Source organism: Rhinolophus sinicus, linkage group LG05 (genome assembly GCF_036562045.2).
Source record: "Rhinolophus sinicus isolate RSC01 linkage group LG05, ASM3656204v1, whole genome shotgun sequence".
Classification (NCBI taxonomy): Eukaryota; Metazoa; Chordata; class Mammalia; order Chiroptera; family Rhinolophidae; genus Rhinolophus; species Rhinolophus sinicus.
The window spans coordinates 23,040,531-23,184,709 of NC_133755.1; the positions used below are offsets into that span (position 1 = coordinate 23,040,531).

Here is a 144,179-nt window from a genome sequence, read left to right on the forward strand (position 1 = left end):
ATATGAGAGGTGAGAATAAGGCCTGTCTAAAATTTATGTTGGAAAGAAGGCATCCTACCCATCGGTTTTTTAGCTGTGCCCTCTTCCCAATTAGCTCAACTGCCCATCGTGCCACTATTTCTGTTTCTAATATGCATGATAACGTCAAACCTTGTGAGAGTAAGGTCAAATAAAAATCTATTATCAGGTAAAAAATATTAGTTAATGTCAAAGCAGCCATTATTTGATAGTCAGCTGAGAGTAATCCTGAGATATAGCCACTGAATATAGCATCACAAAGAGATTGGTTTGAGGAAGTTTGGGAGCCAGGATGCAGGGTAAACAGGTCTTCCATTATGTCACTATGTTTTGCATTTTTGTTTTATTAGCTAGACGGTCCCTTCTCCCTTTTCACAGCTGGCCATTCACCCGCCCACCCCCATTCATAAATGTTACTATGTTAGGAGCCCTAGTGAGATCATTTAAATACTATAGAGTATTACTTTTATTCTGAGGTCAAATTATTTGGACATGCTTCCGGTGTCTTAATAAATTATATCCACGAACTTCAGTGAAAACAGACATTTCCATGCAACATTTTATTTTACAATTCTTTGCTTCCACATTGTTTGGTATTGCCTTCCTATTTTCACACTGAGTCTGTTTTCTATTCCTCATTCCCTGCCTTTTGTTGAATTTTTATTAACTCTGTTGTGTGGGTGTTATCAGTTCCTTTGGCTATACTTTCCGGGTTTACGAATAAATAATCTCTAGTTTCGGATATGGCTAGAAAGGCTGTTACACGTGAACTGGAAAGCAGAATGGATGCTGTGTTGTCTCTTTCTTTGGAAAGCTTTCAGGATATAGGACAGACAGCACCGGGTTAATCACAGGAATGGATCAGCATTCTTGCAAGTGCTGAGCCTGCGTTCATTTTCATAATAATTTTCTATTTGGTGGTTCCATATATATTTTATTGATACTTTTAAACACAACCATTTCTTGGAGAGGAAGTGAATTCAACAAATAGTTGTTGATTTCTTACTTCACGTCAGGCCTTATGTATGGGAAGTACTGTAGTTCCATAGAAACAGCAAAGGTCCATCCTTTACGTCCCTGACACAGTCTAGAAAAATTCACAGTAGCGACATGCATGTGACAATTTCACAATTCACGAAACGCTGACTTTGATTGTCTCATGTGATCCTCATAACACTAGGAGTAACAAGGGTGGGTATTTCACAGAGCAGGAAAATGGCTTAAATAGGTGTTGTGAGTTTCTCAAGATAATGTCTAATGAGGGGCAGACTTAGGGCAATCAGCAGAAAGAACTTTCCTTTAAAATGATTCCACAAAAGATAGTAGTAGTCCTTAAATTCCAATAACAATGTGTGACTAAAGACATTTGCTTTATCACACAAATTAATATTTGTGTCTTTCTGATTATAGCAATGTCCATCATCCATCCTTCCCCACCCTCCCCCACCAAAAAAAAAAAAAAAAAAAAAAGATACAGAGAAAAGAATTTCTGTAAAGGCAAGATATTTGACATTCTCCATAACATATTATTGTTTCTCAGTCTTATCCCAGAGGGACAGTGAAATCTAAGAAACACTAATTTATATGTCAGACCAGTAGTACAGTCCAACAAAAGATCAATTTGAATGGACATATATTTATTGATTTTTATTTTTAAAGAGACACCAGTAGAATAAAAACCATTTCATAAATGAAACAGTAAACAGTAATCCTTTTTTTTTTTCTCTTGTTTCCTGCTGCAGTTCTGTCTGGCTTGCTCATGCTTAGTAAAAAGACAGGGGAAAGTCAGAGTATCTCTTTATCATTAATAGCAAGTATGGCTTTTCTTCTTCCTTTAAAAAAAAACAACCTATGATTACTTTAACTAATCAATTTACTTACGTGCAATACATAGCCTTTTATTTTTTATTCTCTGCTGGTCTTGGAGTAGATCATCAAGCATATATATATGTGAAATATCCACAGCTCTGTATAGGAAAAAGAGGTATTGTCTAATTATCTTTCTATCTCTAATTCTGTTTTATTTTTTTTCTTATGCTTTCAGATGTAGCAACACCTTAAAGTTCTATCCTTAGCCCTTTTCTCTTATTTTCTATAATACTATTTTATGATTTAATCAGGTATCTAATATGAATGAGTCCCTAAATTATATCTTGAATGTTGAATTCTCTCTTAAACTCAGTTCACCAAAAATATTTGCTAGAAAATATCATCTTACATACTACAACTGATAATTCAGTATTTTAAAAAGTGACTATCTCATTTCGCTCTGAAATTTATTTTAACAAACATTACGGTCTCCCTTTGTTTCTGTTAGCAATGCCCTTAATCTCCCAGTCTTGAAACTCAAGTTTCAACCTATATTAGTTTTCCTCTTCTACAAATCTATTTCATCAGTTTCTAAGATCTGCCAATTTCATTTTAAATTATAATTACTTTTCTTTTTATTTACATTGCCACCATCAGGTGCTCCATTTTCACTGCTATCGGATTTATTTTCTAAAATGTGGTTATCATCATTCTGCGACCATGATCAAAAATGGTCCGTACCTCCCAGTAAGTCAAAAGCCTGACAGGCAAGTCTATCTGCAATGTCCTTTCCTGCCACTTACTTCAACTTATATCCCAATTCAAGTATTACGTTCTGTCCTAGGTAGACATTTTGTCCAATCTTGGTTTAATGGTTTATCCATGCTGTTTCCCCAGTAGATGATTTCTCATCTCCTTCCTACCATATAATAGGAACTCAATGAATCCTTTACAGCTTCTTTTATTTCTGATGTTCTGGGTAAGTTGTCAGCATCCATAATGAAAATCTTTCCTGCTTCTGTTTTTCTATAGTAGATTATTTAGGGTTTTGCATATAATGCCTTAAAATTTTAATTGTCCTTTACATGAGTGCATTTCCTCTCTTCCCAACTAATTTATAAAGTGCTTATTATCAGAGATTATATCTTATCTCTTCTTGCAGCTGCCACAATAACTACTCAAGTTACTTTAGACACTCCATAAATAAAACAAATTTTTAATATGAATTATTTATATTTATAAACTATATATACATGCTTTTAAAGATCATTAACGAGAGTATTCTTGGTGACAATTCTTCATCAATGGCTTATAGCTGTTTTAGACTAAAAAACTAAAACTGTTTTAGACACAATAAGCTGAAAACAAATAAAAATCCATCAATCAGTTTCAATTAGTTTAACAGTTGATTAAAGCCCAAAATAAATGAAGGACAAACATAAACAAACAGTCCCAGTGTCTGTCCTTTATTCCAGGCACAGCCTTCCCTACGCTGCATCCATTCCCTCTTGTCTTTCTAAATGGGATAATTATCAAGGCTTTTACTACTTGATTATGTCCAAGAAAGTTAAATTTATTTACTGAGGGACAAAAAAATGAAAAAAACCAAAGAGCTTGCCTTAGAGTTGAGCAGCAGTGGCCTGGTTGGAGAGCGGTTATATTATGTATATCCTGGTTCCAATATCTTTTAATCAGATTGGTTTAATAATCACAAGTAAAGCTGGACATTGTATGTTAATTTTTTGTCAGGAGCCACACATTATTGTATGTTAATGATCATCTTTCCCTGTAAATCTGTGGAGACCAGGAGATGTGTTTTATTCATTTCCAAATCCTCAGTGCCTGGAAGTTTTGTGTATATAATTTGGGTGCAAAATTTATGCATTGATTCTTTTTCTCAGTGCACAAGAGGATGGTGTCTTGCCTTCTCCTTATCCACACAAAATGCGGATGGCATATATGCCAAGTCTTGCAGCTGACATTGGGTAACATTCAGGGCTCATACAAACAAACATACAGAAGTAAGAGGGGAGAGGACACCTTCACACACATACATTTCTCCTTCCACCCATCGTCTCACACATTAATTTATTAGAAAGAAAGTAGCTGTCACAGTGACTACTAGGCTCACGTCTGTGCTGCAGTCTCTTCCTACAAGTCAGGGTGACTAATGCCTGGGAGACTCTCAGTCCCCCAGGATCTACCTGGCAATGACAGGCCTTTACAGTAGCTGAGGCATGAGCAAAGAACAGAGCACGCAATATCTTAAATGCCTTTCAATATGCTCTTTACTCAAACATCAACTATTAACACATCAGACAGTAAAGCATCGACCATCAACACACCAAACAGTAAAGCACACAGTGTAACACAATAATTGGGTAAAATAGAGTAAGGAGCCATTCCCAAAGTCAATCAGAGTCCTGGTGGAGTGAGGAAGGATGGCTGGTCCAGGAGGTCGGTCCAGCAGAGGTTTGGTCCAAGCGGAGCAGAGCAGAATGGAGGGTTCTCGGAGCAGAGTGGCAGTGTGGTCACTTCTCAGTCAAGACAGGCTCCCTGAGCTGCAAAAGTCCTCAGTTCTTATGCAGTTCTGAGTGCCTTCCTGATGTCACCTTTTCGAGGCAGCCAGCTAGTGACCCTGAGGTCCTCATATCTTCATTAGCAGACCCTCAGGGTGTAGCTGGTTATACCCAATTACCAGGTCAACTGAGCAGCTCCCTGGGCGTTGTCTGCCAAGTCCTTTGCACATATCCAAAATGAAGTTACTCTTGCTCACACAAAACTCATTCTAACAGCTTCTAGGGGCTCTCTACACAGTAGCAAAAGACTAGAGGATTGTGCTCCTGCTAATGATGTAGGTACCGCCATTCCACCCTTCATCAACTATGAAGGAGAAAAGCAGATTCCCAGGCCCATCCCTCTAGATCAATGTTTCTCAACAGGAGTGATTTTACCCCAAAGGGAACATTTGGCAATGTCTAAAGATATTTTGATTGTCATAAAAGATGTGTGTGTGCGTGTGTGTGTGTGTGTGTGTGTGTGTGTATTTGTGTGTATGTGCGCTTATATCTAGTGACTGCTAGCTAAGGATGCTGCTAAAAATCCTATAAAACACAGGGGAGCCCCCACAACAAGCCATTGCCCAGCCCCAAATGTAAATAGGGCCAACATTGAGAAACCCTGTTAGATCCTAATTCAGTAGGTAAACCGGGACCTTGGAATTTGTATTTTCACTCTGTACTCTCTCTAATCTGATACAGATGATTCATTGAGTCTCCAAATGCCAGCTTTTTCTTTCAATAATTATTTTATTTCTCTGTGATTCAATCACATGAGAAAATGATTAGCTATACAGAACATTCAATTAAAACGCTAAGTATTTTGCATCAATAAATATGATTCTTGTTGATATGAAATACTTAAAAAAAAAAGAGCTTCACAAACACTAGCACGACTGATTCTGACTGGAGGGAAGCCAGCCAGGGTTAACACCCTCGCTGTCTAGTCAAGTCTGACAGGCTTGTCGGGTCCATTGTCAAGGCGTATGCCTACACAATTACGGCATGTAGTCTGCTTCAGAGTCCCACAAAAGAAAAGTATTGTAGCAGATAACTGCTTCCAGGATTCCTGCTGTCAGAGAAAATAAGCAAGTTAGAACTTCTCCACGGTCCTGCCGCAGAGCGTATTCAGTGCTGCCTGTTGCTGCTTCACTGGGCTTCCAGTGTCGATTCTCTCCAGTAAATGGTCCAGCTAACTTTTGACCTTATCTTAGGTCATGTTCTATTGGTTCCTGCATAAAGTTATTGTTGGAAGATATGCCTTTTTCTCCCCAATACAAAACTTAATGCTTCTCTCCATATGCCAGCAGCTTTTAAATCACTGTGTAGAAGGAAATACCATTGCTTTTTGTGCCATGCAGAAAGTCAGTCACTGAAGAAGACGTTCTCAGCAGGGCCTCCAGCAGGCTCTTCTTAGTCTTGTTTCTTCCCGAAAGTCATAATCTCAACCATAGCGCCTCCATTTGTTGCTTTGCCTACCACTTGCAACCACAGCCACCATCAGGGACTCAAGCAAGAAAATAATATTCCATGAAAATTGTTTATCTCCAAAAAATTTATGAATGCTCAGTTGCAAAGAGAACTAACAAGCGTTATATTCACTTCTATGCCTAGCAACGTAGATTCCTTCTTACTTGTAAAAGAAGTCATTGTTATAAGATCAAAGATATACCGGGAATGCCAAAAGAAAAGTATACATGTGACTTGTATTCATCCTTTGTTATTAGTATATATTGAGTATTACAATTTTAATACAGTTTTTTCCTCTCTTAAGATATGTATACATTTTTTTGGCACCCTCTGTATGTTGAACCAAGAATGTTGTGGCCTTTCAGTGTAACTCATTTGGTTCTGTTCATTAGATGCTCAAGTATAATTAGTTCATCATTATAATGAAACTATTCTGGAAATGTAGTAGAATTTTCATAACAATATATTTAGGATAGCATGCAATTACTCATTTACTGTTTATTCTTCTCATCATGAGTCAGTTGATGTCAACATTTAAATTTCATCTTGAACATTGCCTGACTTCTCTTTAGCTTGCAATTTGAAAGTTGAATTTTAGATGTTTCATTCCTAATTATTACTTGTTTTAGTCCTTTGAATGCAAAAACATAATGTGCAAAATACAGTTTTTTGTCACTTACCATTTAAGACACATTGAATTTTTCATGGGGACCAGACACCACTCTTCATATAAATTACTCAGTTTTAGGCAAAAGGATAACTATGAGTTATCATTTCTGAGCCAGAAGCTCAGATATAATTTTATAAACCAAGTAATGCCTGGGGCCACTAGAAACTGCAAGAGGCAAGGAAGTATTCTTACCTAGCACCTTCAGAGGGAATTTGGCCTTGATGACACCTTGAAACCTTGATTTCAGACTTCTGGGCTCCAGAAATAAGAGAGAATAAATTTCTGTTGTTTTAAATCTTAGGTAATGAATACAAATTTTGATGCTTTGTTGAATTGTTATTTAAAAAAAACAAAACAAAAAACATATAAATTCTCATTTATACAACCTCTCCACCTATGAGACTAACCAGCCCGACAGTGACATCAGTTGGGCTGCTAGGTCCCACAGAGCCAGCATGTACCTGCTGGGTGCCCTCTAGCACCCAGAAGAGCTGGAGCAGGTTGACACAAGTAGATGAATGGATGAAACGGAGTTTAGGCTGTGTGTAAATCTTCCGACCCCACCCTAAAACTGTAACTCCACCTCTTTCACACTCAACCAGAAGAATGTTTCCACACCTCACTTAAGGACACTTAACTCATCGTATGGTTTTAGAGATGAGAAAATTGAAACTCTAAGCTAAGACTTATCCATAATGACACAGTGAGTTAACTGTGGGCTCTGTTTCTTACTATGCTTTACTTCTTGTTGGATAGGCAGTCAACTGGACCTGAGACAGAAACAATTGAAATTGGTAACACAATCAAGTGCAATCATTTGAATTAGAAAGACAGTGTTTATAAAAGTATATTTATAGTTGTCTTAAAGTATTTCCTACTTACAACCCTATGGTGCTAATTATATATGACATTATTCAGATTAAGGAAACATTTGTAGATCTCCTTTATGCACTCTACACTGTCACTTCTGTGATAATATGTAATCATCATCATAACTTCAGATAGATTATGTTATTTGTCTAAGGTAAGTGACACTTGTTTCTGGCTCTGGTCCATTTTTTACTGGAATGACAGCAACAAATAGTGCAAGTAAGATGACTATATCATTAATTGTTAAAATTTGCACCATTTTAAGGGAGAAATGAGGCATTACTCATAAATACACTGTACAACAGGCATAAACCAGGACTGTTCTGGCATAAGAAGATGAAAAGTATAAGTAAACAGGGTCTGGGAGATTACCACCATATTTCTTTTAAGTTAAATTTTGAACATTACAATTAACTGTGCTAACTCCCCAGTGTGTAATGTAGTTATGATTTAAGAAAAGGGTATCTATCTAAGAAATGTATTGTAGCAGTCAAATTCAAAACTGGGATGCAACGTATTCCAAGGGAGAGCCTGGTGGAAAGATGTGTAAGAATATCTTGAGTGCTCCCTGAGAAATCAGACTTATTATTGTTTAGGTTCACTCAGGAATGGTCCTTGCTTAGCTGCTATGCATTTTGGGAATTGTTGGGCTCATTGTCCTTTGTGCATTTTAAATCCTTTATTCATACCTCCTTTAGAGCATTTGATTTATTGTACTTTAATTTGTCATGGATGTGTCCCTCTACCCTAGTAGAATGTGTATCTTATTACCTCGTGCCATCCTTAGAACCGAGTGACAGTTGCTCACCAGGTGTAAACTGGATGGGGGAAAAGTATTGTGTACAGCAGTTGGGTACAAAAGAAAGGAAATTTAGCTTCCTTAAGCCTAAAACAAATCAGAACCTAGACCAGAGAAAAACATGGGGCATGTTAATAGTTTTGAAATAAGAAAAAATTGACATACTTGATTTTAATAATAATGGTATCAAAAAACATGAAAACAATAAATACATATATAGTGTTTAGTTTGTGCCAGGTACTCTTTTTAGATACCTTCAGACCACTTTTACACTAAGAACCAAAATGATTTTAACGTAATTGTATTATTACATAGTTTTCAGTAGCATAACTTTCCTATTCCAGAAGACTCTTGCCCTGGAAGATTAAAGATGGAAATAACTACATTGCTTATTAAAGTAATTCCCAAGATTCTTCAATAGAAAGGATCAACAGTTCACTGGCCAAGACTCCTGATTCCCTCTCCTCAAAATACTCTTCTTGTTGTTTCTGCCAATCCCAAACTATGATGATTCTTACCCAATCCTCATCAAGACCTGCACTAAAAAAGCTTGCTTGCCACCACACTGAACCTTTCAATAAATCCAACCTTGGCCTTCCTACTCCAACATACTATCAGACACTACAGAGATTTTGTTCCCCTGGGTAAGAGAACATAAAATCAGCTCTGTCTTATCAAAAGCTTATCAACAATTTTGCTGTTTTGGGAAGCTCTCAGCAAGTACTTTACATATAACTACCTTAATTCTCGCAGTAACTATAATGTTTAGTGTATTTATTATTCCCATTTTGTAGAGGATAAACTAAGCCCAAGGTTATACTCACAGTAGATGGTGGAGCTGGGATTTGTATGTAGGCTGTCTGCCCCTACAGCCAGTGTACGTGCATTATATTCCGAGGAGTCACTTAAAAGTCCCTTTAATTGGCTTCATTTGGAAGTAATTTCAAAGCAGCAGAATAAATGAAAACCCTTACATCAAAAAAAAAAAAGGCACAATTAGAAATGCAACATTTCAAACATCGTATCATTTACATAAATTAAGCAATTATTCTTCTATTCACTTGCTCTGTAGTTTTTCTCCATTTAAAGGAGCAATGATAAGCATTCTGACATGTTTAATGATCTTGATGCAGGAAAACTGTCTTAATACCTGAAAATTGTATGGCCTTTGAAAAATAACCACTGCATAATCACTCCTGAAGGTGCAATGTGTTTCTACATGAATTTCAACTTGAATGTGCTGTTCTAGAGAGAGAGAGAGTTATCAGCTACTAGTTTACTGACGGAAGTAAAAGGCAATAGCTAATCAAATGGGGGTGAAAAAAGGAGTCCTCTGAGTGGGTTTTGATGGAAATTTTATCACAGGAAAGAAGAAATGGGAATGTGGACTTTGGAGAGATAATACCCAAAGGCTAGACTCCTGTTCCAATGATTGTTATAATTGATTTAAATAAATATTTTATCCTTATGCAATAGAACAGACTTGAATGATTTACTAATATTTTACATGATGGAATCAAGAACCCATAAATGTCAATCAGCTAGAAGAATAAGGCACAACCAACAAAAATTTATACAGATAACTATAAACTTGATGTTTAGATCTGAAAATTAATGTTAAATGCTTTCTAACCACTAAAGCTGACTCACAGTGACTTAGTCAGCCTTATAATTCAGTGAACCCTCCAACACACCAAGTATTTAAGCAGAACATAGATGACTCTCTTTCTGGAACATGTGTGACAGTTAAATGTAATGATGTCTAAGGTTCTTTCTAATTACTAAATCCATGCTACCCATATAACAGTGTGGTTTGAGAGATTCAAGGCTTGTATTCGTGTTTTAGTAGTGTTTAAGCATTTAGTCATCCCTCGACTGATTGTATCTACCAATATATATGTTTGGATGTTGTAGGGAGGGTTTGGGCAAAGCTCTTTTGGCAACTAATACACATATGCACATAACTTTGGCCGTGGCTAGATGTCCAAAAAAGGCAGGAGACCTGGAGAGAGAATATATCATAGAGTTTTGTCGCTGCATCAAGGCTGGCAGAGGAAAGAGACATTTGTTTTAATTCTCTGATGTGTCTGAGATTAGTTCCTGTTGTTCCCTAGCCTTCATGTTAGAATGGGCTTGTCTAAGTGAATCTGTGAGTTAAACCATTGGGAGTATGGTTGATTTAATGTGTGCCAACCTTGAGCAAACTTGTCTCTGAGGATAGGAGCCTTTACAAGTGACCTTGAGGGACCACTTTGTTTTTGTGCAATGATGGCAGTGGTAATAGTGCCAAGGGTATCAGTGACTAGATGCAGTGACTCAACCAGGGGCTGCTGATAATGCCTTGATGTTGACATTGCTAGGATTCCAACACATAGAATCTCAACACTGCTTTCAGCAATGGCAATGTTGTTGAAGTATGTCATCATTAGACAACTCAAAGGGCATTAAGCCATGGTGGCCAGAGCAAGGGCTGTTTCACTACAGGGCAATCCTATGTGGGGGTAAAGCTTATTCATTCTTTTGTCACTAAAGTCCTGGCCATTTGTTATGAAGCACTGAAAGGGCATTTTTTTCCCTTTCTTTACTTGAAATCATTTTTTTAATGATCTTAAAAAAAATGGTTACCACAGAAGGCTGAAACAAAGAAATCCTTTACTGGCTTGTTAAGAAGCAAGTATATGTTCATTCAGCATTTCTGTTGTTGTTTTTTTTTTTTTTTTTACAAGTTCTTTATTATCATCATCAATATTTTATTATTATTTTTATTGGTATATAGTACTATGAGTCTAATACCTGAATAGATGCAGGTAAATGGTTACCACAATCAGGATTCTGAACAATTTCATGTCCCCCAAAACTCCTTAAAGATGCTCTTTGTGGTCAAATTCTGCCTTCATCCTTAACCTCTGACTGCCACTGATCTGTTCTCCATCCCTATTGTTTTCCCTTTCCAGAAATTCAGATGGAATCTTTTGAGTTTTGCTTCTTTCACTCAGCTTAATGCTTTTGAGATGCATCCATGTTACTGTGTGTGCCAATGTTCTTTCCTTTTCATTGCGGGGTGTTATTCCATTGCATGAATACACCACGTTTTGTTTATTCATTCACTCTTTAAAGGTCAATTGGGTTATATCTGGTTTAGGGCTATTATGAATTACACTGCTATAAATATCTGCACAGAGGTTTTGTGTAAACATGACTTTTCATTTTCTAGGGAAAATATTTATGAGCAAAATTTCTGGGTCATACAGTGCCTTTAAATGTATACAAAATTTATGTATATAGTATAAATAATATATAATTATGTATGTCATAATTATATACATTTTACATATATAGTTATATTTCACATATGTGTAAATTTCTTATAAAATTATATATTGATATATACGTATAGGAAATGCACAATGTTGCACCGGTATCAGAAGTATATGAGAGTTTCAGTTGTCCTGTGTTAGCGTCAGCACTTGGAATTGTCAAATTTTAATTTGCATATTTATTTCTAAAGGCTAATGATGCTGAGCATCTTTTAATATTCTCATTTGCCATCTGTATTTTTTTGGTAAAGTGTTCAAATCTTTTATTCATTTTCAATTGGGTTGTTTGTTTGCTGTTGGGTTATGAGAATCAGTTATATACTCTGTATTAAAGTCCTTTAATACAGAGTATATAACTTGGATTATATATGATTTGCCAATATTTTCCCCACTCTGTAGCTTGTTTTTCTCTTAAAACTTCCATGTAGCAAACATTTGTGTGTTTGTTTGTTTTTTTAAATTTTGATGAAGTCTCATTTATCAACTGTTCTTTTATAGATCATGTTTCTTGTGTCACATGAAAGAACATTTTGCCAAAGTTTAGGTCATGCAGATTTTCCCCTGTGATTGTTTTTTCCTAAAGTTTTATCTTTTACATGTAGATCTGTGTTTGTAGTTTTTAGCAAACGGATTCTGCACATATCATGTGAGAATTATACCTGTATCATTCTCTTTTGGTGCTATTATGTTTAGATCTGTATCTATCCATATTTAGTTTATATTCTGCAAATATGGTAAACTCATTTAATAGTTATAGGAGCTTTTTTCAAGATTCCTTGGGATTTTTTTTTACATAGGCAATCATTACATCTGTGAATAGGGAGTTTCATTTCATGCTTTCCTGTCTGTATGCTTTTTATTTATTTTCTTTTCTTATTTGACCTGACTAGTACTTCCAGCACAATGTTGAATTGGAGTAGTGAGAATAAATATCATTCTTTTATTCTCAATTCTAGAAGAAAAAAAAATTACCCTTTTATTATTAAGTATGTGGGTTAAAATTGCATTTTCTTTTGGAACACTTTATCAGATAAAGGACGTTTCCTTTTAATGTTAGTTTCCTGAGAGTTTCTATCATGAAATGACATTCTTGACTTCCTCTTGTACTGATAAGAATTTTAGCCAGGACAATATACTCAGGAAAGAAGGCATATCAGGAGTGTAGGGAAATAGTTGGATTCATTGCTAAATGGTGTAGTAGAAGGTAAGAATTGTGGACTTAAAGGTATCAATATTGGGTGACACTGTTGTTTATTCCAAACTAGTGGGACCAGGTAAAAGAGATGCTCTCTTAAATTTGTTGGATAATGTCTTCAGATTGGACAGCCATCAGAAATAATATTCCATGAAAAGACTTCATTCCATAACTTACTTTATCAGGGTTATAGCCTTCTCTCTTGTACATAAGAAACAAATGGCCAGGTAAATGGAGAAATTTCCCATAACTCGTTCATTTATATGTCTTACATTCTTCCAAAAAAAATCTGAATTTGTTAGAGAAATATATGTGTGTGTGTATATATATATATATGCATTATAGCCTGAGATGTTAATTAATTAAATAATTGCACTATTTTTCAATTAGTGCCTTATCAACATACAATTTTTATTTTTATTTATTTTTAACTAACGATTTTTCAAAGTTAAATTTCCCTAAGTGTTTGAGGTTTATTGAGCTCAGTTGCCCCATTGCATGTCTCCTACACTTTTTTGGAAGAGTTATTTATGTGATTTTCTGTTCTCCAGTGTGTGATATAAGGTTTACGTGAATAGTTGCCTTGCACAATACATAGCAAATCATATTGCATTGGCCACTGCCTTGTTCCTGAGTGTAATTTAAGGTACTGGCATTGCTTTAAAAACCTCTAAGTGCTCGAAATTCTCACTATATTAGAAATCATTGCTCCCAACTGCAGTTTCAAAATAAGGAAGATTAGCCAATATACTCCTACTGATATTGCCTGAAATCTACCTTTGGGGAATCAGGGCTTAGTCATTTATTGTTGTGACCTCATCTAAGAAAACTCTTATCTGCTTCTTCCTGGAAACCCAATATTTAGTCTCTCAGTACCTTATGTGAGGTGTATAGTTTTCAGATGCTAGGGTGGTATCTTAAAATTTTATAGCTGACTTTGTAAAACATGCAGTATAAATTGCAATGTCATGAGGAATCTCTTTTTAATGTCTTTATTAGCTATTTCTCCCTGAAGCAATTCTTGGAAGAGCACATTTAAAATATTAAACAAATCTGAAGAGTGTTTAAGAAAATGTATGGCTTGGCGTAATTACAAATTTAGAGCAATGGCTATTCATACACTCAGTTTCTTACAAATAAAATTTATTGAGTAGTTTTTTTCAGTGATGTTTTACATTCTTGGACTGCACATCTCTGGTCAAATCTTTGCATTCAGTTTACGTCTCTTCCTTAAATCTGATAGGCATATTAGTGTACAACTCATACAATTTTAAGAATAAAGTCCTTCAACATATGGGATAAAAGGCTTACATCTAACTCTTTCATGTCGAGAGAGTTATAGTAAAATATCAATTAATATTGCTTGAATGTCTTTGTGTCTCTGTCTCTTCATATGTCAAAAAAAAACTAGTTTTCTTATCTCTTAGGTTTATTGTGTGGGGAAGATTCAAACAAATATACATACACACACAAGTAGAAAGATGTCTGAGTTATAGAGTTTTCTGTGTGGCGAACAGTTTGAAACAGTGAAAAGAAGACGGGCTTTGGAGTCCAATAGAATTGCATTTAAAAACTAGTATTTGAGTAACCTGGACAAATTATTTAAGATGTTTTGCCTTTGGCATCGTTAGTGTAAAATAGGAAGAATAACATCTACCTTTTAGAAATACTACTAAATTAAATGAACAACCTGAAGCTGTGAAAATGACTGGACACAAGCTTTTCAATAAGGGGTAGCTGCTGTCCCTGCTGTTATTCTTGTTGATTTTATTGGTGGTCTTCAGTGAATGGTGATTTGATTTTCTCTTTCTCACTCCACCTGCAAAGACTCAGCCTGCTCAGGTTCAGCTTTTAAGACCTGTGTTACCAATCTGCAGCACCTACAGAAAACTAAAGAATACAGAGACACAAATGAAGTTCTTTCTATCAGCCCCTCTGTTTCCAGGTTGCTAAGAACAAAGCTTCTCTCTGACTCTGTTACAGTTATAGTTCCTCCTTCTGAACTACCCCTTGGTAATCTCTGGTTTTTACCACAAGCAACAGATGCAATTGTGTGGCAGAGCTAATCTTCAGAAGCCAGAAGAAAGAACAAAGATTATAAAGAGGGAAAAAGTATAGTTTAAAAATCGGGGGAGGTGTGTCTTAGGACTGTAAAGCCGTGGCACTAAGTATTTTTGTGAGTATGGATGGCGGTCCCGTGCTGTAATCACTTTCTCCTACTCCTGCAGCTTGCTGTCCAACTCCTTGACAACTCTACATCCACGGCCACGGCTTCTTTCTCTGTATATTTCTCCTTTCATCTTCACTGTGATCACCTTGCAGTTTCGAATGTGTCGTTTATTCTTTTTAGATCTCTCTGAGAAATCTAAATTTCCTCATTACTCAATATTTCCAACACTGCATCTTACAAGGCACCAGAGAGCATCACTTTCCTCAGCCTGCCTCACTGCTGCAGATGGGCAATGCTGAAGGCATGCATTGTGAAGGGGAGCGGAACCTGCCACCCCAAATACGCTCTCTGGCATCAGGATTATTATAATCTGGCTATTTTTAAGAAATGGTAGACATAGGAAAGCTCTGAAACTGAGTAAAAGTTACCCCTTTGTAAGAGACATTTACATTTATAAGAAAAATTTTCATTTGTAAAGGTGTCTCCCTCTCTCTACCAGCAAAGAGAAGGATGACTCTAAATCTCTAGAAACTCTTATCACTGGAGAAAGCAAGGATTAAATCTGCCTAACCATTTTATCCTTGTTTACAGTTCTTTTCCTGGTAACCTTACATAACTGACTCTTCCCACCACCAACAACTTTTGTCTTTAGCCAGAGATGTTATTTAAGGTGGGGCTTGGGATATTTTGAGGAGTTACTAAGTTTTCCTGGGTATTTCCCATGTATACGGGAGGTATACATGTTATTACATTTCTGTTTGGTTTTCTCCTGTTAATCTTTTTATTACAGATGTATCTTAGCCAAGAACCTAGAAGAGTAGACGGAACATTATTTTTCCACCTCCACAGGGAAAATATTCAATATTTCACCACTAAGTATGATGTTGGCTGTAGGTTTTTGTAGATGCCTTTTTTTCGGATTGAGGAAGCTCCCTTTATTTTGTTGAGTGTTTTTATCATGAAAGGGTTTTAGATTTTTTCAAATATATTTTTTTAATCTATTGAAATGATAATGTGATTTTTGTCCTTTAGTACTATAGTGCATTACATTAATTGATTTTTGCTTGTAAATATTGTTAAAGGGAAAACCACAGGCCCAAAATGCTGTCACTTGTGCTAAAGCCCATGATATCAAATCTAGACTTAAAGTCTGACTTCACTGCAGTTTCAACCTTCACCAGAAATGTAATTGTTATCAACCAGTTTAGAATTTTCTTGTCAATGCCATCCCCCTTAGGAAGAAGGGGCGATCTGTCTGATGAAACCCTTGCTGCTCCTTCCCCCCAGAAAGATGTCTTGGTCTAAAATTAGTTCTTTCTTTCTTTCCCCCCTTTTCTTCTTTTTCTTTCTTTTTTTTTTTTTTTTTTGCTACTAACTACCCCGCCACACCCTTTTTCCTATAAAAACCTTCCATTTTGTCCAACCCTTTTGAGTGCCTTTCTGCTTGCTAGATGTGATGCTACTTGATTCATGAATTACCTAATAAAGCCAATTAGATCTTCAAATTTACTTGGAATTTTATCTTTAACAATACCATTTTTATTGTTGTCCTTTTCTGACTGAAATATTCCTATTGCTTCTGCTACTTCATTGGTTTAAATTCTATTCAGGTTTCCAGGCACATCTTTAATGCAACCTCTTTCAAGAATCTCTACTCCATAACAATTTATATTATACATGTTATTCTTTCATGATTTCGATTTTATCTTATTCGTGTGTATATGATTTTTGTATCACTTTACATAGTCACATGTGTATATGCTTATAATAATTGTTCTTAGAGGCAGGAAACACATTCCATGATTGTATTGTACCATAGTTTCCAGCAGAATAATATGTACAGAACACACACAGAAAAGTTGTTCAAAAAAAATGTTTGTTGAATTGCAAGGAGTTTCTTGTTCTGTTGAGGCCAATTTTCTGATAACTATGGCATTGAAAGTTGATGTAATCACATACTCAAAACATGCTAAATTCAAAACAGCAACCAGATTTCCATTTTCATTGTCTTGTCATTTATGTGGGTTTTTTGTCTTCTTGATGTCAAGTTATGGCAGATATTTCAATATGTGGATGCATATTTCTAGAACATTTGAACAGAAAGAAAATCCATTTAAAAAAATGTATCCAAGTGGAAAAAGGCATTTTCAGTTTTACTCAAAAAGTTGTAAGTGTTGAACAATGTTAACATGACATATATCCAACCCTTAGCTTTTAACCGTTGAAGACAGTTTTGTAACACTGACTTTAGCAGATAAAAACAAAACAAAACAAAAAAAACTTATCTGTCAAGCTTATATACTTACCATTTTCCCCCGAAAATAAGACCTAACCGACCATCAGTTGTAATGCGTCTTTTGGAGTTTGGAGCAAAAATTAATATAAGACCGGGTATTATATTATATTATATTATATTATATTATATTATATTATATTATATTATATTAATTATCATGTTATATTATATTATATTATATAAGACCGGGTCTTATAATAAAATAAGACCCGGTCTTATATTAATTTTTGCTCCAAAAGATGCATTAGAGCTGATGGTCCTGCTAGGTCTTACTTTTGGGAAACACAGTATTGTATCTGCTGCAAATGTAGTCCCCTTCTAATTTTTATTATTATTATTATTATTATTATTATTATTACTACTACTATTAAAGAGAGCTCCCTGCGATCCAGAAATTACTTAGGAGTGGCAGAAAGTTTCACATCAATTGCATTCTGTTTTTCAGGCTCATGTGGGAGTGTTTGTTACACACACACACAGTGGTGGGAATTTATGGGAAGTCCAGCCTAGAGGTTTTAATGCAGAGGCCAGAAGACATGCTGCCCTGGTCTGGCTGTGCCCCTGAGGATTTGCTCTCAGCACATGGCTTCTGCTTTCTGCACCCTGGTGGGTGACAATAGGGACAATAGGGATTCAGGATGTGAGCATCCTGTTATGGAAGAATCATTTTATAAAGTAAACAACTATGTTATCCATTTTATGGTCTCCACAGGCATTTAATGAAGAGACACTTAATGAATGAGGACCCATTGGGTATAACGGAATTTGCTAGATACCAGAATGGTTTTTGGCAGGACAGGTGAGAAAATGTATAATTAATCACCATGTATCCATTTTTCCTCCTTAGGCTTATTGAAGCTCAGTCTAAAATAATGTCAAAACAATTATAGTACATGTTTCTTTTTTTTTCCACCTAAAGAATTGTTTTAATCTTCTCTTGCTTAAGGCATGTACTAAGGCATGGACTCGATGAGACTGGGAGAAATGATTTCCAACAATGGACTGTGAGACCCTGGAAAAGTCATTTCACCACTTGTACACAATTTGTTCATTTTAAAATGAGAGTTGCTCTAGAAGATCTTTAAGGTGATTTCTAGCTCTCAAATTCTACAATTCTGCCTGTGCTGTTCATCTCCTTGCACTGCCAATATGTCAATATTAATATCATGACTACAACAGAATTGTCAGGGGTAGTCAAATACTTATACAAACTGTGCTCGTCGCAGTGTTACTGAATACAGTGGTCCCCTCTATCCAAGGGGATATGTTTCAAGTCCCCCAGTGGATTTCTGAAACTGCGGATAGTACCCAAGTCCATATGTACTATGTTTGGCCTATACATACACCATTTTCACTTAAAGGAAGTACTTTCGGCTTCTCTTCGGCTTATTCAAATTGCCAGCACCACTACTCTTGTGCTTTGGGGCCGTTATTAAGTAAAATGGGGTGACTTGAACACAAGCACTGTGATACCATGACAGTCTATCTGATAACACAGAAAGCTTCTACGTGACAAAGGGGCAGGGAACACATACAGAGTGGACATGCTGGACAAAGGGATGATTCACGTTGTGGATGGGATCTCTCAGGGACAAAGTGGGATGACGAGAGATTTCATCACACTACTTAGAACAGTGTGCAATTTAATACTTATGGATTACTTATTTCTGGAGTTTTCCATTGAATATTTTCAGACTGAAAATGTTGAAACTGTGGAAAGCGAAACTACAGATAAGGCGGGGAGGGGGGAAACTACTGTGTACCAGCTTACCTGGAACCTGGAAACGCAGACGGGGCTAAAGAGAAGTTCACCTACATTCTTTTTGCAAAGAAAGCCCATTTAAAGCATATCACCTGGACACAGAAAAAATTAGTTATGTGACTGACAATAAGGAAATAAAGAGCCCTTTTCCATTAGTTTAGACAGTCGATATAAGTTTGCTAAATTGATAGGTTTTGACTGTTGGTGTGTTAGGTGGTGTATTTCCCACACTATGTTCCAAAGAATGCTACTGTTCCTCAAGATGTTTTCAAATATTTTTTTGGGGGGTATTGGGAACAACTCTGATCAAATAACCTTATAACTCTTTATACTACCCCCACCTTTTGGAGATTTACAGCAACTCATAGTAACTAAAGATTCTGAGAAATGCTACAATTAAGAAAGCACACACTTTCAAATCTATAAGACCACAGTAACTCCCCCCCACACACACACCCCATAGATCACCTAGAGGTTTTTTGGAATGTAGATTCATAAATGCTAATTTCAAGAATTGTTTCCTTACTGGTTACATTCTCTAGAGACTTGAAAGACTGTTTAAAATAGTCAAACTATACTGTTTTAGCACTTTTTTCCCTTGACATCAGTCACATGTCACCTCAATATTTATGGCTCAGTTTTTATGAACACATTTTGTCTATTTTTCTGATGATTGTCCCTGTGCCATTCATTTCTCAGGATCCCGCCCCCCCCCCCCCCCACACACACACACCAGTAGCTCACTGAAGCTTACATTTCCTTTCTAAATGTTTCTATGAAGTATTTCTATATTTCTTATATTTTGGAAAAAAAGATGCTTTATAACGTCCAAATTTAACTTCTGTTTTGAGGTTTAGTGTTTAGTCAGGAGCAATTCAAGTTACTGGGTTAGTGTAAAGAGTGCAGCACAGTATCTTTTTCTTTGTACCCAGAAGAAGTCTCAGGGATGGATAAAATTCACTATGTCTCCTGCACACTTTATAGAAACAGGAAGTGCAATACAGGTATGCCCAAATTGCTCTAGTAAGAGACACATTTATTTTCTCTCCTTCCCATTACTTTTCTAAGTGCAAGATTCACCTCCCCAATGAAGCCTCCTTTAGCACCGGACTCCAGTTTATTCTGATTCTTCTAGTTGTTCCTTCAAATTAGATTCATTTTATTTTTCTAAGCTGTTCTGTGTGTTTGGGGCTTGTCACATCATAAGATTATAAGCTCCCTGGGGAAAGCTGTTGTGAATATTTTTGCATGTGTTCACATCCACAATGTTATGATTTCAAAAATTACTTTAGAATGAGTGTGGGACTATCTAAAAGAATTAAAAGACCCACGTCTTTACTTGAGTTCAATCTATGACTTTGAAGTTCTGGGCGAACATTGGAATTTTGGGGGCAGGAAAAGCTAACCCCTACCAATGTGACATTCTATATTGAGAGGGAAATGATTGAGAGAAAGAGTGCACAGCTATTGATAGTAACAATTACTCTAAGTTATCCGTGTTAACTGTCTCAAGAGCTGTGCTTCACAGCATTCAGAGGCAATATCATGCCTATTTCATGAGTGGTAAGGGACTTGCTTACGAGAAGCCAGCAATGCCTCAATGTAAAGCCCCATCTGATCCCAGAGGCCTAGGCTTATCGCCGTTCCACCATGACTGAAGATGTTCTGGTTCAGAAAGCATTGCCTTCTGTACATGGTGGGCCTAACTAATCTGTCTGTTTTAAATTGATATTAGTAAGCATTCGAATTATCAGGCAATAATTGTAGCTAATAATAATTTGGGGTTATTCTTATTTTAGTCCTATAAAATAAAGGGTTTCATTTACGCCTGACTAGATGTTAATGTATACATTTGATGATAATGAATGTTTTTCTACAAATAAATGTTGGTATGTAAAATGAAAACTCAGACACGGAAACTTTTTCTTGAACTGGATATATGTCAAGAGCTTACTATAGTGAATGGAAAAAGTTAAGGAGAGGATAAAGGAAAAAAGGCCCCAAAATAAAATTGGATGTACAGTCTGAATTCCATGCAGTCTAAACACCAAATATTAGGAAGTAAATTTTGGTAAATCTAAATGACTTTTTATCTGACAGCTCCCTTCAAAAGCTGATATTGACTACAGCTTGACTGTCTGTGCTCCGATGCTTTTATTGACTTTTCTGTTCTGTGCTTTGTGATGCAGTAGCAGAGTGATTGGATCAGTATATTTTTCCCTTTGGGATTATTGTTGGAATCTTGGAAATCTTGCAGATGCATTTATTGCATTTCCAAAATTTTAGTGCTTACTTAACCAACCCAGGGTGTGCTGCTACGAGTATGTTGTGTGGTTCAGGGAAAGGAAGTAATTTATTGGAGATAATATAGATAGTTTCAAAGTTATATCATAGTTTCTGTTAATGGAGCATATAACCCCAGAGAAAAACACACTATGAAAATGGTTTAGGCCAGCTTGCAAGACTGTAGTAATGAATTCTGTGTCTATGCTGGTAGTGGTTATTTTTCTTTTTTCTGAACCATGTTATTCTCCAGCTCCTCCTTGCTTTCTTTAAATTAATTTTGCTAATTTCCACTGCCGCCACACACAATTTTTCCTTGGCGTGAAAAAAAGCCTTCTGTTACTTTTTAAATGTATACTATGTTGTGCGCTGGCTCACTTAATAACTGATGAATGTGAAATCATATCTCTCACTCATTTAAAGTAAATGACGATTATTTTTAAGTGAACTTTGAAACAATTTTATTTTTTATGTTATTATGAGGCTCACTGAATTCCGCTTTTAGAGGTCACACAGCTTTCACTTCTATCCTTATCTCTCTATCTCTCTTTTCTTCTTTTTCTATTTTCATTTGCTCCTGAATCTGAGACTTTCCCTATTTTATACTTTTCCCATACTCTGGCCAAGTCTTTAACAAATTAATGAACATACAGTCATTTATCTCCATTGTAAAGGACAATGTGCATGAGGCAATAAAATACTGTAAGAAGCAGATTTTTTTTGCCTAAAAGATGATTTTGCCTAAAAGAAATTCAAACTCAACAAAAACTATATTATAAAAAACTATTTTCTATGTATTTTCCCATAATTTAAAAAAACAAACCCAAAAACAAACACTATTGAAGTATGACTGACATACAAAAAGCTATACATATTTAATGTCCACAACTTGAGATTGGAGATAAGAATACACCTGTGAAACCATGACAACGTATGCTGTAAATGTATTCATCACCTCCAAAAGTTTCCTCCTGCCCTCTTTTTTATTATTGTGCATGTGATAAGAACACTTCATGTAAGATCTAACCTCTTAGCACATTCTTTAGTATGCAAACTGCTGAATAACTATAAGCACTATGCTAGCAGGATAGCAGATCTCTAGGACTTACTTGTCTCCATAACTAAAACTTTGTATCCTTACAGCAGCCCTATGAGATATGTTTCGGTATCCTCGAGATTAAATTTGCAAGTGAGAGAATAGAGATTTAGAAATTATTAAATATCTCAATGTCATAGGAGCTGTTAAGGAACATGTGTTAGTCAGGATAAGTTAGCTTATGCTGTAGGAACAGACCATCCCTGAAACCTCACTGGCTTGAAACAGTCAATCTATTTCTCACTCATGTCACAGTCCGAGTTAGACAGTTCTCCGTCTTATGATTGCACTGCATAGTCTGGAAGGTCACCATGGCAAAAGAAGAGAAAGATGGTAGAGACACACAGGCATTTAACTTCTTGAAATAAAAGCAATGTATTTCAGAGTCCTTCAATCAAGACCTTGAGCTACTCCCATAGTTCCAACCCCAGCCAACGGGAGGTTAGGCATATGGAAACTTCAATAAGCACTAAACATTTCTGCCATGTAGTGAAATAAGTTAAATTCAAAAAAAATCACAAAGCTCTTTCCTCAGCATCACACTCTGCTTTCTCCAATAATTTCCATTTCAACCAATAATGCAATTATTTTTCAAGATTACTTTAACAAGTGAAAACTGAGCTGCTTCTATCTCATAAACAAACAAACATATGGTAATAATAATTTACAGTGGACTAGGTGCAGTTTTTCTTTTATTAACCTAACATTTTATAATGAATTATTTTCTATTCTCCAAAAAATAATTGAATGGATGTACTATATTTATTAAAATGTGTCTTTGTTGTTGAAAATTTTAATTTCCTCAATATTTTGATTATTATAAATAACTCTGCTATTGTGTTTCATGTATAGTTCCTTAATTTTAGAATATTGATTTCCAGTAGATTTCTTGAATGGGAATTACTGAGTCAAAGGATATTAACAACTTTAAAGCTCTTTATGAATATTATTAAATTGCTTCCAAAGTTGTTGCATTAATTTGCTCTTTATTCAGTGTGTGTGAGAGTGTGCCTATCATATTTATTGGGGGGAATTTGTATATACTTGGGAATTATTTGAAGATGGGTCGCTATTCTCTTTGACTCATAACTGACCCATTGTTTTATACTTATTTGAAGAAGGTAACTTATTGCCTTCTTTGTCATTGGTTTTTAATAACTTCCAACTATACTTCAAAATTCTATTCTTTCCTTGCTCATATAATTTCCATGCCTGCCTTAAAGACTGATATCTTGGATCTCATTGTTCATCTTATCTGCTCCTTCAATTCTTTCATTCATATTAATCACTCAGCAAGTGCCGCTTTTTTTCCCCCCTCATCCCTTGTTAAGTCCTGTTCTCCTCATTTGCTTTTGCTAATGAAACTCTATGATAGGATATACCAAGATGGAGCGATTCCAATTATAAAAAGATAAAGATATAGGAGGTCTACTGTTGCAAAGACAGACATTAGGTTTTGTGTTTGGATGGAAGTGCACTGAAAATCTCCCAAATGAATTCCACACTGAGTGGAATTAAGTAAGAGTAAAACATCCATGATTAGATTATCAGTTTGCTTGTCCTTGTATCAGGTTAAGTAGCACTTAAAAAAAGTTAATAGTTCAACCACTTCGATCATGCTTATAAGGCACTGATAATGGGAAAAACCGCTCAGGAATGAATGTCAGATTCATAAAGATGGTTCCTATCTCAGGAAACTAACCTGTGCTTTATTCTAGGAGTTATATTACCAGTCTGCTACCCTCTATTTTTCCATTTGTTTTATTTACTCAACATAAATGCAGCTTACCATACCTGTTCTATTGATTTTTTGTAACAGATTTCAGTAGTACTCAGAGACAGAAGCCCTCTTATGTTCTGATTGATGCATTCTTTTACCACACATGACAAAGTGATAGATGTACTTAGTTAACTTTCTCCAAAATCATTAATGCCACACTCACTGGTTGGCTACTCAGGGATTGGTTAAGTAGTTGTCATGCATTTGCTACCTGAAACACTGCAATACTGAATAAGGAGCCCATTAATTTACTTTTGAGATAACTCCAAAGGATAGGTATGAAATGCATAGTTAGAAAAGAAGTAAAAAATATATATACCATGGGCTTCAGAGAGATATTGGGTACTGAAAAATTACAACATAAGCCTGGGGTTAAAAAAAGAGAAAGTAAATTGATTTTCTCTGAATTTACACTTGGGAAATTGTTTAAAATGCTAACAAGTTTTCTTGCAATTTAGATATTGAGTTCTCGGGTGTATGTATATAGCATCTAAGTTTTAGTCTTGAACCCACAAAAACACTGAAGCAATAGATGGCACGCTTTTGTTTTAGAAAATCTTTCCAGAATTGATAAAGGAATAGAAAATATAGAAAACCTACAGATTGAACTAAAAGGCAATAATTTCATAATTACCAAAGGAACCTAATGAATAAATAATGAATGCTCTGAGAAAATGGGGAAAAAGTTACAGACCTAGAAGAAATCCATCTATTACTAATGCTTTAGTGAGGCAATTTAATAGTTCTCTTCTACATTTTATATCAATATTACTCACAAAGACTCTTTCAGCTATAATTAGATTTTCCCCTATGGAATAAAAGCTATGGTTTATCTTTCACTTTGAACCTAAGATAATTTCTCTTTTATAGTTAATGAGGCAGTAACTAAAGTATAAGAACCAGTTAGTCAATTGAATATCATGCAGCTCTAAAGCCTTAAAAATGCTGAGTTGCTTTTTCTCCTACTTTCTCCTGGTTTCTACTTCTAATTGAAAAGCAAAGAATCTTTTCCTTGTATAGAGCATTTTCTATTTGGGGGAAGATTACTTTTACATGGTAACCTTGTTCCTGCAACAGCAGATAGGAAAGAAAAACAAATTAGTAACAATAATTTGCATCTCTATCTTATTACACCCATAAGGAAATGGTGAAACAAACAAAAATATAAACAATAAACACTTCTAAATAGCAAGTCTCTTCCTCCATAAGAGAGAATGTTAGTTCAATGAATCAAAAAATGGGATAGATCTAAAGGGATAAGCTAGATTGTCTAGTTTCCCATGTAGGAAGAAGAAGTAGTGGAAGGAAACATTGTCCAAGCCCTGCCATCAAGAAATTTGCAATCTGTTGGGGGAAAAGATGACAGACACATACTACACAAATTATTAAAAGGTAGTCATCTATTCATTAACAATTAGTTAGTTTTCATTTATTATATTCTAAATAAAGCTCTGGAGTCTGGGGAAGACAATATTGCACAAGATAGAAAGCAGAGCTTACATTCTACTGAGGCAGGATATAGAAAATAAACAAAGAAACAACTACAAGGAGAGGTACAGGTTATGAAATAAATGCAAAGAAGGCAATAAGCTGGAGGTGGAGTAGAGGTTTTGTGTGTTTGTTTGTTTGTTTGTTTGTTTTTAGATACAGCGGTTTGACAATCCTCTCTTAGGAAATGGCTTTTGAGCACAGACCTGAATGACGAGAAACAACCAGTCACTGATGTTTCAGGCAGAAGAAACAGCAAGGTTAGAGGCCCTGAGGTGAAAACAAATTACAGCAAATTTAGGAATTGAAGGAAATGTAGCTGGAGCCTAATTTTGTGTGTTTGTGGAGGAGGGGGGCGGGATGGTGAGATATGCACTATCAGAAATGACAGAGATCACGTCGGCCAACCATAGTTTCCCAATCAGTTCCGTTAATTTCAGGTCACACTCAAATGCCTCCGTTTTATGACCTGAGGTATTAGAATAATAACATTGTATATCTCTTATAAAACCATTTCCTTTCTATTGATTTTTATCCACAGAGATCATCATAGTGTTATTATGATTTCCACTTAGTACTTGCTCGTTCTTACTGGTTTGTTGAACAATCAATACTCTTTGTCTAGAAAGCAGAAGCCATCTTTATTTCTCATCTCTTTTTGGTGAGCGTGAGGAAAGGATCACTCTTGCATTGGAAAACAAATTGCTGTGGAAGTACAAGTAATAACATCATGTTTCTCTGCTACATACTAGCAAGCTACATTGTTTATTCAGAAAGAATCACTTTTGCTTTCAGCCAAAGCTTTGTAACACCCAGGCATTTCAAATTGTGCACAGCAGTCTGACCGCCTTCATCAAGGCAAAGTTGAGTCCCAAGTTAGCCCTGCATTTGGAGTGGAGAGCTGCCCTTTTAATTTAGTGAACTAGTCATAGGTTTACCTATTTCTGACTGAATTTTCCTCAAAAAAAAAACACAAACAAACACATTTTTAAAGCAAAACCATTTACTAAATATATTTCTATGACACAAGCATCTGACCCCTGTCATAATCCTACATTATCATTGTTAACAAGCGTTATATAACTTGCATTCACGTACTGTGTGATTAAAAATGAATTATCTCACCTCATTCTCTAACCAGATTAAGGAATGATTTCACAGAAATGTTCTTATTCATTTCCAAGTGCTCATAAGTATTCTTCTATGTATTTTTGTCCATTTGTCTGTCTTTACTCGATACTGAATAACTCAGTAAAGATGTTTCTTCTACTCACAATAAAAAAAAAGAATTAAATCTTTATAAATTACTAACCTTATAAGAACAAAGAACTTGGAAAAGATAGGCACATGGCTCAGGGCAGATGGTGTAATATTAACAGATGACAGACAATGAGGACTACTCAAGCCCTCTTAGATTCTCTCTGCATTATCTTTGAGAATCATTCGTTTGTACTTTTAATTGGTATTCACTGAGTATTCATTATGTGCCAAGAGGGGTTTCAAGCACTTGTCATACAAATAACTACTGAACTAAGGGGTCAAGAAACAACTAAATAATTATATTGCAATATTACAACTGCCACAGTGAAGTGATGTAAATACTTTAGGACACAAATATGATACAGGCAGCCTAAATCTGATGGTTAAGGTCAAAGATGAGTTTCAGAGGAGGTAGCCCTTAAGAAGATACTTGAAGCAGGAGTTTTCCTTGTACAACACAAGGTAGTTTATTCCAGAGAGAGAAAACAAATTATGCAAAGGTATAGAGTTATTACTGAGCATGGTACACATGGGATGGGAAAAGAGGTTCCTTTTTTTTTTTTTGTATCAAGAGAAATAGTTACATAAGTTTGGAAAGTTTGCAGAGATCAAATGTGAATATTTTTACATACCAAACAAGGGAATTCAGATTTAATCTGTAAACAAAGGAGAATTCTGGACAATTTTTATATAACATATTTGCAGAATCAGATTTAGAAATATTTACCAAGACACCTGTGATGAGAAAGCATTGAAAATTACCAAAAGTGAAAGATCTTTATGAGAAATGAGACCTTGGCAGGAAATACTGAGAGCCTGTGTAAGGAAGTGTCAGTAGAAATGAAGGAAGAATGTAAATCAGACCATTTAGGTGGAAAATTGTCAGAATTTAGTAATTAATTGCAAATGGTCAGTAAAGGAAATGAAATCTTTTAAGGTGAATTATTGTTTTTTGGCTTGGAAAAAAAGTGTATGTAGTGATATTCATCAAACTATGTAGAATAAGGACAGATATTGGAATAAGAAAGTTTACACATTTTTTACCGTTGTTAAATTTGAGGTGCCTACATCACATCTAAGTTTTAGATTGAACCAAGTTAAATTAGCGTGTTTAGTTTAAGAGTACAATAACAGAAATTCCATATATTCAAACTAATAGAACTATTTAGTATGCTCCTATATTTCTGAGTCTGAAGCTCAGAGAACTATCTGGGCTGGCAATATAAGTTTTATACTCCATGAGTAAGGCTAAAAATATCCATACTTGCCATTTTGATGGAAGAGAAACATAACCCAAGAATAGATCACATTGGAATACTTAATTATTCCAATACTCAGCTATGAAGGGAGAAAAAGAGAAACCTAGAAAAGATAATGAAAATGAGTGAGTAAAGCTGTGAAAAGAAAATGCGGAGAACTGTCGAGTGAGAGTAATCTGGGAAGTGAAAAGTCTCAAGGAGATTCATAGCTCCCTTTGTCAAGTTACTGAGTTATGTCAGGGACGATGAGAACTGAAAAGAGGTTGCTTGGATTTGATAGATTTGAAATTGTTTGATGATCTAAGTGAAAGATATATCAATTAAATGGTGGGAGTAGCTTAGACTTTAAAAGGTTAAAAATAATTGCAAAAACCGCAATTACTTTTGCACTAACCTAATATATCATATATCGTGTGATATTAGAGGGTAATAAAGGTAATGGAGTATTTTTAAAACATATGGTAAACTTAAGCATGATTATCTGATTCAAAAAATGAGAAAATACAGAAGAAAAAACATACAGTAAATCAGGGTTTATTTCAAAAGGAAGCAGGAGGAAGTGGAGCTGAGGACAGAGGTGGATAGAAAGTTTTCAGATGGGGTAAGAGTATTTCCTTTTACCATCAAGGGGGAAATACACACACACACACACATATGTGTGTGTGTGTGTGTGTGTGTGTGTGTGTGTGTGTGTGTGTATATATATATATATATATATATATATATATATATAATTTTTTTAAACACATTGAGTTACTAAGAAAATAGACAGAGCTAAAACTGACATTTTTTTTTGCCTGCAGAAAACAGAGGCCTTCTCTTAAGAGAATGGGGTAAAGGTAGGATTATAGGCTTGAAATGCAACTTTGGAATCACTGTTAATGTAGCAAAAGGAAACATGACAAAAAGCCATCACTGTCCTCATTCACTCATGATAGATACCATTGTTTAATCACAGCACTTTTTCCAGTTGAGCCCAATTGCAGCTTTATAATCCTCATGCCATGTATACCATGCTCAGTAATGACTCTGCACCTTTGCATACTTTGTTCCCTATCCCTGGAATACTTTACATTGCATTATACAATGAAAACTCCTGCTTTAAGTATCTTCTTAAGGGCTACCTCCTCAGAAACTCATCTTTGACCTTTACCATCAGATTTAGGCTGCCTTTATCATGTTTCCATCCTGGAGTGTTTACGTCACTCCACTGTGGCAATGATAATACTGCCGTATAATTAGCTAGTTGTTTCTTGACCCTCTAGTAGCTATTTGTATAACAAGTGCCTAAAACCTTTCCCGGCATGATGAATACTCGGTGTATTCAGGTAGATTCTACCAGTCAAACAGATTTGTTCCAAGAGTAGAGGTCTCTATATCATCTTGTGCCAAAGTGAAGCAGCTAATGAGGGGGAGGTGATAGGATTACACTTTAATTTTGATGTCACTGCTTAGATGGGATGTACTATAATTTTAGTAATTCCAGTTAGGGTAGTTAAGATCTTCTAATTTCGTTTATCAGCATTCAGCAGTCCGGGCACAGGAGGAATGGGAAAGTGTTTAGACATTTGCAGAAAGTTGAGGCAAATGGACAGAAAGGTGAAGGCATTGACAAAAGATAGACAGAAGTGATGACAGTGGAGACTAGGCTGACAAAAAGGAAGAGAAGTTTGGAGGACAACAAGAGACTTAGAGAAGAGGGGAAATCAAAGCAGTAGGGATCAGACTCAAGTCTCAGAGTCTGTACAATGAGTATAAGAGAGTGACAGAACTAAGAAGTAAGAGCTTGTGCTAGAGAATGAAAACACAGCTCAAGAAGAATAAAATCAGGCAGGAGTTATACACATTAAAATGCTATCCAACTAATAAACTCAGAGAGAGCAAAGAAAAATCCATATATCCACTTTTTTTATGGGGGCAAACGATTCTAACTAAATCTCTCCTAATTTAGGAATGAGTAAACAACCATATACACATACATCCAAAAAATTTGCAAAACAAGCTAACATAATTCTAAAGATGAAAAAAAAATTGCTTCTTTGATAGTCAAACAAAATAATATGTCATTCTCAGTAGTAAAAAATAATTGATAATCCGGATTTTACAGGAACTGAAAGAAGACACATACATTTTGACGATACTAAGCAAGTGAAAGAGAAAGGTTACATAAAGATGAAAGAAGAAAACAGAGGAAGACCATGTAAATCAGAGTCAGTATTTGGAATTTAGTTGTCATTATTATCGGAAGCTACTGGAAGATTTTTAAGATTGGGATTGAAAAAAATAAGACTTTTTAACAAAAGATCCCCTTAGCTTCTGTGGAAGAATGGAACACAAGGGGGGTATCTAGGAGGTCTTTAGAGAAGTTAGTGAAGTATTCCAGGTATAGATATAATAGACCAGTGTATTAGCCGTGGAGATAGAAAGAAGTAAACACATCAGGTTATACTTTCAAGGGCCAATTCATACATTTAGTGAGCTACTGGATGTGAACTATCAGGAAAAGTAAGAAACCGATGATCCAGGTTTAGACATCCTAAACCGATGTCTTAGGTTACTGATGGATGGTCAAGTGTGTGTGCTGAAGTGGGGAAACAAACTAAGAGTGTTGTTTTGGAGGTTGGTTAATTTGAGATACATATTAAAATTGAGATGCCTGTGAGATACCAGAGTGGAAAAGACAAATTAATATTGCATGTATGTCCTTAGTGTTCAAAGGAGCACGCTGAACTAAAGATATACATTTGTGTTATTAACAGATAAAACTCCACACAGAAAAAATGCAAAATCTGCAAGGCAGTAATATAGGCTGTTTAATAGTCTCTGCATTATTAAGTGACAGAAGCTAATAGGGCAATATCTGTAGAGTATGGAAATTGCATATATCCCATAATTGATAGTTATATATATATATATATATATATATATATATATATCAGATATTATATATCAAATTATATATCAGATATGAGACAAGAATAAGCAATTCTATATATGTGCAGACTGCAAAAGTATACCTACTACCATTCACAATTAAAAAAGACTTAAAATCATGTTTCCCAGCAATTAAGAATGAATCAAAATTTAGTATTTGGTAAAAATGATGTAGTAGGTTTATACTCCCTTCCTAGAAATATATTCTAAGAAAATAATCTAAAATATAGATGCAAATTTATTCACAAAAATGTTTGTTGTAGATGTGTTAATAATGAAAATTGCAATCAACATTGGGAGAATGTCCATATGGTGAATACTAGGAAGACATTAAAAATAGTGTTTATGAATAATTTAAATTACAAAGAAAAATAATTAAAAAACACAGTTAAGTGAAAACAGCAGCATTCCAAATTATAGGTGCAGTACTATTTCTGTCAATATGTCTAGAAAAACATCTCGGAAGGGAACTATTTCAATGTTATTGGTGTTTGCCTCTGGGAAATGGAATTGCTCTTTACCAGTTTCATTGTTATTTTTTGTACTTTATAAGATTTCTAAATCAGTATTACTTACATAAGTATAAAACTATATTGAAAAAGTTTTAAAACTTGAAAAGGCAGTGCAAAGTTCATGGAAATATAGGATCATTGATAGGATATAAGGCCAAGCAAAAAAGTAGAAATAAATTCAATATACATTATTGTTTCAAATATATAAAAATACAAGTATAAACATACATGTGGAGAAGCTTAAAGAGACAATCACAAAAATGACATCAGCATTAATAGAAGTCAGAGAATACTATGAATTTCAAGTTACTTTTGAATAGGGAAATACATACAAAATTCTAACAGTTGTTGTTGGAACTTCCTTCAGGGCTTGAAGCTGCTGAATGCAGAAATTAGTGCAGAGAAGGAAGAGTCTAAACAGACCACAGTAGTGAAGAAAAAAGGGATGCTGAGAACATATACAAAGCTCAGGGGGAAAAAAATCAATTTCAGAAAGAGAAAGTCCAACATTAGGTGCCAAAATACTGAACACATATCCGGGACTTGGTAGTTCATAGCACTGGCTAGAGTGAGGGGCCTAAAGGACAGTGGCATTGGAGATGGCAGCCTCAGCAGCTTTCCTGCTGGGAGAGAAGAGGTGCAGCTTAGAGACATGGCAATGATGGAAAACAAATAAACAAAATCAAAAGAAGAAGGAGAAGGAGAAGAAACAATTAAAGGTCCTGCAGAAACACAGAACTACAAAATAACCCAATCCACCCTCCACCTCCGTCATCATTACCAACCATAAATGAAAATACATGTCACTATGCTGGCAGAAAAGAGCACTCTTGAGACAATAACCCATTAAAAAATGCCTCAAAATTGAAGAAAATCAGAGCCATTCTATACCAAGCTACTTGAACAAGAAAACGGAAGGCATTTCATCTGTTTGGAATTTTCCTAAATATCCAGTCAAAAGGAGAACAAAGCTATCACAAAACAATCTCAAATGAATTAAATAGTCTTATATAATCAGTCAGGTATATTTTAAAAAAATAGACTCTAAATTTAAGAATTAAGAACAAAAATAAACAAACAAAAGAATGTGAAGTTCAATGAAAGTTGATAGAACTCAGTAAAGAAATTAAAGAAAATATAAAAAATATCAGAAATAAAAGATAAATTTCAGGATGCCCAAAGGACAATAAAACTGAACGAAAATTTAATAAGCAATATTAAAAGAAAGCAGGAAAATAACCATTAATGTAAACATGAGAAAAAAGAAAATTAATAACTACCAGAGGAAAAGTGGTTAAAATGGAGGACATGCAATTAAAGTTTACATGCATGTATCTGTAATCTCTTAAGAATCACAAAACAATGGAACCAAACTAATATTTATAACAATAATTCAAAACAATTTTCTAGCAAAAATTAAATCCCTTTATCAACATATTGAAAGACCTCATTGTGCACCTGGAAATATTAAGCCAGAGCAATCACTCTGTGACATACCAACGTAAAGTTATTAGACTGTAAAGACAAAAAAATCTTAGAGCGTACAGGCAAAATGACTGCATTATTTATCAAAATAAGAAAGCAACCTGGGTATATGATATCTCAAGTGCACATCAGCCATGGCAAGGTGGCAGTGGAGAAGGATTTTCAAGAAACTCATGAAAATACAATGTGGGCCAAAGATTTTACATGTAGCCAACCTGTTCTTCAAGTATCAAAAGTATGAAATCTTTATTTATGGTGACCAAGACATGGGAACAACCAGTGTCCTTCTATCGATGATTAGATGAAGAAGATGTGGTATATATACACAATGGAATACTATTCTGCCATAAGAAAAGATGAGATAGTTTCATTTGTGACAACATAGATGGATCTTGAGATTATTATGCTAAGTGAAATAAGTCAGAGAGAAAAAGTTGAGACCCATATGATTTAACTGATATGTGGGATATAAAACTGAAAGCAACAAAGGAACAAGACAAACAAATAAAGAAAAACAAACTCATAGACACAGATAACAGTTTAGTGGTTACCAGAGGATAGGGGGGAGAAGAATAGATGAAGGTAAATGGGATCAAATATATGGTGATGGAAGGAGAACTGACTCTTGGTGGTGAGCACACAATGTGATGTACAGATAATATGTTACAGAATTGTACACTTGAAATCTATGTAACTTTACTAACCATTGTCAGCCCAATTAACATTAATTTAAAAAAAGTATGAAATCCTGCAACAAAATCTATTAGAGGGTGAGCACCATCTTGGTAAACCTTAACAGTGGTAAATATTTAATGTATTTAATTTTAGATCTAAGACTAAAACAGGACTGAAGACATGGTGGAAGAATAGTATAAAAACATATTTCTGACAATTTAGAAGGAATGCAGATGAAAAATGGAAGGAAAAGAGAAAGGGAAAGGGAAAATATGAACATTAATTGTTTTGGCAATGCAGATAAAAAAGATTAATTTTTAAAAGGGGAGATTAAAGGCAAGATTAAAGGTATAAATACAAAAACAATTACTATTTTAAATATAAATCTTCCTAATGACCAAGGCAAAGAGAACACATAACAGTGAAGAGAAACACAGTAACTATAACAAAATACACACAGTAATCATGACATAAAATGATACAGCAGAATTGAGACAAAGCTTATCAGTCATGTCAATATTTAGGCATTGGCTTAACTCACCTGGCAAAGAAAAGGATTTTCAAATTGTCTCATGAAGGAAAACCTAATTCTATCTGTATATGACATACCTGAAACCAACTGATTCCAAGAGGCTAAAAATAAAGAGATGGGCAAAGATATATTGGGTAACTGAAAGCCATAAGAAAGCAGATTACTAAGGAGAAGTAAGCCAAAAATTTTTTATAAAGCACTCAATAAGATAAAGAAGGGGCCTTTTAATTCTAAAAGATACAATATACAATGTATATTTAACAGCTATGAACATCTATGTAAGACAGAATACATGAGTCCATACTGATAGATATTTAGATAAGTAGATAGGTAACTATCTAGATAGATAAATGATGATAGATAGATAAAGATTAACAGATAGAGAGATCAATAGAATGATAGATAGATGATAGAATGATAGAGATAGAGATAGATAGACAGATGAAAGATAAATAGATGATAGATAGATGATAGATAGATAGATAGATAGATAGATAGATAGATAGATAGATAGATAGATAGATAGATAGATAGATGATAGAGGCAGAAAGGAGGTAAGGGAAAGTTTTACAATGACATGTCAACTAATAAATATAAAAAATAATGAACATAGAAAATGTAATAATTATTATAGTAAAAATTGACTCAGGTAAGAATCATTCATCAAATTTAGCATCTTTGGGTAGATCATGTTTGATGAGGACAGGACATTTACATAGTCTGTAAATTATATATTAATTCTAAAAATAGAATTGTATTAACGCATACAAATGGTGCTGCAGAAACTGAATAATCCCTTAATGAAGTAATTAAAATCAGTATCAGCAGTGAAGTACAAATGTATATTGTGTTTTGGAATGTGATACCTTAGGATATAATATGCCTAATGTCAAATTCAAGCCTGAAATGCATACCCTGATTCAAATTTTGAGAAGATATCAGACAAACATTCTATAAAACAAATGCCTTAAATTCTTCAAATGCCTTAAATCCATGTCGTGAAAAATAAAGGCTAAAAATAACTTTCAGACTAAAGGAGGCTGAAAAGACGTATCCACTAAATAAAACTAGAAAACAACTTCTATAAAGGATATTATGGGGATAAGTAGAAAATGGCCTGTAGGTTAGATAGAAGTATTAAAGTTAAATTTTCTTAAATTAAAAAAAAATCCATGTTCAATTGTATCTGACTGTAAAGAGGGCTATGGAAAACGATAAAATGAGAGCAGGATGGAGGTGATTGGTATTAGTGTGAATAAATTCTCTCTTAAATACCTACCCTAAGAATTTCTGGGAATTCTGGGTTATGCCAGTTTCTTGATTCCCTCTTGTTTTGTAACATGAGGTAGCTGTGGGATAGAGCCAGTTTTCTTTTCCCATTATGACCCAAACCTGGTCATAATGCAAAACTGTTTTTGGAACATCACCAAATTGGAATGTTTGGGCTCATCAGCAAACGGGAAAATGTAAAGCCTGTACCCAATGATTGGCAGGCTGAGAAGCAGTGTGATCTCAGGATAGCCTGAGGGGCCTCTCCCTATACAATACAGACATTCTAATTCAGAAAGCCCACCAGTCTGTCACAAACCTACAAATATGAATACATTGTATATAATTTGAAATATCCCTGCTTTCAGTGCACAGGAAAAAGGGTGATATATATATATATATATATATATATATATATATATATATATATATATATATATATATTTTCAGCCTCCTTTAGTCATTTTATATATATATATATATATATATATATATATATAATATGACTCTATCATATTCAAAGCTCTGGCAATGTTACACTTAAAATCCATGTTTAATGCATTAATTTTTTGTTTTTTCATTCAAGTGGCACTTATTGAGCCTTTCTATTGTTATGTATTAAAGGCTGAGTTGATGTAGCTTCTGAGTACAGTAGTCCACTGTCCCTTATCTTTAGGGGAATGCATTCCAAGACCCCCAGTGGATGACTGCAATTGCATATAATAACAAACTCTCTATATATTGTTTCTTCCCCCAATACATACGTACCTTTTCACTTAAAGGAAGCATTTTATGGCTTCTTCTTGGCATATCTGAATTTCCAAAATCACTATTCTTGCACTTTGGGGTCATTATTAAGTAAAATAAGGGTTACATGAACACAAGCACTGAGATCCCATGATAGATGATCTGATAACCTAGATGGCTACTAATGACTAACAGACAGGTAGCTTATATTAGGTTGGTGCAAAAGTAATTGCTGTTTTTGCAATTATTTTTAACTTTTTAAACCATAATTACTTTTGCACCAACCTAATGGATGAAACATCCCAGGCAGGACAGAGCAGGATGGTGTAAGATTTCATCAAATTACTCAGAATGGCATGCAGTTTAAAACTAAGGAATTCTTTATTTCTGAATTTTCCATTTAATATTTTCAGCCATGGTTGACCATGGGTAACTGAAACCATGAAAGTGAAACCGCAGATAAGGGGGGGATACTATATTCTATTATATTTTTGAATTATTTCTCTTCTTTCCATTTCTAGTGCTAGTTCAATTCCTCATGTGTAGTGACTCAAGGACTTCCTAACTGATATAGTGACTTAAGTTTATCTCCCATACAATCTGCATGGGAGATAAGAGCCTTCAGATTTATGTTTGTCAAATATAAATCAGACCATGCTACACTGCTTTAGATTTTAATAGTTTTCTTGTTCTGTGGGATAAAGCCAGCTATCTTGGCATAGTGCACACTGCTCTCTCCCAAGCTGCCTTCACGTGATGCAGAACTACTCTCTGCTTTGGAAAAAAACATATCCATACGTACCTTTCTTTAAGTACACCCTCCTTCTTGGGGTTATTTTCCTTGCGCATCTGAGAAACTGAGGCCTTGATCAAAATGTTTCTTCTCCCACCCAACAAAATATAGAGCTCCCAGATCTGCACTTTCAGGGCTCATTGATTCTGAACTAGATTTTGTTTCTACAGTGTCCTCTTCCTTCCTAACTAGACCATAGCTTCTGTGATGCAGGCATTGTATCTTATTCCAGTGGTTTATGCGATGTTTGGAAACTATTATAGTTTTAATAAAAATTTGTCAAAAGGAAAGATAATATTTACCATGATTCTATAATTAAGTCACCTGGAGAAGAAAATGAGATAGTAGGAGAACAGTATATGAAAGGAAATATCCCCAAGACTTCAGAAGCAAGAGCTTATGTTGCACAAATAGACTGAATGCATGTACTGCCCATTAAAAAGTTTCAGATTGTACCTAATGATACTCCATTAACAACACCCCAGATGATTTTGAAAACATTAAAGATGTTGGATAGAATTAGACATCTGGCTTGATCCAGTGGGATATGAACAGGCAATCTCTTTGAAGTAAAAATGTTTATGTAACACAGAAGAATCATCAAATACCTTACCTACTGCCAAAGAGCAGCTGCAGCCAAATATTAACTACAGTGAAAAAGAAAATGAGGCCACAATTCTCTCAATGGTAAATGAACCAAGAATAGGCCTTGTTTCAGGCATCTATTTGGACACAAGCAATACATTCATTCAATAGTATTATCTTTCACATAAAACAAGAAGAGAAAAATGAACAGAAAATACAATTTTGCATTTCAAAAATTTAAATCATAATATTGCCTCCTCATCGTTCTTGAGTGATACTTTGATTTCAATCAAGGGCGATACAACAGAGGTAAAAGTTTAATTACTAAGTGTGTACTTTTTTCTATTGTTTTCATATGTTTTCTCTTAATTAGGCCTTTGTGAATACTTCAAATGATTCAATTATTAAAAACACTTAACAGTAAGAGCAGCATAAGAATTATTTTTCATGGCCCAGTTTCTCTTATTTGCATACACAATGATACTTATCTTTACCAGAGACATTTGAGAGGTAAGTAAGAAGTGGATAATGCATAAAATTTATAAACAATACCAGGACATCTTTATACTCCCTGATTCTCTTCCCTCTACATGGAGGAATTTGAGTCATGCTGTTTTTCAAACTACATTATTAAAAAACTCCTAAATTTCTTCTTATTATATTGTAATCTTATTTTCTTATCTTTCTATCTTGAAGAGAGATGATTACCATTTGAAATGATAGAGATAGTTATGAAACAATCTGCCCTTTTTATTTTCCTTGGAAAATATGTTCAATTTCTATCTTACTTCATGAGATGGTTCAGCCATCACTGCTTCTGGTCCCTTTCCAGATCCTTCCCAGCAGCCACTTCTCAGAAAAGCATGTGTCCCAATTGGAGGGATACAGCATGAGCAAGGACACATGTATCCCAAAGTTTCTGTTGGACCAGGGTCAAGAATAGAATCCATTTAGCAATAGGAGATTCTAACAACTTTGCAGCAGACATTCAGTCCAGTGGCTTAATCAATCTCTCTGGCTTGATTAGGGTTGCTGGGCATTGAAATTGTGGCAGGATTATGACTTGTTTTATTTGATTAATCATATGAATAGTAACTGACACACTTCTATGAGTTACAATCAAAGTTCTGCAGGGAATGATAATAACAGTAGTAAGGAATAATACTTAATATGTATTGAGCAATTACCATGTGCTGATAATTTGTTAAAGGCTTTACATATATTATGTCACAATAGGTCTATAAAGTGGAAAACTTTATCTACATGTTATACATGAGGAAACTTAGTACAGCATGATTACTTCCCCAAAAGCCAAGCTAGTGGCAGAAACAGGATATGATACCAGGCACAGTGCCCAGGGTGTGAAATTTTAGGCACCATTTTATATTGCTGCTGGAAAGGAAAAGCTGAATATGGCAGAAAAATAAGATGGTAGGACCTGGAGAATTTGACTCAATTTACTAACTGGTGAGTTTGAACTAGAGTTTAGGTAAGTCTAGTGAGGTCAAAATGTATCCAGAAAGATATACACGCAGTCTAGAAGGGCAGTGGATGAATAGGATTTCTAGACAAATTCAGGACTATATGTGAGATACAGAGGTATCTAGGGTCATACATCTAGGAAATCTCAGCAGACCAAAAGGATTAGGCATATATCAGAGGCTAGAGCTGACATCTATCCAGTGTACAAAAGAGACAGGCAAACTGAAGGCCGAGGAGTGGAAAGTTCTGACATCAGCAATTAAAGGAGTCGAATTCTGGAGCAGAGAATATTTGCACTTTAGATGCTCACACTTTTAGAAAGACATCCTGAGAAGCTTGGGGATAATTTTAGTTAGAGGGAGAGTCTGAAGCACTTCTGTGTACACTTGTTCTGCCTATGCCAGTCATGAGAATACTAAAATATACTGCCCTTACCATCAAAGATTTATTCTCTCTTTTGTGAGATAGCCATATACTTGGAATGAAACAAATGCAATCGATGATGACAACTGACATGTATTGCATGCTCAGGAGGTGCCAGGTATTGTTCTAAGCACACTCTCATTGATGATAAAGTACAAATGTGAGAGTCTGCACTAAGGGTTTGGGTAGTAAATGGCAGTCTTCATGAGGGTAATGCTTATTGGGAGACATTTCTCCATGGGTCTCGTTTATTTCTCATGGGTTATGGGCACAGAGGCTGTTTGTACAAACAGCTTTTGTTCTGGACTATTTTTACAAGGGTTTTTGCACACTAAATAGCCATGGAAGATAGATGAAGTATATCCCTTCTTCCAGAACAGAAGGCTGTCCAATTGATAAAGATAATGCTTCCTTCTGGAACAAAGTTTGGGCAGGCTTTCTTGCATTAATTACAAAAATCTTGGAGTTCCTTGGCTGTGACACAAATGCTCTGCATACATAATATCCCCCTGGGTTGCTCCATGTTGCTTCTATGGGACTTGGGGGCAAGGAGAACCAGTGCAAACATAAACCTAATGATGCTTGCTGTGCCATGAGTAATAAAAAGTCCTTTCTCTCTGACATAGGAGTCTTGTGTCTTCTTCCAGCATCCATGAAATTGTGGTAGGCTAACTTCTTAGCTTTCAAGTAGAGAAAATTCTTAGATCTTTTATAGTTCCTGACAATACTCCTTAAAAAAGGATGCAACACTGAAAATCAGATAGAGGTGGGAAGATATCTCAAACTAAACCACTAATACCTCAATTGGTTAGGGTACAAAAAACGGACTTAAGTATTTGAGTAGGGAATTAATGGAAACTAATGATGGATAGACAAGCTGAGATCAAATGTTAGAGAACTTTGAATGATAAGTAGTTTGGAACTCAATCCAGGAAATTCAAAAAGAAAAAAAAAGTTTTGAAGCAAAGGGATCCTCTCCTTTTCTATGTCAATACTCTTAAAAGGCCTCACCGGGTACCGATGAGTTACAGGTAGATTCTCTTCATACTATAGAGAATCTACCCATGCGTATACTCTGCAACAATCCCATATTTTTAAGCCCTTCTTGGCAACTATTATTCACACATAATTAAAACTATATTTGATTTTAACTCCTAATTAGTGATTCCCACAATTAACTTGTTACTAATATTCAGGTGAGAGAAATATTTCATTTTATTTTGAAAATGATTACAACAAGGATTTCTACATTAATTTCTGCTGCAAGAAAAAATGATGCTGAGCAAAATAAGTCAGACAGAAAAAGCAGAGAACCATGTGATTTCACTGATATGTGGTATATAAACCAAAAACAACAAAAGAGCAAGACAAACAAATGAGAAACAGAAACTCATAGACACAGACAATAGTTTAGTGGTTACCAGAGGGTAAGGGGGTTGGGGGGTGGGAGATGAGGGTAAGTGGGATCAAATATATGGTGATGGAAGGAGAACTGACTCTGGGTGGTGAACACACAATGGGATTTATAGATGATGTAATGCAGAATTGTACACCTGAAATCTATGTAATTTTACTAACAATTGTCACCACAATAAATTTAAAAAAAATGAAATTTATTATTAATGTGGCTTTACAAAGGAGCAAAACTGTTTGTGTCATTCTTATGGGTAAGCTATTTATATGATGGGTTGGGATTGTGTTAGTTTTTCTGTTTCTGTTCTTCTGCTATCCCCAAATAGTTAAATGCAGACCCTAAGACTTAAGTATGAATAAAGAAGTGCAACACTGAGACACACATATGTGTATTTACTACTTCTGGTTTTGATGTCTCATATAAATTATCTTTTAAATGTTCTATATTTCAAAATGGTACTTATAAGCTTATAGTAAACCAGGTTCCCTATTCAATGTAGAGTAAGAAAGAAAGAAAACAATCTGCCCTAATCAAATATGAAGAACATTTCATACTTTTTCAGTATTACATTTAGAAGATGGTTAATTACAGGTATTGAAAAAAGATAATTCTTATAAAATCCTAGCACCCAATATGTTCTTAGTACAGTGTTACTGCTTATCATTTTAAGCCAGGAAAATTCTTCTACTACTCTAGCAAGAGCCATAATCTCCAACAAGAAAATAAACATTCTCCTCATCAAACATTTGATTAAGGGAGTGGACTCTAGAGAACCCTTTGAACATTTCTCTGTTCAAAACTCAACTACTTTTAAAAAGCATGATATTTATGTTGGCTGAGCAGTTAGAAAGAGAGAATTACCTTTTGACTATGTCATAGAATAAGCTACTCTGTAGTTTCTTTCTAAAGGACAATGCTGTTTCTGCCAAAAAGTGAATGCATCATAAATCATGACTCTGATGAACTCACATGTAAACAATAAAACTAATTTCTCTCCAGGACTGACTCATTACTTATTTTTTCTGAGGTACCGAAGGACTCTTTGCATATTGTTATCACTCACAATATGTGACCTGCTATTTTTATTACCATAGCATCAAATAATATATTAATATTTACATATATACAGGGGGTGCCAAAATGTATACACATTTTAAGAAAGGGAAAAAAAACTATTAAAATTGTAATACTCAGTATATACTGATAACAAAAGATGAATGAATACAAGTCACGTTTGACTTCTGCAATAAAAGAGGTGCTCAAAGTGGTTACCATCAGCGTCCAGACACTTCCGATTATGGTGAACTACTGCTTGAACATAGATAACATGTCTTAAAATGTGTATACATTTTTTTGGCACCCCTGGTATATAAATCTGGGGTAGAGATCGCAAATAAATGACAATGTGCTACTAATTTCACATTCCATGCTCATGACAGATATTACTTTCCCCCAAGCCCAGAAGTAACCTCAGATTTTTTCACAAAATGCTACATAACAATGGAAGTTAACCTGGGAATTAAAAGAGTATTCTTGTGCTAATCATATGTATATATTACATCTGATTTCTAAACCACCTTGGAATTCTGGCTAAGTATTAAATCACTGCCCACATAAGGCATGGGCCATCTTTAGTTGAATCGATTGCATGTCTGGCTCACATATTTGTCTATTTGTCATATATTTGTTGCATAAATCTTACTGCCAGCACTAACTGAAAATCTATTAAAGTTTATGTATCTGGAGCTAGAAGGCTCCCAAGACATCATCTATTCTTGCATCTCATATTACACGTGAGAAAGTTGAGCTCATATAGGGGAAAGGCCTTGATCAAGATACTACACATGGCACAGTCAAATGTGGAACCTAGGGCTTTGGAAGAGTTAATTTCACTAAAATCTAATTCAAGTTACATTTTTGTATCCTAACTTGATGAAGAGATGTCTCCAGATAGAAAATTCCCATAGTTGTTTGTCATTGGGATTCAATAAACAAGAATTTGAATAATTGGGCTGGTTAATAACATGGACAAAGACATTTAAAAACAGACTTACTTAAGTTCTAGGTATAGTATAATAGTTTCTCATCTGTATAATCGGAATAATGCAATTATCTATCTCATAAGAAGTTGTGAGGAGTAAATGCCTTAATATATGTAAAACGTTTAATTAGAACATTTAAAGTGCTAATGTATAATAAAGTTGTATAATGTATTTTCTGTATTATTTTTATTAAAAAATCTGTCCTTAAAAATGGCATAATTACCAAACAGTTTTATAAATAAGTTTTAACAATCCTTGAGGAACTTGTTATTCATATTATAGAAATCTTTCAGTGCATAGAATACTATATTAACAACTCATTTAACAAAGTGCAAACAACTTCTAAATCAAACTAAGAAAGAATATGAACACATGGATATGTGAGGGTATACATATGTACACAAACACACACATGCATACACACACACACACACTACCGGCCATTTTTGCTTATAAATATAGATTTTTAAAATAAAGGCATATATAATCTAGCACTAATTTTAGAGAAGTGAACAAGATTTATCCCAGGGATAAGAGTTTGGGAAAAAATTAGGAAATCTGCTAATTTATTACACTATAGTTCATTTATTTTCTACCTTAATAGTACATTAAGGTAGAAAAAATATGACTATCTTATTAGCTACAGGAATAATGATAAATTTAACACCCATTCTTGATCAAAACACAAACACATAGGCTTATGTTAGCAAACTAGGAACAGAAGGAAACATTTTAAATTTCATAAAGCTCATCTATGAGCAACCTAAAACAAGCATTACTGATATGGTAAGTATTCCTATTAAATCCAGGAGCAATATAAAGTGCCTGCTGTCATTACTGCTATATGACATGGTGCTGAATGCTTTAACTCAGGATTTCTCAACTTTGGCACTACTATTTTAGAACAGATAATTCTGAGTTATGGGATGCTGTTCTGTACATTGTAGGATGTTTGCTGGCATCTTTGGCCTCCGATCACTACATGTGAGTAGCATTCTTGTTGTGACAATCAAGAATGTCTCTGGACATTAACCAATATCCCCTAGGGAGTGCAAACTGTACCCAATTTATAACTACTGATTTATCAATGAAAAAAGACACTATATAAAAAATACAAAGTATAAAAATATTGGAAAGGAATAAACATTATTTTCAGATAATAGCATTGATATAGCCAATTAAAATACATTACAGAAACAAAATACATGATCCCAATAGTAAGCAAAACTATATAATGCTTAGTAATTCACTTGAGAAGAAATCTTCAGTGATGAAAATTATAAATCCTTAAAAGTAATTCTGATTGATAAGGAATATTTCATGTACATAGATAAGAAGTGTTGCTATTGCAAAGGTAACAGATTTACTCAAATTAATCTATAAATTCAAAACAAGCCCCCAAACTTATTGATACACACATATAAAAATGAAACTGGAAAAAAGAAATGTATACTTATAGCTAAGAACATTTTTAACAAGAACAATGATGGATAATTTTTCCTGTGAGATGTATCAGAATACTATATAAAACTATAATAAATACATGGAAATGGCCTCTTAATACACCCTGCAATGTGGATGAACCTTGAAAACATGCTAAGTGAAAAAGCTAACACAAAAGATCATACATTGTATCATTTTACTTATATGAAATGTCCAGAATAGGTGAATCAATAGAGATAGAAAATAGATTAGTGATTCCCAGAGTCTGGGATTAGAGGGGAGTGGGAACTGACTGCTAATGGGTTTTGGGTTCTGTGTGAGGTGATGAAAATGTTCTGCAATTAGATAGTGATGATGGATGGTTGTAGAGTCTGTGAATACACACCCAATGAGTTGTACACTTTAAAGAAGTGAATTTTATGTTATGTAAATTATATTTCAATAAAGCAATTTTTAAAAAGCATGAAATTAGGCCCAAAATGGACAAATGTATTATCAGATGTGTTCAATAATCTTTAAACATTATATGTACATAATTATGTATATCACATATGTTATGTAATATACATTATATATATTATGTATGATATATATCATATATTTATCATATAATATATATAGAGAGAGATGAACAATAATATTGGCATTGTCAATTCATGGAGATAAATGTGAACTATCAATAAATTATGTTGCAATAATTGACTGTCAAGAAAAAGAAAGCTGTTTACCTACATCTCATTATTCTCAAGTAAAACTCATATCTGACTAATAGATAAACATTTAAAATAACCTTTCACTCATTAGCAGAAAGTAAAGGTAAATAGTAAATGTGTCTATATGGTTAGGGGTGTATAAGGTTTTCTTTTGCAAGTCACAATATACAAAAGGCATAATAGAAAACAAGAAGTTGGCTGTCTCAAAATGTAACTCTGTAAGAAATATAGAAAATTAAAAGGCTAAACAAAACACTCGAGAATTATTTGCAATCCACAAAATAAATTATATAGTAGCAGAAAAAGACCACTATAAAAAACTTACATATTCATTAAAAAAAAACAAATTAGTGAGAGTGTGTAATATATTAAACAAAGCACAGAATGGAAAATTAAAGTTACTAATAACTATGAATTTCTTACCACAAATAGCAATTAAGGAAATATAAATAAAGCCAATGAGATAGTATTTTCTACCATAAGATTGGCAAAAAAGTAGTAATAATAATGAAAATATCTATTGTGAGTTAATTATGTTGGAATTGAACCTCTCATATACAGTGATTGTGCATTGACTTTGAATAGAATTTTAGAATGATTAGATAGATAATAGAGTGATATAGATAGATAGATAGATAGATAGATAGATAGATAGATAGATAGATAGATAGATAGATAGAAAGAAATACTGGGAGTATGGCCATTCCAATTTATAGAGAAACATTTAACTTGTACACCCAGAAGTATACAATTGCATACATTGTAATATCATTTGAAATACCGAAGAATTTGGAAACAAGCTGTTCACATTTTATTTTTTCAAGACGACTGTAAAAATACTCATATACACATAGAAAACAGTGGGAAACATGTCATGAAGGATATTTTTTAAATCTGATCTTATTAAAAATTTACAGTGAGGTGAATTTTTATAATTAAAAATAAATTTAGAACAATAAATGATTCCAGATGTATAAAACATCATAATGTTTAGACATTTACACCCCTCACAAAGTGATAGCTCCCCCAGTCTACTACCCCTCTGACAGTGTATATAGCTGTTACAGCACCATTGACTATATTCCCTATGCTGTACTTTACATTCCATTAATAATCTATCTATATTTAATTATAGTTGACATTCAATATTATTCTACATCAGCTTCAGGTGTGCAGTACAGTGGTCAGGCATCTACACAATCTATGATGTGTTATACACCTGCAACTAATATAAAAATATAAAATTTTAAGAAGTTCCAGAAATGAGTGGCCAAAGCCTGCATAAATATATAGTGGCCATGAGGATGAAGGCAGGAGGAACCTTAAATATTTCTGATAGTGTTTTAGGATTTGGGTCTTAGGACTTTTTTCAGACTGATTCCTCTTCAATTTAAAGTCAAAGCATCACCAAAACATTTGCAATCCCATCTGGAGCTATACTTTTTGTTGTTGTTACTTAGAACAATATGTTTGGTAAGTCCTAAGGCAATGTGTAATCAGAGTTTTAAATTTCCCTCATTGATGAAATAAATGGAAATAAGTCTTTTGATGCATTTTCTTACAATGATCAGAACATGCTTGTTACATGAACTTTCTTATGAATTGAATTATTTGTACAAATATCTGCAGTCTTTTTCCTGTCTTGGCTTCAAACACACACAAAATTGCCATTCATCTACATTCTGGGGAATCTTTACCCTGAGTAGAAAACCCTCTCTGTTTTATATCAGAGACATTAACTTTGATTACTAGCACTAATTTTATTGACTTATGTTTCCTTCATTCTCTTTGGTGATCTAAAATATATTAATAACAATAGCAACATTATAATAAAACAACCACACCAAAGATAGCTAAAACTTAAGGAGAGCTTAGGTAATTTGCTCAAATACACAAAAACTGTGTGCAAGAGCCAGGGTTTGAACCTCTCTGACCCCCAAAACCAGCAATCTTCTTAACCAATATGCTGCTATCTCTCCCAATGGACTTGCATTCCTATATGAAAGCATGTCAGCACCTCCTACTCAGAAAATCCTCCACACCCTCACTAATTCCTGGTCTCTCCTTTCTCTATCACCATAGCAGTTTCTTACCTCTGGTGTCAGCCATAGGCACCCTGGACTCCAGGTTCTAACCTACCCCTTTTAATTCTCCCCCCTGCTTTATCCTGTGGCTATTGATATATCAGATATCAACCAAATTATCTCAGTTTCCATCTGTGCCATTTAAGTTTAATCTTATAAATTTAGAATGTCTGACGCTCAAGACAATACAGGTATGTGATCTGGCATTTTCTTTTATGAATCTCCAAAACCCATGAATACAAGGTATGATCAAACAATACGGTGAATGTTTAAATAATAAAAAAAAAATATTATGGTAAAGGACACATTGCATTAATCTCCCTCAAAATACCCCCCCTAGGTTCGAACACACTTATCCCATCGTTCATGCCACTTTCTGTAGCAGTTCTGGAAGTCCTCTTTCATGAGTATCTTTAACTGTCATAGCTTCCTCGATGTCCTGAATAATTTTGACTTTGGGAAAGAGCCAGAAGACTCCTGGTGCCAGATCCAATTAATAAGGTGGATGAGGACACATTGTAATGTTTTTATTTGATAAAAATTGCTGTACCAGAAGTGATGTGTGACACAGTGTTGTTATGATGGAGAATGATTTATTGCACATTTTAAAACACACCTTCTGTCAACTGTAGCTCACACATGACTGGCTGCTCTGAACAAGTTGAAACTCGTCACACACTGTTACTAAAGTTCAATGTGTCACTTCCCATATTGAAGATCCCTGACTTTCTGTTGGATGGCACTCGACAGCAGCATTCGCCATATTTTGTAATCACAACCGAAAGGCTCTGTGTCACACATCACTTCTGGTACGGCAATTTCTACCAAATAAAAACAACATGGTGTGTCCTCTCCCACCTTATTCATTGGATCTGTCACTGTGTGACTTCTGGTTATTCCCCAAAGTCAAATGACCATAAAAAGTAAACGTTTTGAATCGATTCAGGATATCAAGGCAACCACGATAGTGCAACTAAAGACACTCGTGAAAGAGGACTTCCAGAACTGCTTCAGAAAGTGGCAAAACGATGGGATGAGTGTGTTCAAAGAGAGGGGGAGTGTTTTGAGGGGGATTAATGGCAATGTATCTTTTACTGTAATAAATTTTTTTAATTTAAATATTCACTGTATTTGTTGATCATACCTCATATGTGCCCTTAAAGGAAACAAAGTTATTCATATGAAATTATCCTACAGCTAAGCTGGAATTTAGTTCCACCTTTTCCTTAAAACATATATGACATAATGTGTGCTTTCATTACTGCACATTTTAGTTTTTAAAACCTGTTAATGAATTACTTGCCACAAGAGAAGCATCTCCAGATCCACTCCTAATACTTTAGTTGTTGCTTAGCAACTAGTCCACTTCCTTCTTGGTTTCAGAGCTATACATGTGGAAGGAGAGAATGAAGCCATGAAATGATCTTAAATAAATGGCTTTGAGTTTTTTAAATATCAAGCGATAATAAAACAGCATGAGTCTTTGAGCCTCCCACCCACCGTGGATCTGTCATGAAGGCACACTGGATATCCAAATTAATAATGATATAAATAATTTCTAGAAGTGTCCTTGATTTTATTCTAGCTATGTTTTTTTTCTTTTTTTTTTTTTTCTTGCAATATATTTTGCTTTGCAGGTTCTTAAAAAGATTCAACAATTTTAATTAAGAAACCATCTATGGAGATTGTCCTACCATATAGAGAAAGGAATGAATGATGAGGGGCACACACTGGCTATCCTAGCATCATAGCAAGGCATACATAGAAATAGAAGAGAATTTTACAGAAAACATTTCTGAAATAGAAAAGAAAATTGCAACAGAACTGTTACTTGCAGATTTTTGTATTTTCATAATCAACCACTGAATATTCCAACCCTTAGACAGAAAGTTCTACATAAACATGTCTTAGTTACTTGTATCAGTCCAGTGATGAGCACGATGCCTTTCAGGGAAGAATGCTTAATAGAAGTTTTGGCAACTTAAGTGAATGAATGAAAAGGCTACAGAGAAGAGGAGCTCAGAATGGGTAATCAAGAAGATGAAAGTATTTTAGGTCCTTGAATAAGAATTAAAAGGGAAAATTTCTAAACTTCATGAAATTTACATGAGTAACCCTAAATATTAGTTATACTTATAGTGGTTTTCCAAGTTTCTAGAAGGTCTAAAGCTAAAATGCAAAAGTCAGACTTGATATTTATAGGCCCTCTTCATTTTAAAATAATCCATACTAAGAATTTTATCATTGTAATAGATGAGATTTTCTGACGATTTATTAGACTGATAGCAATGTAAAAAAATCGATGAAAAATAATGGACAAATAGGTTTGCATCAACTTTAGGAATAAGAAAATAATTAGGAGCTACTTATGATAGAAATGCATAGGGTCTGTTCTGGTTTTCTTTTTAGTTAGAGATACACACACACACACACGTGACTGAGATATACCTGCTACGATAGGTTTACATGTCTGATAAGATAGGTCTGTATTTTGAAAACATAGAGATTATTCTTTATTTTAAAAATACAAATGGAATCTGAATTTTTTCTAATGACACCTGGGAGATAATGAACAATTTACTTTCCTTTCTGAGGCTCAGTTTCCTCATATATATATATATATATATATTTCCTCATATATATATATATATATATATATATATATATATATATATATATATATATATATATTAAAAATATATATATATGTATATATAAAACAGACATCGTAATTAGTTATTTGACTGAAGGGCTAATATGTGGTATAAGCAGCAGCTTCCAAATCTTTTTGAGATGATCCACAATGAGACATATATTTTATATTGACACCCAATACACACACAGACAGGTGTGCATGTCTGAAACAGACAATTTTGGAAAGTGTATTTACCTTTCTACATGTAATGCACTCTACAACTTTCTATTCTACTTTGTCTATTTCATGGAAAAGAAAAATATGCTTCTGCACCACTACATTTATCTACCAGTGGGTTGCAAACTATAGTTGAAAAAAGTGAAGTGGGGAGTTAGGGAGACAAGATCCTATAATTTGAGATGTTTGTGCATGACAGCATTCCTGCACTTGCATCTAAATGGAATTTTTCAGTCATTGCACGCGCACTTTGTTGAATTCATTAAAGAACTCAGTGCATCAGATAAAATGAGAGAGGAAAAATGATAATTATCAGACTAATGTTTTGCTCTTAATGGTAACTGTTTAATGACTAAGTGGTAGCATACCACTGTTCCTGTTTTCCTGGGTATTTGAACAGATTGCCAGGAATTATTTTTTAATCATAAGTGAGATGAGCATCATTCAATATTTTATGAAATTATATCCTTTGGGTTCTGGTTATGTATCTGAACATACTGTAAATTTTTCTGTGATATTACAGGTTATTTTATTTTATTTCTCCGATATCCTATGGAAAATAAATTTTCTTTGTCCTTCCCATGCACCTGGAGATGAAATAAAGGTTTGCTTTCAAAAAGTACTTTATGTGCTTGACATAAGTAATTCCATTTTGTGGAGTTATATATTTTTAATGCCTTTTCTACTTTCAGATTTACTTCTACATCAGGCAAGGATCCTGAAACAAAAGTAGGATAAAGGAGAAGAAAGGAGAATCATACATACTACCCAATACCAAACTACCTAAATATCTGGACTGTAGCTCACTAGCCTTCATGCTAAAGAGATGTTTCTGATATGGAAACTCCTAAGTTGAAAACATTTGAATTAGTGAAGTTTGTTTCTCCTTAATTAATTGCATCTTTTTTTTAAAGATCATATAAGTTTATATATACAGAGGGTGCCATTTTAAGAAAGGAAAAAAACTCTATTAAAATTGTAATATATACTGATAACAAAAGTCATCAGTACTGAATGCAAGTCATGCATTTAGACTTCTTTGGCACCCCTGGTATTTGGATTATGGGAACAAATGAAAACCAGATAAAATTGAGACAAACTAGAAAATTCAAAGAAAAGTACATCCACTCCCAGTGGCTTAGAACAAAAGATCACAAGAGAAATCCATAGTTTGTATTCCCACCCATGTGATAGAAGAAAGGACGACAAAGGTTTACCTGCAACTTCTTCAACTGTGTCTCCCTGCCAGCACAGCTTTTGTTCTACCTGGATGAGAACTGAATACAAGTGTATTTCTAAAATTTGAAACAAAGGAGACTCGCCAGGGAGCCAAGATGAGCCTAGAGCTCAGATTTTGAAAATCTAAACCCAAGGCCTGCCATCATCACACTGCGTAGATAATGAGAGGGGGGCCCACTCCCAGGCTGCAGCAGTTCTCTGGGGAGACGGTTTCCACGTGTATCTCACTTTTAAAATGCTGCTGTGGGGAAGGAAATGGATAGGTCTGTGGACTATGTTTCTCCCTGCAAATCATGTCTTTGGTTGCACAACACCAATACCTGTCTTAGACGTCCCCACCCTCCAACTCTTTCTTCTTCTTTTTATTCTCTTTTCATTATATATCCAATTTAAACTCTTTAATTTTTATTGTCCTAAAAACATGACAAAAACAGAAATGGGAGGTAGGTTAGCAGGAATGGGGAACTGCCTGGAAAAGTTAAGGAGGTCTTCATTTCATATTTACAAGTTGTATTAGCTTTTCAGTGTTAAAAGGTTATTGCATGCACACTAGGTTCAATACACATATAGTTTCTTTGTAGAATCAAAATGTCTGATGAATCAAAAAGTGTAATGTCGCTGCAAGCTGGGAGAACTCACATTAGAGGCCTCTGCCAAGGTTACTCGTACAAAATGTTTACAAAATGTTTTACTACAGAAATTTGGTACATTAGATCAGAGTGACCAAATCATATATAGCATACAATGAGTATTCAGGAAGAATTAGCTTTTTTTGTTGTTGTTATTGTTATCTTTTTTTCACCAGGATTTAGGAGATAGAAGCAATGAACAGGAAGAAAATTCCATTACTGTCTTTGTAGAAGGAGGTGCATTTTTAAAAAAATTCAAGACCCAGTTTCATTAGGCTCCTCTCGGTGAAACTTTTCCTAACAATATGCTCCTTCAGGCAGAGCCATCTATTGCCCTTCTCTGTATCTTCCCAGTTTTCTAGAGTAGCTTACATGCAAAATAAATGTTAGCTAAGTCAATGAATGCATAAGTGAATGAAAGGAAAAAAAGTTAACAAGAACATAAAATTAATCAGATCCGGTATTCCTATTAACTTGATTTTGTTGAATATCACTAATACACACATTTTAAACACTCAGCGCTAGACTCAGAAGCTATATATATATTAATATATGTGTATATAAATGTATATATATACATATATATGAATAAAACAAAGGACATAGTTATTAGGTGATTAATGTCCTTTATATATATTATATGTATATCTAATGTCCTTTATATATAATGCATTAACATCCATTATATGTTATATGTATAATATATATATAATGACCTTTGTATATATAAGATAATTAGCTAATCACTATGTCCTCTTTTTTGTCAGTGCAAACGTGACCTTAGTGCTACACTTTACCATCACATTCCTTGTAAATAAATACCTTAGGTTTCAGATCACAAGAGTATAGGATTTAGCCACGAGAAAGAAGGAAAAGAAAAGGAAGAAAGCAAACAAACAGAAAATATTTAATTTAGAGTTTCATTTAAAATAATTAATCATGTCTACGAAATCTCATAATAGTTTATCCAAAATCCAGCACTCATTTTTTTTCTCTTAGAAGAAATTAGTAACTTCTCATGCAAATAACTGGATGTGACTGGAATGTTATATGTGGACTGAAAGTTTTCTATGTATTGTTTATTTATATATATATATATATATATATATATATATATATATATATATGGTCTAGCTGTCTTTTCTCTTCTGAATATTTATCAGGGAAAATCATGGATGCACATAGGTAATAGAATACAAATTGTAGATTCAGTCTATGACTATCCATGAGGGGACACAGAGGTCGACCTGGGACCTTCTTCCTCAGAGTCAGAGTTTGGCTCAAGCTCTCCAAGCAAGAATGCCAAGTCCTGCTCCAGAGCTGATCACAGCTGGGCACTGTTTCTCCAGGGTTCAGAACAGATGATTGCAACTGTGTGCTTTACATTTCAGCTTATTTGAGAGTTTATGCTGAGCTAAATACAAAGTACATTAAGAATGTTCAGAAGTGACCCTTATATATCATGATTGCATTCAGGGAGCTAAAAATATACAGACAGAAAAAAATGAGTCATCACGATGAAAATAAATACTGATGGGTTCTTTGAAAGGAGAAAAATAATTATCTATAGAGAAAGCTGACCTGGGAAAGAAATGAACTGTCTTGGAAATTTTGTCAAAATATGTCTTTAAATTCCAGTGTTTACCAGGATCCCAAAATGCCAGTATTAAAGACTATGATTCTAGGGTTTATTTTGAGTTTATTAAGATGAAATATTTTTATTGTAAAAATTATTACCAACATTTGTAATGTTGTGAACATTGGGGCAGTTATAATTCAATCACTGTGTTGGCATTGGGGTATGTGACTTCTAAATGCCTTTCATTTTCATAGGGTTTGTTCACATATTAATTTTGTTGACTACATAAAACTGTATAATTGCTGTGATATTCTCAAATCAGTTCTAATTATTCCGGTACTGACTATTTTACTTGTGGGCAATCTTTCTTTCTTTTTTTTTTTCTATACCATATACCACACTACAAACAACTTCTGAGACATAAATAAGAACTATCCTGAAACATAAATGAGGCATTATTCTCACAGTTCCTTATATCTAAGTCCATTTTTATGACATCACTGAATGAAATCTCTGAGAAGACTCACTAATGAGACAATTTAATGGATTACTTTTAATCCCCACACTTTCTGTACTTTCTGCAGCACTTGAGACATTTGAGGTAGTGGAAAACCTTGTGTCTGGAAGTCTTTTTTTGGCTTCTGTGCTGTTGTGATATGTTCCCTTCTGTCTCCTTCACTTACTCTCTGTTTTCGCCCACCCTTTATATAAACACACATTAGAATGTGCCATCAGTGTTTTCTTTTTCTGTAGTTACTCACATGGTTATTAGATCTTTCAATTTTCTACAGTTATGAGGATGATTCTAAAGTTCTTTTCTTTAAGTCCCAGCATTCTCTTAAGTCTTGAGAAAATTATTTCCTGGCTACTTCAAAAATCTACATGATAAAAGTGTATTTCTTATTTTTAACAAGTCTTTTTTATCACCCACCCTCTTCCAAACCAACTTCTCCACCCTCTCTGAATGTTATCATCACCTACTATGTCTTCCAGTTTCAAAAACTTGAGGTCAGTGTTGACTTTGCCCTTCAGCCTATGTAAGAGTCAATCACTTGCCTAGTCCTATAGAATTTATAAACTAATATAGAACATTAATTTGACACCTACAATGTGACAGACACAACTTTTAGCACTTTGCATATATTATGATTTAAATTCTCCAAACATGAAACAAAGGCTATTATTGTCCATACTATAAAATTTTGGAAAAAAGCATTCATTGTGTATAAATGAATTACATAAGCAAGTCAGAAACTGAGCAGAACCTGGGATTCAAACCCATTCTTTTATAGTGTTGTCTAGTTTTCATTCCATTAAATTATATAATTTTTATCTCCATAATGTCTTGCATCCCTCTACTCCTTCCTAATCCTCCAAATTTCACATAACTGCACTTTCTCTTGCTTGTACTATGACTCTGATTCCTTGCTGATTCAGTTTCCCTAAAGTATGTCATTCTCATAGGACTCTTCAGTCAACTTTAATTGTTCCCAAATGTTTACAAATTACAGGTCCATTCGACAAGTTCAACAGTTACAGCTCTTGGCTTGCTGTCAACAGAAACTGATTCTGATTAAGCAAAACAAAATGAGAAAAAAAATTCATAAAAATACCACACACACACACACACACACACACACACAGGTATATTGGCAGGATAGTTAGGAGCTCGCTGATGTAAAGGAGAAGCAAGGCCTTGAGAAGGATGAGAAGGTGAGCAGATGCTGATGGTGAGATTTGAGAACCTTTGCATGAAGGTGCTGTAATCAGCTGACAGCTCCAACAGCCTCCATGTGCCTCCTTGATTTTGACTCAAATGACCAAGTGAGGACTGATTGGCCTAGATTGGGTTACATTTCTACCACTTGGTAGAGAGGTTGGGGGAGGAAAAGAATGAAGGGTAATGCTATTGATAATCCTAACTGGACCATAAGATGAGACGAGTGAAGCATCCCTAAAGAAAACTACTCTGCTGTTGCTTGCAGAAGGAGACAGTGACACCCACATGCATGAGAGACAGGTCTCCACATGCAAGACACGTGCAGTTCAGCACAGCCTTTTTCAGTATCACCACCAACTGCCTCTTCTTGTTCATGCAGCCCTGAAATTCTCATCATTCTCCATGAGTGCTATAAGCCTTCCAGGCCACTGGTTTCTGGAACTTTTGCTTCTCCTGTATCTTTATTTAACAAAAGCCTTCCTTCCTGTATTGGCCCTGCCCAAACAATACTGTTATTACTATTTCAAGATTTCTGTAGATGAGTGATTTTTCCCTCTTCCTTTTCCTTAGAATGTCCTTTTGCTCACCTTCAACAGTACTTTTCAAAGTCAGCCTTGTGTTTTTTTTCTGAGATGTAAGTGCTTTGATGGTATGTGTCTTATTCATCTCAGCATCCTCTCTAATTGAACATCAGTTCCTATAAGGTGCAGTGATTAAGAAATATAGACATAGTTATTTTTCTTACTGTTGGTTTAAAGTTCTGAATTTATTCTGTAATGCAATTATATAATCTATCTCCAACCTCACTGTAATGTCCTTGATGGGAAATCACACGTAGTCTTAAAAATTACTAACTTATACTTAGTAGGTAATGAATAAATGTACTGACTCAACCTTGGTTTAATGAAGTTCAAAAGTAATCTAACAGATTACTTGAAAAAAAGATAAAGTTACTTAAAGGAGAAGGGAAGGAAAATAGGCCAATAATAGCTGGACATTTTTAAAAAGCTAATGTTCAGAACACAGCTACGAGGTGAGCATTATCATTCTTATTTTACCCATGAGGAAACTGAAGTTTACAGGGGGTTAATTTCTTACAGGAAACAAAAGTTAGAGCCAGGATTCCTTGTATGTTAAAGATTGCTCTTTCTACTTATTCTAACGGCTAGCTCCGTGTTTCCAGATAATATGCATAGACTACTCTCTCAGTGGATTATAAACAATAGATAACCATTCTTCTGCAAACAAAGAACAATAAACGGGCTAAGAATAAATTGCAGAATACTGTAAAAGGACAAATAACTCAACAGAAAATAATACTCCTGACAAGAGAAAATACAGTGGTCCACTCGACACAAAAACTATTCTCACCACAACTATGAATCAGGAATATGCAAAACCGATTAGTGAGATCCCATTTTGAGCCATTACACTAGAAAAAGGCAAAACATGTATGAATGTTTGGATGCTGGGATATGGATGTGCACTGTTGAAAGGAGTGTAAATTAGCACAGTCACTTTGGAGGGAAATTTGGAGGGAAATCTAAAACAAAAACAAATAAAGAAACAAGCAAAATGTCTGCACACTCTGCTGCTACCAGTGTTTCACTGCACTGGATCCTACACAGAAGCCCTTAAGACATCACCCTGGAGACGTGCGTGAGGTATTTACTGCAGCATTGTTTGCACTAGGAAGAACTGGAAACGACTTCCATACCCACCATCTACACCCTGCCTGTTTATATTCTTTGCTCAAATTTTATTTAGTTATTTGTCTCATTTTATTGATTTTTAGGAGTTCTGGATACATTTCAGATATTAACCCTTTGCTTCACAAATGTTGTAAATGTTTTCAGCTAAGCTACCATTTAGTATCTAACTTTTCCATGTTCTTTCTTCTTTAAAATTTTATCTCAAACTAATTTAGTTTCGTTTAGCAATTTTGGCTTTTGCTGTATGCATTATTTTGGGGGATTGCCTTTCTTATTCCAAAGCCCTAAACACATTCTCCTATTTATCTTTTTTTATTATTCTCTTCATAGATTTAATTCTTTAAGTTCTTTAATCTCCCTGGAATTCTTATTTTCATGATCTTTCATTAGGAAAGGAAAAGAGCTCTGTCAAATATTCTTCCTTACCTCCCATCAGTTTCTCTAAATTATGTCTTAATACAACTGATACATGGACTGCAGTTTCTTTGACAGATTTTGTTTGCAATGTGTTTGCTGATTGCATTCTTTTCTTTGTTGTAGTGAGGAACAAAGAAGTAGACTTTAATGAATCACTTGTTTTCAGCCTCATTAACCCTCTCTTTTTCCTTCTGTCCTCTATGCCCTTTCAGAGCTGAAACAGTTCAGGAGCTATGTTGGGCTTATTTTCTCTGCAGACCTCCTGAATGTTCTACGCTGAAGTCTCCTCTGTTCTTCTCTCTGTTTGCTCCTATTGTGTAAAAATTAATGAAATGTCTTACTCCTTTTTAATGAAGAATTACAACATTTACCTTCCTTTACTATTATGGTAATGAGCACTATAGAAAGAGGGGAGATAAATGCATGTGTGTAGATCTCTATGTTTAAAAAAATAACTACCACACATTCTTTAAAGTTGTCATGATACTACCTCTTATGATCAAGTGGATTTAACTGTGTTCTTGCTGGGAAAGAAATCATAAGAGAAGAGATTTACTTATACATTTACATAACAGATATTCAAGTTTTAACTATTTGAGGACTAAATTTTCCTCAGTAGCAAGATGTGATTGTTTTCCTCAATTATGTTAGTACCTATTTGAGTCAATACTCATCTGGACTCTTTTTTTTTTTCAAAACTACGTATCTTGAATTTCTCAAATTCCTTAAAATGACATGAGCCATAGAGCTTTTAATGGTCATTTACATTATCAAATATTAAACTCAGTTAATATAAAGGACTATAAAAATCATTCAGGCGACAGTATTTTCTGAACTTATCTTTCTCAGATGCTTTCCTGCTGCTGCCTTATTCATCTGATGCTTTGATCTATAACCCTGATGGGGGCGGTGATACCCCGCTGACAGCTAGAACTCTATCGCTGTCAGCATGTGGGATACTACTCCTACCTAAGGCTCCTCAGCTGCCAACCACTTTTCTGATGTCATGCTCTACCAAGTCTCATTGCTCTGATCAAGAGCATGATTGACATCCTGACTTGCACGTAGATTGAAGCATAATCCTACACAAAGTGCAGTTACCTAGCTTTTAGCAGATTTCAAAGAAATTCACATTTATGTAAAACAACACAGATATCACTGAATGACTCTGGCAAAGCCTAATGTCTCATCTTATAAACTTTTCTTTTCCTCCAAGGGATGGGTACCAGGTTGTTTGTTCTTTAGTTTACATGTAAAATAATGTATGTCTGTGAGTTTGGAATGAAAGTAGAGGATGGGTGATTGTAAAATGAGAAGCAGGTAAAGAGAGAGAGTGGGGAGAGGAAGAGGCAGTGGGGAGAAAGGAGAGGAAGAGAGAGAAGGAGAGGAGAAAAGAGAGAGGACATAGAAACAATTGTGTAACACAGGACTCAATAATGTGTTCCTTCCACACCATCTGAAGTGTGTAAACTTATCCCATATCTCTTTTCCCTTGCTACTCTTATGCATGTTTTATATTGATCCAATAAACAATGTGATTTGGGCACCTTAAAAACAAACAAACAAATAAATAAAATAAGAAGCAGAAGAAACGAAAGACTTGACTGATCCACATTGTTAGCCAGCCTGGAGCTGTCCCTGGTACCAAGCTCAGCATTGATATCTCAATAACAAAAGTAAAGAAGAGGAGAACTTCTAATGCGGAGAACATAAAAATATAAACAATCTTTTGTCTGCCTAACTCACGTTTCAGATGAGTGCTACCCCCGCCCCCCAGCAGTGTCCCTTTTCTATTTGTGGCTTTTTTGTTTGGTTTGTTTTTCATCAATTTTTCTTCCTTATTACTCAGATCACAATGGTGCCTCCTTATTTTTTCCTATTCCAAGGAAAAGGGAAATAAACGTCTTCACCTTAACCTAGAGAAATATTTTGCTTCTCAAGGGAAGATACACTCTAACTAAAAAAAAAAAAAAATGGCTTGGTAAAAATAAAATACAGAGCCCAGAAATAAGCTTCCACATATGTGGCCAAATTACTGGTACCAAGATCATTATGGGGAAAGGACAATATTTTTCACAAATGATGTTCATAAAACTGGACATCCCTATGCAAACAAATGAACTTGTGCACCTACCTTACTCTATGTTCAAAAATTAACTCAATATGGATCAATTAGATAAAAATGTAAGAGCTAAAATTAGAACCCTTAGAAGAAAACATAGGGAGAAGTCCGCATGGCATTGGACTTAGCAATGATTTCTTGGCTATGACACAAAAAACACAGGAAACAAAAGGAAAAGAAAATATATAAATTGGACTTCATCAATATTAATAAACTTTTGTGAATCCAAGGACACTATCAAAAAAGTGAAAAGGCAACCCACAGATTGGGCGGAAATATTTGCAAATCATATTCAGATAAGGGATTGATATCCAGAATGTATTAAGAGCACTTACAATTCAACAACATAAAACCAAACTACCCAATTAAAAAAATAGGTGAAGGACTTAAATGGAAGGAAGAATTCTAAGGAAGAATACACAAAATGCCAATAAGTGCATGAAAAGATGTTCAACATCAGTAATCATTATGGAAATGCAAATTGAAACCACCAGCAAATGCCGTTTCATACCATTCAGGTGAATTTTATTTAAAAACAAACAAACAAACAAAAAAAACTAAAAACAAAGCAAACAAACAAAAACCAGAAAAGAACAATGTTCGTGAGGATGTGGATAAACTGTAATAAACCCCCACTGCTGTTGGGGAAGCAAAATGGTGAAACTGCTGTGGGGAACATATGGCAATTGCTCAAAAAAATTAAACACAGAATTACCATATAATCAAGTAATTCTACCTCTGGGTATTACCCAAAAGAAGTGAAAGCAGGGAGTCAACAGCTATTTGTATACCCATGTTCATAGCAGCACTATTTACATAGTCAAAAGGTGGAAGCAACCCCAGTGTACATCAATGGAAGAATTGATAACCAAAATGTAATGGTTGTGTACACAGTAATGTGAATGTACTCAATGCCAGTGAACATTATTTGATGTTATGTATACTTTGTCACAATAAAAATTATGTGTAAAAAAACCCACAGATTTTTGAAATGGCATATAATTACCTTTTAACCAAGACAACTTGAAGACAATAATACTTAGTTCACCAAAGGCAATTTAGTTACAAAGTACAAAGATGGATAATTGAGGTCTTCTCATATAATCATTCAAAAATATTTATGCAGACCTATTAAATGCCAGGGGCAATGTTATCAACAAATCAGATACGGACCCTGCTCTGATTTGAAATCAAGGAAGAAAGAAAAGTTAGTCATATAGTGAGAAAAATCAATATATAAATGTATAAAAGGTCAGATAATGAGTTGTATTTATATTGTACAAGCATTAGAATCTTAATCTGTTTTCAAACTTCCTTTCAAAACCACTATCTTTATATTCTTCCCTAAAACTGGTTATAATCTCTGGCAGGATTCAGTGGGTATTTAGTTACTTTCTATGAATAAATTTATAGGCTCCTTTATTTAGGCTATAAAAATTATAGTCTAATATACTATTTAAAAAAAACCCACAAAACAAACCATACCATTTAAATATTCTTTCCCCAATCTCAGGCCTTACATGTCCATATATAAACATATATCTCCATATTTTCTTTATGCACTCATCCATGGATGGATATTTGGGTTGTTCTCATGGCTTGGCAATGGATTATTAGCAATAAGATATCAGCCATGAGAAAGAAGGAAATTCTGCCATTTGCAACAACATGGAAAGACCTTGAGGCATTATGTGAAGTGAAATAAGTCAGATAAAGGAAGACAAATACTGTATGTTCTCACTTATTTGTGGAATAAGTAAAAATATAGCCAAACTCTTAGAAACAGAGAGTACAATCATGGTTTCCAGGGGCCAGGGGGTGAGGAGATTGGGGACATGTTGGTCAAAGGGTACAAACTTGCAGTTATAAGATGGATAACATCAAGCTATCTAATGTATAGCATGGTGACTACAGTTAACAATACTGTACCATAAGATTGAAAATGGTTAAAAGAGCAGATATTAAATGTTATCACCATACATACATGATAATGAATTATGTGAGAGGATGGAAGTATTAACTAATAATGTGGTAATCATTTCATAATATATCTATCTATCAAATCATCACATTATACATCTTAAACTTCCATGTGTTATTTATCAATAATATCTCAATAAAACTGGAAAAAAATTACTTGAGGAGGATTCTGCCATAATACTGCTGTGATGTTTCATTATATCCCTAGAAGAACTTTCAGAACCATGGACAGTCTCAAGATAAATCATATCCTAGTGTTTAATCAAGATAGCAGAAATAAATCAAGGTTATATTGAGAAAAACAATGAACTGAATTATTTAATTTCATGGGGTTATTTGAACTTTCCACGTTATTTATACAATTGTTTATAATATTTAATACAACACACTGATTAGAAAATTTTACATATTTTGTTAAAATATTTTAATTAAACATTCTGTTTCACAAGCAAAAAGATAATGCTAAAGGTGCATTGTTCAGCTAACCATTATGATAGGTGAATACACTGCAAAGCTACAAAGATATTTCTCTGGTATTACTAATAACGTAGCAAACCCTTATGGGAGGCGAGTTATGAATTCATCTCACCTGTGACAAGAACAATATCTTAAAAAGCTTTCATGTACATTGTCATGCCTGTTACAAGTGTGGCAAGCATTTTAACCATGTTATTCGAGGTTTTCATTACCTTAAATGCCATCTTGCATCACTGATGCCAGCCTAGTGGCTCACTGTGTACCACAGACCCCTATCGGTCTCCCAAATCTGTCCTAGTCACTCAGACAATTTTGCTTTCTGATAAAGCTTGTTTCAGGCTGCAGAAAACCACAGTTTCTTACTCCATGGTTACACAAATGACCTCCTCAATCAAAGCAGACAGATTCAGATAGCAGTATTCAGTGATTCCTGATAAAGAGAAAGCTTTCAATCTGATGAGCTGGGAATGTTGGAATAGCATTACAAAACAACAACAAACAAACAAAAACAAACAAAAAACAAATAAACAAAAAAAAATACAACAACAAAATATAAACATATGCTAAAGAAGTCCATAAATGCCTTGCGCAGAGATCGATGTGCTATTCTTATAAATGTCCTTGTCCAAATAAACATTCTTAGGTCAAGGGCAAATATTCATCATCTTAAATAATCTTATTTTGAGCAGGCTAGAAGGATAAAGGACAACATAAAAGAAAGTTCACCTGCAAAAGGAAGGCAAAAGAGAATTTGTGGTGTGTACTCAAAATAATCTTCTACTTCAAGTTGGGAGATCGTGGTTGTGATGCTCCATGATCCTCTCATTGTCTGTGTCTATAATAAGCCACCTAACTTCTATATAGTCCCCTAGTTTCTGACCCATAATACTGGGTTGAATATGCATCCTTCTAAGATGCCTTCTGATTTTAGTGCTCAGAATGAGACACACCTGTTTTTCATTTGTTTGTTTGTTTATTAGTTTCAGGTGTACAAAACAATGTAATAATTAGACATTCACCCACACCTGTTTTTTTCAGTTTCAAGGCTTCACTTACCCCAGCACTACTTCCTTTGTACTTCACTATCTCTAAAGACACTCCAATTCTTTTACAAGTTAGCAAAATAAGATATACACATTTTTAATATCTTCCCATGATTTCTACCTATAAGGAGAATCTTTACTGGTAGGAGCTTGAATTGCTATTTGCAGAGTTCAGGCAAACACAGAAATAAAAAGTATTCCTTTATGCTTTAGTCCAAATTATTCTGACTTTTCAACTTTATACAGTGATAAATAGAGGCATCCCAAATTGAGAATATAATTTTTATCTTGTAATGCACTTTTCAACTTTCCTATCACTTTGTTATCTTCTATATTCATGACATTGGACACTAGCAGTCAATATAATTATTATATAAATTCATATTTATTAACATTAAGATGTTCGTGATATGTTGATATTTAAAAGCATTACAAAAAGAGAAGTTTGATATAACCCAATTATATTTACTTATATATTCATATATATTACAAATAATTATTGGAAAAGTATTTTGTGATTTTCTTTTAAAAGTTGATAGGTGCTTTTCTACTTTTCACTATTGTTTGAATGTATTATAACCCTAACATTAACCCTAACCCTAACCCTGGGTATCATGCGGGGTCTCTGGTCCTGCTCCCCTCATAAGAACGCAGGACATGGTGAGGACAAAAAGGAACACTCACCGAACTATAGATAGGGGAGTCATACCACTGTAGTCTCGCTGGCAGCTGGGTTGGAGACACAGGAAGCAGGAGCCATAGATCCGCAACCCACCGTCTGCTTCTCTGCCAACCAATCTCACTTGGTAACGGCAACCCGCCTCTCTGCAATCCACAATCCACACTCTGCACTTGCTAGCTTAGCCACGGCCTTTATATCAGTGGCCAATGGCTCACTGGTTACTGCTGACAGCCAACTAGCCACAGCTGATGGCCATCCAATCACAGTTGATGGCCATTTACTACCTGAGCCAGCACCTTTCCACGTGAGGCCGAGAGCCTGGAAACTGCTCTCCTGGCTCTGTCCTCACACACACATGCATCACTTTTATAAAAAATTAAAACCACATTGTTGAAAAAATGGAAACCTTTTAAAGTCCAAATTGATTTCAAATATTATTTTTCTAAACCTTAGCAATTATTATATTCAGACTTACAAATATGTAGTTATAATTATTTTTTCCCATATCTGTGGCATAAACTGGTTATTCTCCATTGTGCAAGAGTATGTAATACACAAACTGAGGTGTATCTACATAAGTAGTGTACTTTTTCAAATTTGAGAAGCTACAGAGATTACTTTTGAAAAACCAAATGGAATAGCTTCACTTTGGCACTCATCTGCAACCCTCTTGCTTTAACAGTGTTTGCTGTATAGCCAGTGCCCAATGCATGATTTTAAAATGAGTAATATAGTTTAACATAATTGAAGCAGATAAATAAAGATAAGGCATCCTTAACCTTCAGGGAACATGGAAAGTTAATTGTTAGTCCCTATTTTTATAGATAGGAAACTGAGACAATTGTAAGTTGCTGAAAGTCTTTGATTGGATGTCCTTGTGTTTTCGTTTTCATTTCAGAGGACTTTGGGGTTGTGTCTTGGAGTAAAGAGTGACCCGTGTTCACAGACTTAACCTACATGACCACTGCAAACAGTGTGAAATAGTTTTACTATAAATCATGCTATTGAAAAAATAAGTTCACATTATGTTACAAAATGTTTACTGTAAAATACGTTTAAATGCATATAAATTTGAAAAAAAGTAAAATAAATCCTGTAATCCTACTACTTGGAGAAAACCATTGATAACATTTTGATATATATTTATACTCTTTTAACCTTTTCTTGTGTGTATGTACATATATTTTTTAAATCAAGAAATTTTTACTGTACTACCTGCTTTATAATGTACCTACTTTACTTACCAAAACTGTCTGAGCATCTTTGAATCATTTTGAATATTTTTCTTCAATCCTACCAGAATAAATGTCTGTTATTTTATTTTATGGATATGCCTTTATTTATTTAAACTGCTATGTATTTTCCTTTAAATTTTGGAAAACTGCTTTTTTTTTTAATTTATAAGTGAAGTTTTGCAGGATGGATTGTCAACAAAAGCTTTGCTGAATTACAGAATGCTTTTAGATCCTGTATGTCTTAGATTGTTAGGGCTACTATAACAAGACACTATAGCTTATAAACAACAGACATTTATTTCTCACAGTCTGGAGGCTAGGAAGTCCACGATTATGGCACCAGCATTTGATGTTTGGGGAGGATGTGCTGGTTCACAGACAGGTCTTTTCACTATATCCCCTCATTGCAGAAAAGAGACTCTCTCTGAAGCCTCTTTGATAAGACATGAATTCCATTTATAAGGGCTAATGGCCTAATCACCTCCCAAAGCCTTTCCTCCTAATTCCATCACTTCAGGAGTTAAAATTTCAACACATGAATTCTGTGGGAAACATAAACATTCATACCATGGTACCATGTATTGAAAAATCTCCTAAATCCAGAGGAAAACAACAAAAAAATTTAGCCTGGCTATCAATGATTGTGATCGGTTTTAACGGAGATGAAGAAATATACCTCTAGATACTTTGCCATTATATGCCCAGCAAGATTGGACTGCTGTCCACCTTACTAAGCTGATCTCCCATTGGTGCCCAAAGATGCTCCAGCCAAAATGGCAGGTTCAACTGTACTCTTTTTTACATCTGGACATTTTTCAGACTTGAAGTTTCTGTTAAAAATCTTCAAAAGCTACAATGCTTCAAGGTTCAAATTAAAAAATTAAAATTAAAAATTCCAGTTCTCCCATTTTTAAAACACTGCAGTTAGAAGTAATTTGTTGTTTCTTGGAATTTCCTTAACGCTTTTTTTTCTTTTGCCTTATTCATACATCACCTTGCATATGCTAGCTTATATTGCATCTGTCTTATCTTCTATATTGCAAGAACTATCATAAACATGTTTTGTGCAACTACATGGTAAAAATACTTTGTATTGACAAGAATTGTTCTCTAATTCTCTGAGGAAATTTTTACATTTCTCTAATTTATATGGATCTCTCAGGCGTTTTACACAATTAAAATGCTACTAAATGGGCTTCTAACCTAGTGGTAGATATGTATATGAGAATACCCATAACTTCTGATTTAAATTTTTGGAATCCAGACACTTTTGCTCGCCAATAAACAGACTGCTTAAAATACCTTCTGACAGTTTTAATTTTTAAAACTATAGTCTTAGTAGTATGAAAAGTTTCTAATTCTATAAATTTAATTTATATGCAAGGGTGTTGAAGTCTGATCACTGTATTTTCACTCATAAAAATAAATTCTTCTTCAAGCTCTGAAGAATGCAAGTGAAATATAGTTCCATCACTTCCCCCTTTGTTTTACATAGGTCGCAATCCCTTTATTGCCAATATTGTCTTCGCTACAATGAACACAGTCTCCAAATAAGTTTGAAGCCAATGGTAGATGCTCGCCGTACAAGAGTCTGCTTTAAGCTTCCACCCTGGTCCTCTAATTTGCTGCACAGTCTTAATTGATCCTCTAGAATAACTGTGCTGGATTTCAAGAGACAGCAGGATATTGGCTCCAAGCCACCACAGAGCTGTGGAGAGGATTAGCCATGAGGCTATTAGAGAAATCTTCCCACCCACAGACTCATGGTATGACACAATTCATTAAAAAGGAAGGTGTGAGCAGAAAGAGGCAGCCAGCTGCAGCAGACTTAGACAGGTGGTTAATGATTTACACTTTAAAGTAGCTAAGAAGAATGAGGTCTCTGCCATTTTTTTTTTCTCTCTCCCTCTTAACAAACGTCAAGTAACTGAGTCAGAAACTTGGGCAATGTGAATTGTCAGGACTAATTGTCCATCTTGACCTTGCTTCAGTAGCAGCACCTTTTTAAGCCAAGTGAGTGTGAGCTGAAAGAAAAATGCCTTAAATGGGCTAGGTTCCCACAGTCCAAGCAAAGCAGAGAATAGAAGCAATTATCCAGACAGTTTAGGGAAAGACAGGTAAGAGTTTCTGGACTCTTATATGAGCCAAATAGAAAATTGATGCATGAAAAATGGAAAGCATGACTTCCCACCAGAGTTCAGATCTTGTATGGAAGAAGGCTGTATAAATCATGTTCCTGAGTGTAAATGGCAAAGAGAGAAAAAGTCACTGAAGGCCACTTATTTATCCTGCTTGACTCAAACCTACTAGTCTCAAACTTTTGGCCCCAGTCCACCCCCACCCTCTGCTTTGCCTCTGAGAAATCCTAGACCCACAAAACTCTCAACTATTATGTACTAAGTGTTTTAGGGATCTACTCTTGCAGGAAATTAGCAGATGGTTTTTTGGTAACATCCTACCCTCAGTTTAAATGTCTTTCTCGCCGTTGTTCCTCCAGGTGCCTTTCCTTTCCTCCCCTTTTCCCATGCACTCCCAATGCACCCCATGATAAATCCTTCCCTGGCCTCCCAAGATGTCATGTTTTGCCTGGACATCTAGGTCTGTGAACTGTGATGTGTACCTGCTTTGTCATGATGTACAATTTACTGTCATATTATAAAAACAAAAACAACAACAACAACAAAAACATGTTTATCTTGCAGCTCACATTCAATGTGATATCTTAGTACTTTAATGGGTTAACCATTATCCTACAGGTTAGATTTATACATTTTAAAGGGGATTGGACTGCAACCGGGCTGGTATCTTCTAAGATCTCAGACCACTGGGGGTACAACAATATGGTCAGTTCAGGCACTATTGGTGGATAATGAGGGATGTTATGGGGCAGGTGGACCTCTTACTGCCTGAAAAACACCCCCTGTGAGGCCATGCATCTACCTGCGTGTTTGTTAATTTTTATCATTTTATTCTGGGTTGAAATATGCAGTCAATCTTATGTCAGTCACCTTCTTTACACCTTCCTCACTTTTCTCACCTTTATTATGTACTTCAATATTGCTTCCTGAAAAAGAAGGAGTTCCTTTTGCTCCTGCTATACTTAACTTTCTAACATTTCTATCTCTTCCTCTTCTGCCTGTCCGAACAAAAGTGATCAAAGAAAATCCCCTCAATTTTCCTGATCATAGGAAATGGGAAAAAGAAAATGTCACCACCAATGGCCTACTCTAGTGACATGTGTCTGCATCAACAAATGTCACGAAAGGCAGATTTGGAGGAAAAAGAGACTGAGGTTTGCTTTAGAATAGACCCAGGTCTGTTTCAGTTCTGCCCTTTACCAATCATGAGAGTTTTACCAGGATGCCCGATCTATCCAGTCTTCAGTTTCATCCTCTCTAATGTCAGGGGATCTGATTTACCTCAAAATGTTATTGCTGGGATGGGATGCTACCCGTGTGAAGTGCCTAGTGGTGTATTAAATGCTCTGTGCTCACTCAATAGTAGCTTATTAGTATTATTTGTAGAGCATTGTTCCGAATGTTGCAGGAGTTATAGAGATGAATTGCATAGACTTACTTTCTCTATGATGCTCCCACACTATTGGTGAATTAAGCTACTGCTGCAACAACTATGATCCTGAATATCAAGTAAAATCTGGTGTTATGGACTAAATTGTGTCTCCTCCAAATTCTCATGCTTGCAGCTCTAACCCCCAATGTGACTGTATTAAGGTGGTGATTAAGGTTAACTGAGGTCATCAGGGTGGGGCCCTAATCCAATAGGACTGGTGTCCTTATAGGAAGAAGAGACACCAGGAGTGCACACACACAGAGGAAAGGCCATGCGAGGTCACAGCAAGAAGATAACCTTCTCAGAGAGGCCTCAGAAGATACGAACATTGCCAGCACCTTGATCTTGGATTTCCAGCCTGCAGAACTGGGAGAAAATAAATTCCCGTTGTTTAAGACACCCTGTCTGTGGTATTTTGTTATGTCAGCCCGAGAAGACTAATACACCTGACATCATCAGAGAGGAACAGTTAGCTGACTTTGGGAGTTTAGAGAAGAGAGAGAGGTTTTCTGTGTGTTTGTTTCTAGGTGGAGGAAGAAGAGAAGTCTGCATGGAGGTGAGCCTTGCTGAATAGGTGGGTGCTGGCGAAACGGAGATGGGGGACACATGAAAATACAGGGACGAGTATGTGAGCCTGGTTGGGGCAGACTGGAGACCCAGGGTCAGAGCACAAGAGACAGAGCCAGGTAGCTCAGGAGGGTCCCTTAGACGTAGTATTATTTCTTCTAATTTGGGAAGTCAGCACATAAAAACTGAATGTGACTATATGCAAACATGATGTTTTGGCATGAAAATAATCATATTGTTTGACAGGAAATTGCCTCCTTCCCCAGAAAGATCTGAAGCAATTGTGCTCCAGAGTAACATAATCTAGTTCGTCCATTGTGTCGGTATTCTGTACATAAAGGATATGTTTTGAGTAATAGAATTAGGTGTCTTTTGAAAACACTCTCTTCCAACTGAGGAAATAACAGAACCAAGGCTGTTCTTACTCATAAGAGCTTTTGACTCTAACCGTTTGGATTAGATTACTGGCTCCCCAATTTCTTAGTTGCTTTCCTTTGGCAAAATCCTTACTTGCTGTAAACCTCAGTTTCCACATCTATAAGCACAATAATGATTTACACCTCCCACCTCAGGGGTCTGAATTGTGAGAAGGAAATAAAGCCATGTTCATAAGCAGTTAGCATAGTACCTGGAACACAGAAAACGTTAACAATTATTTTAATTATTATGCTTTAGAACCTATGAGATAACAGGATGGCAGAGGCGGCTACCTTTATATGCAAACTGCTTGCTAACTTCCTTCTTTTATCCTACTCTGAAAGAAGTCAATTCCTTTGTTCCTAGAATTAGCATTAGACACTTACCCTCTGAGCAAAAGCAGTGGTCTAGGAGTATTTCAGGAAAACATAAATACTTATGTACTAAGTTGATGCAGTCTTTATTGTATAAGCAAATCATGCTTTTCCTCAGCCAGCGAAAACAGGATGTTAAGGAAAAATATACTTTGATGAGGTTTAGGATGAAACAACACATTTGTTACGCACACAAGAAAACAGATTCCAGTGATGGGGTTGGGAACATTGCATTGGGCAACCCTGGGTAGCTGCCAGCATCAGAGCCCCAGGACGATGGAGTAAGAAGGGATGAGATGATGAGACAGATGCAGACTGCAGTGGTCCATGCATCCTGAAAGCAAAATGTACCTAGCTGGTCACTTTCCCAGGGAAGTTTTGTTTTGCTTCAGTAATTTATTAGCTATAACCTCACACTAACAAACTCTTTGGGGTACAGCATAACACATCCACGTACATTCTCATCATTCCTCGGAAAAAAACAGGCCAAGTCTCCCTACAGCTTTGCATATGGAGCCCTGAGGATTCATATATTACTCTCTCATCAGTACTAGAAGAGGAAATGTCCTTGATCAAACCTCTAATCTCCAGAGAAATGTTGCTAATGTTCTTTATGCTTTTAAATACCAAGGAAGGGCTGGGGTTTTCCAGTAATTTTAGTGAAAGAATATATATATATATATATCCGATTAGGTGGTATGGATGTTTTGAGATCTTTACAGGTAGAAACTGATGTAATCATTATAACAACTCTATGATATAGAAACTATTATTTACATCTCAAACAAAGAAGCTGAGTCACAAATAAATTACACATGTGCAAGTCCACAAAGCAGGTAAGTGGGAGTTGCAACAGCTTCCTTGCTCTTAATCATTAAACTTCTATCAGCATCTACTACCAGACCCAACAATACAACACTTGGCCTTCCTAACTCCCCCTTTAAAAAAAAAAATCTATTTGGATCCCAATGACAGAGTTCATGGTGCCATGTTGGTAAGATACAATACTTCCACGTGAGCTATTCTATTTCGCCCTGGACACCACTACGATTGCACTCACCTAGCCCAGTAAATAGAAGCTAGCTGGGTGATGATATTAACCCAGAATTGTTGTTACTCCTAAATAGATAATCTCCTGAATACCTCAAACAGGAGTGTATTTCCTAAGGCCCTCAATCGATGACAGTTTTTCTACAAATAAATTTTAAGTGGGATTAAAATGTATTCTCAAAAGTCCCAGGAATGTAACGTTTAACCACTATGCTGTACACATGAAACTAATTTAAAATAGTATTGCATGTCAACGGTAATTGAAAAAAAAATCCAGGAATGCAATAGTTTAAAAAGAGAATCTCAGGTCTTTCCTTTCTCTAGAAGAGCTGGAGTAATTTTCAATCTTTTTCCCCCAAAAATCAAATGTGTGTGTGATAAGAATGGATATACATATACACATTACATACATACACAGCATATATGTTTGTATATTTGTATACATATACACTGTATAGATATATGTAAACCCTTGTTTTAAAAAATATTATTCTGTCTTATTCCTCCAAAAAGCATACATAGCCTAAGCAATCCAGTCAGATCCAAGGTTGTGATGACACTCCTCTCCTCCAGAGGGCGCCACTGCTCTCGCTTTCACTCTGCGGTGCCTTGGTATGTTTCATTGGTCTTGTACGAGCCCTGGTTACATGTCGGTCACAAGAAATTTTCTCTGTTTAACCTTATGTTAAACAGACTGTTTGGGCTGCTATTAGCAAAATACCACAGGCTGGGTGGCATATAAACAACAGAAATTTATTTTTCACAGTTCTGGGCCTGGAAGTCCAAGATCCAGGTGCCAGTGTGGTTGCATTCTGGAGAGAGCCCTCTTCCCGGTTCCTCCCCACTGTGTCTTCACATGGCAGAAGGGGCGTGGGAGCGATCTGGAGTCTGTTTTATAAAGACACTAATCCCAGTCCTGGGGGCTCTACCTTCATAGCTTAAGCAATTGCCAAAGGTCCCAGCTCCTAATACTATCACCTTGAGCATTAGCATTTCAACATAGGAACATCGTGGGGTCACAAACATTCAGACCATAGCACCTGATAACTGATTTCTTCATGAAAATGTGGAGAAGGGATTCAGAAAAGGTGTCAAAACCTGAGCAACAAATGTCCTTGTTTTGAAAATCTCTCACAAAACCTTGCTGCCCTGGAATCAATCTCATTCTGTTTGTGGATCCTTATCACTAGCATGGGTAGTAGAGCATTGTGGGTAGCAGTGCAGCACTGGCCCTGTCTGGCTCTGGCCCTGGGGTGAGTCATTGGGCCAATGTGGCCAAGTGATCTGTTCTTTCAGTGCTTCAGTTTTCTCATCTGTAGCTCGCAGGTAATAATAATAATAATAATCCATGCCTCATAGGATGTGAGAATCAAATGAATACACATACATCCATTTTTATATGTATCTATAAATTATACTAATATTGCATGCAATTTATATTTATCGTGTATGCTTATAGAAAATACATGTAAATGTATGTATACATATTCTTTAAGATACATACATACATGCACACACACACATATATGTATATACACATACACACACATATATATATAAATAATAATGCCTTGCACATACACATATAAATACTAAGTAGGTGTCTGCTATATTATTATTTGTTTTTATCCTTCACTGTCAATGAGTTCATTATACAGCTAGGGAGAGAAAGAGACCATATTATTTAGTGATTAAATATATAGGCTCTGAAGTAAAACTGCTTTGGCAATTCAACCTTTAAAAGACTTTGTTGTCTCACTTATAAAACTGAGATGATAACATTATTTACATTCTCATTATGAAGATTAAATGATTTAATATCTATAAACTACCTGGCATCATACCTAGCCTATACTAAGAGCTCAATAACTATATGCTTCCTTTATTATTATTATCATTTTTATTATTATTAGACCAATTTCAATAAATATTTGATGAGTTATGATTAGTATTAGTATTGATTTTGGTATTAATCAAGCACATATGACACATTTCCTAATGTAGAATATATGTTCCTATATTGCATATTGTGTTGCTTAAAGCTATTTATTGCAATTTGATGTACAGCCACAGAGCATTTATTAAATACCCTGATAATTAAAATTAATACATTCCTCTAAAATTTCCTCTTTAGTTATTTTTTTGCAATGTTTTGTTTTTCTTTGGAAATTCTAGGCTTCTGCCTTGCACTGTGTCTCTTACGGAGTTGGGCACACATTATTAGTACAATCAAGCTTCTGTGTAGTAACAAAAGATAGCAGCTCTCGAGAAGAGGACTTCAGATTAATTTCCAAGCAGCAAGGTTGCTGCACTGTCCATCATTGTCAGACACTACATTCTTCCTACGTGACCGGGAATAACAATGAATGCTTCTAGCAGGAAAACTGCCTGCCAAATTCCACATCTTTTAAAATGGACTCTAAACAGACACTTTATAATGAGCCTGCACTCATCTCGGATCTCATGAAAGAATCTATTAGCCAACTATCACCTTGTTCATTAACTGTTCTTTATTCACACCTTAGTTGGATATAATATGAAATTTGCTGTGTTTAATTCACTGTTAAATATAAATCAATTACCATCCTTTGATTTATTCTTTTAATGGACGATGGTCTTTATCAGCTTTTGTCCAGTCCAACGATATGGTGTTGTAGCAATACTAAACCTTTCTATGTCCCTGTATTTAGCTATAGTAGGATACACTGACCAGTTTCTACCCTTTGAATTTAATGAAGAAAATATATTTTGCATGTAGCTTATCTTTCCAAATAGTAATACTTCAAAGGCCATTTGGTCTGTAGATTTTTGTTATTTTTTAAATAAAACTCTGTATGAACTTGATCAGAAGAGAATGTGTGGTATTCATCTCCCAGATTCAATGTGACCCGAATCTTACTCTTTTATCATTTATTCCATCATTTTCTCATTTTTAATATACAAAGTCTAAAAACTAGCTCTCCAGAGCATAACAGGGTATGAGACTACATATATTCACATCTCACTTAAAATTCAGCTCCATTTCTCTGCGTGATCTTTACCAGGCACACTGACTTCCAGAAGCCTCACTTTCCTCATTGGTAAAACAGGGTCACTAATGTTACCTACCCCATAGGCTTGCTGTGAGGATGAAATGGAATAATCCTTGTTAAGTGGGTTGCAGAGTTCCACATACACAGGAAGGGACCAGAACACAATTTCTGTCAGTATTGTTATTATGACCTTAGAAATGTGAAGTGAGATCCTTCCACAAAAGATTATGATGGTTCTTCAGAGGTTGAGAGCCAGAAAAGTAAACACAGTGTTGTTTCCCCAGGAAGTGTATTTAATGTTGAGTTATAAGTTAATAAACACACAGAGACCCAGGGCAGACTTTCAGGTCTGGGGTTGTGCTACAGTGGGAATGATAAGTATTGGACTTCCTTGGTGGAGAATCACAGTTGAAATTCATATACATTGACACATTCACAAGAGTCAGGAGCCTGAGGAAAGAGATTTATGGATGGCATGTGCAGATTGCCAGAAGGAAAAGATGACCTTGCTTTACTGTGTTTAACACTAAGTATTCTACATAGTAAATTGATAAAGTCTTAAAATGAACAATGTTTACCTTTTTTTCTTCAGTGTCTAAAGAGTAAGAAGTACAGAATGCCAATGTCTACATCTCCTGATAAACAAACACCAAGTGCTAGATGAAGACATACAACATATCGTCAGATATAGTTTTATTTAACTGAGTTGTAATGTGTACCAAATGGCAAGCAGGCAGCTCCAGGCTGGTTTCAGGCAATAGACGTGTCTTTCTAGGCCTGCATAGTGTTGAATGAGATAGTAGCTTATATATTTTGATTATTTTTGAACGCTGGAAAAATAAGTTATTTTATATCTATCCATCTGGATATATATAAATATATATTTTGATTACTTATGTTTATATATAAATATATATATTTACATATATATCCATCTGTATATATATAAAATATCTTATTTTTTCAGAGTTCAAAAAAAGCAAAATATATAAGCTACTATCTCATTCAGCACTACGCAGGCCTAGAAAGACACATCTAATAAATGGTTTATTTAAAAAAAAGTAAGACAAATCAACGGGTAGCACCAGAGAGTCCTATGGTAATTAAACAGTTTTTCATCTTGAATGTAGTGATTACGCAAAGCTACAGATATAATCAAATTGTATAAAACTATATACACACTCAAATGTATGCTTGCAAAACTGGTGAAATCTGAATAAACTCTGTAGAGTATACACAAATGTTGACTTCCTGGTTTTGATAATGTACTATAGTAAAGCAAGATGTTGCTGTTGGGAAAGGCTGGGTAAAGGGAGCACAAGATTGCCTTGTACTTTGGAACTTCCTAGAGAAGTTCATTTCAAAATAAAAAGCTAAGGAAATATACATAAGGCAAGAGTCTCTGGCAATAGATTTCCACATGGCCATAGTTTGGAATTATTAGCAGGTGCCCCTTTACACAGGTATGAAAGGAAATTAAAAGGAAGGGAAGAATACAGAAGGAAGGAAGGAAGGAAGGAAGGAAGGAAGGAAGGAAGGAAGGAAGGAAGGAAAAAAGGAAGGAAGGGAGGACATAAGAAAGAGAAGAGAGAAGACAATGTACAAATTCTAAAGACATAGAAAAAATATATATGTAAGTGGAATAAAAAATAACTGGTTACTTTAAAAGAAGACGGGAAAGATGGGCAAAAGAGAATTGGCCAGTAGAAGAAATGGAAGAATAAACTATGAAGTATAAGTAATCAAAATTGATCATAAATCAAAATAACTCTGTAATTAGGTGAAAGAATGTGAGAAAAATGGCTGTAGTATTAGAATGGATATAAAAATATAGATATAAGACACAGCTAAAATATAAGAACCTAAAAATATTGAAAGTTAAATGATAGAAAAATTATTCCAAGCAAATATTAACCAACAGAAATCTTCTGGACCTCTATTTAATATATATTTTTAATAACTACATAAAATTCATGTTTAGTTCAACAGATATTATGTTATGTTAAAATTCTAAGTTCTATATACCAAATTGCTTCGACAAACTGCAAGGGAGGAAACATTTTCCATTTTTCCCTTCTAGGTTCTTTGGCTGGTCCAGTAATTAAATTGATAAAAGACAGGTTAACAGGAGGAAAAAATAATAATTTTGTACCTACAGGAGATCATAGAAATATGAGACTCAAAGAAGTAGCCAAAGTAGGCAGCTTTTAAACCTTTAGACAAAGAGACAATACATTTGTGAAGAATTGACAAGACAAAGAAGTTTGGGCTTGGGGCATTAAATTAGTGAAGAAGTAACAAAGTTTGTTCATATCACCTTCTCAGCTGTAAGTTCTCTATCTTGGTGATAAAGATGTCTCTCTATCTCCTGTTATAGAGACAGTACTTGTGATATATTCTGGGGTGGCATATTCTTCTCCCTCTCAATATGTAAAGCAAATTTGACAGAAATCACAAAAAGAAATTTACAAATCCCCCATTAGAGGGAAAGATTTTAACATACCCTGTTTTTATAAGTGATAAATCAAGCATGAGAAAAGAAAGAGAATACTTGAACAACTTAATAAGCCTGTTTTAATAGACACATATAAAACCTATATCCATTAATTATAGACTACACATTTGAAAAAAATGCACATGAAACATTTGAGAAAACTGACCACACACTAGACTATAAAAGTCTCAACACACTTCAAACAACTGACGTCAGTAGACCAAACAGTCAGCAAGAGAACACATACAATATGACACCATGTATATAAATTTTTAAATATGATAAATGATTATATTCATTGTTTCAAGATAATTAATTATGAAATAAATACTTATAGAAATGCAAAGAACTAGTAACAACCAAAATCGATATAATGAATATGTCTGGGGGTAGGTGGGTGAGGAGGGAAGGTTGGATACTCAGGAATCAAAAGCATTTGTAATGTTTTGCTTCTAAAACTAAATAATGGATGCATAAGCTTTTACTTTAATGTTATTTATTATTTCTGGTGCATATGCAATATTTCACAATATATTTTAAAACAACATAAACATACACAAATTTTCTACTCTCTGATTCACCGCTGACCTACTTCTCCCCAATCTGATACTGAATTCGAATGAGTAAACTTAGACTGTTGTTTTTTCCTAATGCAATACTAAGGGGAGAATAAGGCATTTTTTAAAATAAGTTTATTTATTATTAGCAACCCCACTCACTTACTTTACCTTCTAGCATCCTGTAGGTATTTGAATTTATGAACGCTAATCAACACTAGTACAGAGGAAACACAGTAAGACATTTATTATTATTATTATTAACACCAGATAATTTCCTGCATCTCATATTTGGAAGATTGTCTCACGATTATGCCAGACCAGTATAAAAATAGAAGAATGAATGAAGAGATCTATAAAACCAAAGATCACACATGCAGTCAATTAGTAATGGTTCTAAACTGCTTTGAACCCCTTTGTAATGAGAGTAGAAATTCTGCTACTCAAGAAATTATAATTATTTGTACTCATAATTAACATCACTTTATTTATAATTGTTAGACTTCAAATTTATTCTCACTGGCCTGGCAAATTAGAACCAGTGTTGAATAAATTAAAATAATACTAAAAGAAAACATGTTGAAAGCAAGCAAAAACTCTGGTGGAAAGATATTAGCAGAGTCATCACAGACTGTGTTCATTGCAGGGGGCACTGTCTCTTATGTGACACCAGAAAATAGTTTCCATCACCAAATGGCTTTTTTAGCTTGATAAGTATGAACATTGGCTAGCAACTTGAATAAACATTTGGGGAGCCGTTGCTATCAAATTCAAGACTAAGATGTAATAGTTACATACCTATGGATGCAACTTGAGTGCAATGAGATATATACATGAATATTTACACAGATAGGTATTACCAGGGCCACAACTTATATTTACTGTTGACAAAAAGGTGAAATTTCAGGCAGGAAGTTAGACAATTTGTTATCCTTGCATCATGGCAGTGCCAACCCTGCCCTATTGCAGCCTTGGCAAATGGATATTATTAAAGCAGTATGGTGGCTGTGCTACAGTTCAGATTGGCTAAGTACCTACATTTACCCCACTTCTCACCTTAAATTTCATGAAATGACAGTGAAGTTATACAAAAGGAAATTAATTAGTAACTGCTTGTATAATGAGAGGGGTCTCATCAATGGATTAGAGACTTTGAAATGTAGAGTATAAAGAACAGTGGAGGAATCTAGTAGAAATCTAGAAATATGGATAAGAGGAAACGGTAGCAGAAAGAGAAAACCTATTTCCCAGCAGAGCCCTAAGGAGTCTTCAAGCTTAGAGAAAAGGAACAGGCTATAGACCAGGGTTGTACATTTATGCTTTTATTAATACTGACAAAGGCCAATGACCACATCTTTTCACCATAAATCCTTAGAGAGATGAGCCCCAAGATGAAGACTGGTGATCTGCTTTCTAAAGTAACTGAACAATCTACATATGGGGGGTGGGGGGGTTGTGAGGACTTCAGGTAAACATCTTATTTGGGCATAAAACAGGTGGTTTGATGGTTACAGGATGCCTGTATACTCCCCACCCATGCAGGGCAAACTGAAGTGTGTTGGTTGACTTGTCCCAATCCTTGAAAAAGAACTCCTAGTCAGTCCTTCTAATAAGCTTTTACAAGATCATCTCATATGTCAATATAAAGCACTACCTCCCATGTGTTATTAGGGTTATTTATCATTGCCCTTCCCTTTTTCCTCATTGTTTCAATTATCATACAAACAGAATTTCTCAGGTAGGGTTTGCTGTGTGAAAACATCTTTCACTTCTATTCATGTACAACACAAAATGAAAAGGAAAGATGTTCCAAGAGCCATAATTAAACCTTCTTAAAATGTCCCCAGGGATAATCAGTGCTATTTCTCCACAGGATGTTTTCTGTGAAAGTAGCAGTATTTTGTGTCTGGATTTCTTTGTATCTTCAACTATTCCCATGACTACAGACAAGAGCATCCCGAGAGTGCAGATCCAATAAAGGGGACACTATGTTTCTCCCATTTGACAAGACGCAGAGCAAGAAAAGAAACAGAACAAGTCTTGCTAAAAATTAACAAAGCCTTCCTGATGGAGCTGATGGAGTCCAGGATAAACTGGGCTATTCCATTACCTGAGATTAACGCCTAATTACCCAGATGTGTGGTTCCACAGCATCCAGAGATTGCTGAGCAAACAATAGGTATTTCCTCAGTGAAATGGAAAAGGTGGTCTTCTTTTGAAGTAGAAAATCCTGTCAGAAACCAGCATTTGGACTGTTGCTCTCTTGGGGGGAACCCTGTAAGGGTGTGCTGTTATATGTTTGGCAATATCCTCTTACTTTTCTTCTTAAGTTGTAAGCAGGTCACCACGTTACATAAGTTACTGCCTATGAAGATAAAGCTAAATGCACATAATCAGAGAAAATTTTAGAAATTCAACAGGACCAAAAAAAAGTTATACTGATAGATATTACATCATTATGCATATTATTAGGGTATGCTAGTTAATAAGGCATAAATAGTATGTAATTCACATAAATAAATATAATTAGTCTTTCTTTATCCAAAGCACCATTTCTGGAAGTTATTATTGGAAAGTAAGGGCGAGTGTGTTTCAGAGGCCCTTCTAGCTTTGGGAGGAAAAACTCTCCTCTCCTATCTGACAAGTGAAGGGGTTCAGAACAAGTCTCCCCCAAACATACCTCTTTGACATATAAACTATTTGAATGGAAGGCAATCAAAACCCAGCAGATTCAATTAAAAACTTTTACCTCTCCCTTAACTACCAACAAAATAATTTCAGATTGAGAGTCTGGCCCAGAGAGAGAGCTATTACCAGACATAATTTTTTACCTGAATGACCTACCTGTATGGCAGGGCAAACATCTAATTGCCATACATCTGCTCTTCTTATTGTCCTTGAATTACCTTATTCTCCTTTGAAGCTCCAGACCCCTATCCCATTCCTTAGCTCAGGATGGCATATGAACCTCAAAGCCCCTATTTGACCTTGGGTCTCACATTCTTACAGGGCCCTGGTATGTTTGTAATTCAATTTGTTGTTCTTCTCTTAATCTGTTTTATATTAATTCGTTTATTAGACCAGTCAAAGAACCTAGAAGGGTAGAAGAAAAATTGTTCCTCCCCAACACCAGATTTAGAGAAGAGCATGCCTCTGTGTTACATCTCACTAGACTGTAACTCCAAGTTACCCTACAGCTCTTAAAACACATAGTTGTTGGCTACTCCTATGTGATTCTTGTGAAGAAAAAAATGCACACACAGCTGCCTTAGAGAGAATGCTGTTTGATCCCATGGGAGGTATAGATGACAGGTTATGTTACACTTCTGATAAACAAGCACATTTGCTGAAACTTCTTGAGGCTCAGAGTCAAGAGATTTGTCCTTTCATTGCTAGATTCTTTCCCCGGATCGTTGCCTTGCTTGACCTGGCATATCTAGGTAGGAGAGAAGGAGGGATGAGGCAGAAGTGAGAAGAATCAGATGCAGGCTATGTCAACTAGACTCAGACTCAGATGGGATATTTTTATCCCCTGCCTGGCCACTGCTCCATAGGGCTTTGCTCTGCTAAGAACAAGTGTCTCAAAATGAAAAAAATGCAGACCGTTGAAATCAATGCTGGATTCCTGCATTGACTGTCTTCAGAGTAATAATACCTAACAGGTCTCAAAAAGGGAGGGCAGCTTCCTGTGGAAGCTACTGTGATGTATCAGTCTTTGCTGATTGCATACCCCCTTTTTCCAGAACATCACCTGAATCACCCACTCCCACCTTACTCATGTTTTAAAGAAGTCAATTATATAGACAGCAATCTTATACTGTCCATTTGCTGTCCATTCATAAAACATAGAGGTTCTGCAACCATATTCAAAGATATGCCCCATATTTTGAAGTACGTTATTCTGATGGACATGTTTGTTTTCTCTGCAGAATTTTTGTAAAGGCTATATTTAGAGAACATGAGAAGAGGAATCTTTTTCCTGACAGACATTTTGAAGCAGTTTATGCGTCTGAAATAATGACTTGTACTTGGTAGCACATCAATAAGTATTTGCCTGCATTTGAAAATAATGTGGAGAAAAGAAAAACCCCAACTTTCCATTAACAGATGAATGCATACATAGATTGTGGTATTCTAATATAATTAAATATTACTTAGAAATAAAAAAAAGAATGAACTATTGATACATGCAACAAGAGGGATGAATCTCAAAATAATTTTACTGAGAGAAAACAGCCAGACTGCCCTCCAACAAAAGAGTATATATATGATTCCATCTTATAATATCGAAAAAACGAACACATCTATGATTACAGAAAAGCCAATGGTGTTTGGCTGGGAACAGGGAGTGGGGTCCACAGAAAGGAGAGACTGAAAATGGGCACAAGAAAAATTCTTACTGCAAGCATATTTCGGACCATTTTATGTTGTTTTTTTTACCTATGTGGCCCTTATTGGTTTGTGTTACTGTATTATTACTGATCAGAAAATGTCCTCCCTTCCTACTTCTTACCCTTAAGCATTATGTCAAGATTCCATTTACAAGATTCTTCTTAACTTATACATATGAAAAGGTAAAAAATTATACAGCTTCCAAAGAGAGTCTACCTTACCTGCTTTATTTAATCCTATTAAGGGTCTGTTGATGCTATTTCATGTATTACATTTTTACCCAACTTATTAATATGTTCAAGAGATGTTAAATGGTCCAAAATATGATGCTTGCAGTAGGAATAGGAAAGATAAGATTCTTGTCAATTAAAAAATTATTTTATATATATATTATTCCACAATATATAGACAAAGACATAGAAGAAAAAAGGGAACACTGAGGAAAAATTTGGAGAGATATGGAAAAAGAAATGGATGGTATTTGAAAATACTCTTTGATTTTTCAATAAAAATGAGTTGAGAAAGGTCAATGAACTAAAGCAAAGTAAAGACATTACTAATTGAGCAATTCCAGGCATTAGAAAGGGACATATTTTTAGGCTGAAGTTTTCCTGATCTCATTAATCACATCAGGAAGGCCTATGTGTTAAGCTAACTGTATTGTGGGAATATTTAGTAAATGGAACATTACTTCAACGCAATACTGATTTAAAAACAAAAGGACTTACAGCATGAGATGCATTACCAATGAGGAAATACTTAGGAATAGCCAAACAATTTGTTTACCATCTCATTTTTTGCCTACCAAGGACATTTAAAAAGAAATCTGGGGGATCTTATTTATTTCTATTACTGTCATCTTCAATGCTTTTCGGGAATCAAGCATTGGTTTAAAATACACCTAGTCTTTGTAGTTCGTCTCTATTGACTACAAAGTTTCAAAAAGCTGTTCTGCCAATTTTTTTGCTTCAGTGAGTTTTTAACTAACCCTGCAGATTTATGTTTTCGCAGGAAATTTTTCCTAATCAAGCCATATAAACATATTAAAATAATTCACAATTATTTTTCAGTCAGCCAGGAGCTCCCTCCTCTCCCCCGCACCATTATGTCTGTCTCAACTTCCAATAACTTCCAGGTAATTTAGACACTTCTTTAAAAGTCAGCATGTGAAGGTTCATTGGATAAAACCCCAGTCAGTAATCTTGGAATTGCTCTGGTAGATTTGGAGGGAGAAAACACAGACAGAGTTTGGTGAAGTCTTTAGGACATGCCAGTTGTCATTGTAACATATTGTGGACCTGATATTCAAGAATGGGCATATAGAGAGCTGTGCACGAGTAATGAGATGGTGAGCTTTCTGAAGCAATGGTAATACATTATATGAATCTTTGTACTCATAATTTCGATGGAAAAGCTGCTTATGAAAATTTAAGTTAAAACAATAGAATACAGTATTTCATGGCAAAGGAATCATGTCCCAATCTCTGCCTAGGTGAGGCATTCTTCTCTAATGGGCCACAGGCAGGCTGGTCCCTCCAGGGTTCAGGTGGCTCTGGGCTGGACAGCAGCAGCTCTCACCCCTGCATGGAGATTTCCACTCACTGTGTAAGGGACAGAAGGAAGCCCAGCAACTGTGGCCTCAGCATAATGTGACTGTCTCTTTTGGGTAGCCAGAAAAAAAGGAAATGTGTCCAAAATACCCACAGCAAAATACACTGCAGATAAAAAACTGTCATCAGCAGAGTGAGACATTAAATGGGGGAAATCAAGCTTCAGCATTTCCTAACATTTGCTGGTAAGGACACACACGCTAAGTTAAATGCTCGTTTTAGTTAGCATCTGCTGCAGGGGCCCTGCAGGCACCAGTGTTTTCTCCTCACGGCTGGTACAAGGCTCTCCTTGGCATTCAGAGCTAGCCTACTGCGTTGGAAAATACAAACCTATCTCCTTAGAGAATAATAACAATAATAATAAAATCTAGTCCAGGTTTAGTTTTATTGAGGAGGGAAAAATATGGGAAAACATAAAATCCTTTCCTTTTTTTAATGAAATACAGAAAAAAATCCGCCAAAAAATCACATTATAGAAAAAGAAAAGTTGTTTCCAAGGTAAAGGAAAGTCCAAGAGAAGAAAAATCACACTGAAACACCAAACGAGAAAACAAACAAATGAAAAAACGTTGCTGACATGGGCGAGGAAGCCCGAGTTCTACTATATGCATATATTAACTTTTTAGTATATTTAAGGAAGCCTCTTTTTTCTCTTTTGCCTTCCTCCCTCTCTCCCCATCCTTCTTTCCTTCCTTCCTTCCTTCCTTCCTTCCTTCCTTCCTTCCTTCCTTCCTTCCTTCCTTCCTTCCAGCTTTCTTTCTTTTCTTTCTCTATCTCTGTCTCTTTCTCTCTCCCTCTTTTTCTTCCTTTCCTTAAAATAGAACTTTTAAAAAAGAAGCATGGTTTGTGTAAAGTAGAAGAAAACGGGCTTTTGCTATTCTCTGCCTTGAAGTAATTTTGAAGCCCCTCTTTCCCAAGTGCGTGCATTGGTGCTATCACGGTGCCCCATCCCACATCACTTTTCAGAAGCTTTAATTACAATGTAAATGTCATATGGAAATTGTGTTAGTCTGCTCAGGCTGCTGTAAGGAAAGATGAATGGTTTAAACAGCTAAACATCTATTTCTCACAGTTCTGCAGGCCGCATGTCTGAGATCAAGGTATTAGTGTAATCGGGTTCTGTTAAGAGTGTGCTTCCTGGCTTGCAGTCTCCCTGTGCGCTCTCAGGGTAAGAGCACATCTCAAATGTTCTCTTTTTATAAATGCTTTAACCGCATCATGAAGGCTCTATCCTTGTGACCTAATCTAACCCTAATTACTTCCCATAGGCCTCACCTCCACATACCATTATATTGGAGATTTAGGCTTCAACATATGGATCTGGTGGTGGTGTGGGGTTGGGGGGGGCGGCGGCTGCGCACAAATAGTCAGTCTATAGCAGAAGGGTTAGGGTCTAAGCTGACAATGATTTCTATGGTGATTTATGTGGGTAAATAGCTGGGCTGTAAGGGAAAGGAGATGCCCAGGAACTGTTGGGTGTGTAGGAGGCAGGGAGGGGAGGGGCTCTCTAGAAAGCAGGGAGATAGCTATATTAATATTAAGAGATCCAAAACTGTGCGGATAAAGCACTAGGAATGTCAAGAGCATGGGAGTCTGGTGAAAGAGAAAGAAAAAAATTAGACAGGAAAGGGAGGAGGGTCACTGATAATAAAACATTTTGTTTGTTTACTCGTTTTGCTTAGGGAAAAGACCCATCACAGGCTGATTTTAGATTTTTCAAAAGCTATTTCTTTCTCTGAAGCTGGGATGTTTTAGGCATTATTGAGAACTTTGCTGTTAGTCCCAAATCACCACGGATATACAGGCATGGTGTGTTCTGGCTCTAGATAATGAAGCCAGACCCATCTCTTCTGTGAACTCATATCCTGACATTTCAAATGTCTAAAGCCCAGAAAGAATAAATGAATGTGTGCATACACTAATTAATTTTTGAAGACACCAACAATAAATACAATTCAAAGATATTTTTGAACACAGTAAGGACAGTTTGAAATTAGTTAAGAGAAATTATTTTAGCTTAAAAGTCTCATTTTATTTCAGAAATAAAAGTGTGAAGCTTCAGAGATGACAGCTGTCACTTTTGAACATAAAGTGTGAGAAGGGAAGTAGAACTTTATCTCAAGTGTACAGATTTCTCCAGTCATCTTCAATAAATGTAACTAATCATTTCCTAGTGTTTGAATTTTTGGCTGAATTTTAGGGGGGAAATTGACCTGTAAATAAACAAATAAATCTGCATTGCAACTAGAAGAGAAATATCATATTTCTCAAATTTAAAGAATTGTTACCATGATGCTCTGTTTACTTTGATAAAATGTATCTAATATATATCTCATGTGTGTTAATATTTTGATAGGCACCAATTAATTTTGATATGTTTCAAAATATTTTTATTAGACTTTCAGCCCTTTTGAATGTGCTAGAAATTATGTTACTAGGCTACAGCAAATTTTGTTTGATCCAAAGGAAGATGAAAAGGCTTGCTTTTCATCTGAAAGTTTCCATTTAATACTTATATTAATATCAAAACTTCTTGACACAGTATCCAGCACGTGGCATTTTCTCGATAAATATTGAATGAATGAGGTTAGGATAGATGTCACATAAAATATTATTTTCAGAGGATAGCAGCACCATGAATTAAAAACACACGTTTTCTGGCTTTTAAATAAGATGTGGAGCTTCTACAGACCTCTGTTTTGAAAATTGTGTCATTTTGAAACTTATAACATAAAACTTATTTGAAATATTTTTCCATATAAACCAATGACAGAGGGAATGCTATCAAAGTATCAAGTTACATCTCTTTTCCTAAAGCAATATTATATATAACATATATCATCTATAAGTCTGTGTTCAAGTAATCTCCTTTTCAAGTGAGATGTGCGTTTGTGTGCAAGTACACTATAATGTCTGTTAAATTAGGGATGAGGTATGGCTAAGGTTAGCATTGTAAGGGATTCGTATGTAACATGATATCGATTCTAATTTCTTCTATATAAATGGAATATTAGTTATAGAAAACATTTCAGGAGAAAATTAAATGATTTCCTTCACCACTAAATTAAAGTCTGAATACTTATTCAAGAAAATATTTTAGAATGGCCTAAAAACTTGCAATTCAGCAGGAATAGGCACGTTTCTTGTCTTCTTTAAATTTGCATTTGAAATAAGTCATGGATCATTATGATGAACGAAGAAGAAAACAGTGGGATGATTAGATCAGTGAATAATGTTATAAAATATGAGAAAATCAAGGTCTGGTTTGAGAATTCCTGCCTTTTGAGTGGTTTGTAAAACACCAAAGTCCTTTCTGTTAATCCAAATGAAATTCCTGTTATGTAAAACTCTTCTTGAAAATTCCCAGTTTGTAGTTTAGATAGTCAGCTGTGATCTGGTCAAAAGTGTGTTTCATAGATTCTAGCATTTAGCGTCTCATAAAAAGTAAGGAATGTGGCCCAAGCACTGAAGTTTCCCTCCACAGACTCTTCTCCTCCTGTTCCTTTCCTTCCTCCTCCTTTGCTTTCTTTTTAAATTTATTTTGCTGTGAATAAGAAATGACTAACAGAATCTTTAGTAGAGCCTATTATACAAAATAATAACATATTAAGAGAAGGATGTTTTTGTCTCAAAATCATTTTCAAATTGAACAATATACTTTTTACTGCACGATCACCTTGTCCTCAGAAGTAGAACCCTCTCTGGTGCAAGACAAGAGCTATTTAGTAGCAACTCATCGCTCCCTGGTGTTCAGGTCTACCTGGGGAAGGGAGAATTGCAGATACTCACTCTTGCCTTCAAAGAGAGTTAAAGCAGAATTTCTCTCAGCTGTAACTGTATTTTGAATTGTTTCTGAAGTTATTTCAAGGCTGTGTTCCCTTACAAACTTCTTGTTGCATTGATTCGAATGTTTAAAAAATTGGCAAAAAATGTTCCCTTAACCTTTTTTAGTGGTTTACACCGGTTTCACCTCCATGATTCAATTGACACTTGGCAGGTTGGGTTTCACGGGTGTGTGACCTGTGCAGCTGCACAAGGTCCAATGCTCTTGTACTTGGCTTAATGCTCCATTGTTGCCATTTTGAGATTCTTAATAATTATTGAACAAGGAGCCCTGTGTTCTCATTTTGCACTGGGCCCTGCAAATGATGTAGCCAGTTCTGTCACTTGACAAGAAGGACAGTAAGTCTTCAAGGGTCTGGATGAACTCCAAAGACACCAGACCAAAGTCTCTAGCACTTGGATATGTGTGCTTATTTTGACAAGGAGATTGGGGATGATAGAGAGAATCAGGCCTCTTCAGAGTGACGTGCCATCAATCCTACTCACTGAAGGCAAAACAGAGTGGTTAGAGTATTTTCTAATAGAAATGTGCAATTTTAGTATCATTTAGTGCATAGACACCAGAGTCTATGCACTAAATGATACTAAAGTTCTCTCTTATGTTTTTCCGAGACAGGGAAACATCCTTATATGCAGATGAAGGAAGAGAAGCTGGGTATCAGATGTAGCCACTATTTCTTAAATACACTCCTCTCCATAGAAAAGGACTGCCAGTCATCTTACACTGAGGGCAACAAAGATAGAATAATGCTAAAATAATACTTAATACTACTACTTAATATTTGTATGACACCTATAGATTCTCTCACAATAATGACCCTAATTGAGCTTTACTATAATTCAGCATTAGACTAATAGAAGCTAAGAGAATTACCAAAGGTCTCTGGACTCTGAGAAGAAACATGTATTTAAAATGAACCCCCAAAAGAAATATGCCTGCTGAGATGGACTCCCCATGGTCGATGGAGAGCCCAGACTTTAGAAATAACTAGAGTCTAGCGGCCATTTGCTGACAGGTGCCTCTCACGTATTTTATATACTGGGAAGAACCTCAGACTGAACTCCCTGCTTCCTGCACTGTGCCCAGCTTGTTTATACCCTCTGAGTAAACTGCTACCAGGAAGTTCTTTATTCCCTCATTGCTATGCTGTCATTCAACCAATAGACTGTGATTTGTCCTGACCAATCAGAACTATACAGAATGTACCCTTATTTGCATACATACTAACCCAGCCAAACTGCACAATTTGGAAACCTCATTTACACGAGACTGACCAAAATGAGAACTGTGGTCAGGAAAATTCTCTATAAGAGGTAACCTCTCCTTTATTTGGTGGATCCCACTTTTTGTTTCTCCCAGAGGCTGTGTCTACTTAGTTTGTCAACTGTTGTTTTAAGACAGGTCTTTACAAATTCTCTCTCTTTAGTTTTGACCTAAATAAAAGAATGTTGATCTTACTCCTACTAAATTAGCTTTTTCCACATTTCGTAGCCCTTAAAAATTTGACAACTCTGCCTTCAATGTTTTTGAATTGGAAAAATTTGAAAAAGCCAAAAAACAAAACAAGACAAAAAAAATCAACCCTCAAAACAAAAACTCAAAGCACTATTATAAAGCCTCAAACAGCCACATGGCTTTCCACCAGCAACTCCCCCTCTAGGTTTCAACAGAATTTAATCAACAATAAATAGGTTTCTTAAAATCACCCTGTTTTGTTTTCCACGAAAGAAGTTCCCATTATATCCATGATATTGATATTACTGACCAGTGAATGTATTTACTACCTAAGAGCCTCCTAGAAATTTTATCTAAAACATGAATGAGGGAGGCTTGTCATTATATACTTACTGCTTTGTATTCAGCTAGATAACAAAGATTATCATACACTTTTATAAAATCCATTCAGATTCTTTAATTATTTAAAATTTTACTTGAATAGTTTCTCACTCTCAGATTGTAATTTTCTCAATTAGCTTATGTGTTCTCTCCTCCTTTTGAAAACTCAGAACATTTGCTTAATCTCCCATTTTCTGAGTGTGCCCTCTTTCTCTCTCCCTCATTGTCGTAATTGTTCCAACTATTTGGAGTCTCTTTAGTATCTTGTTATGTGCTTCTTCACTCGCTAGCTGGAAATCTTAGATTATTTTATCACTTGGTTGTGGCCTGCAATACATTTCTATTATAAAGATTATTTTTGTGATTCAAAAGACTGAACTAAAATTGGATTTGAGTAGGAGTGCATTTCTCTTCAACTGCTAGCATTTTATCACTTTCCTTTAGCACTAGGATTATGACTTTCTAGTTCATATATGTATATATATATGTATACACTAGGGGTGTCAAAAAATGTATACACATGACTTGCATTCATCTTTTGTTATCTTTGTATATTATTACAATTTTAATACAGTTTTTTCCTTTCTTAAAATGTGTATACATTTTTGACACCCTCTGTGTGTGTGTGTGTGTGTGTGTGTGTGTGTAGTGTGATATATTCCTTTTTCTTGGCACTTTTCTTGAGACTTCCACTCATTCTGGCATACTCTTCTTGAACAAATTCTCTCTTAATCATGCCAACTTTTAGTGCTCATTTGTGACTGAAAATGTATTTCTCTTTCCATCTTACAAAGATTTTGAAAATCTAAGATTCTATCCACTGTCATGGGCACTCTCTATAGATCTATAATTGCTTGCATTGATGATTGTTAGTATTTAGAATTTTCTGGTTTAAAACTTCAATCTCTCAAAAGCATACCCAGGAGAAGTTCCGGGTTTTACCGGGCCTGGCACTTATACAATTGTGTGTGTGTGTGCGTGTGTGTGTGTGCGTGTGGTGTCTTTAAAAAGAATAACACAAAACACCTATTTTTACTATTTTATAGGACTGTAAAAATAGCCAATGCAGGGGCCTCTGAAGCTTAGAATTATTAGGCTCATAGTGACTACACTTATAGTTATGCCACTTTCAGCGTCTCTAACTGAAGAGCAATAGCTAAATATTGGCTGACCAGTTTGAACGTGACTTCAAACTGTCTGGCATATATTATCAATTAATATGGCAATCTAAGCTGATTCAAAAGCCACCCTCAACCCATGGGCAGGTAAAAAAAAAAAGAAAAAAAGTATTTTAGAATACATTAGCCATTATTAAACTGATAAAAGAAAATGATCTAACGTCTGAGATGAAGAGGGGAATTAAGTCAAAAGCATGTATCAAGAGTCACAAAGCCTGACACATAAAAGAAAGAGAGCTTAAAACAACACCCATTAGTCCTGGGAAGCAGCATGGAAGGTTCCCCCACTCAGGGCTCAGGGGCTCAGAGACACCCAGTGGAGACCATTCTTCTGGTTCATACCAACCTTGGGAGTAGAATCTGAATTCATAACAACTATGTGTTTCAGACCCTTTAAGACAAAAAGACAAAACAAACAAACAAATAAAACAACAACAACAAAAACTTGTTCTGCAGCAGCGATATCTCTAATATTAGGCAAAAACATCATGATCATGTATTGGTGCTGTTGGGATGCTCCCACAGACCTGGACACATGGAATCCCTGGAAACACTGTCATTGCGATAAGATAGAGTCAAACTTACAAACTAGCCAAGAAAAGACACCATCACAATAAGGAATCAGTATATGAAATGCAGGAGAAAATGCAAAGCCCATGACCTTGAGACACTAGCATAAGCTGAATGAAAAGTAAAAATGTCCAAATGGTTAGAAGAATTTAGAGCGATCAAAAGACGAGTATGGTATACAAAACATAAAAATAATTAAGAAAGAAGCAAATACATATTCTACCATCAATAAAAAAAGTAATATAGTTATAGGAAAAAATCTGAATAGAAGGGTTAAACAATGGTTGATAAACCATCGAAAAAATAACTGTCTAAAGACAGATCTGAGTGCTTCTGTAGTACAAACAAAAACTTAAAGGAAAGGAAAATGTGGGAAAAGAGGGTAAAAAATATGACATATAAAGTTTCAGCTTATTAGAAGTTTCAAAAGGAGAAAAGAGAACATTCTAGAGAAGTACAGGGGGAAGATGATGTGAAGATACACAGGGAGAAGGCCATGTGATGATGGAGGTAGAGAAAGGGGTGATGCATCTACAAACCAAAGACCCCCAAGGATTGCCAGCAACCATGAGAGCTAGGAAGAGGCAAGGAAGAATCCTCCTCTAGAGCTTTCAGAGAAAATATTGACACTGCTGACACCTTGATTTAGGACTTCTGGCCTCCAGAACTGTGAGAGCATACATTTCTCTTATTTTAAGTCACTCAGTTTGTGGTAATTTGTTACAGCAGCCCTAGGAAACCAATACTTATCGATTGTGTTTAGGGAGCTTAGGGATGCCTCTGATCTAGATGCAATCTCAAAATCGAGATTATAATGACATATTTCTATACAAAAACATGTTGCTTTGTTCAAAGACCCAGTGATGGGTCATTGAATGATCTGAGCCACTGTGGATGTTCATGGTTTTGCATTTTGATATACAACAGAAGTAGGGTAAATGGAGAAAATAATAGGATCTATAATCTTATTTGAGCTAAACTGATGACATATGCTGGGGAACAAGATTTCAAATGCTCCTCGGAACTGTAATTGTAAAAAAAAAGGGTAGAGAGAAGAGATGACTCGAGAAAAGTAGGAAGGGGGAAAGAAGAGAGATTCAGAGCTTGGGAAAAGGCAAGATGCAAATTAGAAACCATATTTGGGAGGGAGGTTGACTGAGGGTTTGCTGAGAAACCTCAGGCAGGTTGATGGATAAATAAACTAAGGCTGGGTAGAAGACATTATTTCAACACAGGAGAAACAGACCCTGATCTGATCCCTTATGCATCCAAATGGATGAACTGTGACTTCCCTTTATTTCATTAGTGTTTGTTTTGCTTGTTTTCTTACAGTTTTAGGTCATCCATTTATGCCTTAGGGAGAGAGATACTGTCCCTTAAATCAAGCCTCAATTCTATGTTGACCCACCCAGCCCTCTTCAAGGAGATAACCAGGGCAAATTTCTTACTCTAGGCAAGGAGGGCTCCAGTGTAAGAAGAATGACAAAGGAATATAATTTTTCTAATTAGAGAAGTCATTGCCCAAAGAGTCTTACCATTTTTTGGAAATTTCCCCTCCAGGTACAGCAAATAACTTTGCTTAAACTGAAAGTGAGGACCAATTAAAAACAAGTTGCTTGAATAACTGCTATAGTTATTTATTCCCTCATTCCTCACAGGATTCTAGGTTTATATTTAGGAACTCACTCATTGAACTATTTATCTCACGTAACTATTATATTTATGGCAGCTAATCTGTGAAGGGTAGAAAGATGAAAAATGTTGGGTGCTAAAAATCCATTTAATTCAAGGCAAACTTGTGAATTTTTTATTTGTGACTCTTCCTTAGAGGTTAGAAAGTGGATTAGGCGTGGAGATTCTTTATACAATTAGCCTCCAATTTTTATTGAGAAGGCCATAGGGGGATTTTAAGCCAACTCCAAAGGGCTTCTGTTTTGGGTCTTTCTTTCTCTCTCTCTCTCTCTCTCTTTCTCTCTCTCTCTCTCTCTCCCTCCTCCCTCGCTCCCTCCCTCCCTCTCTCCCTTTCTTTCTTTCCTTTCTGAGACAATGTTTTAGACCTATCTAACCATGCTTTTTAACACATTTCTATTTTTTTGACACATCATTTCTTCTTTGAAGTTACCAAACTCCTCTGTCAAACTGACTTTTTCTGTCTAACACACTTCCCGTTTGATCTCCTACTCACCCTTCAGGCATCATTCTCATTTCTGTCACTGACCCCAACACAGACTACGTTATAACTCTCATTGTGCAATAAACATTTTAAAATGCCATTTTTAAGAGAGCAAGTACTGTGTAATTGTGTATTGAATATATGTCTTCCCACAAGCATGTAAGTCCATGACAGGACTGTGGCTCTCTCCTACTTTGGACACTCTGTTTGATGACGTCACAGTCAGCTCATGATAGGCAATCAGTAATGCTGGAGACAGCGTGCCCTCATCTTCGAGAGACCCTCACCACCCTCCCATGGAAATCTCTAGTGTAGAGCTGCTTCACTTCAGTTCAGGGCCTCAACTGCCTAGGGCTGCAGGATGATGGGTGACTACATTACAATGCCGTGTATGAATGCTGGATTAGGGCCAGCAATCTTTTTCTGAAAAGGGTCAAATAGTGTATATGTTAGTCTTTGCAGCCTTCAGTCTCTGTTGCAACTACTCAACTCTGCCTTTGTAGTGTGAAAGCATCCACAGATAAAACACAAAATGAACAAGGGTGGTTGTGTTCTAAGAAAGCTGTCTACTAAAACAGGCACCAGGACAGATCTGCACTGTGAGCCATAGTTTGTCAAAACCAGTTTTACACAGTAATTTTTTCACTAGAGATTTTTAAAAGCCTCACAGAGACTACAAACAGCTATACCTGTTGTGGTGTCTTCCTGTTCTCTAGTACAGCCTCATCTCCCTCTGTGTTACTGACACAAAGTACAGACATTTGTCTGTGTGGGAGCAGAGCTTCTAACAACTTTATTGACACTAACTTAACTACTTGTTTCAGAGTTAACTTATATTATTCTGGAAGTCCAGAGTAATTCGGCACATGTTGCTGCAAACCAGCCTGGATAAGTTTTCATTAAATCTTGATTTTTGCTTTGTTGTCGTTGTTATGTTACTTTTTATATTAGAGCCTATGCTATTCGTTGCTTTCCTATAAGGATCACCTGTTGTTGCTTATTCTCAGCATGAGGTAGAATCTATCGGACTGACAGGAAATCATTTTTGATGGATAAGGAATCAAACAGTCATTCAAAATCATTTCCTTTCCCGATAAATTACACCTGGGTTTAAGAATTGCTCCCATCTCCGCTGACCACCTCTGTCTCCTCCTCAGTCAGCTGTGAACACTGTGGATGTTTTGAACCAAGCTCTAACATCACTTACAGGGCTGGTGTTTCAGATTAATATGAACACTGACCGTTTGCACTCACAACAGGCCACAACACATGCATTATCCAGGGGAATTAATTGTTACCAATGAATTTGACAATCAGCCTTTAACATTTTTATTCTGCCAGCAAGGCCAGAGAATAAATCTATTCTTTCAAGTAGGCTATTATTAATCTCTGGCTTTCAAAAACAGCAAACAGCCACTGAATTCAGCTGACAGCACATATTCATTTAAAGACCAATAAGGAGAATTACCCATATTTGTTAAAATGTATTCGTCATCATGTTTAAATCTTTCCAGAGCTATTGCAGGAGTTGGATAAGAGTATGCAGAACCAATTAACTTGTTCTAATTGTTATCTAAAGTTGAGACATTGAGAAAATCTCTGAAGTTCATTCTGGCAATCATTTCAGCTCCGTTGGGAGAAGAAACTAATCTTGCAATAGATGTTATTTAACGTTTTTGCTAAAGAAATAAATTTCAAAACCCTTCAGTCTTTTGTGTGCAGAGATTCAGAGATGTCCCTTTACTTACTTTGTGCTTATTTTAGGATTTTGACTGTCATGGGCTCAAATACATGAAGTAAAGATAGAAATTGGAAGCAGACTTCAAAACCCAGAACTTGAGAACCTAGGATAGAGGAGAAATCTAAGGGCTCGACCTGTACAGCCCAGTCTCATCACCCAGGCAAAATGCTTCACTTGCTCTGTCCCTTTTTAATCACACCAAGAATATTGTCAGTCTCTCTCAAATTATTGCACTGATTTCTATGTTTGTTTATATGTGTACAAACAGAAAATGTAATACTCTAGAACAAAATCATGGATTATATTGAGAAACAAAGTAAAAGACTGTGCTTAAATAACTTTAGAATAATCAGTTACTATTCAATTAAAACTTCATTGTTGCTATTTATTTGAATTTCCACTTTTTTTGGTGAGGGAATAATACAGCTAAAAGTTTAGTATGTCAGAGAATAGATCAGCCTTAGATACTGCACGGTTCTGGCTCTTCCACAAGATTCTATGGTCATCATGCTTTAGGTGGTACCAGCACGCCTCTCCTCATCCAAACAAACATTCTCAAAGTTCCCCCCAAGCACTTCACTTTATCTCATAACTCCATAAATGTGGAGGGACTGATTTCCAACAATTATGTGCTTTTCTGTTTCTCTCCTTCTCCTATGTCTTTTAAACTTCAGAGTTAATGTCACTTTTTTGTTGTTTGTTTGTTTTGTTTTGTTTTTTTTGATGTAGCAAAAGTGTTAAGGATTTTGTAATGCTTTTTTTGGTCTTTTTCTTTCTTTTTTAATAACTTATTTTTTTTAAAATTACAGTTGACATTGAATATTATTTTATATTAGTTTCAGGTGTACAGAATAGTGCTTAGACATTTATATAACTTATGAAGTGATCCCCCCCGTCAGTCTAGTACCCGCTTGGCACCATATGTAGCTATTACAATATTCCTTATCCTATATTTTACATCCCCATGACTATTTTGTAACTATGAATTTGTACTTCTTAATCCCTTCACCTTTTCCACTCAGCTCCCCAACCCCCTTCCCATCTGGCAACCATCAGTTTGTTCTCTGAATCTGTGCGTCTCTTTCTGTTCTGTTTGTGACCTAGCAATTCCAGTTCTCATATTTATCTGAAGAAATTCAAAATGCTAATTTGAAAAGATACATGCACCCCTATGTTCATTGTTGTGTTATTAACAATAGCCAAGATATGGGAACCACCCGAATACCCATCAATAGATGATTGGATAAAAAAGGTGTGGTACGTACATAAAATGGAGTATTATTAGGCCATGAAAAATGAAATGTTACCATTTGTGACAACATGGTTGGACCGAGAGGGTATCATGTTAATTGAAATAAGTCAGAAAGACAAATACCATGTGATCTCACTCATATGTGGAATCTAAAGCACAAAATGTTACTTCTTATTAGCAGTGATCTCTGCCTCCTCTAACCAAGTTAGGGACAGTTCCACTGTGTATCATTATGCCCTTTGCTTTTGCTTTACACAGCACCTCCATTGTCGTACTTAAGCACTTTTTCTTGGCTGTCTTTACACCTGACTATGGCTTTCTTGAGGGAAGGGACTGCATTGCTTTTATTTCCAGATACCCAATAAGTAGGTATATAGTCAGCATTTATTTTGTAGATGGCTTATGGAGTTCACCACAAAGCCATTGAATTTCAGGAAATGAATTGCCCAGGGAAATAAATCGCCTTCTTGACTATGAAAATCTGGTGAAACATTTTTGTCCTAGCGTGATGAAAAAGATTTCTTATGGCATAAATGTGAGACCTCAGGCTCTATAAGAGTATGGGTCACTTACCTGAAACTCAGATCAGTCTCACGGCTTCTCATGCTGGGATCCTATGCAGTAAAGGATTACTTCAGCAAGTCTGGGTATTCATATACTCTATACATTCCAAAGAAAGGTTTAGTCCTTGCTCCGTTCCTGGGAGGTAACTTTTAAGCTCTTGTAATATCCTCCCTGCTAAGTGTGCCTTGGTTCACATGGGGGTGCTTGGGTCAGTCACACCAGAGAGTTCATGCGGACATCATCATTTATTGTGGGGGCCTTGGGCCACACAGAATTAACTTGACCTCTAAAGGGGCTGGAGATGAAGGTCAACCATACCTTTGTGATGGGTCACACCAAGGTTCAGGTGAACTTTCCTGGTTTGCAATGCTCTGTGTATGTTTTCACATATTGTTTCTGGGAGAAATAAGTTTTGTGCACATGATCGTACTGTGAGAGGAAAGTTAGAAGCTTGAGCCTGGTGTCTCCTTGAACTTGATCTACCATCTTTTTCCCCTTTGTTATAATGAACTGCAACTGTAATTTGTTATAATGAATAGTGTTTCTGAGTTCCATGAGTTCCTTTAGTAATCATTGAACCTGAGTGAGGTCTTTTGGACCCTCAAACATAGGATCTGAAGGGTTAAGAAGAACAGAGAAACTTCTGATCATTTGTGGCTATCTTACCTTAAAGCGCCTTGTTACCTTTGCATAAGTAGGTCAAGATTTGGAAATTGTATTATATGGCTGCAATTTAACAATCCTTTTCCCTAACCTCCTGTAGAATTTTCTGGACCTTGGATGATAACTTATGCGTGCATGACACTGAACTCTACTTTCAGGTTAAATGGTGAATCTTAATGTATATTAAAGTCAAACAAAAATCTGTTTTCTTTTGTGGAGCAGACTAGACTAGTACCAAATTAGTTTCTGAGAGTTCATTACATTCTTCATGGCCTTAGAGGTCAAAATACTTCCTGAAATCCACTTTACTGTAAATAGCTACTTATTTAGAGTTTGTTTAAGGATAGACTTATAACATGTAAAGATGGACTTTGTACTGCAATAATAGCACATGGAAGGGAGAAAGTTATAGAGCTAATAGGAGAAAAAGTTTGTATACTTTTGAAATTATGTTGGTTTTAATATGAACAAGATTGTTTAAGTTAAGTAATTCCCAGGGTGGCCACTAAGAAATAATCCAAAAATAAAAAAGTAAAGAAATCAAGGATATTAGAATGGTATACCAGAACATATGTTCTTTTGAAAACAAAAGAAGAAAGTAAATAGGCACAGAGAAAACAAACAAACAAAAAAGACTTAAAATATATAAATAGCAACTTTGCATACATAACCCCCCTTATTAGTAATGATAATTAAAGTGAATGGACTAAATACTGCAATCAAAGGACAGAGATTGGAAGGATATATGAAGGCATATGATCCAACTGTACACTGTATTCATGACACAAAATTTAATCTCATATAAACAAATAGGTTCAAAGCAAAAGGATAAAAAATAAAAAAGATATACCATTCATAAAGGACCCCAAAGAGAGCTGGACTGGTTATACTAACATCACACAAAAATAGAATTTAAGACAGATTGTCACAAAAATTTTAAGAATTTTAAGTCAAAGAAACAAGATAAAAGGATTAATCCATCTTAAATACATAAAGATTATAGACTTATACACACCTAACAGAAGAAATCCAAAATAGATAAAGTAGAAGTGATGAAATTGAAGAGAGAAATGGATGATTCTACCATATAGGTGAAGACTTCAATATTCTACCTTTAAGAATGTACAGGGCTGCTAGATGGGAAGGGGGTGGGGATTGGGGAGAAAGTGAAGGTATTAGAAACAGCAAATTAGCAGATACAATATAGTCATGGGGATATGAAATACAGTATGGGGAATATAATCAACAATGTTGTAAAGATTATGTAGGGTGTCAGATGGGCACTGGACTTAGCAGGGAATCACTTCATAGATTGTGTAGATGCCTGACCACTGTGCTGTACACCTGAAACTGAAGTAGAATAATATTGTATGTCAACTATAATTAATAGATATATATGTAGTCATGGGAGGGGAAGTATAGCATAAGGAAGACAGTCAATTATAACGGCTGTATAAGATGTCAGAGCGTAGTAGCTTGGGGAAAGGGAGTTATCACTTTGTGATGGTTGTGAATGTCTAACTATTATTCTGCTTTGTATATCTGAAAATAATAATAATTATAAAAAAGAAAGTACAGGGCAATTAGGCAGAAGATTAACATGGAAAAAGAGGACATGGGGAAAACTATAAACCCAATACACTTAACAGATATCTATGGAACACTTCATCCAATAAAAGCAGGATACACATTCTTTTCAATTGCAAATGAACCATTATGCAGAATTTACCATACATTAGGTCATAAAACAAACCTAAATAAACTTAAAAATGATAGAAGTCATACCAAGTACTTTTCCCAACCATAGAGGAATAATAAAAAAGGAAATAAAAAAAAATGACTTCAGAAGTTAAAAACACTCTTCTAAATATCCAATGAACAAGGGAAAAAAATCACAAGTTAGGTTGGAAAATACTCAGATAAATGGAAACAACACATACAAAAACAAATGGAATGCAAGCATAAACAGTGCTTAAATGGAGATTTATAGCTGTGAACTCCTGTGTTTAACCAGAAAATCTCAAATCAATAAAGCAACTTGAAATTTTAGAAAAATAAAAAAACAATGTGGTCGAGGCCTTCGTCCCTCCAATTCCCACCTAGAGTCCTCTGGTTATGTCACTTACTAGCAGACTATTCATTTATACACTTTTTGGAAATCCAGTTTTGAGAAGATAAATTTTCATTTTGTGTCAATCAGTAAGCCCCGAAATATGAGAAAGACAAAAAAGGAAAAGAGAAAAGAACTAATATTCTTTCAGTTATTAATGTAAAAAGAGTCATCCCTGACCCCTCTCTGTCTCTCAAGTTCCATATACAATCCCTGCCTATTAGATAGTCCTGCCTATTCTGCCTTTGAATTATATACAAAATGCAACTACTTCCTATCACTTGTAGTGCTACCCTTCTGGGCCAAATGATCCTCAACTTTTACCAGGATTACAAAAAACCTTTTAAACTGATCTGCTTTTGTACTTGTCTCCGTTCTATCCAGATCCTCACAGCAGCAGCCAGGGAGAGCCTATGAAAAGGTAAGTCAAATCATGTCACTTTTCTGCTCAATATTCTCGAGGCATGTCATCTCCATCACAAGAGAAGCCAACGCCCTGACAAAGAACTCCAAGACCATACATGATACTTCTGACCCTCATTTCCCAGTATTTCTACCCTCACTCACTCAGATGGAGTCAAGACTGCCTTGCTGTTCCCAGAAATATGTCAGGCATGCTTTTTTGTATTTGTTCTTTCTTCTCTTTAAAATGCTTGTCTTCCAGTATCCACAGGGCTCACTCTCACTTTACTACACTGTCGCCTTTTTGTGAGATTATCCTGACTCGTAAGCCATGCTATCGTTCCAAATGCAACTCTTTCTACCCTTCTCTACATTATTTTCCTCCTTCCTTTTCACTATCTCCTTTTCTTTTCATTATCGAATATATTACACATTTCACTTATCTGTCTTCTTTTTTCTGTTTCTCCCATAGAAAGTATGCCCCATGGGACCTTGGTGATTGTGTATGTGCCTAGAAGAGTACTCGGCACATAACAGCGTTTAATGAGTATTAGTGCTGAGTGACTGATGCAGAGTTGGGCTGTTCACACATTATTTTTCACATAACCTTCCTAATGATCCTATTATATAGATACTCTTGTCTCCTCTTTTTAAAGATGAAAACACTAAAACTGAGAGCATTAAAATATGTGAATCTAGGTTTTTTTGACTTTAAAGCCATTGTTCTTTATTATATCTCAGTAACTTTTACTCAGGAAAATAAGTGTTATGTGACACAAGTTTTAGGGCTTTATTTCCTTTTTTATCTGGGACTCTATTCAGTCTAACTTCTGCTCTCCGACTTTTCATGTTAACACTGTAAGGACGATCCATTGTGAAGCTTGGCTTAACCACGCTGTCACCATCTCCTCTGAAATCTCACTAGTTGGAGGAGAACTGTCAGCCTTTTGTGAGCATGGGAGTTTCTCAGTGAAATAAAAGCCAGTGACATTGTGTGCCTTGTAAAAGCTACTATAGTGGGAAAGAACATGCAGTAGTGTTCACGTTGTGAAGAGAAATGTCACCAGATGCATATAATTTTGAAATTCTTACCTATGGTTTTATATACGGTACTTGGGTTAACAGTTCTGAGACAATAAAAGAAAAACAGAAACCATTTTGTTCAGTTCAACTGCTTTAAATGGAAAAAAAGAAAACTTCTCTATGAAGGTGAATATCAGGTGAGTCGTTTCTGAGATACTGATCTAATCAAAAGAGAACATTCAAAATGAATATAGTCCAGGTTTATGTAATATTTAGAATAAGTCAAATGCTTAGTACTTTTGTGGTAAAAGTTTTATGATACCCGACTACTAGCGGCAGAAAAGTCAAGGGCAGAAAAGTTAAAGTTGGAATAAAAAGTGAAACCAAGTGGAAGTCCTAGAAGTTGAGTCATTAGGAATGAAGAAAAAATCAGAGAGAACAAAACAGCGTAAGGATTAAACAGGCAGCTTTATATGAACAAGAGGATTCTAAAATTCATTGTGGAAAGAAGAGCAGTGAAATGAAACAGCCTTTTAACCCTTAGCTCGTTGAATTTAGATTTGGTAAGCTTTCTACAATGAACAATAATAAATATCATAAAAAGAATATTTGTTGAAATTATCAAAACATAGATATGTAAATATGTATGTTTTGATACATATATTATATATTTGATATGTGTGTGTTGTGTGTGTGTCCTTTAAACACACACAACACACACACGCACACACACACACACACACACACTTCCCAAACAGTTTATTTCCATGATTCCATATGTCAGAGAAAATTTACTTGAGATCTTTAATTTCTAAAGTGCCAGGGTAACACAAGGCTGAATGCTTTCACAGATAAAAGCCCATAAACCCTCACGTTTCATGACTTGTACTCTACAAGTTCATTTCTCACTCATGTAACAGACCGAAGGAAGTGCTCTTAGCCATCCAGTTCTCCTTCAGGCAGAAATTCAAGGATCCACATAACCCTGGGATCTCTCCCGGTGGTTGATGGGCAACTGGAAGGGAAATTCACATGCCTGGGGAAGTTTTTATGTGCCAGACCAGGAAGTGCACATTGCTCACATCCATTAGCTAGGTTTCCATTACATGGCTGTATTCACTTATCCAGGCACGTGCTCAGTAAGAAGAGGAATAAGGCTTTGGGAACAGGTAGGAATCGTCCCCATCAGAATAACACATGAATACTGAGCTTCTTTTATGGGCAAAGCACTGTTCTAGACACTGGTACATATACATTTGTATATTGTGTTTTTTTAAGGATCCAAAAATACAATTGCATGATTTTTTTTAGAATAATACATTGTTTCATTTGGATTAAAAATATATTTTAGTACATATTTAGGTGTATGTCACATATCTTATTAGCATAGTTTGGTTTATATCAAATGACAGAACACTTAAAATTTTAGTTTCAGAATAGTTTGAATTTAGAAAGCTATTCACTATAGATTATTTGCAGGGCATTAATGGAACTCCATAATTGAAATGCTAAAAATGTAAATTAATTGGCTTGTAAATAAGATAGGTATAACAAGTAAATGAGGTCCTGGGGGTCTGTTTTTATCCAACTACTGAGTTAAAGGAGAAAATGAGAATGTTTACAGAGGTAAATGGAATTATTATGCAGGATTTCTCAATTCTATTAAAATTACATTTAAAATATAAATCTATAGTGTACACCTTACATTATAAAATGGGCTTTCTCAGAATTTCAAATGTTTAGAGTTCAAAGAGAGCCATTTTTCATTATTGTGAAAAGGTAACTGTCTTTTTAAAAATAGAAATTTATTTATAACTTTCTCATCCAATTCATTTTCCAGTCTTTTATACAAAAGAGTCATCTGTCTTCAAGGTTAGTTCATTTAAGTCATAGAGGAGAGGTAAGCCAAGTGCAGAATACAGAAGAAAACCTGGGCCATGAGGCAGATTTCTCAAACACCATCACTTAGAAAGGAATATCTCCAGGCAGAGACTCTTTTAAATATTAACATTTGTAAGCTCCTTATTTCCTTTTCTTTTCTTTCTTTCATCACCCCCCCACCACCAACCCCCAATTTATCAAGTCTTTAAATTGCTTCTTCCAGTGGATTCTTAAATTAACTGGCTGAAATGATGGGAAAGGAAGCCATGTGCATGCTTTCACCTAAATAAGAATCTCTGTCTCTAGGGAGTAGTGATACCTTGACAAGGCTGCTAAGGTCATCCCCTTCATTCCTCCTTATTTGGAGTATGTTCTCCTCTACACTCAAGAGGAGTTACACTCAAACCACTTTACAAAGAGTATCAAATTAATCTTTTCAATATTCCTCCACTTAGTGTTATGCCTAGAAGTTCAACTAGCAAACTTCAGACATAAATTGCACTTATCTCTATTCACCTAAATTACCTTTTATTTTTCTTTCAAATGCCTTTGGAATGTCAGTAGATCAATAAATAGCTCTTGTTTTAAGAAATATTATTATTCAAACTCATTCTGAATTATCTTAAAAGACAAACTATGTCATCTAAAAATGGAAAGTGTAAGTAAATATATTGTTTATAATCCATTTTAACAGGAGGTATGTAGCAGAGTTTTTCAACTTTAGCATCATTGACATTTTGGAATAGACAAATCTTTGTTATGGAGGGCTGTTCTTATATTGCAGGATATTAGCAGGATTCCTGGCCTCTATATACTAGATGAAAATCAGTTCGGACAATCTAAAATGTCAGCAGATATTGCCAAATGTCCCCTGGGGGGAGGCAAAATTGCTTCAGTTGACAAACACTGGGCATTATAACTAATTTTTATTATTTTCATCAAAAATAGTGCAAATATTCACATATATGCTCTTAACTCTTGATGAAATATCACATTTCTCATTGCAGTAATTCACCATCTAGAGGGCAGAATTGTTTATATGTTTATACAGCTGTTCATCAATATGGGACCTTAGGCAAGTCTATACTGAATGAGACTCTGTGGGCTAATTCATCAGGTTTAGCTTTTATAATGGAAAAAAACCATGTTTTTAGAGTGGTTAAGCCAAAGTAAGTGCTAAAATATCAACAAATTATCATGATAGAACAAATTGGATCAATGGTTTCTTAGTGTTTTGCTCTTAGAATGGGGGCCAAGGGAGGGGCACATTGAATAAGAAAGTTAAGAGTCATATTGCTTAGTTATACCTAAATGTTGAAGTATTGAAAATTATTCTTTAGATATTTCAATTCTGTTTTTAATTCAATGTTGAAAAATAGACAATTATCTGGTGAACTTCAACCATGCAAAAATTATTTAAGAAAATTTTGCCTGAAAAGGCATTATACAGTCTGTATAGTTCTCAGGTTTGGCTTTCTAATGTTTTTTGAGAAATGCCTAAGTTGTGAATCTCTTACACTTTGTGTTCTGACTAGCCTAGAGACCACTTCATCACTTGGAAAATTCTAGTTGTGAATTAACATCTTAGAAATGTAAGGCAATTCAAAATAATGACTCTGGTTTAGTAGTCATAAGGTAATTCTCCTAGAGGCATCCACACTGGAACCAGCAAGTGAGAAGCACTCAGCTGGAAATTGAAAAGAGAAGAATAAAATCTGTATTTCTAATTCTCAGCAGCTTTGAGTTCTACTCTTCCTTAACTACCCAGCCCATAAATTGCTCTGATAGGGGATATTTCATACATGTGGGTTAAACCCTCAAGTTACAGCGACAGTGTTATTTATCTTAGTGTTTGTAATAAACACACAATAGGGCAGCTCATTTTTCTAATAGGACTCCAATCCAATTGCATACACACTTTTCAGGTGCCCTAAGTGTTTCCGAAGCCCTGGTGAAAGATGTGAAGCAAATACCTCTTATCTCTTTGCAGACTCTACATTTCCTGTCTCAAACTAAAAACCTTCCTGACTATTGTGCCTTTATGATTACACATTTCAAATATATTATGCCTTATACTATAGAAATTCATCCGTTTATTTTTACATTGGTACCTCAGTTTTTTAACGTAATCCATTCCAGAAGACTGTTCGAGTTCTGAAACGTTCAAAAACAGCTGACAGCAAGGCCTCGGGATCTTGTACTTAGTGAAAGCCAAGTGACATGTTCGACTTCTGAGGCGTGTTCGAAAACCGAAGCATTAACTTCTGGGTTTATGGTGTTTGAAAACCGAGGTATCACTATATATTGTTTTACTATTCTGCAAGCTTTTTCAAGAGAAAGTTCAGATTTTCATTTCAGAGCTATTTTGCCTCACATGGTCATATGTATCATTCTAGCTACTACAGCCAGGTTTATAAAATCTACCACAAACTTAGTGGCTTACCACAACAAAAACATTTATTGCACTCATCAACCTATCATTTGGAACGGGTTCCAGGGCTCAGTGGGAATAGCTCATACTTGTTCTACTAGGTGTCAGCTGGGGTAGCTGGAAGTCTGGGTTCTGGAAACATCTGAAGACTTGCTCATTCACAATCTAATGGTGATACTGGCTGTTAGCTGAGACCTTACTTAGCTGAAACTCTTGACCAGAGTATCTATCCCTGGCCTCTCCATGTGGTCTATGCTTCCTAACAACATGATTCCCATGGTGACAAATTGGTTTAATGGTATGTAAACAACTGCAGGCAGACTGATACAAAGCAAATCCATCCCTTTGGTATAATGGTCTAAGTGGCATATAAAGCTTGCTGTATGCCTTTCTATATTACATTGGCTATTCTCAAAGAGGTCATTACCACTTGGGAAGGAAGCCTTTTTTCAACAAGTTTATCACTTTAGTAAAAATTTTCCAGATCTCTTTTCCCAACACCACCATCCCCTCTCCTCTGCCACCCAGCACTTATTCATACCTTTAAGAGCTTCTGTTCTCCATACATAACTTAGTTTTAGCTCCTATCACTTTGTTTGGAAAGTGGGTTTTTCTGTTGTTGTTTCCCCATGATCTCTGTCTAGTGCCTGGTGTGTCATTTAAAACCCCAAAGAGATCGAGTCTTTGTTAAACTAATGGAGGAAATAAATTTTGGATCTTGTGTTGGCAGTTTTTTTAGGTGAAGAAAGCAGCATAAATTTAGGTGTGGCCTTCTGCAGTTGGAAGCAAAATGCTCCAGGAGCTGACCTTGCATGGAGAAGAAAACCTGGGGCTAAAACATGAATGAACGAATAGATGAATGAATGAATGAATGAATGAATGAATGAATGAATGAATGACAAGTAGAAGATGACAAGTCATCACTAATTTGTCTAAAATACCTAAATAAAATCTGATAAAAAGAATAATCACTTTATAACCCAGAAAGTCTTATGAGTGCTTGCCTAGAAACTATTTAAACCTCTACTTAGCACCTCTAGAAAGACAACTGAGATGTAGTATAATTTTTGCTATACTTTTACTAATTTGGGGTTTTTTTTTTGTTCTTTTTTTTTTTACCAAAATGTAAGAAAAAAGTCAAAAGAAGAAAGGAGAATATAATGAGAATGTAAGTAGCCAAGAAATATTGTCTGTCTCTTATGATTTATGTAATGAAATTAAAAAGTTGAAAGCCAATTTTAAAGCATTTCAAAGTAATATCAGGGAAATTAATTTGAAGGATACATTTACTGTTTTGAATCAGAATCTGTCAAGCTTGTCATGAATTTTAACTGAGTTAAAAAAGTATTCCGATGCATATTGTATAGATGTTGGAGTTTCAAATACCATATAATGACCTAAGAAATGATGACACAATAGAAATCAATTACCTGGCAGTAATAAAGTGTTTCAGTTGAAATCATGATAAATGTCAAAGGAAATATTTTGATGTATTTAAATAAGGTACTCTACTGTTTGTAAAACCTGGTTATGCCATATAAGTTGTAGAATAACATTTCTGATTTTAACTCTGGTCTACTTTCCTTAACTTTTTATTAACATGCACACACACACACACACACACACACACACACACGTACATATATTTTAAGTGCAAAGCTCACTAAATTTTCACAAACTGAACACCCCTCTACAACCAATACCCAGATCAAAAAACAGAACATTATCAACACGCCAAAAGCCCCCAAGCCCTCTTCTTACCTCTGTCTGCCTTTCAAAGTTATTATTATTCTGACAGCATAGATTATTTTGCCTATTTTTGCATTTTATGTTAATGGAACAAAAAAGACAATAAGTAATGTTTTGTGTGACTGGCTTCTTTCACTCAGTATGGAATATTTGTGGGAATATTCCATATTGTTGCTAATAGTCGTACACTGTTAATTTTATTGCTGGATAGTATTTATTCCGTTAGATAACCATTCTACAATTTGTTTGTTCACTCTACTCTTAACGACCTTTTGGGTAGCTTCACTAGGTGCTATAATAAATAACACTGCTATGAACATTCAAATACATGTCTTCTAGTGAATATATTCCAATACAAACTACTTTTTACATATGCTGTATATATTATCATATAATACACAATTAATGTTAACTGTATCTATTATTCAGGTATAAGTATGAAATACCTTTTCTTTAGATTGTAATGTATTAAAGCAAGATATTTATCATTAAATAAATATAGACTCTTTAAAATGAGAGTCCAGTATATGCCACATGTAGAACTAGATACTTTATTTATTACTGATAAATATTCTGTAAAATGAATGTTAGTATACAATTTTACAGATGAGGAAATGGAAGATATTGGAATAACAAATTAGAAATTATCTAGTTAATATTATAAAGATTTTACCACTATCAAGTTGCAAAAATGAATTATATTCTAACATAAATTTGGTTTGCAAAATGAAGGAGGGGAAAATTAGAAAGAAGAGGGGAAAAGGAACTACAAAGAAATGTTTCCAAATGAAATTCAGACCCCCAGTCAGTTTGCTATCAAACTGTTTTAATTTAGATTTTCCCAGGGCCAGAGCTTGAGACAAGCATTTAATCACACAAGTTGCCACTGTACACAACCAGAGAAGTCTGGGAAACATTGTAGATCGGGCTCACATGTTTCCTTTTAGGACCATGGGAGCTGGTTTTTTTTTTTTGTTTGTTTGTTTGTTTTGTTTTGTTTGTTTTTTTGTTTTATTATTTCCAAATTAACTCTCAGAGTCAATGGTTGAGGACTAACCTGAGAAGTGTTCTTTTTCTGTCATTTCCTGCCTACTGTGTACCAGGGCAGTAAAGCTTGCAAATAAAGCCCTTAGTTAAAGAGATACTAATGATTGCATTTAGAAATCAATTAGTATGCACTGAAATGACAAGGCTTGAAGGTGTATGGGTAGGGCACTAAAGCATCTGTAACAGTTGACTTGCCCTGGCCAGATCTTCCCATGCCCCATGTTAATTTCACTCACTATCTCAATATTATCTCTGTTTCTTCATGCAGTGGCCAGTCACAGTTTCAAGAAAACAATATAATGGAAGGAGGAGTGGAACAAACTAACCCTGTCACAACCCCCTCAACTATGACTCTATATTCCCATTACTCTCTGCCAGCCTTGTCACTGCTCTGGTTGCTTGCCCAGTAGGTAAACGTACACCTTCACCCATGAGATCTGTTTCCCTGAATAACATGCTCTTGTAATGCCCATTTACTATAATTACTCATCAATAAATAACAATCAGCATGGAAGCACCAGGAGACTGCCCAAGGAATATCTTCAATTCTAGGCATAATTCTCCCCATTTCTACCGCATAGCAACAGTCCTATCTCCTCATGATAATCACGTTAGCATAGTAACATTTTGTTTGTTTTGCTTAATGGTCTTTAGTCAGGAGAAGCCCCAAATGATCAGGGAGCAGTCTTGCAATTAGATTTTCTGGAACTTTTACTGTTTTACCTATTATAAGAATCCCCGTGGAAACCAGGACCTCTGGTTCAGCAGGGTTTAAAGTTATTGGCACAGAAAGTACAAATTCCTTATGTGAGCCCCAGAAAGTGTGGTAAAAAGAACGACTGTTTCTATCCTCTGTTTCTGAGATTTATTTATTTTAATAAATAGAGCTATAACACCATGTTATGTCCTATGGTTCAACTATATGCCACAATTTGAAGGAAGCATCCGACCCTGAATTAGCATCATCCTCACGCTGGTGTTTCAGCTATGCATTTAAGAGGCCATAACTTAGGCTGACAGCTTCTAAGTGATGAAGTATATTTGGGACTGAAAGATCCCATGAGCTCCTGTGTCTATTGTTCCTGTTATTTTCTGTAAAATGGGTTCCTTGATCCAAGGTAACATATGGGATCCACTGACAATAAATCAGTCACTCTGTGAGCCCTGGCTGAGACAGTGTCAACATTCTCCTTAGCAGGACTAAACTTCTGACAGGTTTTTTTTCCTGACTATAGGCATTTACTTTAGAAAACTTGTAATTGTAAAACCTTCTCTGTATCTTTGAGATGCAAATCTTCTTGAGACTCTAAAGGTCTACTTCCTAAAGGTCCTGGGAACCATTTGAAATGTAATCATCAAGGAAAATAGTGCCTTTAATCCTAATTTCTGTGAGAGGGTAGGAGCCTAATTTCCATAAGCTAAATACCAATTAGCAAACACCAATGGGGTGATTACATTGACCAACCTCCCCCATAAGATCCTCCAGTACTTTTTCACTAGCTCCTCCTAGCACTTAAGAACTCTCCTGCTTTTTGTTTCAATGGAATTGAGTTCTATTTCTTTCACTTATTGAGATAGTCTTGAATTAAGTCTTCCTTACCTGTTTAACATGACACAAAGAAACTATGATATGTATCTGTTGTTTTAAGCTGTTAAATTTGTAGTGAATTGTTATGCTGCAATAGATAACTGACATGACAGAGATTGCACTTCCCCAGTTGGGCCACACTGAGTTATAATCATAGTTCTTGGTACAGAAGCAATGAGGGAAGTTAGGAGAAGCTCTGAAAGAGAAAAACATATAATTGTATAAGACATCAGACATTGTCTCCAGTAAAAGGGATACTGTTATTGTGTGATAAGAGGAGTGTACCACTTCTATTCTGGAAATTCTTGGGGGTTAAGGGCCTCAAACAGTCTACCTAGATCTCTCATCCAAGGTCTTAAAGGTCACTCTTCTTTTATCAGGGCTCTGACTTGAGTCATAAGAGTTGTCAGGGTGTGAATTTGGTCTTCTCTATAAATTTATAACTTTGTTTTTTCCTCAGACTCATATTCTGGGCCTGATTTGCAGCACAGTGTGCTCTCTTTGTTGCAGGAGGTGAGAAGCTCTTTAATATTACCAGTGCTTTATGGTTTACCGTTTTATACCTTACTCTAATAATACCGTGAGTTAACTTGACCTTCAGGTTTTTGTTTTTAATTATTTAATGACCAAAAAAATTCCACAGCTCCTATAATAATCATTGTCCCCACATCTCTCGAGATATTGCATGAGCCCATGCATTTAGTTACATTTGTATCCTAATTCACCACATGTGAGAGTCTTGGTTATTGTAATGCCACAGCATTTTCAAGGTTATTGTCACCCAATTTACTACCAGTAATGGGGTTCTAGAAGTATCTAGCCAGTTAATGATTCAACTTCAGAATTTTAGCCTGAGTATCTGCTTTCTAAAACCACTTACAGTACCAATTGTCTTAATTTGGGTTACCCCAGAAGCTGACACTTAGAAAATGATTCGAGAGTCAGTAGTTTATTTGTGAGATATTTCAGGAAATTAAAGTAATAAAGTAGGCATCGGGCAGGGCAGAAAATAAGCCAACGAGGGGACATTATGAAACAAGTTATCTTTGTGGGCAACTAGAGCTTAACTTACCTGGGGAAACTTAAAGGTCATTTCCCCGATGGGTGAGGGAGTTGGGGTATTTATACACCAACTCAGATCAATTATAGGTAGAGGGCTGTTTTGGTCAGCCATTAATTCTGTGATACCAAGTCTGCAGTGTACAAAAACAATTTAAGTTTTAGCAGTCAGAGATTCACTTTCAGGCAAGGAGATGCAGATGATAGCTATTGGAAGTCTGCAGAAATGCACTGAAGTAGTGAGGTAGCAAGGATACAGGCTGGGCAACAGCAGCCTCTGCTACACTATATTGTCACCATCTCCACAAAAAATATTATATTAAGATAATCTTTTAGGGAAAATTTTTTAAAAATTGCCCTCAACTCTACACCACCGTATATGGATATATTTCTGGGAGTTTCCTATTTATCAGTCTAGTGAGAGCTACGGGTTGACAACCAAATTCTTGGAAGTCAAAAAAAATTGTTTTTAAACAGAGAACACTTTTAAAAATCATTCTTTACAATCATATAAAATATATTCTATTACAGTCTTCAAAATTATACTTATAAGCATTTTATTGAATTTTAAGCCTCATTGGAATTGTGTCTTCTCATTTACTTTGAAACTGTTGATAGGATACTGAACATTCATACGAAAAATGAAAATTAAGGTCATGTTTTGGATAGATGACAGTTATTAAATAGAGCTCACAGTGCCCTGCTGAGAGACAAATAAAAAGTAGATCTAATTCTGTTTTCAACAACAACTTGTGTATTGTTACTTTCTTCTCAAATACAGATATCTTATGCTTAGTCTAAATAATCTATTGCTAACACTCAAAGATTTCATACTAAAATGATAGCTGTGTTACCCGTTAACATGAAATCTCAACTGATTTACTAAAACATAGTTGAAACATAGTAAAATGCCTACATATAAGTAACAAGCTATTATGTTAGATGTTAAATGCTTTAAAAATCACATTATAATCACCAAACAACTAAAGTATGAATTTATATACAAATTTGATAAGTCAAAAATTTTAATGTATTTTCTAGGATAACCACAAATTACAGCAAAGAAAATGAATAATGAGCAAGCAAAGAAAGAAAAAATGAGGTAATGAAATTTAATCAACAGGAAAGAAGGCAAAAAAAGATAGAAAAAGAAATGCAGTTCAAGGCAAGATTAGTAAATTATAAAATGGTAGCTATAAGCCTGATACATGGTTCTTGCACCAAATACAAATGGGCTAATCAATTAAGGATAAGAGGGGTTTCAATTTAAATGAAATTCAACTATACTATGCATATAAGACACACACTTGAAATAGTATACAAAAAAGTTACACAGCACAAAAAGTTAAAATGTACCACTAACCAAAAGAAAACTGGTTTAGCTATATTAATATATTTATATCAGGTTAAGTAGACTATTCAAAGGATATTAATATTAATGAATAGGGATATTTTACAATAATAAAAAGTTAAATTCACTAGGGGATTATAATTCTAAATTTGTATAGACCTAATAACAAGGTCTCAAATTAAATAAAGATAGAATCACAGGAAGAAATTCATAATAATTGGGGTAAGTTTGTTAATACCTATGCCTCCCTCAGTAACTGATCAAACAAGTAGAAAAAAACAAAAACACTGAAAGATATGGAAAATTTGAAAAACAATATTAATAAACTTGACAATAAAAATATATACAACACTGCTCAATATAATTGCATAATGAATATCTTTTTCAAGTGTACATGGAATATTTACCGAAGAGGACCATAGTCTGGGTAAATCTCATCAATCTTCAAAGGATTAAAATCAGAGAAGGTAGATATTTTGCCCACAAGGAAATCAGGCTAGAAATCAATAACAAGAAACATGACAAAAAAAAAATTTCCCATATATTTGAAAATTTGGAAATACACACCAAAATAACCCATAGGTCAAAAAAATGTCATGGCTATCAGACAATAAATTAGTGTGATTATGGAGATAAGCTTCTTGAAGAGGAAGTTTAAGTCTGCCTCATACACTGAAGCCTGATCTCTAAGCATGTAGTGTTTCGCATGTAAATACTTGTTAAGTAAGTGAATCCTAGAGTAAAGGCATGTAATTTTCCTTCGATGATAACACACTGGGTATGAGAGATTGTAATCAGTGCAAAAAAATGAATCAGTAACAGGTAAAGGTTCTTGAAAAAGATAATAAGAGATAATAATAAAAGATAATAAGATTCTTAGAAGAGCTCAGAATTCAGGTTATCCTATTTTGCAGCAGTAGCAGCAGAAGGTGAAAAAGGGGAGGAAGGGGAGATGGAGGTGATGAAGGAGTGGTGGGAGGAGGGGAGTTGAAAAAAACAGGTACTATCTTTCGTAATTGACACAGGATCCTACCTGCATTGTTCAGTGTTCAGAATCTTATTATCTTTTAACACAGTTAGGACTGGGGAAGAATTGGTGAGCTTGTTTTATGTAGGTATCAGTACAATCTTTTTATGAATCAACTTGTTAATTAATAGAAAGTGGAATATTTCTTTTGTCTTACATTTTTATGTGCTGGTCCAGAAGTTCTAGAGAATCATAAAATGACTATTACTCATTGTAGAATTGTTTTCAGAATCCACAGCTTCCCATCTCATGGAAGAAATTCTATTAAACATTACCGATTAAGGAGTCAATTGTCATTATTGACATATATTCATCATATTAGCATGAGGTTTATAACATTTTTATGAAACATTAATAATCTGTGACTGTGTAAAGGTGAGGCTTGGAGATAAAAGCTAATATCCTTTCCATTTCACTTGTAAAACTGCTTTACAAGGTTTCAATTAGATCCTTCTTTTGCCCCTGACAGAAGCTAACAGATTTATCCCATTAATTATGGTTCCTAGAGACAGGCTCAGGGAAGGTGAAATTAGAAATTAGAAAATTACAATCATTGCAAATTTTGCAGGCTCTACTTTTTCTCCCATTCCATGTGCTTTGCAGAGTTGAAATGTGACTTCACAACCAATGGCTTCCAAGGAAGTGTGAGTGTCAAACGAGTACCAAAGTCTCTATAGAGCAGGAGAAAGGGAAGAGATGAAGCCATAGGACATTTTCTGTTCGACCAAATATATGATTTGAATGTGGTTTATGATGTTCAAAATGCAAGGTTCTTTAACTTATTGAATGCAATTTAACGCATTTTTATGATTCTATTAAAATTAGTTTTAATTGCTTACATATATGCATATATGTTTATATTCATACATGCATACACCAAGTGAGAAAGAGCTATCACTGAATATATATATATATATATATATATATAAAAGTTGTATTGTATGTGTCTGTCCACATGTGTGTTTGTGCATGTGTGTACATATGTCTGGCATGTGGGTATAGATAGAGAGAAAGGAATGGGAATTTTTTAGTATCAGCACACAGAACTGTCTCAAATTACCATGCAGCTATTTGGAAATATTATAGGCTGAATTAGCATGGTCATTAACGATTTCCTTTAATATTTTTTAAACCAAAATTAAATTGAATGGCTCTCCTGAGACTATATCATGCCAATAATATACCTTTGGACTAAGGCAATCACCAGTGTAAATTTTCACATTATTTCAAAAGCTATAGTCTATAGGAGAGAAAAGCTGGGGATAAGAATCTTATCTCTCTTTAGAAGGGTAGTCTTTTGAAGAGCGTTGTCACAATATTTTCTAAATCGAAGGAATTAAATTTGTTAGAAATTCCTATATCTCAGAATATTATCTAAAAGCATGATAACTTTTTCAAAATGGAATTTATTAAATGATCCAGATCCACTTAGGTAACTAAGGTCATAAATCAAAAGCACTAGCATGCAGAGGTAACAGGTACTGGGCTGATTTTACATGTTCTAAAGGGAAGATTTTATTTTTGATGAAATAAAATTTTAAAAAATGGGCAATTAAAAGTTATAAAATGCAGGAGACAGACTATGTGGTTTTAAATTTAATTTAATAATGCAAGGCAAAGCTTTCTAAAATACCAAACTTGTAAAATAAACGATATTAGGCTATAAGCCTGAATCAATTAAGAAATAAGTAGTTGAAATAGCAGGTTAATTAAAAATAGTGCATTTTCTAAACTGGCAAACCAGATAGCTTGGTTGGCTAATATATCAGAGGTTGGCAGCTATTTCAACCAAAATAATCAAAGCACATGGGCATCTAAACATGACCTCAAGAGACTTTAATTTTTATAGTATTATACTGAGTCACAGAAACTTACCACATTACCTTTTTTGAAATATTATTATCGCATGATGAGTATTTCTGTAGACTAAATACTATTAATTGTGTAATTTTCTAACTATGAGAATTTGGCAAGTTATCTACTTCCCTTTCAGTTCATTTTCCTCATTTATGAAATAGGGATAATAATAGCATCTATCTCCTAAGATTTTTCAAAGATTAAATTAATTAATACACAAAATAAAACATTGTCTGACACATACTAAGCTTTCAATAAATAGAAGCTAGTGCACATTTAAAAATTATTTTTGCTTTAACATTGATGGTAAAACCTACACTGAAGACATTTTTAGATGCAGGTTAAGTCACAGAACTGTGCATATTTTAGTTTCATTTTATGGTATTTGGGTTTATAACAGCGTTGCAAGCAGTTAAATATATTACAGCTGAGTAGACCTTATCAAAGAGGCAACAGAACTAGGCTTCTATTTTTCTTTCCTTTAGCCATTTTATCTATATGAAAATTATCCTTTACAGGATCATTCAGAAAGCTTTCCTGCTGTTGGAACACTTGTTATAAATGCGATTTGGGCTAAGGGAAGAAAATTAACAAGAGACCTCAAAGAAAATTCACTTCAGAAAGAATATAGCCTATTAGATGACATAGCACCTTACAGGGAATTTGGAGATGGAGGAGAGTCAGGCAGGAAATAAAAAGGGAGGTTTTTATGATTCAGGGACTGAAAAATGAGAACTGTAATTGGAAAAGGTCTATAAGATCATGATGCCTTTTGAATTGCAAACACCACGTTAAGAACTTATAAGAAAGATATTTTGGATAGTGTGCTCAGAGAGCAAATGATTGAATGTCTTCTAGTTGTTTCCATCTATTGGAGGTCCTATGCACACTGCTTGTTTAATCAGAGAGAAGATTTTCAGTTCCTTGGCCTTATTGCTGACCTTTCATTCTCTTTAAAACCAAAAAATCCCACATCCTGGTGTAGCAAAATGGGAAAACTGCCTTTAGAATTAGGTCTGATTTTAATTATTCAATGTAACATTTTGTGTTTTATTATTATTATTATTATTATTATTATTATTATTATTACTGAGGGGATAGGGAGTAAGTGGGAGGAGGATGGTGTATCATTGCAGAAAGACCAAAATGTCAAGTCATAGACAACTGGCTTCAATTCTTGCCAGCAACAAATGCTGTGCAACTTTGGGGACATACTCTTTAATGGAAAGGACCAGATCGTATTTGTTATTTAATTCATAGTACCCACCACATAGTATATATAAAACAATTACTAAAAAAATGCTTATGGAAACAGAGCTTTGAAGTAAGTGTTTTTTGAACTTCATCATTTCTTTCCTATTGTGTAAAATGGAAATAATAGTACTTTCTAAGCTTATGGGAAATAAATCAAACAATGTCCCTGAAATGAAATAGAGAAAGCACCTACTTTGTGGTAAATTTTCCTTAATCAATGGTAAATCTGATTATTTGTTTTTAAAATATTCAACTGCATAGCAAGATCTTTTTTATTTTTTATTTTTATTTTTGGTACATAGAGAAATACTACTAATGTAAACATTAAGCCTGCCAAGAATTCATACCTTTACTATTTTTTTCACTTTCAAATTTGAGTCGATTATTTTGATGTCCATTGAAAATAAATATTTTTCATAACTAGATAACTATGACAGAGTTTTAGGAGAGTGTTTTTAAAGGTTAAATATTTAGATTTGAAACAATTTTGATCTATATTAGTTAACAAAACCTAAGTCCTCTTTGTGACTTTTTCATTCTCAAATACAGTGGGGTTTTAGAAGAAAATGCTAAATGCAGTCCCATATAAGGTGGTGAAACTGCCCAGTTAGAAGTTATGTTCTTATCAATAAATTGGTTTGTTTTATTCACTAGATATCTATTCCTAATTGTCCATTCTTTAGAATATCATCATACTGATTTAACTTAAATAGTCACTGGATTTAATAGAATTTAATAGGAAACTGTAAGAAGCATTGGGTTCCTTTCCCATTTTTCTTTTTTTTTTTTTTGGTCAATATGGCCTCTAAATGCTTTTGAGTACTAAATTAGAAAAAACAGCCAAGCAATTCTAAAGGCTCCTTGTAAGGATTTTCTTTATCTAAGTATCATATAAAGTGCAATTTGTAACTAAGCTGCCATGTGTTTCTTTCATGTACAGTGCTTTCAGCCAGCAAAACGTTGCAAAACGATAACTTGACCTAATATCCATCGATTACCCACTATGGGAAGATGCTTTTAACCCCATATCAGTACTAACTCCCTGCTGACTCTAATTTCCATGATAGCAATATTGCTTTAAAGAAAAAAGAAGGACCACCTGATACCTTCTACATTTGTTCTTATACATTAGATCATCCTGCATTTGTTCAGAAGCCTTTGGTGGAGAATAAAGCAAGAGATAAGGGTTCTTATTTTTATTAAACCACAAGTGCATTCAGATGTACCCTTGCTGGCTTAATGAAAAGGGATACACTTTAAGACTTTCCTTCACGGGTAATTTTGGATACCAGTAGAGGAACAGGTGGGGCTTCTGTTCTCTGGGATCAGAAGTTTATATATTTTCCGTTGGCCAAGACAACTGCTCCCAGGTAGTAAAACCTTTTCCACCATGGATGGTCCTTTCATTCACAACACTGACTTACTTTTTTCACATGGCCTCTAAGAGCTATGGACTTGTAGATCTTATGTTTTCCTAGCTTAAGCTACCTAAAAGACTGCCTTGAATCTTTTAAAATTCTGATACTAGAGGTAAGAGTTATTATTCTAAGAGAAAGGTTGGGTCAGATGGTCTCTATGGGGTCCATCAATTTTGGCTAAGGGAAACTGATTATATAACATGCCACCTCCCATAGGAACAATATGGATGCAACGGAAGATGGAGAGGATGCTAAAAAAATGGAAGAGAGGAGGAAACGTTCTTTTTGCAATTTGTCATGGCTCATATATTGTCTTACTTCCATACTCACTCCTCCAAAGTAGAATTTTCCATATCCACACATAGAATGGTAAACTAGTATACTTTGGACTGCCAGGAAAGTACTATCATTTCCTATCACACCTCAGCTTGACCTTGTGTATTACAGTTCCTTGTTGAGTCAAAGAAGTGATATCCAAATCCATAGTCATTGAAATTTCTCTGCTGTACATTAAAATACAAATTCTATTAAGACATTCCAACCTATTTTCAAATACTGATGTAGTGACTTTCTGGTATTGATTCTCTGTACCCCATTTCTCTGGATCTCATTTTACAATTGATCTTTAATTGGCAATGTGATATATTGCAGCTCTTTGTATATTAGTCTTCATATAATCTTTGTTCATCCAACTTTTCCCATTTATTTGTAACCACGATAGGAGAAATCAGTGTTAACCATGCAACGAACTATAAAGAAGTACATATGGGAAAAGTTAAAGACAAAATATACCAGAAAGCTTTCACTAAAATATAGGCAGATGAGCTCTGTATCAAGATTGCAGTAAAAAAAAAAAAAAAAAGAATAGTATGTACATTGGGAATCCTAAATTAACACTCTTCATGTATTTTAAGTTATTGGGATTTTATCACTATTTAGAGTTCAGACATCTACACAATTCAGTAAAAATTTTAAATAATATCTCCAATAGAACTTGCCTAAAATATCTGAACAACTAAAACAGAATCGTATTGGATTACTTTTTTTTCAAGTTCAGTACATTATTTTCTTTGTACACATAGATAACATGAACATTACCTGCTAGCAATTATTCAACATTAATTCAACAAATAGAGTCAGTCTTGCTTTTTGAGGTTCAAAACTAAAGAGAAACCAAACAACACCCAAATAAAAATTTTCCCCAATAGCAGAATTTTTTTTTCCTTAGCTTGTTATGAACATACTAAGGCTGATAAACCACATTAGTTACTCTATGAAATCATGACCTTTGATCATTCATTCCTGTTTTTTTAAAGGCCTCATCCCCCACTCTTCCAAGCCTAAAACTCAAAATTCGCAAGATAAGGTTTATTCAATGATAGAAAGATCAAAATATAATTGTTTATCTCCTCTATTTATTACTCATTAATAAACGTTATGTAAAGCTCATTTAAAAGAGCAGTGTTATCCTCTGTCTAGATGATAAAATAATCTTAGACAGGAAGAATCTGGATGTTTATCATTCATAAAAACCACCTTAATACAGGTTTTGTTACCAGTTGACACAATGTACAGAAAAGTTACGTTAACAAAAAGATCCACTCATATTTCAAATTGGGTAATCTATAAAAAAAGTGATTCCTTGATTTAAGACTTTCCTGAAATCAGCTTATTTCTCTGAATCATATAAGTATAGTAACACTAAATGACACTATGGTCAGAAAAGGCAGAGTGAATGTTCAAGAAACAAAACAAAACAAAACAAAACAAAAACTGAGTTAAAATAGATTCTGTAACAGAATAGTTGCTTTTGGGAAAAAAATCAGTAGATACTCAATACTCAGTCTAAGTTAGTCAAATGGATTCTTTACCCATTGTTCCATCATATGTGCTTATTTAATTATTTCTGTGCTATCAGTTTTTTAAAAGAATGGTTAATTTTTGAAAATAATCTCCCCAAAGCTTGCGAGATATAAATAATAAAATTTAGGGTTTCCAGAAGTGTTTAATCTAAACTAGGTTTTTAAAAAAAAAAATATTTTCAGTTTTTGCCCAGCTTTATATGATTAACAAGTAAAAACTGTATATGTTTACATTGTATGTGATTTTTTAAAGGTGTACAATGTGATGATTTAAATCATGCAGACATTGTGACATGATTGCCGCAATCAAATTAACATATGCATCACTTCATATAGTTACCTTTTTTGTGAGTGATGAGAACACTTGAAATATACTGTATTAGTAAATTTCAAGTATATAATACAGTATTAGTAACTATAATCACCATGCTGTACATTAGGTCTCCAGAAATTATTCTTCTTATAACTGAAAGTTTGTGCCCTTTGACCAACATATACCCAGTGCAAACAGGTTCAAAACACAAGATACATTATTAAAGGATCTATTGTGACAAAGGCCCCATCAGGACTGGGATTTTAATTTGCTGGATTCAATGAGTACTTACAATTCCAAACAGAACCTCGGGCATCATCATTCCTCAACTCTCACTTTTAGGAGAATGCTTTTAACGTTTCTCAGTAAACCTTGTGTTTGCTGTGAGTTTGGGGATGCTTCATTTTGCTTACCTTTATGTTAAAATACGTGTCATCAATTTTATATATTAAACTCTTTCCTTCACACACCCTTTCTCACTGTGTCATCTATCTATCCATTTTGTCGCTTGTGTCCTTCATTGAAAAGTAATCCTTATTTTTGATGAAATCACATTCATCAGTTTTTTTTGTCTTATGATTTTTGACTTGAAGTTTTATTTTTAAAGGACTTTTCTGCCTATAGATCATAAAGATATTCAATTTTGTTTTCTTTTACTACCTTACATTTTATCTTCCCTACTTAGTCTTTAATTATAATCCATTTTAGGTACTTTTGAATGTGCTGTTCAGTAGACATCCACTTTCATTTTTTTCTCCATAAAGTCATTTGTTTAACCCTTTCTACTAAATAATTTGTCTTTTCCCCACTACTTTTAATACTCCTTTGTCATATATAACATTCCCATATACATTCTTGAAAAACATACAATGTTAAAATATCTTGAGTAACAATAATTTTTAAACAAAACTGAAACAGTAGCCAAAATGTCCCCTTTAGAAACAAACAAAACAAAAGCCAGGGCCAAAATGTTTTCGAGTTCATACAAACTTTCAAATAATATTAAATTCTTGTCTTACACAAGTTGTTTCACAAAACAGAATAAGAGACAAAGGTGCCCAGTTCATTTTATGAAGCTAGTATAGTATAGTAGAGTATTGATTACCATAAAGATGACAAAATAAAAAGCATAAGCTCATTTCACTTAGGAAAATATATCATATCTTAAAAATACTAAATAAGCTTACCATATCATACGGTTTTGTCTAATTACATGACAAGGATCATTTAGTATCAGAAAAATCTATAAATGATATTCAATCCATGAAGGAAAACCAATCTTTGGTTATCTCTATTAATTAAAATAATAACTCAATAAATGATGATTTCCTTAACTTTACAAAAATTGTACATGAAAACCAAGAGAAAACATTGTAGTTTATGGAGAAACTTTAGATACATTTAGATCTTTTAAGATTAGGAATAAGGCCATATTTAACATAACACTGGAAGTCCTGTCTAATGCTAAAAGAGAGAAAGGATTAAGAGTTTTAAGGATTAAAACAGAAAATATACAACTGTCAGTATGTGCTGATGTTTAATCATCTACCTAAAGGAAAGCAAATGATAGAATCAGCATACAAACTATAAGAAAAAAATGAGAGTCTTGAAGTTGCCTCAACACCCAATTAGCCTACAGAAGACAATAACATTTATCTACACCAGAAATAACCAAATGAAGAGAGGTAATTCTCATACATCTTGGCAGAGGCACTCACTGCCTTTGTTCCAGACTGTCTTTTCAAAGATGTTTGTATTCAGAGTAAGGACAGACTTGTTTATTTTCCATTATAAAAGGTTTGGGTTCTCTAAACTCAGAATTCCTCTCTTATACCACTCCCCATTGCATGTGTAGGCATCATCTGGTCCTTTTCACATTTTCCCATGGTAATTGGAGCTCAAAGAATCAGTACAAAAAATACTAATATTCCAGCCAATGTTATTGCTGTGAGTAATAAATTACCCTTTGTCTCAGAACCAAGAATCGTGTGTCTTTTGCCAGCATCCATGAAACTGAGGTAGGCTAAATTGTTAGCCTACCAATCAAACAAAAATCTTAAGACTCTTCACAGTTCTTGAACACTAACTAAAAAGTATATTACAAAATAAGACACCATCACCGTAGCAACAAAAACTTCAATTCATACAGTAATTTACTTTTCCTTAAACACAATACTGAAAAAATATATAAATAATTAACGGTGTAAAAGAAGATCTTAATTTTGCAAGGGACATCCCATGTTTTTAGGAGAAATGGCTTACTAGTAAATGAGTTAGTTGTCCTCAAATTAATCTTCAACTGGGATTCAATGCTATGACATTTCCAATTCTATATTAAATAAACTTAACAAACTTTATCTACAACTTATATGGAAGAATAATTTATGCATAGCTTAGTCACCATTACATAAGTAAGAGTAAAGCAGAAGTATTTGCCTTAACAGAATTAAAAAATATCACACAACATAGTTATACATATGATATTGGCTCAAAAACTTTGGCTCAAATGCATGTACTTATACTTTTAAAAACTGTCAATCAATTTTTAAATTAATTTAAGTGTTATTTTGACAAAGTAAACCAGTACTATTCAGTACTCCTTTAGAAGTATTTGGCATGCAAAAACTATGTATCTCATGCAAGTTTAACTACCGTAAGGAAAAAATGCCCAGGCTATTCTTAAATAATTTCAGAAACATGGATCCACCTCATGTAACACATTGATCTGCGACTTGCATGTAGAATTCCTCCAGCAAGTAAACCTGAACCACCAAGCCTACTACATTGGTATACATACCGGGGTTGCCAAAAAAAAATGTATGTAAGTGGACACTTTGGTCAATATTGCTCAAGCAGTAGTTCATCGTAATCAGAAGAGTCTGGAGGCTGATGGTAACCACTCTGAGCACCTCTTGTAATTGCAGAAGCCAAACATGACTTATATTCATCTTTTGTTATCAGTAGATATTATTACAATTTTAATACAGTTTTCCTTTCTTAAAATGTGTATACATTTTTTTGGCACCCTCTGTACTCATATGTACTAGTGTGTGTGTGTGTGTGTGTGTGTGTGTGTAAATTTAGAAAAAGTACAAGGGACCTCAATGGATTTATTATATTTGATATTCATCAATGATGCTGATGCCAGGTTTTTTTAATAATATGATATGAATAGAAATCAAATTTCATTTTAAACAACGTTATGCCTTGTGAGTAAAGGAATATGCAAATTATAAAACACTGGCTCTGTTTTAAAAGCAGAACTTCCCATGAGCCTGCATTTCAGCTGAATTTACTGTTCTGAAGGACAAACAGATGATTTACGCCAAAGAGAGTCCTTTTAAATCTCCGAGGTTAACGTGAAACTTGATAAATTGATAGTGTAGAACGTAGTGAAAGATTACAATATAAATAGAGGACCTCAAACTTTACTGCTGACATTGAAATTTGGAAATAATATCTGTCACATTATTAGAAAGCTATTGCTTTTTCAATGACAAATTATTTGTCATGAGGGGTTGTAATCATTAGACCACAATTTGAATTGTATTGATTGTTTGCTCAAACATGAACTCTTGTCACAATCTTACTATAATTTTTCCCCAACCTTCCCTGCTAGATCATACAATGCTTTAAATATATTTTATTGTGGATAACAGCAAGGGGGGAATAATAATAATAATAATTAAAAAAAACGGTGTAAGAGAGTTGCTTTGTTTTAATATATAAAACATAACAGTGTAAATTTAATTAAATCACCATAGTTCTTGGATTCTATTTTAATGACCCATAAGACATTATGGCAAATGAGCTATTCATTATATAGCTCATCCATGAGAAAAAGAAAATTAGTCCCTGAAAGTCCAGGGCTTGCTTGACTGTGACAACTAGGCCTTGACATTGTTAGGAACTGACCCGGCACCTACAGCTAGGCCATGGTGTTCTCCTGTTGGACATAAATTATTTCCAAAAAAATCTATTTCAGACAAGGTCACCCTGTGACTATGATGAAGTGAGACAAAAATAGAACAATTCATGATGTTGAATTGACTAAGTGAAAAGTAACATCACCGCAAACGTTAAAATATCAAACATTCCTATTCCAGCTAATAGGAGAGACTCCTGCTTCTTTACCAATTACAGCTTTAGCTTTTCTTTGGTCTTCTCCCTTCCTAAATAAGATTTATTTTCGCTCCATCACAGTTACTTATTCACGGTTCCTGAGAACATCTAATTCAGACCAAAGCTTCGTTTATTAGAACTCTCCCCCAAATCACAACCAAAGCCCAATCTTGTAATAAGTCCTTTCTAACAACCACTTACCAAGATGCTCCATGGTTCCTCGCTCATGATATGCATTCTCCGTGCCTTTATGCATAGTAAACCTAACTGGTTCTACTAGAGAGTTCCTGGTTATCTTCAGTGTTCTCTCTCCCCAGGCACCAGGAAATTGTACTTGAAAACAAACAACCACACACAAAAATTCTAGCGATAGTCTACAAAACCACTTTTTTAAAACTGTTGAAGAAAATCAAAAGGAATGCCAAGTTCAAAAAAATAAGTTTATTGCTATTTTATTGTGTCTAGAGACTAGCTTGTCAAAACAGTATTTCCTCAACTCTACTTCATAAAAAAAATAATGATTCTCAGTGAATTAATGACTAATTAATACTGTTTCTTCACAAACGCTTTCAAAATAAATAAGGGGAAGGAACACTTCCCAACTCATATTTATGGTGTTAGTACCACTTTGATATCACAACCAGAAAAAACATCACTAGATAAGAAAATCATGGACCAATAACTCTAATAGATATAAATACAAAAATCCTCAGAAAAATAGAAGCAAACCAAATCCAGTAAGATATAAAAATAATTGTACAACATGACCAAGTGGTACCTATCCCAAAAATATAAGGTTAGTTTAATATAAACAAATCGATAATGTAATTCATCATTTTTATAGAAGAAAAAACAAAAGTCATATGACTATCTCAATAGATACAGAAAAAAAATTTGACAAAATTCAACACCATTTCATGATAAAACACACACGTAACAAACTAACAATATAACCTCATAACAGGTACCTACTAAAATTACACAGCTAATATAGTAGTTAATGGTAAAAGACTGAGATTAGGAACAAGACAAGTATGTGTGTTCTTGCTGTTTCTATCCAACCTTGCACAGGAAATTCTATTAAAGGGTAATTAGGCAAGAAAAATAAATAAGAGGACTCCAGATTGAAAATGAAAAAATAAAAATGTATCTATTTGCAGATAGACATAATCTTATATATAGAAAAACATCCAGTAAATGACTGTTAAAACTAAGATATGATTTTAGCAATGTTTCAGTATACAAGACCATTATACAACAATAAATTGTACTTTTATACACTTGCAATAAACAATCTAAAAATTACATTAAGAAAACAATTCAATTAGTGACAGCATTAAAATAATAAAATACTTAGGAGTAAGTTTAACACAAGAAGTGAAAAGCTTATACTCTGAAAACTACAAAACATTATTTAAATAAATGTGTAAAAATCTAGCTAAATGGAAAAATATTCTATGTTCATGGATTAGAAGAATTAACATTGTTTAGATGGCAAAACTTTCCAACTTGACCTCTGATTCACTGAAATACCTATGAGAATTCCAACTGACTTGGAATTCGATTCCAGACCCCATAGGATCTGCCCGCCTGCCTTTCTCCATGAAGTTCTTCCTGGTAGCTATCACATTCCTGCTATTTGACCTAGAAACTGCCCTCCTCTTACCCCTACCATGAGCATCCCAAGCCAACAACCTGAAAGTTATACTTATCACATCCCTACTCCTAATCTCCCTATTGGCCATTAGACTAGCCTACGAATGATCCCAATAAGGACTAGAATGAACTGAATAATGATAATTAGTTTAAATAAAACAAATGATTTTGACTCATTAAATTATGAATACACTCATGATTATCAAGTGGCCTTAACCTACATAAATACTATACTAGCCTTCACAATCATCCCCTCACAATCTCCTTACATCTTTATATAAAGTAGTAAGATGATTCTACAGTTCGTATGGAATTACAAGGGACCCAGAATAGCTAAAACAGTCTTCAAAAAAAAAAAAAAAAGAACAAAGTAGGATGACTCAAACTTGCTGATGCCAAAACTTATTACACAGCAATGATCATCAAGATATTGAGATACTTGCTCAAGGACAGACATATAGATTAATGGAATAGAATTGAGAGTCCATATATAAGCTTATACATCTATTGTCAGCTGACTTTCCACAACAGTGTCAAGACTATCAATAGGGAAAGAATAGGAATTTCAACAAATACTACTGAGATAATTGGATAACCACATACAAAAGAATGAAGTAGGACCATTACCTCACACCATATGCAAAAATTAACTCAAAACAAACAAATGATCTAAATGCAAGAATTAAAACTATACAACTCTTAGAAGAAAACATAAGGATAAATATCAATGACCTTGGATTTAGTGACTGGTTCCTAGATATGACATTAAAGCTTAAACAACACAAGAATAAATTCATTAATTAAAAATACATAATTTGACTTTCATAAAAATGAACAGTTTTCTGCTTCAAAGGACACTGTCAGGAAAGTTAAAAGACAGTCCACCCAATGGGAGAAAATATTTGCAGATCACAGCCCTGAAAAGAGGCTTGTATCTAGAATATATAAAGAACTCTCACTACTCAAAAAGACACAAAACCCAGTTACAAAATGGGCAAATGATCTAAACAGTCATTTATCCAAGGAAATTACGAATTCATGTTTACACAATGAGTAATCATATAAACATAAATTTGGATAAAATAAGTCATAGAAAAATAGGTATAATTCCATTTTTACGATATACAAAAACAGACCATTTTGTGTTATGATGTTAGAAGTCAGGCCAGTGGGTGCCCTTGGTGGAGCCTGGGAGGCAGCACAGGAGGGCTCCTCAGGATGGCTGGTAATTTCTTTTTCTCCTCTTTGAAGTTGGTATTGTTACGGAGACGTTTCTCTTATAAAAATGCACTGAGAAGTGCTCTTATAATACGTGCATTTATCTGCATATATACTTGCTTCAATAAGAGCATTAAAAATGATGATGATAGATTTTTTTAAGGAGTTTTATGAGTTAAATAAATTAAGTTTGAGAAACATCAATACATAGACCAGGGTGTTTTTCAATAGGATATTCTTTTGATCACAGATAGTTTTGTTTTCTTATTTTAAATGTATATTATGCCATACACTACAATGGACTGAAGTTAGGTTGAGAGGATAAATGAAAATACAGCAAGACACAAGTGCAAAAGAACAAGGAAAGAAAAGTAGAGGTAGAAAACAGAAGCACATGACTACATTTATTACGGGTATTGGTAAGTGATTTTCATTTCTTTCATCATCCTTTGTCTTTTTTTTCCTTTCTTCTTTTTCTTGCATGCTTCATTAACTATTTATATCTTTTATTCAGCTTGATATATATATATATATATATATATATATATATATATATATATATATATTAATTAGGTAAGTAAAGGGAGCTTCCCTAATGTGTTCACTGTTAGAATTTTACCAATTTTATATTTGTCCAAGGAAAATCCAAAAGATCTCCTCTGAGAAGCTCCAAGGGGGACCATGTGAATACCTAGTGAAGGGAGAGGTGCTGGAAGGGGTTGTCACCCCTTGAACCCCCACTGCAGCCCTTGCCATCCACCCTTCCTATGAGCCCTCATAGCCCTTGCCTATACTGCCAACACTAGTGTTCATTAAACAAAGAAACAAAAAATGCCTATATTTCCTCCATTTGCAAATTTTTATACTAACATGAATCTAAAATAATATGTTTTTAAATAAACCCTCATCAAAATGATGTTGTTATCTTGGGTTACTATAGTGTGTTTCCTTTCGTTCCAGGCTCCAGAAGTAGTTTCTACTGCTGTCAATTCAGAGCTGAGTCAGCTTGAAAAAGTTCAGCCTATGGTCAAGGCCATTTTCACATGACATTTATTATTCAAATAAAAAGTGAAAGAATTGTAAGTTTAAATCACCTCCATCATATATAGGTATTTTCATCACATGCATGTAGGGAGAACTCAGCTGTCATTTTTCATGAAGCTGGATGATCACTACATTCAATTTTCATTTATAGTTCTGAACATTTCTTCAGTCTATCTGTAGATTTTACTGCTCTAAGGTAGTGACCCTATAACATGCAATGAACAATATATTCATTCTTGTTTGTTGTTAAAAGTCTTAGGAGCCACATTTCCATTCAATTCAGCTGTGGTTTTTTTCTTTTTAACTTCTTGTTCAGTCGTATGCTAGGTGCCATGAAAATTTTTATGTCCCTTTCTTTACATAACATGTAATTTGTATTCTCATTGGGCATCTAGTATCTGTAAAAATACCATAAAATATGACAGAGTTCATTTCAATCCTTACCCTACCAGTGCTAATTCAGGTAGCGAGGACAACTTTCTTTAAAAACCACAGGTTAAAATAGAATGATCAGCTTGACAGCTTGTAAAATATACCGTGTGATTGGCTCAGGAATTTTGCTGACGGACAAGTGAGCCAAGGTTGAAATTCCCTTACTTTCAAAGTTGCTTTGTGTTTGCTTGGGATTGATTTTATTTTTTATAATATATTCTGGCTCTCCTGACCACTTACTTCAATCTACTGCTGTCAAATACATAAATAAGCAGCTATTACAGCTCTGAGAAACAAGACAAATGATTCCTCTGTGATTTGCATGGTTTGAGGACACAGATGGAACTATGCCTGCTACTATTGTTTGTTTTTCTTTCCCCAAGAAAATTCATTGATTGTCAACATTTGTGAAAGAAGAAACACTTTCACAATTTACATGTATATCGTTGTGACTTATAGACAAGACTGAAAGGATATTCCAATAACAGTCACTGTCAGTAGACTCCTCTTTAAGCTGGAAATTAATTAAAAGTATCAATAGTAAACTTTTTAAATTGAAAAAACAATTACATGTTAGATAAAATCCTTTATTTACTCTTTGTGGTCCAAAGAACCCTAAACATACAGTTGAGAGGCTTGGTTTCTACTCTTGGTTTTGTCACTAATGGCATGATATAAAATTAGCCATTTAGTTGAATGAGTTTTATAAATTTTGGATATTAAACCCTTATCAGATATATCATTGACAAATATCTTCTCCTATTCAGTAGGATCATTTTTTGTTTTGTTGATGATTTCCTTTACTGTGAAAAACTTTTTTAGTTTGATGGAATCCATGTTTATTTTTTCTCTTACTTCCCTTGCCCGAGAGGATATCACAGTAAAAGTATTACTCCAGGTAATGTCTGTAAACTTTCTTCCTATATTTTCTCCTAGGAATTTTATGGTTTTTAAGTCTTTAATCCATTTTGAATTTATTCTTATATATGGTGTAAGGAGATGGTCCAGCTTTATTTTTTTTCATGTGCCTGTCCAGGTTTCCCAGCACCATTTATTGAATAGACTGTCTTTATCCCAACATAAATTCTTCCTTCTATTGTCATAGATTAAATGACAATATAGGCATGGATTTATTTCTGGGCTCTATTCTGTTTCATTGATCTATGTGTCTGTTTTTATCCCAGTACCATGCTGTTTTGATTACTCCAGCCTTGTAGTATAATTTGATGTCTGGTATTGTGATACCTCCCACTTTGTTCTTATTTCTCAAGATTGTTGAGGCTATGCAGGGTCTTTTATGGTTCCATATAAATTTTAGGATTATATGTTCTATTTCTGTGAAAAATATCCTTGGTAGTTTGATAGGAATTACATTGCATCTGTATATTGCCTTAGGCAGTATGGGCATTTTAATGATATTAGTTCTTCCTATCCATGAGCATGGTATGTGTTTCCATCTATTTGTGTCTTTTTAAATTTCTCTCTTCAGTGTCTTATAATTTTCTGAATGCAGGTCTTTTATTTCTTTGGTTAAATTTATTCCTCGGTATTTTATAGTCTTTGAAGCAATTGTAAATGGGACTGTTTTCTTAATTTCTCTTTCTGATATTTTATTATTGATATATACAAATGCAACTTATTTCTGAATATTAATTTTGTATCCTGCTACTTTACTAAATTCATGTATCAGTTCTAATGGTTTTTTTGGTGGAGTCTTTGGGGTTCTCTACATATAGTACCATGTCATCTAAAGAGGACATACAGATGGCAAACAGACATATGAAAAAATGCTCAACCTCCCTAATCATTAGAGAAATGCAAATAAAAACCACAATGAGACACCACCTCACTCCAGTCAGAATGGTTATCATCAATAAATCAACAAACAACAAGTACTGATGAAGATGTGGAGAAAAGGGCTCCCTTGTGCACTGCTGGTGGGATTGCAGATTGGTGCAGCCACTTCAGAAATCAGTATGGAGGTATCTCCAAAAACTGGAAATGCTACCTTATGACCCAGCAATTCCACTCCTAGGTATCTATCCAGGGAAATCCAAAACACTAATTTGAAAACAATTTATGCACCCCTATGTTTATTGTGGCACTATTCACAATAGCCAAGACATGGAAACAATTAAAATGCCCATCAGTAGATGACTGGATTAAGAAACTGTGGTATATTTATACAATGGAGTATTACTCAACCCTAAAGAAAAATGAAATCTTACCATTTGCAACAATATGGATGGACCTAGAGAACATTATGCTAAGTGAAATAAGTCAGGTAGAGAAAAACAAATACCATATGACCTCACTTATATGTGGAATATAAAGAATAGGATAAATGAACGAACAAATCAGAAACAATCCCAGAGATATAGAGGAAAAACTGAGGGTCGCTAGATGGGAGCAGGGTGGGGATGAAGGAGAAGGTGAGGGGATTAGAAAGCACAATTGGTAACCACAAGATTGCCACCAGGATATGAAAGTCAGTTTGGGGAATATAATCAATAATGTTATAAAGATTTTGTATGGTATTTGACAGACACTTGTCTTATTAGGGAGACCACTTCAGGGATGGTGTAGATGCCTGACCGCTGCACCGTACACCTGAAGCTGAAGCTAAATAATAATGAATGCCAACTATAATTTTATTTATATATGTATATATATATAAATATACATACATATATATAAATATTATATATTTTATATATATACGCATATATATATAAAATTATAGTTCTTGTGACTATATATACATATATAGTCACAAAAAGTGGAGTACAGCATAAGGAATAGAGACAGTGGAAATGTGACAGCTGTATGCGATGTCAGAGGGGTAGTAGATTGGGGAAGGGGGTTTATCACTTCGTAAGGGGTATAAATGATAAATGTCTAATTATTACATTGTTTTGTACACCTGAAACTAATAATAATAAAAAAAAGGCATTTAACTCCTTTGGACTTGGGTGTTCTCATTTTTCTTTTTTCTTTTTTTAATTGATGGCTTTGAATAGATTACTTTGAAAGAATCATTTTTCTTTCTCTACATCCCTCTACAGTTATCATTTATTCATTATATTATGTGTAATGAAGTAGGTTTTACTTACATTATCTCCCTTGAACCTCCTAATGATCCTAGGAAAGATGCTTTACAAGCACGTACAATTTACAGATGAATAAACTGCGGCAGAGATAAGGTAAGCATCTTGTTCAGGGTAACACAGCTGGGCAGCGATGGAGCCAGAAACCCAGCTGGTTCTGTGGACTCCAGAGTCCTTTGTGGTTCCTCTCCATTATGTAATCCTACTTTTATGAGAAGCAGTACACTTTCTTCTTTAAATCCATGCATTCTGGAGCCAGCCTGCAGAGGCAAAACCCGGCTCCACCACTGACCCACTATGCAAACTTTAACAAGTTATTCTACTCCTGTGTCTTAGTTTCATAGTCTATGAAAGGGGATAATTGTTTCTGCTGTATAAGGTTGTTGTGAGGTTCAACAAAGTTAGTATACAGGAAGTACATAGGACAATGCCTGACACAAAAAGCACTCCTTCAGTGTTACCCACTGCTATTCTTATCCTTACTCTTAAGTCACAACGTGAAAGCGACGGGATTAAAATCATCTCCTGTATAGATGTGATTTGATGGCGTCAAATACATCTCTGTTTACTACTGTTCACTTTGCATGACAAAATCGTCCAGTTCTTGTTTTAAACTGGATCTCTGCAAGTAAAATGGAATTTTGTTTGTCTCATAATAGCCTTGCAGATTAGATTTAAAAATTAAAATGAAAAATCTCTTTATACTATATACATACATGATTTTACCAGGGCTTCTAACTTCTTTTCAGTTACATAGCAATGTCTGTTGTCATGGTGAGTCATTTATGAGTAGACATTAAATTGGTTGGCACCATTTGATGAGACCATTTCAAAGCAGAGTGTACATAATATGCCCCTGTGTGCGCACACAATATACAAAAGTAGAATTAGATTTAGAAAACCCATGTGACAGTCTCAATTCTGCCAATACTTTCTAACAAAATAGAAAAAAATATTTTAATTTCTATGGGGTTAAATTTCTTCATTTGTAAATTAAACATAACACCTATTCCTTTATTGGGGCTGCTTTGAGAATCGACTGTATTCACATCTGTATACAGTGTTCTGGAAAATGCAAACTTCTCTACAAAACTAATATACATTGTTACTGGACCTTACTAAAAACAAAACAACTTTGCTTTAAATTCAACCTGATTTTTCAATGGCCTTTCATACTTCTGTTTCTTTTTTTCTTTTTCCTTCTAGATTATCTTTTTTTCTTTTTAATTTATTGGGGTGACAATTGTTAGTAGAATTACATAGATTTCATGTGTACAATTCTGTATTACATCATCTATAAATCCCATTTTGTGTTCACCACCCAGAGTCAGTTCTCCTTCCATCACCATATATTTGATCCCCTTATCCTCATCTCCCACCCCTCACCCCCCTTACTACTTCTTTTCTGGATCTGGGTGCTTATATTACATTCTTGCCTCCCGTAAGAGATTAAACAGTTTACTGCAAGGACCCACAAGAAGGAGGGTGTAATTTCATAAATTACATGGTTCTCATCCTGATTATTCAAAAACATGTAATGCACTTAGAATAATACAATGAGACCCAGTGGCCTGTCTCTTCTTGCTCACTGAGCATTTCAAAAGAGGGTATTACTAGGCTGACACCTTGCAGAGCAACTTTATGAGGCAGAATTTGCTTCTTAGCCATCTGTGTCCAGTTTGCATATTGTGAATTCCAGTATATACACTTGCCCACAACCTAACCCAATGTAGCTAGGATCACAGGATTGGTTTCTCCAGTAGAGCAAGCTCTACCAGCTATAGTGCAAAATTGCAACTGTTGGCCACCTTTCCTTAATTGAGTGCATGTCCAAGGCTTGAAATTCATGGATTACTTCTTCAGTTTCTCTAGTATACTTGTTTTGAGCTTTATTTTTCTGAATCATGTTCCTTGATTCTACTATCCATTTGTTTTTCCAGCACTGTATATTAAAACAAATTAGCATGCCAACATTGATCAAGTGATTGAAAACAATTCGGCCACACTTTCTTTTGAGGCTTAGTTAGCAAGATATCTTAAGGGATCTCAGGAGTTATTAAGTTTCATGCCTAGGAGTCAATATCAGACTTATGGAACCAAAGTGATCCTAGGATATCCTGGACCCAGATTTTTTTGTACACCAAGTTAGATGAAAATTTTGTGAAGCACAGAATGTAACTACTGACCAACCATAGCCCTGCCCGTCACTTATCATTGCAGCAGATGTTTTTTCCTCCCCTTTCACTATATTTGAACATCTAATGGATAGCAATCACTAAGCCTGAAGCCCATAATATATTTTTTCTCTTAAACATATGTAGACTTTCTTTTTTTTTTAATTTATTGGGGTGACAATTGTTAGTAAAATTACATAGATTTCAGGTGTACAATTCTGTATTACATCATCTATAAATCCCATTGTGTGTTCACCCCCCAGAGTCAGTTCTCCTTCCATCACCATATATTTGAACCCCCTTACCCTTATCTCCCACCCCTAGACTTTCTTCATGTAGAATTTGAAGGTCATCCAAGGTCAAGGCTTTTGTGTTTATTTACTGTGGCCTCTCTTTCTCTCTCTGTCTTTGATATATATGTGTGTGTATATGTATATGTATATACAGACAAATAGATAATTATTCTTACTTGGCCTATTTGAAATTATTCCCAGTGCCTAGCATAGTATACTATCCATATGTGATGAATACACCTTTGCTGAATGATTTCATGAAAGTGAATCTGAAGACCATATATATATATATATATATATATATATATATATATATATATATACATATATATACACACATATATATATATATACATATATACATATATATACACACATATATATATACATATATATACATATATGTATATATAGATACATATATATGTGTGTGTGTGTGTATATATATATGTATAACCTTGTCTCGATTTTATTTGGTTGTCTTTTTTTTTTTTTCTGACTTTCCCTGATCTTACCAATTTAGTATTAGTGTTTTTTAAATGCAGTCCTGGGTGAAATTGTAAAAGCAAGACATACTGAGAAACATAAAATCATCAAATGCTTATGCTATGGACCAAATATAATTGCACAGCTTGGGATACAGCCAGAGACATTTGCTATTAGAATTTTAATGTCAAGTGGCAAGAGATTTCCATCTACTTTTGTTTGAAAAGTTCATGGGTATGTGTCAATCATCCTATCTGTTTTTGGAAATAACACCACAGTGCTTTAATTTGTTTTCCAATTAATTCTTCTCCATTTTTATATCCTCACCATTATTCTATTGCAAATATGTTCTTTAAAACCTGGATATGACCTTTATTCAAGAGCTGTTCCTTGTTTTTCTGAGCATATCTGGAAGAAGAGATGTAGCTTTGTAATTTATTTGGATTTGATTCCAATATGATAGTAACATGCTTCTAATTGTCAGATATTTCAAGAGCAAGTTATATAAACACATTTATGGACTAAAATAGTTTTCTTGACCATTAACTTTTATAAGCTGGTTTCCAGGTAGCACCTGTACTATCAAATATGTTGTCTCACTTTTTATTTATGAGTTATTTTATCACTACATGGTTTTGGAAAAACAGTGAAAACTATTGGAGGGATCATATATCTAAAGACACATAGATAATGTATTAATATAAACAGAGTTTACATGGTTATAATGTATATTCTACTGACTTTATAAAATTCATTTACATACTACCCCGTAAAAAGTCAGTAATGACACTTGATATCAGAAATGCACATTTGATCTAGTAAACTTTAAAATAAACTATTAGTGTTTTGACTGTTCTGGTTAAGTGACTAATATATAAATCCTAAATGTTTTCTTTTTAGTACTAGCATTTGACCTTACCAAGGAGGAAATTTTTTATAGATTACACAACTGAGTTTGTCTCAATCATCATCTCTTATGTAATCCAGATTTGCTGCCTCTCAGCTGACACTGCAAAGCTTGTGCAGTTCCCGTTTCTTGGTGCTCAGCTTGGAACCATGGACACTTTCTAGCCTGTCCATTTACCTTCAAAGCCGCTGTTCCCCAGGGCTTCTTTCAGAGTCGACTCTGCATGTACTATCATTGTTGACCTTGAATGTTTTCTCCTTGTACCTTACCCTAGACTTTGTTGCTCTTTCTACCACACCTATCACTGTCTCAGGTGGCTTGGTAGGATTAGGGGTAAATAAAAAGTAATGGAAATCGATTTGGGAAAGGCCTGCCTACAGTTTTCCAGACATACCAGATGTATATGAATTATAGTTCAAGCTTGGACAGAGATACCTGCTACTATTTCTAAAGCATTATTAACCAATCTAATGGTAAATAGTGCTATATTATGTACCAGACAAATAGATAATGATTCTTACTTGGCCTATTTGAAATTGTTCCCAGTGCCTAGCATAGTATACTGTCCATATGTGATGAATACACCTTTGCTGAATGATTTCATGAAAGTGAGCCTGAAGACCAACACTACAGTGTACATGCACAAACATGTATCCCTGATTTACTCACTCAACAGGCCTTTAATAAGGACAAAGTTTATGTCAGCTGCTATATAAAGATCATGTTATTGAACAAAGACAACAAGGCTTAAAGAGGGTAAGACACTCCAAATCACACAGCTAATAAGGTATAAATCAGATTACTAACACAAATCTGTTTAATTTCAAATCCTATTCTTACTTCACTGTATCTCATTTCATTGTACATTGCTTAGAGATGAAAAGAATAGCAGGGTAATACAATTATTAGAAATGAGAATGGTGAATACCTATTCAATTCTTCCAATGTGTTAGGCATATAGTTAACTATTTTAGATTATTGATGTTATTTAATATTTGCAATATAGTCTGCAATAAATATGGTTATTGTTCCTATAAAACAGATGCAACAATTGAGCTTCAGAGAATCAAGTCACATGCTCAGGAAAAGTTAGTAGCAAAACTAAATTTGATGCCCTGGCTGTCTTACTGTAAACTCATATGTTTAACTATGGGGGGAAATGTGACAAGGTTAAAGGACTATGAAAATAAAGTTTGAAATACATTATTTACACAGGTAGGTTTTAGGTAGCATACCTGTACGAAGTGAGCCATGGAAATTAGCTGAAAGACTGCTACATCTAGGCAGGGTAAGAAGAAGTGTCTGAACATCCCTTGATACATCTGAGCAAGTTTTTGGGGTGAGGTTAAATTATGGAAGCATTTATGAAAGATCAACTCATGGAAAGATTAAAAGAGGGAATTTAGGCAACTTAGGCATGCAAAACCATGAAAAATGCTCTAAGGCAGAAAGGAAATGAATGGAGAAAGGCACTTGTGATTACTTTCGGTCAAGAAGTTGACTTATAGCCACAGTGAAAGAACGAGGAAGGTTGGATGAATGAAGGAATTCAGGTACACATAAAGATCTTTGAGGAGTTTTATGGACAATAAGACCCTGTAGCACACTTTTAAAAAAGCATACAATTTAACACACATTCATCTTTACTGATACGACAAAATGATATTATTGTGATCAATAAAAGAGATTCAAACATTTCCTACAATTATTTTTCCATGCGCAACTTACAGGCAAATATAAAAAGGACGAAATGAAGCAGCATTGTACGGCTTAATTTTAATTTATTTATTTGACTAGTATCTCTAACTTAATTTCACATTAAAATAGAGGAGACATTTTCTCTCTGTGCATAAAAAATATATCTCTTTGTAAAGGTTAATAACTTAGAAAATATGGCAGTAATTTTCTTCAGTATTGGCTTGATGTTAAAAGGAAAAATATTCCACTACTGCCAAATTTGAACCTTATCACTGTGGCCATTTAAGTGCTATTCAGCTAAATAAAAGGGTTCTAGCAAATTTTTATAATAAGAATTTTCTTATTCATATTACTTATATTTAAATGAAGTGATTTTACTCTCTTCACCCATAAAAAGATAACAGTTGAGAAGGTTTCCTTTGAGAGGTCATTTGCAGATGTAACACTTAAAGTTAAGGAAGAATGACTTTTCTGTTTCTAAAGATCCTCATATTTCAATTAGATACTGAGATTTTCACAGAAATGTTACCAGCAATGTCAACTTCGAAATACCTCAGACATTGTCAGTTATGTTAAGATATGAGGATTGATTAGAATAAGTACGTGTTTTATTGAAAGTGTCTAGAGAAAGACTAGAATGAACTTTTAAAACGTGTATGCTTGGCTTTAGTTTTGACTTCTTTTTAAGCTTGAGCAACACATTTCTTTCAGTGAATGCAAGGTGTGCTAAAATCCCCAGAGATCTCACCTGTACTATTGTAAAACACTTGTAACAAATTTCTTCATCTTTACCCACTGTTTCACCTTTTTAAAAAATTAAAGTTTATTGGGGAGACAATTGTTAGTAAAGTTACGTAGATTGCAGGTGTACAATTCTGTAATACATCGTCTATATATCACACTGTAAGTTCACCACTCAGAGTCAATTCTCCTTCCATCACTGTATATTTGACCCCCTTAACCCTGCTCTACTACCCGCCCTCCCCTTACCCTCTGGTAACCACTAAACTGTTGTCTGTGTCTATGAGTTTTTGTTTCTTGTTTGTCTTGTTCCTTTGTTGCTTTCAGTTTTATATCCCACATATGACTGAAGTCATATGATTCTCGACTTTTTCTGTCTGACTTATTTTGCTCAGCCTAATAATCTCAAGATCCATCTATGTTGTTGCAAATGGTATTATTTCATCTTTTCTTATGGCAGAATAGTATTCTATTGTGTATACCATGTTTCCCTGAAAATAAGACCTAGCCAAAAAATCAGCTCTAATGCGTCTTTTAGAGCAAAAATTAATATAAGATCCGGTCTTATTTTACTATAATATAATACCAGGTCTTATATAATATAATACAATATAATATAATATAACATAATATAATATAATACTGGGTTTTATATTAATTTTTGTTCCAAAAGACGCATTAGAGATGAGTGCCCAGCTAGGTCTTATTTTTGGGGTATATACCACAACTTATATATCCAATCATCTATCGAAGCACACTTTGATAGTTTCCATGTCTTGGCCACCGTGAATAAATCTGCAATGAATATTGGAGCAGATATTTCTTTACGGATAAATGTTTTCAGATTTTTGGGGTAGATACCTAGGAGACGGACTGGTGAGTCATATGGTAAAAGCCAAAATAAATGAATGGGACTATCTCAAACTAAAAAGCTTCTGCACAGCTAAAGAAACCATCAATAAAATAAAGAGGCAACCAACCAAATGGGAGAAGATTTTTGCAAACAACACCTCCAATAAAGGGCTAAAATTCAAATATACAAGGAACTCATACAACTCAACAACAACAACAAAAACAAGCATTCTAATTAAAAAGTGGGCAGAGGACCTGAATAAACATTTCTCCAAAGAAGACATACAAATGGCCAATAGACATATGAAAAAATGTCAACATCACTTATCATCAGATAAATGCAAATAAAAACCACAATGAGATATCACCTCACACCAGTTAGAATGACCATCATCAACAAGACAAATAGTAACAAGTGTTGAAGAGGATGTGGAGAAAAAGGAACCCTCATACACTGTTGGTGGGAATGCAGACTTGTGCAGCCACTATGGAAAGCAGTGTGGAGGTTCCTCACAAAAATTAAGAATAGAATTACCATATGACTGTTTCACTTTTTAAATAATCATAATTACATTGAGCTTTGATTACAGAAAGCACTGACTAACTGCACTACAAGATATTTCAAAAGACTATCTTGTCTAGTAGTCATCTTCTAGGGAAGATTCATTCAAATGAGAAATGATACCAAGAATGGATAGACATACTCAGTATGGATCATCATGGCATCCTCATTAAAGCCCACTTCAGATTATCAAGGGAGAACCTGAAGTGTAACCTACAGATGATTCCACACATCTAACATAGTACCAGAAGCTGGGTCATGGCAATAGTGTAGCATAAGCCCACCCACCGTCACAATCTCTATCAGCTGACCCCTAATGAAATAGTCACCCCTAATGAAACACAATGTTCAACTGAAAGCCAAGGGTTTGTTGTGCAAATACACTTCAAGACATGTCCCTTAACCTTGGGTTTCAACTGAAATGCTACCTATAGCATTTCTCACACACACACACACACACACACACACACACACACACACACACACAATATAATCTTAAGCACTTTTTAAATAATATATAATACATTCATTTCATTTCTGGTTATCATCTCTAAGGGTGACTGAAACACTATCCAAGTTGGTTCTACATATTCATAAGTAACATCTGGCCCTTAGACGTGAGTCCAATTTATGCCCCCTCCCTCAGACAGGTTAAGTCATCACAATTCTGTGAATTTACTCAGAGGTCCTATTACCCAAATCTTGTATTCACTCATTTTCTCTCTTTAGACCTCATTATATTTCTCCCCATCCTTCGGATTTTGTAGCACCGCTTTCCTTGTTTTCCTAACATTTCTAGATATTCTTCAGTTTCTCTCCATTTTTTTTTCTTTTTCTTCTGTCCTCAGTCCTTTCCTCTTTTGAATCTATGGTTTCTCCAAAACTCCTATTCACTCTTCAATCTTACGTGTTTGCTAATGAAGTGTGGATCCATCTCTTTTGTAATCTACATCTGTATCTCCAGTTTATGCTATGAGAAATGCTTTTGCTATAATAAGTAAAACAGTCAGACATTTGAATTATATTTATGGTATAAGTATGTTAAATTCATCAAAATATGCATTGAAAAGAGAGCCAGTAATAAGCGTATTAAACATTTAGGTGGCTTTATCTGAGTACTGTCATGCTTTGTACTCCTATTTATTCTACTTTTAAATATTTTACATTTTTAAAGTTATCAACATATATTACCACTGTACTGTAAAAATGAATTTTATTTAAAAATTAAATAAATTACATAAAACAAATAGAACCTTTTTTATAATTTATCTTTTTTCTTTTCTGGAATGACAATATCCTGTCATTCTGAATTCTGCTGGTTTACTTGGCATCTTCTAACACTCTAACAGTGAGTCAAGGCCACAAAAATTCATCTCATAGGATTCATTTTCCAGATAGTGTACTACAATTTATTAAAAATAAACAAACAAAAAAAAAAACCCAAGCAAGCAGCTAAGACTCATCAAATAGTGCTCTAAAGAATGATGGTCAAAATGCTCATCACATGTCAATGCCCACTGTTTTTTTCCCCCTTTTTGGACAGACATGTACCTCAATATATTCCAACTTTAGTAGGTTTACAGAAAACGGAAATCAAATTTTCAGTTATCACTGATCCTGCTCCAAATTTTCTAGATAGCAAAGGTAAACCTGAGAAGAAATTTATCATTAACTTAGAGCCAAACTACTACTGACCAGTTTGTCTGCCAAATTTGGATTAGTGATTAACGTAAGCAACAGATATGAAGGTAAAAAGTATGCTCTCTGTGCTAAAATAACCTATATGCCATGAATTTTTAATAGACTCTTCTTCAACAGCTTCAATGTCTCCATTGCAGAAAACATTTACCATAAGGTTAAAATGAAAGGAAATGTGCACAGTAAATTTCTTAGATAGTTGTTACAAACATCAATTGATTAGTAGCTACAAGATGGTCTGGGACATCATAGGAGTTGGGTAAAGGCGGTTATCAGTTCTACTATAAATTTTACCTGTATTCAAAGTCACAAACACAAGGGGACGATTTCCTTTTTAAAAAATAATCCTGGGTTTCCATCTTTGACAAACCTGTCACATACAAAGCTTGAATTGCAGAAATAAAAATCCTGTACATTTTCTAGCTTAAATAACTCAGCTGGGCCAACACTTCATGTTGAGAACAGCAGAGTGAATTTCATTCAATTTTTAGGGGAATGAAAAAAGACTGCGAAGGTAATGAAAATACACTATCCCATCAAGACAAGGCGAGGAAAGCCAAGAAGGTGAAATGGTGGAGAAAAGATCTCTCGAAAGAAATTACATTAGAGAAGAGATAATTGCCTATCTACTGTATGGGAAATCATATAAACCATTTGGAATGAAAGTCACGTTAAAAAGGAAAACTTCAGCAAAGCCTCCACCGTGAACACCAGCAAATCTCCACATTTCTTCATTTTCCGTTTTCAGGCTGTTTAATCTGCCACTGATGATTGTTGCTACCCACAAATTTAATTCTAATGTTCTTAGTTCCATGTCCAACTATCAAGCCAAGAGTAGGTAAGTAAAACTGGCATAGAAAAAGTAGGAAAATGATAGTAGAATAGATAATAGTCACTTGTATTTTGACTTTTTTAAGCCATTTTGATTGACTATATTGATACTGAGTTCAATAGAATGAAGCACTAGCAAACCAAATTTTAGAGGTAACAAAAATTTGTTATTCCCCAGGCCAGAAGACATAGACTCATTTCAGGACAGAGGAAAATGACTACTAGCCACATTTATTCTAGTTCAAATGCAATAGACATAAACAGTTTCTCCATCTTGTTGACTTATTTGCTCAATAATATAGATCACCTGGAAAAACAAATGTAGGATCATTAACTGGATGTAACACAGCGGCACATTTAGCCTCTAAGGAGCCAAACTATGCTAAAGGAAGCATCATGGATCAGTGCACCCTCACACAATGCTGTTATGTGAGGGTGGGCTGACGAACAAATGGACATATCTTTAAAAATACATTATATTTCAAAAAACTACAAATATATGAAGTGATTTATTTAAATCAAAGTCAATGGAATGAAGAAACTCACAATTTAAAATGGAATAATCAATTTTTCCAGCAAAGGTATTTGATAATTGAATTACCAGTTAAATATATTCTCTCTCTCTCTCTCTTTTTTTTTAAGGAGGGCACAGGTCACCATGACCCATATGGGGATTGAACCAACAACCTTGGTGTTATTAGCACCACATTCTAACCAACTGAGCTAACCGGCCACCCCTAAATATATTCTTTAATGTTTGAGCACAATACATTTAAAGGCCAAATGGATTATGAACCCTGAATAATACCACTGACCAAATCAATCATATATCACACACAAAAAATAACAAAAAATAGCATCCACTGAGTCATAATTTGCACACACACACACACAAACATACACAAACATACACACAAACACAAAATGAACCCTATGTATAAGGGTAATTGTATTTCATGTCAATCAAACATAGATGCATTAATTCATATTTCCACTTCTTTGTTATTGTCTGTGATAACAACAAAACACACAAGGTCAAATAGAAAACACAAATAGCCATGAACTTTGAGAGCAAGGGAACATTCAATCAAATTCAAATATCTCTAGTCTCCGTAATAATAGAAACAGCATGTGGGTATACAACATATGAGCAACAGTCATTTTCATACTCTTACACCTCATCGATAGGTATCAAGTGGACTCAACATTGCTGGAGCCAAAGGAGGCAGAATATTTTTACGAGTATTCATATTAGGAAAAAAAAAAAACAAAAACAAACAAAAAAAAACAAACATGTACTCCCAAGGAGAGGCTATAATTCCTCGTATGTTTACGGAGAATTTCATGTACTCTCTTGCTATCTATCCACACTGTGATCTCTACTACATCATCGATGATTGTGGTAAACTGAATAGGGAACTGAGAAACATAATCTTGCTTCAACTAAATGAACACAGTAGCTTGTTTGTGGTTGAACCAGTAGAGAGCTTGTTCTGACCTCCTGCAGATCATGGCTAGCGTAAAATCTGGTACCTTTAGATTTCCCAAACTTAGTATGTAGATCCCCATTTCAACATATGCTCTTTCTTATTAGGATCCCAACTTCAAAAGGTATAAATAGTACGTGTTAGGATGTAAGGGCAAGATCACAAAATAATAGTATTCGCAAACATTTTAGCACAAGTTTAAGGAAACTAATTTGTTGAAATATCAGCAAATGTCCCAATCAAGGATTTATTTCGGCGCTCGCGCTCGCGCGCTCTCTCATATACTGTGTGCCAAGAGCTGTGATCAATGTTTTAGAAGTGCTATCTTCTTTAAGAACAACTCAGTTTTAAATATTTTATTAATGAGAAAACTGAGGCAGAGAGACATTAAGTAATTTGCTCAAGGTCGCCTAACTAGCAAGAGGTGGGATTTAAATTTTGACCGTAGGACTTTAGAATCCATACTTTTCACCACTACATTGTACATCCCTTTATATTATTAATTTTAAAAATCTGTTTAAAAAACTAATTGTATTTGATACAAATGAGATTGCACATCCCAAATTAATCATTCATGGAGTTGAGAAGGAGATCCCAAATTCACCCTAATCCCCTACACTCACACCTGCTAAAGCCTAGCATATCTGGCAAATATTTGGCACTTAAATACTTGCTGAATCAACAAATGAAATAATATAGTATGAATATCCAAATTAACTTAGACGGGGAGATGTCATTTGCTAAGGCTAATTATTTTGTGAAATACTGGCTTTCACTCTGTTTCAAGCTGATAGCACTACTTTTGACACTGCAATAGTAGATTAATCACTGTAAATGCCATAGGCACTGAGACCACTATAATAGGTCATTTCCATGATATCTATTAGACTGGGAGGTGATCAGAAAAAGATGATGCCTAAATTTGAGTAAAGCATCATGCATTTCGAAAGGGAAAGAGGTAATAATATTGGTTACAGCAAATATAAAATATAAATAAACATCAGTTGGTACTACAGAACTAAAAGTAGGTGCTATACAAGGACTTGTTATTTGATGTCTTGGATCAGTCAGTAAATTAAGTTTTGTTTATGTAACTCTTTTTAAATTACTCGTATACCTTAGTAAACCGAACCCAGTCTGGGAATAATCTTCATTTGTGACTTTATTGTGTCCTGTTTCATGACCAAAGTTTCTTTTTAATTGCAGAAAGCAATTTACTAAGCAAATACTTAAATACAAAACATGTGATCAAAAGCTACTGAGTGATGAGACATTAGACTCTCACAGCCTTTGGCGAATTAATGAAATTATAGTGACAAAAGAGGCAAATACCAGTGGAGACATACTCTAACATGTATGTACCATCTGTAACATCTGTGGAAATTTTCAAAGAGGGTTCCTCTAAGGAACAGGCTAATTATTTCAGATAGCTTCTCTGTAAAGTCGCAGCTCTGTAATCTCTTATCAAGATGTATAACTTTTAGAAAAGAGTTGAAAAGAGCTCTGAATGAAATGGAAAGTGCTGGCTCCCATGGAGAAAATGACTGGGCTCTAGATGACTGCCTGTCCTGGAGGATGACAGAGAAACCCCATTGCTGGGACAGAACAAACCATACAATTTCATCTCTAATATATTGAATAACAACTCCAGAAGAGAAAGCCATTGTTCATGATT

General features: G+C 34.8%; 1 long non-coding RNA gene across 1 annotated transcript; it reads right to left on the minus strand.

The window, feature by feature from the left end:
- Window positions 1–16,662: 16,662 nt before the first annotated feature.
- On the minus strand, window positions 16,663–62,945 carry LOC141571816 (uncharacterized). Its single transcript, XR_012496875.1, has 3 exons — window positions 62,707–62,945; window positions 18,944–19,026; window positions 16,663–16,959 (listed from the first exon to the last, which is right to left on the minus strand). It is a non-coding gene; the product is annotated as an uncharacterized LOC141571816 (long non-coding RNA).
- Window positions 62,946–144,179: the final 81,234 nt, after the last annotated feature.